Source organism: Eleutherodactylus coqui, chromosome 1 (genome assembly GCF_035609145.1).
Source record: "Eleutherodactylus coqui strain aEleCoq1 chromosome 1, aEleCoq1.hap1, whole genome shotgun sequence".
Classification (NCBI taxonomy): Eukaryota; Metazoa; Chordata; class Amphibia; order Anura; family Eleutherodactylidae; genus Eleutherodactylus; species Eleutherodactylus coqui.
In genome coordinates, this window is record NC_089837.1 from 15419881 (window position 1) to 15564059 (window position 144179).

General features: G+C 44.8%; 1 protein-coding gene across 1 annotated transcript; it reads right to left on the reverse strand.

The window, feature by feature from the left end:
• Positions 1–33512: 33512 nt before the first annotated feature.
• On the reverse strand, positions 33513–100251 carry LOC136577440 (vomeronasal type-2 receptor 26-like). The gene is made up of 5 exons (XM_066577660.1): positions 99469–100251; positions 58204–58428; positions 34750–34873; positions 33612–34514; positions 33513–33568 (listed from the first exon to the last, which is right to left on the reverse strand). The coding sequence occupies exons 1-5, from the start codon at positions 100249–100251 to the stop codon at positions 33513–33515; spliced, it is 2091 nt and encodes a 696-aa protein (XP_066433757.1).
• Between the last annotated feature and the right edge of the window lie 43928 nt (positions 100252–144179).

A 144179-nucleotide genomic window follows, 5' to 3' on the forward strand; every position in this document is an offset into this window, starting at 1 on the left:
CCTGTAATTCCTCTCCGGCCATGCGTGACCGGCCTAATGTTATATCGCTAATTTATCACGTGATTGGGGACCGCTCAGCGAGGCCTCTGGTCACTGCTCCAAGCACTCAGCGACCGTTGGTTGCTGGGAGCAAGGAGATTTAAGATTTCCTGGGCTCCCCGGCTCCTGCGAATGTGTCCGGCATTTTGCCGGCGGGCGCACACCCAGTAGCCGGCAGAATCCATGGAAGATAATCGCATCTGGATGCAAATGCGGAAGCCTCCGAGAAGATGTTTCATCTCCCCTCACCGATTGCATCAGTGAGGGGAGATGAAACTTCCACTTTTTTAAGAACTTTTACGTGATCACCATTATGCATTGGGTAATGGCGATCACATGACCAGTAACCGCATACCGCGGCTCCTCGTGACATCTCCAGGCTCTTGGCTACCTTTGGTAGCCAGCAGCAGGGAGATTTTAAATTTCTTGGGCAATCTTTCACTTTTGCGCATGCGTCCGCCATCATGCTGACAGGCGTATGTGCCGAAGCTGGGGTAAGGTCCATGGATCAACATCCCACCTTGGGAACAAATCCGGGGACCTTGGGTATGTAATTTCATCCCCCTTTACGGATACGATCCGTAAGGGGAGATGAAACTTTAACTTTATAATCTTTTTTTAACTTTTAACACATGCACAGAAGCCAGTGGAGGGACCCGAGACCGACTGGAGGACATGGAGGAAGCGGGGTGAGTATTTTCACCTTCACTCATGGATCCGATCCATGAGGGGAGGTGAAGCTTTTCTTTTTTTTACATGTTGCTTCACTTTTCCACGACCGCCGTTATCCAGGATAACGGCGATCACGGTACCGGGGACCGCTCACCGCAGTCCCCGCTGACATCTCCTGCCTCCCAGCTACCTACAGGAGCCGGAAGCCAGGAGTTTTTCAATTTCCCGGGCCGCCGGGCCTTCTGCGCATGCGGCTGACAAAATGCCGCCTGGCGCGAATGCACAGAAAGCCGGCTTCGGGGCCCGGAGAACCAGGAAAGTGGGGAGCAGTACGGATGAGTAATTTTAGCTGCCCTGATGGATCTTATCCATCAGGGCAGCTGAATCTTTAACTTTTTTAAAACTTTTTTTAACTTTTATGCGATATCCAATAGATAGCGCCAATCACATTGCTGGGGAAGGGGGTCCCTACAGCCTGGGATGACAGCTCCATGCTGTCGGCTACCTGCGGGCACCTACAGCGCGGAGCTGTCACGTCCAGAGCCCAAGGGGCTTTATTCTCTGCAGGACACATGTTTTTACGTCCTCAGAGAATAAAGCCCACTTCGGGAGGACGTAAAAACACTATGGGCTGGTCGTTAAGGGGTTAAAGAGGCGATACACACACATCAGTCCGTCGCTCCCAATACGGCAATCGACATGTATATATAGTGGTCTGCCATCCAAACCTCAAGAAGAACACTGTAAAGGGGACATTACACAGATCCATAGTTTCACCCATATGAACATTTAGAAACACTGTTGGACACCTGCCAGTCAACCGTCTATTCAATCCCATAAATTATCATACTAACATGAGAATAATCAACTGCTACTTATTTATTAATAGGTACACCCCTATAATTTGTCCTAAAGACATACAATATTAGCAAAGAAAGACACTTACTGGACAGGAGGGGGGTATGTGGTATTCAGAAACCAGAAGTGTTGACTCGAAGTGTTGGCTTGAAAAAGGTGTTATTGCTAAAACACCGAAACGCGTTGCCTGTTTACGATATTGCCTGCTGATTATATTAAACCTTGCACCGTACCTCAATGGACTGGTGTGTACTTATCTCTGATATTTGAGTCAACACTTCACGGAGGGGGTTTCTGAATACCACATACCCCCTCCTGTCCAGTAAGTGTCTTTCTTTGCTAATATTGCTAATATTAAATGTCTTTATGACCAATACTGCATCTATACTGTGTCACATTATCACGAAGCGCAGTGACACTTTTTCTAATAGAATATTATATATAACTCTTTGCGGGCGTTCCTTCCCTTTAGGGGGAAACCCTCTCCATGTTCTGCAGCTCTCCCGACATCATGGGGATTGGATATATGTGAACGGGACTGTGAAGACCTTGTGGCGCATTCCTACAGTGTTATCTTTGAATTTACTCAGGGTTTTTCCTCAGGCATAATGAAACAGATCCGAAGAGGCATGCATATATATATATACACATACTTATGACAAGGCACAGGGAGAGATGTGATTACTTTGCAATTAACAAAATACCAGAACAGGATGAGTAAAGAAAGAAAGAAATCCTTAAATAGTCCACTGATAAAGATGTGAAAGTTTTATGGTCTCTGAATTAGAGTTAGGGGGTCACCAAGCCAGAGTGTTATCTGTGCTATTTCTTTTACTCCCCAGTCACACAGGAATTCTCTTGAAGAATTTAAGCCTGTGTTATAAGTTTGAAATTGCCTTTTAAACTTATAACAGAGGCCTAGAAAAGTGATTTGCCACAGGTTATATCTTGTTATTTGTGTAGCGCCAACTTATTCTGCATAATTTTTATTTGTTACGCCCCACCCACCAAGCTGGCTACTTATTTTACTGACCTCAGAAGGATGGAAGCCTGAGTCAACTTTGTGCCAGCAACCTGAACCATTCAGGGATTGAACTAGCAACCTTCTGGTCATAAACAAGAGCGTAGGATTGAATTTCTGCTGTCTTAGCACTCTGCACCACACAAGACTCTCTCATTGTGCTGCAGTGAGTCCTCATACTCGCTTCCATTCTTTTCCTGCTTCTGCAATATCAATACCCAAAAAGGACATTTACTGCACAGGATCAGGTACACGACATTGGAGGTGGAACATGTGAACATCCCAGGGATCTTATAGTGCTGCTGTGTGTTGGGGTGGAACATTAAACCATCATATTAAAATGATTATTATTAGCCCCCCTCCCCATATTTGAAGGCTTTATGTATTGTGTTGTGGAATGACAAGATGCTTTTCTGCCACTTTTTATTTCCAAGTAATGTTCATTGTATTAACCCCTTAACAACCACCCATATGACTTTTGACTGCGGCAATTAAGGGCCTTTTTTCTGATGCACCATCTTTTCATGTCAATTCTTCACCGACAAGAACTTTACTAATGTTAAAATTTAAACTTTTATTAATCTTTTGTTAAAAAGGGGGGGGGGGGGGGAAGAACCCCATGCACATTTAAACAAAACAGAAAAAGACTTTTTGAACATACAAATCTATTCTTGTGATGATTAGGATATAATTACATTGGCTATCATGCTGATTTATATATGTAGCCCAATTTATTATTTCTTTGTTCAATACCCACATACATTACGGGTGCCGCAGATAATTTATGTCTGTGACCCCACGTAATGTTTGGGAACTATACACAAACGCTGTAGACGTTAAAGCAGATTAGACCTGCTACAACACGTTGTGTATAAAGATTTGCTCTTTTTGTCACATAGCACAATAAGTAAAGCAATTTTTTAGACTTTCTTCTTATCACCACAGATCAAATGGGTATAAATTTTTCAATGGAATATAAGCACCCCGTATCGTGCTTTTTGTGTGTATACACTGTCGCATCGACGCGTTTCTATGACACTACTAAAGCGTGTCACTTCCTCAGGATGGAGTGACTGTGTACACTTCAGATCGTACGTGAATTATATTTTCAATGGTACTCTCAAAATTATTTTACTTTCAGTACCCCAATAGGCTGCACTGATAGTGACAGCTCTAAGTTGAAAATGTCCACAGAGCTCTGTCTCACCATGCTCACGCTGGCTGTCGGCTACATATTGCGGCCAGCTTGCCTTTAATCTCTCTCTTTGCCCCATTAATGTGGGTTCTTTAACCTTTCTGCCCCGTAAATGTGGGCTTCTTTACTTCTTTACTCCTCTGCCCTGTAAATGTGGGCTTCCCTACTTCTCTGCCCCGTAAATGTGGGCTTCTTTACTTCTTTACTTCTCTGCCCCGTAAATGTGGGCTTTCTAAGCTTTGTTTGCTACACAGCTGAGGCTTTGGCAGGTGATTCCGGCTACACCTGTGGAGGCTCTATTTATATCAATAAGCCCCATAAATGTGTGCTTCTTTACTTCTTTACTCCTCTGCCCCGTAAATGTGGGCTTCCCTACTTCTCTGCCCCGTAAATGTGGGCTTTCTAAGCTTTGTTTGCTACACAGCTGAGGCTTTGGCAGGTGATTCCGGTTACACCTGTGGAGGCTCTATTTATATCAATAAGCCCCATAAATGTGTGCTTCTTTAGCATGCACACAAAATCAAGTGCTCAGCTCTAGTAGCTTGTATGTGCTTAAACCTTAGCAAATAGAGGTGAATGTATTGAATGTCCACTGCTATCAATTGTGGACATTTTCATTGACCTCTTACAAGCAGGGTCGTCATTCACCCTGGAGAAGTTGGTTGCTAAGAGGAGTAGGAAGTGTCAGGCGATAGTGATTCGTGGGTTTGCTTTCTATAATGCGTCTGCGATTCACTCTTATGCCGACACAGCCAACCTAGAGCTGTCACTATCAGTGCAGCCTACTGGGGTACTGAAAGTAAAATAATTTTGAGAGTACTAACGAAAATATAATTCACGTACGATCTGAAGTGTACACAGTCACTCCATCCTGAGGAAGTGACACGCTTTAGTAGTGTCATAGAAACGCGTTGATGCGACAGTGTATACACACAAAAAGCACGATACGGGGTGCTTATATTCCATTGAAAAATTTATACCCATTTGATCTGTGGTGATAAGAAGAAAGTCTAAAAAATTGCTTTACTTATTGTGCTATGTGACAAAAAGAGCAAATCTTTATACACAACGTGTTGTAGCAGGTCTAATCTGCTTTAACGTCTACAGCGTTTGTGTATAGTTCCCAAACATTACGTGGGGTCACAGACATAAATTATCTGCGGCACCCGTAATGTATGTGGGTATTGAACAAAGAAAGAATTGGGCTACATATATAGATCAGCATGATAGCCAATGTAATTATATCCTAATCATCACAAGGATAGATTTGTATGTTCAAAAAGTCTTTTTATGTTTTGTTTAAATGTGCATGGGGTTCTTCCCCCCCCCCCCCCCCCTTTTTTAACGAAAGATTAATAAAAGTTTAAATTTTAACATTAGTAAAGTTCTTGTCGGTGAAGAATTGTTGAAACGTTCATAAGGACTTATAGGCCACTGTGACTTCTATCTTTTCATGTCAGCTGCATCAGAAGCCTGGGGCAGTTCTCCTGCCACAGGGAAAGCGGGTGCTCGGCTGTAGGAAAACAGCTTGGCATCTGATCAAACAATGGGGACAAGAGAAACCTTTGATCCTCCTGCTTAACCCTTTACATGGTGCTGTCAGTGCAACCAGGACATGTAAAACGCTGCCAGAGGGAAGTGGCTCCTTTGCTCTCCTATCAGACCCCCTAAATGCAATTATGGGGTCCTGATGGGTTGCTGTGTTGTCTGGAGGTATTCTTATGGATCTTTGAATGCAGTAATAAAAAACAACTGTTTTTCAACTTACCATGAAAAAGTTACAACCCCCCCCCCCACACACACACACACACACACACACACACACACACACACTCATCAATTTGGTATTGCTGTAATTGTGCTGGGCAGCAGAATTGATAAAACATATTCTTTAAACTGCACAATGAAAGACGTTAAATGTAAAAATAAATGAAGGTGCCAGAATTGCAGATTTTGTTAATCTTGCCTCTTGAAAAAAATCGAATAAAAAGCAATCAAAATGTTGTATGTTATCAAAAATGAGATAATTAAAGGCTAGAATCCATCCTGCAAACAACAAGCCCTTATAGAGCCCCATTAATGGAAAAACAAAAGTGTTCTGGATCTTGGAATGCGGCGATACAAAAGCAGATCTTTAAAAAAAGAGTTTGTGTACAAAAATAGCAAAACTTAAAAAAACGGTATAAACCTAATATCGCTGGAGTTGTGCCGACCCAAAGAATAATGTTGTCATATTACTCAGCACTGTAAAAAAAAAAAAGCTGCAAAATTTATTTTTTTTCCCCTAAAAAATTAATAAAAGTTCTACAATACATTATATGTCCTCCAAAATGATGCATTAAAGGAGATGTCTCGAGGAAGCAGTGATTTTTTTTTTTGCCCAGTCCCCCCCCATTAAGTATACATTACTAAGCTCTTTTCCCGTCGCTCGCTGCAGCCCGACGTGCGCGCTCCCGAGACGCTGCCAGCTGTGTCTCCATGGCAACACGACGCCCCGCAGCCGCCGACCGGACCCACCGCAGCCGCCGACCAGTCACCCACTGCCAGGCAGCAGGTAACCGGCGCTAGCCCCCGGCTCCCCAGCGCTACGCTCCCGGCTCCCCAGCGCTAGACCCTCAGCCCAGGTGAAGGCCCCGGAGCCCAGCGCTAGGTTCCGGAGCCCAGCGCTAGGTTCCGGAGCCCAGGTGAAGGCCCCGGAGCCCAGCGCTGGGTTCCGGAGCCCAGCGCTGGGCTCCGGGGCCTTCACCTGTCAGTGAACATCACCCCCGACCCATCACTTACCTGGGTGGCTTCTCGGGACAGCTGGACACCTGGGCGGCTTCTCAGGACGGCAGCTACAGTTTCTGCACCTTCCTCTAACAGAGGAAGGTACAGAATGGCCGCTCCAGCGCACTCCCGAGCAGTGACAGCTCGTCTGCGCATGCGCAGAAGAGCTGTAGCGGGGAGCACACTGAAGCGGCTCGTGCTGGAAGGAGAAGACCGGACTGCGCAAGAGCGTCTAAAAAAGCAAGCTGCCAGCGAATTTAGACGGCACCATGGAGACGGGGACGCTAGCAACGGAACAGGTAAGTGGAATAACTTCTGTATGGCTCATATTTAATGCACGATGTATATTACAAAGTGCATTAATATGGCCATACGGAAGTGTATAACCCCACTTGGTTTCGCGAGACAACCCCTTTAAAGATACAACTTGTTCCGCAGACAAGAAGCCCTCATATGGCTATGGGGATAGAAAAATGAAAAAGTTATGTCCTAGGAATGCGACAATGAAAATAATGTGCTCATTAAAATACAAATAGGCTTTGACACTAAAGGGTTAATAACCCAGGTCAAAGACGGTTTACATGGAGTTCATGAACTATTTACCCCTATATGTCATATATCTATAGATTCTACATTCCACAAGGACTACTGATATGTCAGATTCCAAACCTTTTCACATGCCTTCTCTGCCCCACACTTTTTGTACCATACACTGGTTACCAGGGCCACACGGACTTTTGGTGAGTTGTGACAGCCATAAAACCTAGGGGTATGCACCATCCTCTTACACATACAGCTCTGCTACATAGATACATACAGCTCATACAGCTCTGCTACATACACACATCTGCAGCCGGATGTAAAAAAAATGATTTTTTTTTTACCACTACATTTTCCTATACAAGTGTAGTAATACATGACCCCCTCTAGCTGCTCCTGGTCACATGGTTATGACATCATCTGCGGCCCTGCTGCTGCTGCAACCCCTTTGACCTTTGCTCTTGTCTGTCCCTGTGTGTACAGAGGAGCACCTGCACCCTGGAGATATGTGAGAGATCTCCAGCATTATCTGCACTGATCGGACAGGATAAGGGAGGACTGTGCAGCTGCAGTATGTATGGCTGCAGAGTTCTCCTGATGATCGATCAGTGCAGGATCATTAAGGCGAAGGTCAGGGGTCTCTGGGTCTACCAAACCCCCATGCGTCTGGACAATAAGGTGCAGATACTTCTCAATGAGATTGTATCATGTTGAAAACTGCATCATATTGTCAGAAAAATATGGTATTTATTATATTCCTTCTTTTCTTGTTTATTGCCTGTCTTTCCCCTATTATTCCATATCTCACTGCACCCCTGATGTCCTGATTACCACAGTGTATCACCTGGCTAAACTGAGGCTGGAGATTGGGTTGGGATGTCTCTTACCTCTTAGTGTGAAGATTCGGTGTCCAGGAGTCTCAGGATGCAGCAGCTGCAGTTCTGTTCTTGCTCCCAGAGCTGACACGGAGCGGAGGCCTTTTTATTCTCTCTTCACACACAGAGGGATATTTTTGTACACCTGGATGAGACGCTTCTTTCTGGAGATCCGAGCTCTGATGTATCTTTAGTTACTTTCTTTTTATTACTGCTGTTAATTTTCTTTAGCACAGCTGGAACTTTATGTGAATGATAACTTATTCTGCTTGTAAGAACAAGCTTGCGGAAGTTTGGGGAAGTGACCTCCTGAATATATACTATAGTTAAAGCCTTGTTCCCATTCCGAGGACCTCCTGAGTAGTTGCAGAGATTCGTACCGAGACAATACAGTAACATATGTAACCGAGAAGAAAGCCCAGGTCTTTGTGGTACCTCATAAGTAAAACAAACACATATTACATAGTAAGACTAAAACACAGTACAAAAAATACATTACGGAATGACCTGCTTAGAATGAAATCACTGAGGCGTAAAAATAATAAGAACATAAACATATGGGTGGGAAATCCCCGAGATTCAGTGAAGAGTAAGCCAAATGACTTAAAGACCAGATGCCTAAAAGATTTGGTGGTCGGTTGCATCAACCAGAGTTAGTTACTCTGATCAGCTTTTCAACTTGGTTTATGGAAGACATATTGTAACATAGTAAGGCTGAAAAAAGACACATATCCATCCAGTTCAGCCTATTACCCCCCAATTTGGTTCCAGAGAAAGGCAAAAAAAAACCCTCATGAATTAGAAGCCAATTTTCCTTTTTTAGGAAAAAATCTATTTCCTGACTCCTATCAGGCTGGTTCACCGGCCTCTCTGAAGTAATCAGTGATAAAGCATATAATATTATTACACTCTAGGCCGCTCTTGAAGTCTTTTAGTGAATTCTCCATCACCTTGTCTTCAGGCATTCAATAGTCTCACCACTCTAACAGTAAAGGACCTTCTTTCTTCTAGATGTAGAGGGTGCTTCCATTGCTATAGTCACAATCTTGTGTGTAGCAGTTTCAGGCACTGGGTTGGAGCCTCTGGTGTAGTATTCACAAATCTGGAGAGTAATCAGGGACAAGCCAGGAGGCAGCAATGGGAGGTCTTGTTTGCAGTAAAAATGGAGGAGGTGGATCGCATTGTTGGGAGGGAATCTAGAGGTCAGCATCAGGAGATCAAGAGGTCTCAGTGTCATGGTACAAATGTAGGAGGCAGGTCGCCTTGTCAGAAGGGAAGCCAGGGGTCGATATCAGAAGGTTTTAGTTGGTAGGAAGGCCAGGAATGAAGACGGGGTGCATCCAAGAATTGGCCCTGAGCGGTTGAACTGTGTTGGGCATTGTTGTATGTGAACTCTGCTGTTGATAAATAACCCACTCAGTTATTCTGAAGATGAGAAATGAAGCAGCAGAGATACTTCTCCATAGTCTGGTTAGTTTTCTTGGTCTAGCCGTTATACTGAAAAGCAGAGGACAGGCTCACGGTAGTTCCCAGGGCCATGCAGAAGTGTTTCTAGAGCCTTGAAGGAAACTACACCCTTTTGTCTGAAAAAATATCATCAGGGATTCCATGTAGTGAGAAAACTTCCCAGACCATCTTTTTTTTTTATGCTGGTGAAGTGAACCATTTTCATGAATTAGTCCACAACAACAAGGATGGTAGTTATTTCTTTCAAGAGGGGCAGGTCCACTATAAAGTCAATACATATAGATTCCCATGACCTGGATGGTACTGGAACAGGTTGTAGGAAACACAGAGGGTGAGCTTGTGGCGTCTTGTTCAAGCACAAATTTTGCAAGAGGTGACAAACCTTCTCACATCCCTCCTGCAGTCAGGCCACCAGAAGGAACAAAGCAGAAGTTCCAAAGTTTTGGTGACCGCAAGATGACCTGCAAGCTTGGAATCATGGACCAGTTTGAGGACTTTGAGTCAACCAGCCTCAGGAACATATAATAGGGGCTCTCACCTCCAAAGTTCATCTTTTTTTTTTTTAAATCAATGTTTATTGAGTTTTTTGACATTTATCTAGTACAAGTGAATCAAGTTCAAAAAAGTCAGGTCTAATAACATTGCAGTACTTATGTGTCCATTAGTATACCCGACATCGTCTAAGAACAAGAGTTGGGGTGGCCCAAACCGAGTACAGCATCTATTTCAAGAGCTGTGCTGGGCCTTCCCCTAAAACATAACAGTGGCGGATACACAGGCAACACAGACTATAGAGGGAGGAGGGGATATAGAAGGGTGGGAGAGGGGGAAGAGAGGGGGAACAAAGGGAGTCGTCTGGGAAGGGAAGACCCCTTCCTGGGGTTTCTGGAGAATCTCTGTAGGCGGTACGGCCTGTAGAAACAGACCTGGGGGTCAGGTATGCCTCTTAGTGATTAAACCGGGGGTTGGTATTGCGACTACAAAGTGAGAGCTAAAGCGACGACACGCCATTCGGTGTTAGAACTCCACAGAACAGCTTCCAGACCTCTCTTTTCATAATTTCTGATTTAATGGAACTCGCCTCTCAAAAATTGCCAGGGGCCCCATATTTCAGGAAAATTGTTGTGGGTACCATTTGCCCAGCTAGACAGTTCCTCTAAATTTGAGAGGAGATCCACTCTATTCCTCCACTGAGTCAGAGAGGGCAGATCTTTTTGACGCCACAGCAATGGGATGAGAGCCTTAGCCGTGTCAAGCAAGAAGGCCAGCAGTTTATGTTTGTACGGATGGAATGAAGCCAAAGGTTTCCACAGGAAGACCATCTCCGGGGAAATGGCGAGGTTTGGGACTAGCTTTTTCAGAACTCTCTCCACGTCTTTCCAAAAGGAGGTCAATACAGAACAAGTCCACCATAGATGTAGGAAGGATCCCAAGTGCGCCTCACATCTCCAGCACTTGTCATGGGGAGCCAATTTGTGGTTGAAAAGCCATTGAGGTGTCCTGTACCATCTCACTAGGAGTTTGTAGTGTGATTCCTGTGAGGTGACACAGGGAGATAGGCTAGAAGCCACCTTCAAAATAAGTTTAGTGTCAGTCGGGGATAAAGAAGTGTGCAATTCTCTCTCCCATGAAAGCAGGAAGGCTGGTTTCGACCCACCAGGGGGATAAGTAAAATGTTTGTGCAAAAACGCTACTTTTCTTTTAGCTGGGTCCATCCCTCCTAGAGCAGTCTCGAAGGGGGTCAAGGGCCTGGAAGACTTATATAAGCTGAGAAAGTCCTCCAGCACTTTGGCTACATGGGTGTAGTGGAGCGGAGGGAGTGGCCTATTAGGAAGGAGATCTTGTATTATATCTGGTGGAGATTTATGTGCTAGCGACTGAATATCGCTGACTTTTTTGTCTGGAAAAACTCTCCAAGTGTTGGCCGAGCAGGAATCTAGGTGGAGGTCTAGGAGTTTGTAGATAGCACAAACTGGGGTGCAGGATGAGGGTGAAGGCGCCAGGGCTTCTCTTATGTTGTCCCATGCCTCGAATGGGCCTTTAGGGAGGGGGTTCGCGCTTGCTCCTCTAGTCTGCCTTTTATGTGGGAACCACAAGTCTTCTTCGAAAGTTGGGCCATAGGACTATCTAGTTAAGGCGTGGATAGGGCGGTCCATATATGGGAGAGCCAGCTCCATCCAATAGCTCAACTGGGAAGCAAGATAGTATTCTCAGACGCATGGCAGCCCCACACCACCCTCTCTGTTCTTTTTGATCAGAAGGCTGTGGGCCAGTCTTGGTCTCCTCTGCCTCCATATGTAATTTGAAAAGGTTACCCTTAACGCTTTGAAAAAGCTGCATGGGAGGTTAATTGGGAGAAGGCGAATCTTATATATTATAATGGGAAGCACATAGGTCTTCAGAACATTCTTCCTTCCTAACCAAAAGATGAATGGGAAGTCGTATGATCGTACGAGGTTTTTCACCTTAGCCAGGAGAGGGAGGAAGTTAGCAGAGTACAGATTTTCTATTTTCTTTGTGAGCTTGATGCCCAGGAAATGAATTTCGGATTCAGACCAGACAAAGGGGGAGTGTGCGCTTAAATGTCTGCGACGAGCTAGAGGGATAGAGATGTTGAGGACAATGGATTTTGCTAAATTGATTTTAAAATTGGATAGGGCTCTAAATTTCTCCAGGAGGATAGCGAGTCTGGGAAGACCTTCTTCCGGGTTAGTTATCAAAAAGATTATGTCATCGGCAAAGGCTGCAGTCGAGAGCTCTTCTTTCTTCGTTCTAAGACCCTGTATCACTGGGTCAGCTCTAATTTTTTGTAGGAAAGGTTCCAGGGTCAAGATGAAGAGGGATGGTGAAAGTGGGCAGCCCTGGCGTGTACTGTTACTAATATTAAAGGGCGGAGATAGTGAGTTGCTGATTTTAGTCTGGCGAAGGGTGAAGCATACAAGAAGAAAATGGCCGAGATAAACCCAGGTGGGATGTTAAAATGTAGGAGGACTGATTCCATGTACAGCCAGTCCACCCTGTCAAAAGCGTTTTCGGCGTCAGTGCCTACTAAAGCTAAGGGTATGTTATGAGTTTGAGCAAGTCTCACTGCGTGCAGAAATCTAAGGCTATTGTACTTGCCTTCTCTCCCTTTGACGAATCCTGTTTGCTCAGAGTTAATCAACTTGGGGATATGTTTTTCTAGCCTTTTAGCAAGAAGTTTAGCCCATAACTTCATGTCGAAGTTAATAAGCGAGATTGGCCTATAACTTCCACACATCTCAGGGTCTTTGTTTTCTTTCTGTATTAGTGTAATGTGGGCTTCTTGAGCTTGCTTACGGAGTGGGACTTCCTGTAGCAAGGAATTAAAGAGCTCCGTGAGATGGGGAATTAGAGTGGTTTTAAAAGTTTTATAGTAGATAAGCAGAAGGCCATCTGGGCCTGGGCTCTTACTCGTCGGAGAGGAGGCTATAAGGTCTTCTACTTCCTGCGCTGTGACAGGGGCCATTAATTCTGCGATGTCCTCACTATCTATTTTCGGGAGATGAAGACCCTCCAGAAATATATTAATCTGGTTCTTCGCATATTCTTTAGACTCAGGGGACCTGGCCTCCCTTAGATTGTATAGGCCTGAATAAAATTCTTGGAATTCTCTGGCCATATCCTCAGTTGTTGTGGCCAGGGTGCCTGATTGTGATTTTATAGCTTTAATAAAATTTCTGGAGCTGGCATTTTTAATAAGTTTGGACATAAATTTGCTCCCTTTATTGCCTTAGGCATATACAACATGTTTTAAATAGAGGTGTTTTTGTTATGTTTGGACTCTAGGCAGAGTCTGAGATCTTTTCTGAGGGAGATTAATTTGTGTAACGCCTCTTTGGCCTGAGAGGCTTTAGCGGCCTGTTTGAGTTTAGCAATTTGGAGCAATTTTTCGTCAATTTCTCTCTGCTGTTTTTTCTTGACTCTTGAACCCAATGCTATCAACAAGCCTCTAATAATGGACTTATGTGCTTCTCACACTAGAGGGATTGCCTGACCTCTGTCTCCGTTAAGTTGAAAATATTCAACCAACAGAGTGTTAAGTTGCTCTCCATCACCCTCTGAGTCCAGAAGAGAGGGGTTAAGTCTCAATCTCCATTCCCGCGGAGGGGACAGAAGTGGACGTATGTCTACGTGCACTGGGGCATGATCTGAAATCGTTATTGTACAGATGCTTTGATGATAGATGGCAGGATGTCAGAGGAGACAAAGACATAGTCCAAGCGTTGGTAAGATGAATGTACCCTAGAGAAGTAGGTAAAATCTTTCACAGAGGGGGATAAATGTCGCCATGCATCCACTACTCCTAGATCCGAAAGGCTACGTCCCAGTTTTCTGAGCTTCACCTGTGAGACTTGGGATCTGCCCACAGATGAATCCAAGAGGCGGCAGAGGATCAAGTTAAAGTCTCCACCTAAAAGAATAGGTCCCAAAGTGAAGTGCTTGAGGACTTCTAATTGTTTGATCAACCATGGTGCCTGGTCGGCGTATAAGTTGGCAATTGTTACTTTAGTGTTATTTAAAGATTCTCTCAGAAACAAAACTCTCCCTTCCTCGTCCGCAAATTGAGTTTCACATGAGAAAGCAAGAGATCTATGAAATAAGATCGACACCCCTTTGGAAGCAGACAATGGATGAGAGCTGTGAAAACCCTGGGGAAACTGTCCACCTAGGAGGGATAGGCATCTATTTCCCTTAAAATGGGTCTCCTGTAAGAAAATGATCTTTGAGCGGTACCTTTTTAGTAGGAACGCTATGTGGTGTCTCTCGGGAGGCGAGTTCAAGCCTCTAACGTTAAACGAGGTGAGACGTAGGAAGTCGTCCATACCAGAAGGACCGTTGAGGTAGGTGAGATTCTGTCAGTTGTACAAAGAGGAGAGACATTAGAAAGAACAGGGAAAGGGGTTCCCGCTGTCACACGGGACCGTTGCTTTTTAGGTAGATAGAGGACTGGGGAAGGAAGATTACAAAAGGTGAGGGGGGGATACGAGACACAAGGGAGGGAATGGACACATACACTTTTTAATAGAGACAAATCGGAAAGAAAATCGCCAGAAATTGTGAGACGACCCCCAGAACAACGGGATCGCTCACAGGTGGAGGCGGGTTAACAGTACAGTACCAGAAAAGTAGCAGGGAACAGTTAACTGCGTAAAAGCCTGATCTGTCAGGCACCAAACAGGACCTCTTCCTAACGGAAGACAGCATTGAAAGCATGATATGGTCAACCTAGAAAACAGAGAATAGAGAAGAGGCAAAACATTCATAACTAGCCAAAAAATTCAGAAGTAGGTAACTTATGAGAAAGCCTTCTCGGGAACCAAGACGCGGTCAAGTGGAAAAAGAAGAAGAGTCTCAGGTTGTAAAGTCCCCTTTGTCCTTCCCGTCTCCTTAGGGTAAAACTGTGTACCCTCAGTCCCGGAAGGACAATCATGGTAAAGAGCAAACAATGGGTAATTATCGATCAGGTATCAGAGTTCAGTGTCGTTTCTTTGCTCTTTTTCTTTTTGCTTTTCGGCAACTTGGGATTGCTTACCTGTTTCCAGACCTCTGGGGAGGACAGCTTTGGGAGTTTCGGGAATTCCAGAAGAGGGAGCCAGCATGGGAGGTCGATAGGGTCTAGCTCTAGGTGGGCCCAGCAGCTGCGTAGGTCGTCGGGTGACCGGAGGACATGTCTACACCCTTTATGTGTGATGCCTAGGCCGAAAGGGAAGAGCCATGCGTATCGAATCTCCTTGGCTCTCAGAACTTCCAGTAAGGGTCGCAGCAAGCAACGTTTAGCCAATGTGGAAGGAGCTGTTAAAAGCATCAACCAAGTAAAAGTACTGCGTAATGATTGGTCCACTATTCAATATTAGCAAACTGCCAAAAGTATTAATCCTTCAGCTTGAGCTACGTGTTATACATTTGACCGGACTGACTTCATGAGCTCATTATTTGAGCCAAGTACATAAGGACTGCGCGATCATAAGATTGACCATCAGGGAGGTAACTCTCCACGGGATTGGTCGCATAAATATACCTCCAGTCTGAGTCAATATTTCCTTATGAGTAGATGCCCACAATCTGAGTTTCCTCACTGTAGTCCCCACACTGGACTGTGATTCTTATATAACTGGACATAGCCAGTACCTAAGTGGATTATTTTTTCAACTATCACTTTACCTGCTCTATCATAATCTAATATAGTGTTTATACACGGAAGCAGATTATTGGTGGTAAAGGAACCAGAGTGTTATTACTTCCCTCAAATACCTTTTAAATCTCGAGTGAGGGATACAACGGTATCTCGAATAACCTTACATCTGGTGATCCTACTTCTATCAGTGGGGACTATACCCACACGTGGCCTGTTGTCGTCTGTCCTAGGTTGTTTTAGGTGTGCCATCACTTGATAGTTTGATTACCTATAAGTGGATGAGACACCCCCAACTTTTGTTCTGTGTTGTGCCCTAAATGTGGTTTTTAAGGATTATAAATAAAGTTTACTATTTTAGCTTTTTCAAATTTTCATCCAGGTATTCTCAGAGTACCTTCAACTCCATTTCAAATAGGATGCAGATCCGCCCGAACGCAGTAAAAGCACTAGGGAGCAACTCCCCTAGGCAATCCTATGGCTGATGAGGTGGCATCTGGTCAGAATTCTTCTTGCTGCAAACATCTCTAAACATCTGGTACTGAATTGGTATCTTCTCAAAGTCCTGGTGAGCCTCATCTTAGTCTTACACTGGTTTAGGAGCCATCGTGAAGTTCTCTTTACAGTACTCAGAAGAGAAGGCAATGCTTCTTGATTCCCAGTTGATAGCGGGATTATGAGTAGAAAACCAGGGAATCCAGAGTATCACTGGAAATAGATGAGCTGATTGCTTCTAGGTGGTCAGGTTTCATGCTGGGCTCCCGTTCTATTGTCTCCTGTGTGACTGGTCCCAAGAACAAGGGTTGCCCATCCGTTCTTTAACATATGAATAGGTGCAGGCTTAGGTCTGATTGCAATATTATTGTCAAGAACAAATTTTAAGTCCATGAAGTTTCCTCCTACTCCTGAATCCAAGCACGCTGAGCACTGCGTCTTCTGATTTCTATTAAGATCTCTATTGGGAGGACAAAATAGTGGAATGGAGGAAAGGTTTTTACACCATCTTGTACTACAGGTGCAAAGATGTGTTTGCTGGCATCCCATTGTTTCGTGACAGCTGGATTGGTCATTATCTTGACGTTGGCTAGGGCAAGAGTTCTCTGTAACTTATTTGGACAGTTTAAGGCATAATGTCCCGAGCTTCCACAGTAAAGGCACAGATTTTTAGTGATGGAGAGGGGTTTGTGAATGATGTCAGTCTGCATCAGTTCTGGTTCGGCTTCAGCCTGGGGGCCCAATGTGGATTGACTGAAGTAGTAAGGGCAGTTGGTGCCCAAACCACGCAGTCTCTCCTTTTGCCGCTCGGAAAGTCTATGGTCAATTTGGATGCAGAGCTGGATGAAACCTACTAGGTTATCAGAGGTCTCCACTCTAGCAGGTTCTTCCTTTACCCACTCAAATATTCCTCAACAGACTTGGCTCTATTGTGCACTTGTGTTCCATGTGGTATCATTCGCCTAGCGAAAAAATTCCACCATATACTCCGCCCTTGTCATAGGCTCTGAAACTTCCCTTCAGCCGTGGCACGATGGTTCGGATCATCTAAGATTTGACCCATAGTGGTCATAGAGGCATGGAGGCTACCAAGCACCGCATCAGTGAGGAAGTTTAATGATAAAAAAAAAACCTTTTTCGGGTCACTGGTAAACAAGGTGGGCTACATATGAAAATTATTCTGGTATTGAATTAGGAGACCAGGGTATTGGCGACCTCTTCCTGGTAGGAGGCCCAAGATTTCTGAAGCTCCGTAATCTGTTTTCTCAGAGTGGCCACTGTGGGAATTATGTTTGGGCATGATTATTTTGTAGCAGTTTCAGGCACTGGGTCGGAGCCTCAGATGTAGTAGCAGCAGGTTTGGAGAGAGTAGACAGGGATAAGCCATGGGTCAGCAATGGGAGGTCATGTTTGCAGTACAAATGGAGCTGGCAGGTAGCGTTGTCAGGAGGGAAGCCATGGGTCTGTATCAGGAAGTCTCAGAGTGGCAGTACTAATGAAGACGGCTGGTAGAATTGTCAAAAGGGAAACCAGTGGAAAACAGGGAAGCCAAGGGAAACAGTATCTGTTCTACTCATTAATCACTCTCCCTTTCAGTTTCATCCTATAGTTTCTAGATTTTCTTTGTGCAAATGGGAAAAGCTGAACCCCTCTGCACTGTGACAGCCCTTCAATTATGTGTAGACAGCTATTAAGTCTCATTTCAACCTTCTTTTTTGCAAGTAAAACATTCCCAGATCCTTTAACCATTCTTCAATTTAACTGACCCGCTTGTTATAGAAGGAGGGATATCTGTGGGGTATTTATTGCACAAGGAGCTCATGTATAACACCTAGGAATGAAAATTAATTTAACTGTCCCTGCTTATTGTACATAGATATCTGTGGGGCATCTAGTGTACATTTACAATATCCAGAACTGATAATTCATATAATTTTTCCCTGCTTATTATGCAAGGGATATCTGTGGGGTATCTAGTGTACAAAGAGCTCATGTATAGCATTCAGGACTGATCACTAATATAACTTGTTAGGGAAATTCAATTGTTCCGTCAATCAGAGGTGATAATGGCGGCCGCCATGAGAAAGCAATGGACACAGACTTCATGACCGTGTCTTAAAGCAATCTACCTTTATTACAAAACATCTCTCTTTATATAGTATTTTAAAGGAGAGTGGTCTATTGTCAATAAGTGTACATTTCAGTCAGTCATGTGCTTTTACATAGATAGCAGTTAAGCATTAAGGCATTGTCTTTACTGGACACTATTGCACACTGACCTTTGAACAGTGTAACAGAAAATAAGGAAGAATGTAAGATATATACTTTTGCGAAGTACTACTCTCTATTTCTAATTCCTGTAACAATGCAATCTTGCCGTGCAAACAACACATGAATGTACAAGCGTATATCAAAGATGTTCATAGGAGACAGAATTAAACATATATGTATATGTTTTAGGCCCATAGCCTCCAGAAGCGTATTTCAAAGATGTTCATAGGAGACAGGATGAAATATAAATATACTAGCTTACCCGTCGCGCGTTGCTGCGAAGACAGACAGACATACACTACCGTTCAAAAGTTTGGGGTCACATTGAAATGTCCTTATTTTTGAAGGAAAAGCACTGTACTTTTCAATGAAGATAACTTTAAACTAGTCCTAACTTTAAACAAATGCACTCTATACATTGCTAATGTGGTAAATGACTATTCTAGCTGCAAATGCCTGTTTTTTTGTGCAAAATCTACAAAGGTGAATAGAGGCCCATTTCCAGCAACTATCACTCCAGTGTTCTAATGGTACAATGTGTTTGCTCATTGGCTCAGAAGGCTAATTGATGATTAGAAAACCCTTGTGCAATCATGTTCACACATCTGAAAACAGTCTAGCTCGTTACAGAAGCTACAAAACTGACCTTCCTGTGAGCAGATTGAGTTTCTGGAGCATCACATTTGTGGGGTCAATTAAACGCTCAAAATGGCCAGCAAAAGAGAACTTTCATCTGAAACTCGACAGTCTATTCTTGTTCTTAGAAATGAAGGCTATTCCATGCGAGAAATTGCTAAGAAATTGAAGATTTCCTACAACGGTGTGTACTACTCCCTTCAGAGGACAGCACAAACAGGCTCTAACCAGAGTAGAAAAAGAAGTGGGAGGCCGCGTTGCACAACTAAGCAAGAAGATAAGCACATTAGAGTCTCTAGTTTGAGAAACAGACGCCTCACAGGTACCCAACTGGCATCTTCATTAAATAGTACCCGCAAAACACCAGTGTCAACATCTACAGTGAAGAGACGGCTGCGGGATTTTGGGCTTCAGGGCAGAGTGGCAAAGAAAAAGCCATATCTGAGACTGGCCAATAAAAGAAAAAGATTAAGATGGGCAAAAGAACACAGACATTGGACAGAGGAAGACTGGACAAAAGTGTTGTGGACGGATGAATCCAAGTTTGAGGTGTTTGGATCACAAAGAAGAACGTTTGTGAGACGCAGAACAAATGAAAAGATGCTGGAAGAATGCCTGACGCCATCTGTTAAGCATGGTGGAGGTAATGTGATGGTCTGGGGTTGCTTTGGTGCTGGTAAGGTGGGAGATTTGTACAGGTAAAAGGGATTCTGAATAAGGAAGGCTATCACTCCATTTTGCAACGCCATGCCATACCTAGTGGACAGCGCTTGATTGGAACCAATTTCATCCTACAACAGGACAATGACCCTAAACACACCTCCAAATTGTGCAAGAACTATTTACAGCAGAAGCAGGCAGCTGGTATTCTATCGGTAATGGAGTGGCCAGCGCAGTCACCAGATCTGAACCCCATTGAGCTGTTGTGGGAGCAGCTTGACCGTATGGTACGCCAGAAGTGCCCATCCAACCAATCCAACTTGTGGGAGATGCTTCTAGAAGCGTGGGGTGCAATTTCACAAGCTTACCTCAACAAATTAACAGCTAGAATGTCAAAGGTGTGCAATGCTGTAATTGCTGCAAAAGGAGGATTCTTTGACGAAAGCAAAGTTTGATGTAAAAACAATGTTATTTCAAATACAAATCATTATTTCTAACCTTGTCAATGTCTTGACTCTATTTTCTATTCATTTCACAACGCATGGTGGTGAATAAGTGTGACTTTTCATGGAAAACACAAAATTGTTTGGGTGACCCCAAACTTTTGAACGGTAGTGTACATACATTTGTTTTTATATATCTAGATAACCAATCGCAGCGCAGCTTACGTGTTACCTCAGCTTTATAATATATAACACCCAATCACAGCGCAGCTTTCATATTACCTCAGCAATAAAATATATAACACCCAATCACAGCACAGCTTTCATATTACCTCAGCAATAAAATATATAACACCCAATCACAGCGCAGCTTTCATATTACCTCAGCAATAAAATATATAACACCCAATCACAGCGCAGCTTTCATATTACCTCAGCAATAAAATATATAACACCCAATCACAGCACAGCTTTCATGTTACCTCAGCAGAAAGAGAAATAACAACCAATCACAGCGCAACTTTTATTCTGCCTCAGCAATATAAAAAATAGCAACCAATCACAGCGCAACTTTTATTCTGCCTCAGCAATATAAAAAATAGCAACCAATCACAGCGCAACTTTTATTCTGCCTCAGCAATATAAAAAATAGCAACCAATCACAGCGCAGCATTCATTTTACCTCAGCAGTATAATATATAGCAACCAATCACAGTACAGCTTTCATGTAACCTCAGCAGTATAATATATAACAACCAATCACAGCACAGCTTTCATGTTACCTCAGCATTCTCAATATCCAGCAATTGTCTTGTGATACGTTCGGCGGATGCATCATTTTCTGGTTGAACACTCATCCTGTTGCTCGTAATGCCTTTTGCTTTCGTGCTTGAGATGGAAATCAAACGATCTTTGTCTGGGGGGCATAACTGTCGACGACGCTCGCACGCGCGGCACCTATCGTAGGTTAGTTGTACTATGCCAGTGATCTTCGCAGTAGTGTACTCAGCAACTTCCCAAAGTTTCATGGCGATTGGATGAATGGTGTAGTAATGCAAAAAGGACAGACAGACATACATTCATTTTTATTTATATAGATGACTTCAGGAAGTGAGAGAATTAGATTCCGTACGTAAAATTTGGCCGCTAATTCTTTCGTGCTTAGAATTTAATAATCGAGTTGGGACCCATTAACTTTTCCTATTTATCACATAATCAATGCTCGTGCCAAATTTCATGTTTCTATGACATTGGGAAGTGAGAGAATTAGATTCCGTACGTAAAATTTAGACGCTGATTCTTTTGCGCTTAGAATTGAATAATTGAGTTGGGACCCATTACCTTTTCCTATTCATGACATAATCAATGCTTGTGCCAAATTTCATGTTTTTATGACACCGGGAAGTGAGAGAATTAGATTCCGTACGTAAAATTTGGACGCTAATTCTTTTGCGCTTAGAATTGAGTAATCGAGTTGGAACTCATTAGTTTTTCCTATTTATGACATAATCAATGCTCGTGCCAAATTTCATGTTTCTACGACATCGGGAAGTGAGAGAATTAGTGGCAATGATGGAAATCGAACGATCTACGTGGGGGGGGCATAACTGTCGACGACACTCGCGCTATTTATCATAGGATAGATGTACTATGCCAGTAATCTTCCCAGGAGTGTACTCAACAACTTCCCAAAGTTTCATGGCGATCGGATAAATGGTGTAGTAGCGCATAAAGGACAAACAGACAGACAGACATACATTCAATTTTATATAGATAGATATAAGTTTTAGGCTCATAGCCTTCACATAACTGTCCCTGCTTATTGTACATAGATATCTGTGGGGCATCTATTGAACATTTACAATATCCAGGACTGATAATTCATATAATTTCCCCCTGCTTATTATGCAAGGGATATCTGTGGGTTTTCTAGTGTACAAGGAGCTCATATATAATATCAAGGACTGGTCACTAATATACCTGCCCCACTTATTATACAAGAAGGGATATCTGTGGCACATCTAGTGTAAAGGGAGCTCATATATGGCATCTTGGACTGATCACTAATATAAGTGCCTTCCTTATCATATCTTCCCCCGCTTATTATACATTGAGAGATATCTGTGGGGTATCTAGTGTACAAGGAGCTCATGTATAATATTCAGAACTAATCATAACTATTACTGCCCCTGCTTATTATACAAGGAAGTCTATATTTGTTTTATCTAGTGTACAAGATGCTTATGGATAGTATCCAGGACTGATTATTAATATAACTGTCCCTGCTTATTGTACATATAGATATCTGTGGGGTATCTAGTGTACACGTAGCTCATGTATGGCGTTCAGGACTTATCACTAATATAACTGCCCCACGTATGATACAAGTAGGGATATCTGTGGGGCATCTAGTGTACACGTAGCTCATGTATGGCGTTCAGGACTTATCACTAATATAACTGCCCCACGTATGATACAAGTAGGGATATCTGTGGGGTATATAGGGTACAAGCAGCTCATGCATAATATCCAGGACTGATCACTAATATAAGTGCCTTCCTTATTATACAAGAAAAACTATCTATGATGTATTTAGTGTACAAAAAGCTTTTGTATAATATCCAGGACTGATATGTGAAAGGAATATAGTGCTGTTGTTTGAGGGCTATATGGTGTTTGTGTGTGAGGAGTATACAGTGTTGGATATGAGTGGTATATGGTGTTGGTTTATGAGTGGTATATAGTGTTGGGTTGTGAGGGGCATATACTGTTGGATAGGAGGGGTATATAAAGTTGGGGAATGGGGGCACATAGTGTTGGATACAAGGTGTATATAGTGATGGATAGGAAAGGTATATAATGATGGATATAAGGGGTATATGGTGTTGAGGTGTGAAGGTTGTATAATGTTGGTGTGTGAGAGGTATATAGTGTTGGGGTGAGGTGTGTGTGAGGGTATACAGTGTTGATGTATGAGGGGTATATAGTGTTGAGGATTGAAAGGTATGTAGTGTTGGATATGAGTTGTATAAAGTGTTGGTGTATGAGGGGTGTATAGTTTTACGGTGTGAGGGGGTGTGTGAGACGTATATAGTTTTAGGGTTGTGCAGGCTTGATAGTGATGGATATGAGGGATACATAGTGTTGGGGTGTTTTACGCTCTGTGTATCTATCTCTGTCCCTCTCTGTGTATCTATCTCTGTTCCTCTCTGTGTATCTATCTCTCTTGGTATATATATATCTCTGTGTATCTATTTTTCTCTGTCTCTGTGTATCTACTTCTCTCTCTCTCTTTCTCTCTCTCTCTCAGTTTCTCAGTATGTATTTATCTCTCTGTGTCTCTCTCTGTGTATCTATCTCTGTCCTGCTCTGTATATCTATCTCCTTCTCTGTCTCTCTCTGATTTTATATCTCTCTGTGTATCTATCTCCTTTTCTGTCTTTCTCTGTGTATCCCTCTCTGTCCCACTCTGTGTATATATCTCTCTCTGTTTCTCTGTGTATCTATCTCTCTCTGTATCTATTTCTCTCTGTGCATCTATTTGTCTTTTTTATCTATTTCTGTGTATCTGTCTCTCTCTCTCTCTCTCTGTATATCTCTCTCTGTATCTATCTCTCCCTCTCTCTCTCTGAATCTCTCCGTTACCCTTTGTGTATCTCTGTGTATCTCTCTGTTACTCTCTGTGTGTCTCTCTATCTCCTTCTGTGCATCTCTCTCTTTTTCTCTTTCTGTGTGTCTATCTCTCTGTATCTCTCTCTGTGTATCTATCACTCACTGTCTCTCTTTGTGTTTCTATCTCTCTCTGTGTATCTCTCGCTCTGTTTTTATGTGTATCTATCTCTCTTTGTGTATCTATATCTCTCTTTGTATCTTTCTCTCTCTGTCCCTGTTTATCTTTCTGTTTATCTATCTTTCTCTGTGCATCTATCTGCCATTCTATGTCTCTCTGTCTATTTCTGTGTTTCTCTCTCTCTCTATCTATCTCCCTCTGTCTCTCTGTCTCTCTCTCTCTCTCTCTCTGCTTCTATCTCTCTTTTTGTATCTCTCTCTGTTTCTCTTTGTGTATATCCTTCTCTGTCTCTCACTGTGTGTCTATGTCTCACTGAATCTCTCTTTGTATATATCTCTCTGTATTTCTCTCTGTCTCGCTCTCTGTATCCCTGTGTCTCTCTCTCTCTCTCTCGATGTATCTATTTCTCTCTATCTATCTCTGTTCCTCTCATGTGTCTTTCCCTCTGTACCTCTCTGTGTATCTATCTTTCTCTATTTCTCTCTGTGTATTGATCTCTTTCTGTACCTCTCTGTGTATCTATCTTTCTCTATCTCTCTCTGTGTTTTTCTCTCTTTGTGTATCTCTCTCTTTCTCTCTGTATCTATCCCACTTTGTCCCTCTCTGTGTATCTCTCTCTGTATTTCTCTCTGAGTTTCTATTTCTCTCTCTCTCTCTCTCTCTGTATCTCTCTGCGTATCTCTCCCTCTCTTTTTCTGCATATCTATATCTCTCTTAGTATCTGTCTTTGTTTATCTCTCTGTGTATCTGTCTTTCTCTGTGTATATATCTAATATTCTCTATCTCTCTGTATCTCTCTCTGCATATCTCTCTTTCTATCTCTCTCTGCGGTTCCATCTCTCTCTGTTTCTCTCTGTCTCTATGTGTATCTCGCTTTATCCCTCTATATGTATGTATCTCTCTATGTGTATCTATCTACCTCTGTCCTTCTCTGCGTATCTATCATTCCCTGTATCTTTCTCTATCTCTCTCTCTCTCTCTCTCTCTCTCTCTCTCTCTGTATCTCTCTCTGTCTCTGTCTCTCTCTGATGTTGGTGTCATTAGATGAGCATGTGCCTCATCTAATGACACCAGCATCAGTTACCAAAGTTGAAGCAAAATGGTCAAAGTCTGGTTCAGGAAAAAGCATGAAGGCTTATTGATATTAGATTTGACACCGTTGCAGCCTCTGACTTGTAGTGTCATTAGGATGACAGTAACTCTGAACTTTACCGATCTACTATGTTTCTTCTATACCACAGCAGCTTTACCCAGCCCTTGTTTTAGTCTTTTCATTACGTGTGCATTTACAAATAAAAGGGAGGAAAAACATTTAATTTTGACTTTGACCACCATCTTACTTGTATCTCCAACAAATCATTACATTATGAAAAAAAAATTGGGAGCTGCAAGAATTTGGATAAAGAATTTAAAGAATTAATTTTCTTTGGAACATTGTCACTGTTTTCATCTATATATATAAAATTGAATGTATGTCTGTGTGTCTGTCTGTGTGTGTGTCTGTGTATGTGTCTGTCTGTGTGTCCTCTATGCGCTACTACACCATTCATCCGATCGCCATGAAACTTTGGGAAGTTGTTGAGTACACTCCTGGGAAGATTATAGGCTTAGTACATTTATCGTATGATAAATGGCGCGCGTGAGAGCGTCGTCGACAGTTACGCCCCCCCCCCCCCCCCACGTAGATTGTTCGATTTCCATCATTGCCACCAATTCTCTCACTTCCCGATGTCGTAGAAGCATGAAATTTGGCACGAGCATTGATTATGTCATAAATAGGAAAAGCTAATGGGTCCCAACTCGATTATTCAATTCTAAGTGCAAAAGAATTAGCGTCCAAATTTTACGTACAGAATCTAATTCTCTCACTTTCCAATGTCACAGAAACTTGAAATTTGGCACGAGCATTGATTATGTCAAAAATAGGAAAAGCTAATGGGTCCCAACTCGATTATTCAATTGTAAGCGCCAAAGAATTAGTGTCCAAATTTTACGTACGGAATGTAATTTTCTCACTTTACAGTGTCATAGAAACGTGAAATTTGGCACAAGCATTGATTATGTCATAAATAGGAAAAGCTAATGGGTCCCAACTCGATTATTCAATTCTAGTGCAAAAGAATCAGCGTCCAAATTTTACGTACGGAAACTAATTTTCTCGCTTTCCAATGTCATAGAAACTTGAAATTTGGCACGAGCATTGATTATGTCATACATAGGAAAATCTAATGGGCCCGACTCGATTATTCAATTCTATGCGCAAAAGAATTAGCGTCCAAATTTTACGTACGGAATGTAATTTTCTCACTTTCCGGTGTCATAGAAACGTGATATTCGGCACGAGCATTGATTATGTCATAAATAGGAAAAGCTAATGGATCCCAACTCGATTATTCAATTCTATGCGCAAAAGAGTTAGCGTCCAAATTTTACATACGGAATCTAATTTTCTCACTTTCCGGTGTCATAGAAACGTGAAATTCGGCACGAGCATTGATTATGTCATAAATAGGAAAAGCTAATCGGTCCCAACTCGATTATTCAATTCTATGCGCAAAAGAATTAGCATCCAAATTTTACGTACGAATCGAATTCTCTCGCTTCCCAATGTAATAGAAACTCGAAATTTGGCACGCTCATTGATTATGTCATAAATAGGAAAAGGTAATGGGTCCCAACTCGATTATTCAATTTTAAGCGCAAAACAATTGGCGTCCAAATTTTACGTACAGAATCGAATTTTCTCGCTTCCCGATTTAATAGAAACTTGAAATTTGGCACTGATAGCATTGATTATGTCATAAATGGGAAAAGTTAATGGGAAGTTGTTGAGTAAACTCCTGGGAAGATTACTGGCATAGTACATCTATCCTACGATAGGTGGCGCGCACGCGTGCGAGCGTCGTCGACAGTTATGCCCCCCCAGACAAAGATCGTTTGATTTCCATCTCAAGCACAAAAGCAAAAGGCATTACGAGCAACGGGATGAGTATTCAACTACAAAATGATGCATCCGCCGAACGTATCACAAGACAATTCCTGGATATTGAGAATGCTGAGGTAAAATGAATGCTGCGCTGTGATTCGTTGCTATTTTTTAGATTGCTGAGGTAGAATAAAAGTTGCGCTGTTATTGGTTGTTATTTCTCTTACTGCTGACGTAACATGAAAGCTGCACTGTGATTGGTTGTTATATTTTATACTGCTGAGGTAACATGAAAGCTGCACTGTGATTGGGTGTTATATATTATAAAGCTGAGGTAACATGAAAGCTGCGCTGTGATTGGTTGTTATATATTATACCACTGAGGTAACCTAAAAAAGCTGTGCTGTGATTGGTTGTTATCTAGATATATAAAAACAAATGTATGTCTGTCTGTCTTCGCAGCAACGCGCGACGGGTAAGCTAGTTATTGTATATTTTTATATTGGTTGAGAATTATTATTAGACTAAAAGTGCAGTAACTTTATTGTGTACAAAGAGCGAAGACAACAAATAGAGGTTATTTGTCTGATCAGACCAACAAACTGTTCTAAATGTTACAGTAAGGAAAAACAGGCAAATAAGAAGCTGAAAAACACGGCCATGGAAAGCACTGAGAATAGGAGCTACAACGTATGCTTTTTTTTTTTTTTCAAATCAGTTTTTATTCACATTTTTAATATCATATAACAAGGGAGGGGAACAAATACAAGTAAACTCTGGTACTGCTAAGTAATGCACAAACCGATGAAATAGAGTGCAGGGCGTCTCGCTCTCCTACCCGTGCCATCCAATCAAACGACCCAGTTAGGGAACCGCCAATTAGCACGTCCCCTTTTCTATTCTAGGCAAGGATGACAGCCAAGGAGTCGGGAGGCCCTCTTCACATCACGACCAGAGCAGGATAGCATTAAAGTATGGAAGAGGTGATGGGGTAGTCGAAGGGGAGACAGGGGCGGGGAGAGGGATAGGGGAGTACGGGAAGTGATACCTTGTTAGTTCAGTTCACTACTGCCAATACGTCCAGGAGTCTCAAATCGCGCCACGGAAACCAGATTTCCAAAAATTTGTCATACGAATTGTTTTGCCAGCTCGCCAGCTCCTCCAGATTATAGATCATGTCGACTCTTCCCTTCCATTGAGAAAGGGAGGGAGGTTTCTCGCACCGCCACTGCAATGGGATCAGCGCCTTTGCTGCATCAACCAGATGTGCTATTAACTTATCCCTACGCGGGTGGAACGCGGAGGACGTCTTCCATAGAAACATTATCTCCGGGGTGAGGCGGAAATTCTGTTTAATCTTTTCCAGCACCTCCACTACCCCCCTCCAGAAAGGTGCCAACTTCTCGCACGTCCACCAAATATGCAAATATGAGCCTGTTTTGTCATTACACCTCCAGCATCTATCGTGGTCCGCCAACCCATACGCACGCAACCACTGGGGAGTCCTGTACCATCTTATCAACAATTTATAATGCGATTCCTGAGCCAGAGCGCATGGAGAGAGCCCATATGAGGTGTAGAGGATGTTGTCTACATCTTCATGTGACAATGATATGCCCAGCTCTTTTTCCCAGGATACCAGGAACCCTGGTTTAGCTGTGGGATGTGGTGCAATAAATTGTCGACGAATGTTGGAGATTTTTCTAGCTTTTGAGCCGGATTCCATTAGGGAACGCTCAAAAGGGGTCCGCGGTCTGGTCGATCTATGTATCCTAACAAATTCTTTCAGAACAGTTTCAACTGTAGCTCTAAGGAGAAAGGAAGGATTCCACTCCGGGAGCAGCGAGGTTAATATTTCCCCTGCCGGTAAATGTGCTAGGTTCTGTAGTTCTCCTATTGTAAGTTCTTTGAATTTCGTCCAGACCGCGGAGGAGACTGGGTCTAATGATAGATCCATCAGTCTATAAATGAGGTTCAACGGAGAAACCGGGGAGGGGGTAGGCGCTAAGATTGCTCTTAAGTCATCCCACACCTCGCATGGGCCCCTCAAGAGGAGGTTAAATTCTCCGGATCTATAGCTATTCCTTTTAGGGTACCATAAATCCGCTTGGGCTCCCCTGGTGCTATTGGCTGTGGCTAATTTAGGTAGAAGGCCATCCCTTTTAGGATGTACTAAGTCCATCCAATAGCCTAGCTGCGCGGCCCTGTAATAATCCTGGACATTCGGGAGGTCCATGCCACCCTCACGTCTTCTTCTAATCATTAGGCTATAAGCCAGCCTCGGCCTCTTCTGTCTCCAAACATAGTTCGTAAACATCGAACGTAGTGTTCTGAAAAAACTAGGTGGGAGGTAGATAGGTATCATCCTAATCCTATACAGGATCGTTGGCAAAATATAAGATTTCAATATGTTCCTCCTTCCAAACCAGGAAATAAACGGTATATCATAATTTGTTAGTAGCGTTTTGACCCGGTCTAGGAGAGGAACAAAATTGGTCCTATATAGGTTTTTGAGCTTCTTGGGAATCTTGATACCCAGATAGTCTAAAGATGTCTCAGACCATGTGAAGGGGGAGGCATCCTTGCACACCACGTACCTTGAGTAGGGGATAGAGATGTTAAGGGCTGTGGATTTCTCAAAGTTGATCTTAAAGTTTGAGAGTTTACCGAACTCCTTCAGAAGATCCACAAGTCTAGGAAGGCCCGTTTCTGGTTTTGTAACTAGGAAAACGACATCATCTGCAAAAGCCGCCACAGAGAGGAGCATGTTTCCAATTGCCAAGCCCGTTATGTTGGGGTCCTGTCTTACTTGTAGCAACAGAGGCTCCAGGGCCAAGATAAAGAGAGAGGGGGACAGGGGGCAGCCCTGCCTTGTTCCATTTTTGATGTCAAATGCCGGTGATAAGGAGTCATTCACCTTCAATCTGGCGTAGGGACAGGCATAGAGGGAGAAGATAGCTAAGACGAACTCTGGCGGGATATTATAGTGCAGCAGCGTAGACCTCATGTATCCCCAGTCAACCCGGTCAAACGCCTTTTCGGCGTCCGTTCCTATGAGGGCCAGAGGGATATTGTGGAGTTGGGCGTAATTTACCGCGTGCAGGAGCCTTCGGCAGTTATCCCTGCCCTCCCGTCCTCTCACGAACCCCACCTGTTCTGCATCAATTAACTTGGGGATAAATTTGGACAGTCTCTCCGCTAGTAGTTTCGCCCATAGCTTGACGTCCAGGTTGATTAGGGATATGGGCCTGTAGCTGCTACAGAGGGCCGGGTCTTTATTTTCTTTATGAATTAAAGTTATCACTGCCTCTTGTGCCTGTCTGGGAAGAGAAGCTCCCGCCAGGAGAGCATTGAATAATGAGGTCAATCTGGGAATAAGTGTCAGTTGGAAAGTTTTATAATAAGGCAAGGACAGACCGTCAGGACCAGGACTCTTATTGGGGGGGGATGCCGCTATTAAATTTTTGATCTCCTCTTGTGTTACGGGTGATAACAGGGAGCGGGCTTCCTCATCCGTTAGTTTTGGCAGGGGTAGCCGCTGCAAGAAGGTATCAATTAAATTTTTTGATTTGGAGGGGTCGTCGGTAAGGTGATGAGGTTGGAGATTGTATAAATCTGCATAAAAGAGTTGAAATTCTTTGGCGATCCCTGTTGTGGAGGTGACTATCTTCCCCGTCCTATCTTTTATAGATGAAATTGTATTTTTAGCCCGAGCCTTTTTAATTAGTGCCGAGGTGAGCTTACTCCCCTTATTGCCTTGGATGTACACAGTGTGCCTCCAGTAAAGATGCTTTTTATTAAATTTAGCGTTGAGGCATAACCTTAGGTCATTCCTCAGTTCCGTTAGCTGGCTTAAAACCGACTGTGTTTGGGAGAGTTTAGCTTTTTGCTCTAGTTTGGCGATCTGTATAAGCTTATCATCGATTTCTTTCTGGGCTTTCTTCTTGACCCTGGAGCCTAACGCTATCAGTAGCCCTCTGACATACGCCTTATGGGCCTCCCACACCATAGGGACACTCACTTCTCCTTGGGAGTTGATCTGGAAGTACTCCTCAATTAGGGCGGAAAGAGCAGATGTATCTTCCTTATTATCTAACAAGGAGGCGTTCAGCCTCCATCTCCACTCCCTAGGACGCTGGTGTGCAGGCTGCAACGTTATATGTATTGGTGCGTGATCTGAGATGGTGGCCGTATCTATTATTGCCCCCTTCAGCGATGTGAGGAGACTAGAGGAGATCATCAGGTAGTCCAGTCTTTGAAAAGTACCGTGCACCTGTGAGAAGAAGGAATAATCCTTGTCTACTGGGTATAATAGGCGCCAGGCGTCTATCAATTCCAACTCCTGTAGTTTTTTAATCAGTTTCTTCAGCTTACGCTGAGAGATATGGGAACGGCAGGAGGAGGAGTCCAGGAGAGGATTCATGGTGAGGTTCAGATCACCTCCCAGGATTATCTGTCCTGTTGCAAAGTTTTTTAGGACTTCCAACTGTGCTACCAGCCACGTTACCTGGTCAGTATTCGGTGCGTATAGGTTGGCCACCGTGACTCGCAGGCCATTGATGGAGCCTTTTAGGTACAGTACTCTACCATCACCGTCTGTGTACTGTGAGTCGCACACAAAGTTGACGGATTTGTGGAATAAAGTTGACACCCCCCTGGAGGCCGATGTGGCGTGTGTGCTGTGGAAGTGCTGTGGGAATGTCTTACCTTGCAGCGCGAAACACCTGTCCCCCTTGAAATGCGTCTCCTGAAGAAGTACTATTTTCGAACCGTATCTCCTGAGGAGCTGGGCAATATTATGTCGCTTCGCCGGCGCGTTGAGACCCCGGACATTGAACGAAGTGAATCGCAGGTCGTCCATTAAAGATTACTCAAGGTGAACAATGAAGAAAGAAAAACAATTAGTTATGCACAGGTATCTTCCTTTGGGGATAGGGGGGGGGGAAGAAGGGAGGTGAGGGGAAAGCCGAAGGTAAGAGGGGGATGTGATACACAAAGAATAAAAAAAAAAAAAAAAAAAGCGCGGTACAAACAATAAAGCTTAGAAATTTACTTATAATATCAAACAAGGTTGCAATTAACTAGGCTGGAAAATTCAGCCAGAGGGTCTGATGTAAATCAGAGCCCTCTCTTGGGGGCGAGCCAATTAGGTGTTGCCGTGGCAAGACCTGTTCTACAGCTATAGGTAGTTGGCTTGACCTGACAGGCACGGTCGGGGAACCTGTCTCGTTGGGGAAGTAATTATTACAATAGATCCAGTACAAACGGATAATACTGTGCAATTCTCGCTATAGTAGACACCACTATCAATATCATCTCCATCTTATTCGCTAAGCTGTCACACTACGAGATCTATAAACGTACGAACAGGAAAGTTGGGTGGAGGGTCACCCTCAGTCTCTAGCATGGGACTCAGCTTCCGGACTCTGATAACGTCGTCGTCTTACCGCCCGGACCCGGCAACCCCACCTCCGAGTGGAAACGGATAGCCTTTCAACGAGCTTCCATGTTAAACTCTCCCTGGAGTGGGTGCCGCGTCAGGCTCAGAGCGCCGGATATAGGCGAGCAACAGACTCGCAATAACAAAACGCAGGGAACATATCCTTCCCCTAGGGAGCTCAAGTGTCCAACTTATCCAGATCTTCCCTTGATTTCTTTTTCTTGCCCCTGGGGGACTTATGACTTGTAACTGGCAGCCAAGTCTCTGGCGTCGGCATCACAGCAAACCTTGGAAGCTCCGGTAGCGGCATCCAGCTCGGTACTTCCACGGGATCGATATTCAGTAGCTGCCAACACTGCTGAAGCTCTTCAGGGGTACGGATGTTTATTTTGCGGCCCTGGTGATTTATTCCCAGACCAAAAGGGAATAGCCATGCATACTTTATCCCATTGCTTTTTAGCGCCTCCAATAACGGTCGCAGCAAGCGGCGTTTGGCCAAGGTGGACGGGGCCAGATCCTGATAAATTTGTATATCCGCGTCCCCAAACTTTAAGTCCTTATAGACTCTTGCGGCTTTAAATACGTCGCTGGTATCCGTAAAGGAGAGGATTTTGCACACTACGTCCCGCGGGGGGTCAGATGCAGGGGGCAACGGTCTGAGCGCTCTGTGTATGCGTTCAATACAGATGGCTGCTGCTCTGTCCTCCCCAAGGAGCTGACTAAAGATGGTTTTGGCCACTTTGTTTAAACTTTCAGCTGCCCACGACTCCGGGAGCCCTTTTATACGGACATTGTTCCGTCTATTTCTATTCTCAATATCCTCCTGGAGTATTAAGGACTTATTGATCTGGTTGTGGTGCTCTCTGATAGCTTTTTCCATGTCAGTAGCGTGCACCGTAATGGCTGCCGCCGTGGACTCCAGCTCCTCCACCCTGCGGCCCATGTTTTTCAAATCTTCTTTAATTTCTAATAAGTCTGCCTTCAAGGGATGCAGAGCCTGAGAGAATAATTCCCTCATAAAGCTCCTAGACACGTTCTCTCCCTCCTCTCCGTCTGATGAGGCCCCCTCCTCCCCCTCCTTACTGTGTGCTGCTGCGGTGTCTGTTGCCGGCGCCATCTTGGACAGGGGACGAGGTGAGCGGGCGCCCCGCTCCTTGAGGTAGCGCTGCATGTCCGCTTGTCCCCGGGCGGCTCTGGGGGTGCTCTGCGCTTCCCCTCCCTTCTCCTTGCCGGTCTTCCCCATTTTGGTTGCTTCTGCTAGCTATTACAGGTCCCCGCGGGTGCCGGTGAGACGGAGCTCCGGGCTTAGGACTCCATCTCCTGCAGCGGTCAAGCCACGCCCCCCACAACGTATGCTTTATACTCTTTCTTTGTCCAAAAATGTTGTTGAACTTTGTGTTCAGCTCTGGTCTCAGCAGGATAATGTAACATTTGGGGATGAAGATACAGCCCAGGAGTCCAGCACTGGAAGCTGAGATGGCAAAAACTTCTACAGCCACCATGTATTTCCCCTTGGTACTGAGATAGGCCGGAATGAAGGAGATCCACACACTGCAGAAGACCAGCATGCTGAAGGAGATGTACTGAGCCTCATTGAAGACGTCTGGAAGCTTCCTGGCTAGAAATGCTATAATAAAACTCAACACAACCAGGAATCCAATGTAGCCGAGGACCATGTAGAAAGCAATGACAGATCCCTCATTACATTGTAAGACTATCTTCCCAACCTCTACCTCAGTGTTATAATCTGGGAATGGTGGAGAGAAAGATAACCAGAAGACACAGATCAGAACCTCTCCTGTTGTACCAGTAATGAGTAGAGATGTGGACAAATGTCTCCCCAACCATCTCCTCAGTGTTCTGCCTGGTTGGATGGTGTGAAAAGCCAAGACTACAGTGACTGTTTTAGCTAAAATGGAAGAAACTGCAAGACTATAAATGATCCCAGTTCCCACCTGTCGTAGCAGACATGGGATCCTCGTGGGCCGTCCAATGAATAAGAGAGGACATAGAAATGAGAAGAGTAGAGAGAGGAGGAGGATGTAGCTCAGGTTCTGATTATTGGCTTTCACTATTGAAGTGTCCTTGTGTTTTATATATATCCCCAACACAACGACAGTCACAAAACAGAAGAAGAGATTGATAATGACGAGAGATAATCCCAATGTGTCTTCATAGGACAGGAAATCAAGTGGTCGCGGGATACAGGTGTCTCTTCTCTCATTAGACCAGCGGTCTTCAGGACACTCCAAACATCTCTCCATATCTGCGGGACATTTATGGCGAGTCAAAATAGATAATATTAATTACTAGAATAAATAAGTATTCCAGCAGACAAGACCACAACCACATCTCAGCTAACAGGATTGTGTATGATATTTCACCCTGTAAATTATCTTTATCTATATAATCACACTTGGTACTCCTTGTATATTAATATAATCAATAATTAGCGGCCCTACAGAGTAACACAAGACAACTGATAAATGTCTATTTCTCACCAGTCTGGTTGGAGATCTCGCCTTCTGCACAGGGGACGCAGTAGTAGCAGCATTTTTGTTTTCCTTCCCATGGGACTTTCCTGTATCCGGGTAGACAGCTCTCACTGCAGGCAGAACGCGGGACCTGTGATATATGGAGAATTTCCATGGTTGCTCCTTGTTTAGGATTCATTTACACATAGGAATTGATCGTTAGAACAAGGGAACAAGACTTTTCTTTTCAAATGACATCCTTCTACATGTACAATTTATGGTTTACATTTTTATCACATTTCATTCAGTCTATCATTGGTCTGTCAGGGTCGATTGGGAATACATGTGAACGGTTTACAAAGTACTGAACACACGGAACGGCTCGCAAATGATGTATGATAATGCTTATACCTGCATAAAATGAACACCGAATGACAAGCGGACACATTATCATTCTTCATTCAGTTGTTGGCCGCGTTTTCATTGAACAATAATTGTTCCGTCTAAAAGCACCCTTAGCTTGTGATTTACATTTGGCCTTTTCCTGTTCATTATGTTTTGTTTGCTCTTAGACTATTATAAGAGAAGAAAACTAAATATTGTATCAGTTTGGTTTGAAGTTTTTTTTAGCCCGTCATTGAATGAACTTCCAAAAACATGACAAAAAATTTTAGCTGATAAAATTCTTTCAGAAACACAATTATTAGACTAAAATACCTTTATTGATGATTTTTTAATTTTATTGCAAATTTATGTATATATCACATATGTGATTGCTCCCAATAAGAGAAACCACGCAATCTTTTAGATATGATACCTTTTAATGGCTAACAAAAACACATGATGTAATAGCGAGCTTGTGAACCTCCCGGGCTCTTCGTCAGGCTAAAAATGGAGCAGATCTGAAGAGGCATGAATATTTATACACACTTATAACATACATACTTATGACAAGGCACAGACATGGATGTGATTGATTTGCACTTAAAAGGAATTCGGCAACAAATAACAAACTTTTTTGTCTAGGTACTGATAGCAGAGTGAGAGTTTTATGGTCCCTGAATTACCGTTGTGGTAAGGACGGTTGGGGTGGGGGGGGGGGTTGTCAGGCCAGGAATGCTACAAGAGATACACAAACATTTTTAACTAGACACTGATAAGGGATTATAAGTTTGGCTGTAGACGATGGACTTTTTGATGTGTTTATGATGTAAACTGTCCCATCTGAGATATGTGGGCCGATCAATCGGTTTTCGGTATAGGGATGTCTGTATTGAGTTTTCGGTATAGGGATATCTGTACCTCAGATGGGACAGTTTCCATCCTAAATACATCAAAAAGTCCATCGTCTACAGCCAGGCCATCAGATACAACCGGATCTGCTCCAACCCAAAAGACAGAGAGGAACATTTGTACCATCTTAAAAGGACATTTTTTAATCAGGGCTACCATACTACCTCAACTGATGACCGAATCACCAGAGCCACCAGGATACTCAGAAATCACCAGGATACCCAGGAATCACCAGAGCCACCAGGATACCCAGGAATCAACTACTCCAATACAAGGAGAAGGAAAGAAACAATTGTGTGCCTCTAGTAGTGACCTACAATCTCCATCAGAGGTACTAAGGAAAACCGCAAAGAAACTCCACCATACCCTACACAAGGATGACCGTCTGACCACAGTATTCTCTGACCCTCCCCTCTTGTGTTACAGGCAACCTCCTAACTTGAGGAACTTTGTAATCAGGACTGCATTACCCTCTGACACACAAGAAGGAACTTATCCCTGTAATATAAGGAGCCGTAAGACCTGCTCACATATACTGACTGCCGACAGGATACGGATCCCCAATACACAGCAGGACTATAAGATCCCAGGGACATTCACATGTTCCACGTCCAATGTTGTGTACCTGATCTTGTGCAGTAAATGTCCTGTTGGGGGTCTTTATGTCAGAGAAATACGGCAAAGGCTGAAAGCCAGGATGAGATCTCATCGCCACACAATTAAACACAGAAAAAGAGAATTGCCTGTGGCCGAGCACTTCTCTAACCGTGGACATAACATAGGAGATATGAGAGTTTTGATATTGAAGGGTGGTTTCAAGACACAAAACCACAGAAGAATTTGGGAATATAAATTCCTAACAACCTTTGACACGCTGAATACGGGGTTAAATTATTCCCCAGGATTTATGCGTGAATGAGAGGTGTGAGACACTTATTGCACAGATAAGACTCCCATCAACAGTAATTCAGGGACCATAAAGTTATAATCCCTTATCAGTGTCTAGTTTAAAATGTTTGTGTACCTTTTGTAGCGTTCCTGGCATGACGACCCCCCCCCCCCCTCACAACAGTAATTCAGGGACCAAAAAACTTTTACTCTGTTATCAGTACCTAGATGAAAAAGTTTGTTTTCTGTTGCAGAATTCCTTTTAAGTGCGAACCAATCACATCCATATCTGTGCCTTGTCATAAGTATGTATGTTATAAGTGTGTTTAAATATTCATGCCTCTTCAGATCCAATCCATTTTAGACATTAAAAGGTCTCATATCTACAAGATTACTTGGTTTCTCTTACTGAGAACAATCACATTTTGCTCTACTGGCGACACAGTACCAAACCTTTATTTTAATTATATTACATAGGATACCTCATGGCTATTGCCAACTTTTACATTGGATATGTATCACATGATACAACTTGTTTATTGACAACCTATCAGTGGTGTCCATATGATTACTTTTGTGGGTGCTTATAAAAAACCTAACCTTCTTCAAGGCTGTCAAACATTTTAGTGAATGTACAAGATACTGAAATACTACAAAATAGTCAATATTTGAATACTAATAATTAGGAATCAAGTACTATATACTTAATACTGTAAAAAAAAGTCTTCTACTTTAGTGTTTTCAGTTCATCAAAAACTTAAGGGGGGCTTGATCTCCCCTCAACCCTCTTGTATGGAATCCAACAAAACATTTTTTGTGTTGAGACACCCTATATTGTGCTGTGCACTTCTATGTTGACCATAAAGCCAGCTTGTATCTTATATGATATATATACATTCTTCTATGTACTACTTGTGAATATTTATAGATATATAAGTGTTTAGTTCCTTGTTTGAGTCTTTTAGAATAACATTTTTTTTCTTACCTTATATTCCCCAAACATTCCCTGATATTCACCCAGGTAGATCTACCAGTCCTGTTTTCATTGGGACAGCTGTTTTCCTTCTATATAATCTGCTACTTACCAACTATGCCATCTAGTGGCTGCTCACGGCACCATGTGGTAATACCATGAAGTGTCATATTTGTTGCACAATGCAGTAGAGAGGCAAAACCATTCCCTTAATAAATATATGGGAATATGTGTACTGGATCATATAAGATACAAAATATGGTGAATATATTAAAAAGTGTATTTAACTCTTTACTAACCCACTAAACCAAGACACGGTGCTGGAAGCCATAAATTTGATGCCCAGAGCCGTAAAAATATGGAGTTGTAGTTTTTATTGTATCTATCTAATATGCATCCGCCTGTTATATCATAAACCTCATGATATTCAATTAACCGAGAGCACTCTACACAATATCTTAGCCTTACTGAAGTGGACTGGCAAACGTGATGTTATCAGCACCAGTTTCCAAGAATATTTTCTGTTTTACCTTACCCTATCACATTCAGAATTGTGTGTGATTTGTATGAAATAAAAGTATCTCACCTCCTAAGTTGCCCGTTAATATGTCTGTTTGCAGGCGCAGAGAAAATATATACTCATGTCCACAATATCATTCGGTCCTATGGTCTTCATAAATTACTGATAATAGATACGTGGGAATATGGACATACGGAGTACTTTTCTTTGCTTTATTAAATATTCATGCTTGTACAGTCAGGTACACAGAAAGAAAACTCGTTTCAGCTGTACGGCCTTGTTCACCTTCACAGCACAGCTTTCATTTTACCTCAGCATTCTCAATATCAAGCAATTATCTTGCGAAACGTTCGGCGGATGCATCATTTTGTAGTTGAACACTCATCCTGTTGCTCGTAATGCCTTTTGCTTTTGTGCTTGAGATGGAAATCAAACCAGCTTTGTCTGGGGGGCATAACTGTCGATGATGCTCGCACGTGCACCACCTATCGTAGGATAGATGTACTATGCCAGTAATCTTCCCAGGAGTGTACTCGACAACTTCCCAAAGTTTCATGGCGATTGAATGAATGGTGTAGTAATGCATGAAAGACAAGCAGACAGACAGACATTCATTTTTATATATATAGATGACAGCAGGAAGTGAGAGAATTAGATTCCATACATAAAATTTGGAGGCTAATTCTTTTGTGCATAGAATTAAATAATCGAGTTGGGACCCATTAGCTTTTCCTATTTATGACATAATCAATGCTCGTGCCAAATTTCAAGTTTTAATGACATCGGGAAGTAAGAGAATTAGATTCCATACGTACAATTTGGATGCTAATTCTTTTGCACTTAGAATTGAGAAAACGAGTTGGGACCCATTACCTTTTCCTAGTCATGACATAATCGATGCTCGTGCCAAATTTCACGTTTCTATGACATTGGGAAGTGAGAAAATTAGATTTCGTATGTAAAATTTGGACGCTAATTCTTTGGCGCTTAGAATTGAATAATCGAGTTAGGACCCATTAGGTTTCCTATTTATGACATAATCAATGCTCATGCCAAATTTCAAGTTTCTATTACATTGGGAAGTGAGAGAATTAGATTCCGTACGTAAAATTTGGACACTAATCTTTTTGCGCTTATAATTGAACTAGCTGATATATCCGGCTTCGCCCAAGTTAATTTGGTACTGGTGTTTATCTGGTGTTCATACGGAAAATCTTATAAAGTCGTGGTTACGTTAGAGATACCGAGGAAAAACATATGTTCACCATTTTGCAAAGTTCTCTGCATTACCCAGGAAACACCACGGGAGGTAACCATGCAACGTTTCCTTTATATAAAATGACATCAGGAAGTGAGAGAATTAGATTCCATATGTAAAATTTGGACGATAATTCTTTTGCACTTAGAATTGACCAATCAAGCTGGGACCCATTAACTTTTCCTATATATGACATATTCAATGCTTATGGCAAATTTCATGTTTTTATGACATTGGGAAGTAAGAGATTTAGATTATGTATGTAAAATTTCGACACTAAATCTTTTGCGCTACAGTTAAATAATCGAATTGGGACTAGAGATGAGCGAATGTACTCGGTAAAGCACTACTCGTCCGAGTAATGTGCTTTATCCGAGTACCTCCCCGCTCGTCCTGAAAGATTCGGGGAGCGCCGCTGCTGACAGGTGAGTTGCGGCAGGGAGCAGGGGAGAGCGGGCGGGAGAGAAGGAGAGAGAGATCTCCCCTCCGTTCCTCCCCGCTCTCCCCTGCAGCTCCCCGCTCCGCGGCGCTCCCCGAATCTTTCAGGACGAGCGGGGAGGTACTCGGATAAAGCACATTACTCGGACGAGTAGTGCTTATCCGAGTACGTTCGCTCATCTCTAATTGGGACCCATTACCTTTTCTCATGGCAAATTTCATGTTTCTACGACAACGGGAAGGGAGAGAGTTAGATTCCATACGTTAAATTTGGACGCTAATTCTTTTGCGCTTAGAATTGAATAATCGAGTTGGGACCCATTAACTTTTCCTATTTATGACACAATCAATGCCCTTGCCAAATTTCAAGTTTCTATTATACCAAGAAGTGAGAGAATTAGATTTTGTACGTAAAATGTGGACGCTAATTCTGTTGCGCTAGAATTGAATAATCGAGTTGGGAGCCATTAACTTTTCCTATTTATGACATATTCAATGCTTATGGAAAATTTCATGTTTCTATGACATTGGGAACTGAGAGATTTAGATTATGTACGTAAAATTTCGATGCTAATACTTTTGTACTACAATTAAATAATCGAGTTGGGACCCATTACCTTTTCCTATTTATGACATAATCAATGCTCGTGCGAAATTTCAAGTTTCTATGACATTGGGAAGTGATGGAATTAGATTTATGACATAATCAATGCTCATGCCAAATTTCAAGTTTCTATGACACCGGGAAGTGATGAAATTAGATTCCGTACGTAAAATTTGGACGCTAATTTTTTTGCGCTTAGAATTTAATAATCGAGTTGGGACCCATTAGCTTTTCCTATTTATCACATAATCAATGCTTGTGCTAAATTACATTGGGATGTGAGAGAATTAGATTCCGTACGTAAAATTTGGACGCTAATTCTTTTGCGCATAGAATTGAATAATAGACTTGGGACCCATTAACTTTTCTAATATATGACACAATCAATGCCCATGCCAAATTTCACGTTTCTATGAAACCTGAAAGTGAAAGAATTAGATTCCGTACATAAAATTTGGACGCTAATTCTTTAGCGCTTAGAATTAAATAATCGAGTTGGGACCCATTAACTTTTCCTATATATGACATTATCAATGCTCAAGGCAAATTTCATGTTTCTAGGACATCGGGAAGTGAGAGAATTAGATCCCGTACGTAAAATTTGGACGCTAATTCTTTTGCGCTAAGAATTGAATAGTTGAGTTGGGACCCATTAACTTTTCCTATTTATCGCATCATCAATGCTCGTGCGAAATTTCAAGTTTCTATGACACCGGGAAAGTGAGAACATTAAATTCCGTACAGAAAATTTGAACGCTAATTTTTTTGCGCATAAAATTGAATAATGGAGTTGGGGTGCATTAGCTTTTCCTATTTATGACATAATCAATGCTCGTGCGAAATTTCACGTTTCTATGACACCAGAAAGTGAGAAAATTACATTCCGTACGTAAAATTTGGAAGCTAATTCTTTTGGGCATAGATATGAATAATTGAGTTGAAACCCATTAGCTTTTCCTATTTATGACATAATCAATGCTTATGGCAAATTTTATGTTTCTATTACATTGGGAAGTGAGAGATTTAGATTATGTACGTAAAATTTCGACGCTAAATCTTTTGCGCTACACTTAAATAATCGAGTTGGGACCCATTACCTTTTCTTATTTATAACATAACCAATGCTCATGGCAAATTTCATGTTTCTACGACAACGGGAAGTGAGAGAATTAGATTCTGTACGTATAATTTGGGCGCTAATTCTTTTGCGCTTAGAATTGAAAAATCGAGTTCAGACCCATTAACTTTTCATATTTATGACACAATCAATGCCCTTGCCAAATTTCAAGTTTCTATGACACCAAGAAGTGAGAGAATTAGATTTTGTACGTAAAATGTGGACGCTAATTCTTTTGCGCTTAGAATTAAACAATCAAGTTGGGACCCATTAACTATTCCTATTTATGACATAATGAATGCTCATGCAAAATTTCAAGTTTCTCTGACATCAGGAAGTGAGAGAATTAGATTCCATACGTAAAATTTGGATGCTAATTCTTTTGCATTTAGAATTGACTAATCAAGCTGGGACCCATTAACTTTTCCTATTTATGATATATTCAATGCTTATGGCAAATTTCATGTTTCTATGACATTGGGAAGTGAGAGAGTTAGATTATGTACGTAAAATTTCGATGCTAATTCTTTTGCGCTACAATTAAATAATCGAGCTGGGACCCATTACCTTTTCCTATTCATGACATAATCAATGCTCGTGCCAAATTTCAAGTTTCAATGACATTGGGAAGTGATGGAATTAGATTCCGTACGTAAAATTTGGATGCTAATTTTTTGGTGCTAGAATTGAATAATCGAGTTGCCACCCATTAGGTTTTCCTATTTATAACACAATCAATGCTTTTGCCAAATTTCATGTTTCTACGACATTAGGAAGTTGGAGAATTAAATTCTGTGCGCAAAATTTGGATGCTAATTCTTTTGCGCTAAGAATTGAATAGTCGAGTTGGGACCCATTAACTTTTCCTATTTATGACATAATCAATGCTCGTGCCAAATTTCACGTTTCTATGACACCAGAAAGTGAGAAAATGACATTCCGTACGTAAAATTTGGAAGCTAATTCTTTTGCGCATAGAATTGAATAATCGAGTTGGGACCCATTAGCTTTTCCTATTTTTGACATAATCAATGCTCGTGCCAAATTTCACGTTTCTATGACACCGGAATGTGAGAAAATTACATTCCGTATGTAAAATTGGGACGCTAATTCTTTTGCGCATAGAATTAAATAATCGAGTTGGGACCCATTTGCTTTTCCTGTTCATGATATAATCAATGCTCGTGCCAAATTTCACGTTTCTATGACACCAGAAAGTGAGAAAATTACATTCCCTACGTAAAATTTGGACGCTAATTCTTTTGCGCATAGAATTGAATATTGGAGTTGGGACCCATTAGCTTTTCCTATTTATGACATAATCAATGCTCCTGTCAAATTTCGAGTTTCTTCGACACCGGGAAGTGTGAGAATTAGATTCCGTACGTAAAATTTGGACGCTTATTCTTTTGCACATAGAATTGAATAATCGAGTTGGGACCCATTAGCTTTTCCTATTTATGACATAATCAATGCTCCTGCCAAATTTTAAGTTTCTATGACATTGGGAAGTGAGAGATTTAGATTCCGTATGCAAAATTTCGACGCCAATTCTTTTGCGCTAGAATTGAATAATCGAGTTGGGACCCAATTACTTTTCCTATTTTGGAGATAATCTATGCTTGTGCCAAATTTCACGTTTCTACGACATCGGGAAGTTGGAGAACTTTTGGCGAGTCAGTCAGTGGGTCAGTCAGTCAGTTAGTGAGTCAGTGAGGGCTTTCCTCTTTATATATATAGATAATCGAGTTGGGACCCATTAACTTTTCCTATTTATGACATAATCAATGCTCATGCCAAATTTCAAGTTTCTATGACACCGGGAAGTGATGAAATTAGATTCCGTACGTAAAATTTGGACGCTAATTTTTTTGCGCTTAGAATTGAATAATCAAGTTGGGACGCATTAACCATTCCTATTTATGACATAATCAATGCTCCTGCCAAATTTCAAGTTTCTATTACATTGGGAAGTGAGAGAATTAGATTCTGTACGTAAAATTTGGACGCTAATTCTTTTGCGCCTAGAATTAAATAATCGAGTTGGGTCCTATTAAATTTTCCTATTTATGACATAATCAATACCCGTGCCAAATTACCTCGGGAAGTGAGAAAATGAGATTCCGTACTACGTAAAATTAGGACGCTAAATGTTGAGCGCTTAGAATTAAATAATTGAGTTGGGACTAGAGATGAGCGAGCATACTCGTCCGAGCTTGATGCTCGTTCGAGTATTAGGGTGCTCGAGATGCTCGTTACTCGAGACGAGCACCACATGGTACTCGTCTCGATTAAACGAGCACTGACCATTGAATTCAATGGAGCGGGCAATACAGCCGGCTCCATTGAAAGCAATGGGCTGCCGGCGAGCGCGGGATGAATTTTCGGGAAGGGCTTAAAAATATAAGCCCTTACCTGAAAATCATCCTAAAATGTGTAAAAAAAAATGTATACTCACCTTTCCGCTGCAGCCGGAGTTTAGCCGCCTCTGGTCGGCAGTTCTCCTGAACTGTTTTCTGTAGTATTCAGCAGGCGGGGATTTAAAATCCCTGCCTGCTGAATGGGCTGCCTCTGATTGGTCACAGCTCTCACCAATCAGAGGCAGCTCTCACTCACCCATTCATGAATTCCATGGGCTAACATCATTCTTCTCTGCCGCAGCTGTTAAAGCTGTGGCAGAGGAGAATAATCTTTATGCTGACAGTGTGGGGGGGGAGGTCTCACTCTTGCCACTTTTGTGGCTTACTAGTGAGACATCGGAGCCCGAAATGCAGCCCTGCATGTTGCTCTTCGCCTGCCCTATCCATTTCTGTGTTTTTACATGACTTTGGTGATTTGCTAAGATTTTCACAAATGAAAACCTTAGCGGAGCACCAGTCATATACAAAAATGCTCGAGTCGCCCATTGACTTCAATGGGGTTCGTTACTCGAAACGAACTCTCGAGCATCACTGAAAGTTCGACTCGAGTAACGAGCACTCAAGCATTTTGGTGCTCGCTCATATCTAGTTGGGACCCATTAGCTTTTCCTATTTATGACATAATCAATGCTCCTGCCAAATTTCGAGTTTCTATGACAGCGGGAAGTGAATTAGATTCCATGCGTAAAATTTGGATGCTAATTTTTTTGCGCTTAAAATTGAATAATCGAGTTGGGACCCATTAACTTTTCATATTTATGACATAATCAATGCTTGTGCCAAATTACATTGGGAAGTGAGAGAATTAGATTCCGTACTATGTAAAATTTGGAGGCTAAATATTTAGCGCTTAGAATTAAATAATTGAGTTGGGACCCATTAACTTTTCCTATTTATGGCATAATCAATGCTCATGCCAAATTTCATGTTTCTATGACATAGGGAAGTGAGAAAATTAGATTCCTTACGTAAAATTTGGACGCTAACTCTTTGGCGCTTAGAATTGAATAATCGAGTTAGGACCCATTAGCTTTTCCTATTTATGACATAATCAATGCTCGTGCCAAATGTCAAGTTTCTATGACATTGGGAAGTGAGAGAATTAGATTTCGTACGTAGAATTTGAACGCTAATTTTTTTGCGTTTAGAATTCAATAATCGAGTTGGGACCCATTAGCTTTTCCTATTCATGACATAATCAATGCTCATGCCAAATTTCACGTTTCTATGACACGGGAAAGTGAGAAAATTAGATTCCGTACGTAAAATTTGGACGCTAATTCTTTGGTGCATAGAATTGAATAATGGAGTTGGGACCCATTAGCTTTTCCTATTTATGACATAATCAATGCTCGTGCCAAATTACATCGGGAAGTGAGAGCATTAGATTCTGTACGTAAAATCTGGACGCTAATTCTTTTGCGCATAGAATTGAATAATCGAGTTGGCACCCATTAGCTTTTTCTATTTATGACATAATCAATGCTCATGCCAAATTTCAAGTTTCTATTACATTGGGAAGTGAGAGAATTAGATTCGGTACGTAAAATTTGGACCCTACTTCTTTTGCGCTTAGAATTGAATAATAATCGAGTTGGGCCCTGTTACATTTTCCTATTACTGACATAATCAATGCTCGTGCCAAATTTCAAGTTTTTATGACATCGGGAAGTGAGAGAATTAGATTCTGTATGTAAAATTTGGACGCTAATTTTTTTGCGCTTAGAATTGAATAATCGACTTGGGTACCATTAACTTTTCCTATTTATGACATAATCAATGCTCGTGCCAAATCTCATGTTTCTATGACATCGGGAAGTGAGAGAATTGGTGGCAATGATGGAAATCGAACGATCTACGTGGGGGGGGGCGTAACCGTCGACGACGCTCGCACGCGCGCCATTTATCATAGGATAATTGTACTATGCCTGTAATCTTCCCAGGAGTGTACTCAACAACTTCCCAAAGTTTCATGGCGATCGGATGAATGGTGTAGTAGCACATAAAGGACAAACAAGCAAACAGACATACATTCAATTTTATATATATAGATATGTTCTTGATGCATACAGCAGAAATACATGATGTATTCAAAATATTGGGTTCTGTTTATTTATTGTTCAAATTATTTTTATTGAGTTTTCCAATAATATTACAGCATCGTTACAATAACTGTTCAAAAGAAAATGGTGTAGCCTATTGAAACAAGAGGTGTTACCGGAATCCCGGCTCCGCTGCCGAGGGCCGGCCGTGCCAGTCGCCTGCAGCTCCAAGCACCAGGGCCAGGAGACCGGCTTGGGCGTGAAGCTACAGGCAGATCGATGCTAGAAACAAGCGTATTTAGGCAGACATGTAAAAAGGGATGGGGGGGATAGGTAAGGTAAGAAGAGAGAAGGGGGGGAGGGGAGATCAGTCATCAGCGGCCAGGAGCCTGAGCTAAGTTTCTAACCAAGAGACACATTAGTTAGGCCTAGGAGGGCATTGTTCCTGTTTGGAGCCAAGCCTTCAATTCCATGGAGTTCCTAAACAGGATCCACGCCATCCATGTGGTAAAGTAATTTGGGTGTTCCCTTTATCTGTTGCACCAAGGTCCTCCATACGATTTATATAGTCGAGGGCTTCCAGCCACAGGATCCTCGTGGGAGGGGCAGAGGACATCCAGAGCTTAGGGATTGTCTGTCTCGCCGTAATGAGAAAGAATTTAAGAATGCTTTTTTTTTTTGTTTTGGAGAGGGGTTCCAGGATCATGGACAGTAGGGCTGCCTCCAGTGAGAGAATCACATTGTCTTTGTGGACCGCATTGTAGAGGTTGATAATATCTTGCCACAGAGGTAGGACCAAGGGGCAAGACCACCAAATGTGTAGGAAATCGCCTCTCCCGCTATGACACCTCCAACAGGCATCCGGGGTTTGGGAAAACATCCTTGCTAGCCGAGCCGGAGTCCTGTACCATTTGGACAGGATCTTGTAGTTAATTTCTTGGAATTTAGAGGAGGTCACCATTGAGTGGGTTAATGTAAAGGCTTTCCTCCATGCATCTCTGTGAAAGGACCTCCCTAGCTCTCTCTCGCAGCCCACAACAAATCCCGGAGGGTCATCACGAGTCTCCACATCCAGTAGAAGACTATATAATGAAGAAACCCTTGCCGGACCTAGTGTAGAGGAAACACAAAGTTGTTCAAACTGGGAGAGGGGAATGACCTAAAGTGTCTAATTTGCAGGTACTGTAACCATGCTCCCGTCTGGGGGCCCCTCCAGGACCTCGTTAATTGGTTGGACTCCAAGAGTCAACACCACATCCCTAACCCTGAGAGCCGGGGGTCCCTCTCCAGCAAGTGGGGAGAACCCTCCAAGACAGCCGGGAGATCGGGATTGCTGACCACCGGTGTTAGAGGGCCAGGGGGAGAGACCACATCCAAGTGTGAGGCGAAGCCATTCCATGCCTCCAAGATTGGAGAGAGTAAAGAAGTGTGGTCATTCCTCCATTTCATAGCGGAAAATTTACTGACAGCAGAGGCGACCTCCGACGGGATCGAAATTTTAAGGCTTTCCGATTTGCTTATGTTGACTTTAAAATAACTGACGTTACTGAATCTCTCAAATTCTTCCAGGGCTACTGGGAGCGCTTTCCGGGGATTTGTGATGTATATTAAAAGGTCGTCTGTAAAAAAGGGGAGCTTATGTTCTGAAGTGGCTGACTGGACCCTGCGTATGTTGGAGATGTTCCTAAGGGAGTTGGCCTAGGACTCCATCAGCAGGACATAGAGAAAGGGGGAAAGGGGGCACCCCTGTCTTGTTCCATTTTTTATTTTATGCGGAGCAGAAAGGGCACCATTCACTCTAACTCTGGCTGAGGGGTCTCAGTATAAGGCCATGACCCAATCAATGAATCTGGGCCCCAATCCGATCTTCCTCAGGGTCACCTCCAGGAACCCCCAGTGCACCCTATCAAATGCTTTCTCAGCGTCCACTGACAATAGGCACAAGGGGGTCCCTGAGAGACCAGCTCGTGAAATCAGTGCGATTGTTCTAATAGTGCTGTCCCTTGCCTCGCGGCCTGGGACATAACCTGACTGTTCACAATTGATCAGGGTCGGTATAAGGGGCCTCAGATGAGATGACAGAATCTTTGAGAACATTTTAGTGTCAATGTTTAGTAGGGAGATGGGGCGATAGTTAGAGCAGAGTGTGTGGTCCTTCCCCTGTTTTGGAATAATTGTAATTATTGCCTGTAAGGCCTGAGGAGGTAAAGAGCATGTACGAGAGATGGAATTGAAAGTTTCAGATAGTCAGGGGTTATGAGGTCACCAAACGCCTTGTAGAAGCCATGGGGAAACCCATCCAGGCCTGGGCATTTACCCAATTTTAAATTTTGGATTTCATCTTTTATCTCTTCCTCTGTAATGCTATCCTATAAACCAGCCGTCTCCTCCTCCGGGAGAGTTCCCGGGGCGAACCTATGCAGATAGTCATTAATTGCTGATGAGTCCTGGGTCTGTTCATCACCCCGGTCCCCCCCCCCCCCCCCCCAGATTATAAAGTTCCTGGTAATATTGTTTAAAGTAATCTAAGATATCCCCGTTGGAGTGGATTATTCCTTTGGAGGGAGAGTTTAGCAAGGGTATGTAGGGGTGGATGTCCTGGGATGGAGAGCCCTGGCCAACAGCTGACCGCACTTGTTCCCATGCTCATAGAAACTATAGCGCCATCTATCTCTGGTGCATAATGATTGCTGGTCTAAGATGGAGAGAATTCTACCTCGAGTGTCAGAGATATCTGCTCTAAGCATCTCTGAGGGAGTTTTCTTGTTGGCAGACTCGAGGCTGCCCAGCCTAGATCTAGATAGCAAATCTCTCAGTCTCTGCGGGCGTTCTCTCTTCAGCCAAGCAGAAATAAAGACTCCTCTAATCACGCACTTTAGGACCTCCCATTGGCTAGGTTGGGAGGCAGAGTCATGTAAATGGTCAGATATGAAATTCTGGATTGTTTGCTTTACCTCATCCATGCATAGCGGAAACTTAAGGAGGTTGTCATTAAGGCAGCAAGAATGGTTCACTCTCCCCTCTGTGAAACCTTGTAAGGCCCCCAAAGACCAGAGCGTCATCAGACCAGAGAAAGACCCCTATAGTGCTGGAGGGGGACAAGTCTAAGAGATCATGTGACACAAACAAATAATCTAAGCGCTTATAGCTGTTGTGGGCTAGTGAGTGGAAGCTGAAATCTATTGTTTTAGGGTGTAGGAGCCTCCAAAGGTCTACCAATTGTAGGGAGACTAGGGCTTTTTTAAATTTGCGTAATTCAGAGAAAGAAACCCCAGACCTACCCGCTGCAGAGTCCAGGGCGGGGTCAAGGCATAGGTTGAAATCCCTATGATCCGGAGACCAAAGGGAACCTGTGCATGTTTGGGAAAATAAACATTTGCAATGGTTAGAACCTTAGTGCCAACAAAAATTTTAAGGAACACATACCGACCTCCTGGGTCGATCTCGGAGGAAATAACCTGATGACGGAGTTGTTTATGAATTGCTATCGATGCTCCACAAACTTTCTTCTCTGGATGGGAACTATGGAACCAAGTTGTATAATGGTTAGACTTACAATTAGGAGTGTTACTTCAAGAGAAGTGGGTTTCCTGCAGAAGCGCGACCATGACCTTATTTTTGTGGAGATGTCTGAGGACCTGACCACTTTTGGATGGTTTATTCAGGCCTCTAGTGTTGTAGATGCGAAATGTCAATTTATGCATTGTCAATATTCGGGAGATGGGCTCCCGCCACTGACGACCTAGGGGGAAGTGGGGGAAGGAGGGGTAGGGAGACAAAAATACTGGAACAAACTATACATCCGGAAACAACCAGAACTTGCCTATTTTCTAGATCATCAATATGCGGGAGGATGTTGGAGTTCTGGGTGGGGTGAGTCATAATAACTTGTCTGTGAGATTCAAGTACTGCTTTGGTTTATTCATGAGTCTCTTCTATAGCTTGTACTCTGTGCCCGATCTGCTGTATATCTTTCTGTACCTGTGTCACTGCTTGTCTGTGTGACTGCTCAAGATGGGAAAATGAGGAGTTGATTTCAACCTTGGTAGGGAGTGCTTTAATGTGGGCTTCCAGTCCCAGTCACTGTCCTCTGTATGCATACTTAGGGAGGGGGAGCATGGAGCCCAGTCCCCCCTGGAGCTCCGGGGGGGTTTCGTGCCATGAAGGTGAGCTGGTGGCCCCATCTTTATGTGGAGGACTCAGGTGCAAGGTGGATAAGGGTATTGGGTGTGAGCCCCTGGTGCTCGTGCTGTCTTCAGAGCTGGCAGCTGGGGTGTGGTGTTGTGCAGTCTTCCCTTTCCTACCTGCACTGCTGGCTCCACGTGTTGGGGAAGACTGTGTCACCGCCATCTTGTGGTCAGGATCTCTGTCTGGCATGTTGGGAGCCAATACCACTCATAGCTCCTGTTCTGCTCTTCTCTCCCCTATCTCGTCTCCCCCCTCCATATGTAGGACATACCCGGTGTGCCTCGAGGGCCCACCAGTTGTGGTATCCGGGGCCTCTGAGGTGGAAGGGTGTGCCTCTCACCCCTGCATGGCTGACTGTATCTGGGCTCCGGTGGTGACCGGGTTCTCCTCCACCCCCCTCTCACCTCCCTCCTCTGGAGCCACTCTGGCCGCGGGAATGCCGCACTTTCCTCTGCGGTGTGTGAGCTGTTCCTCCACTGGTGGAGATGTGGGCGCAGCCTCAGGCAGGTGTCCATCCATGTCTGCCACCGCTCTGTTGGCGGGGGCCGTGGGGCTGAAGAAGCGGTTGATACCGCTTGGATCCCTCTCCACCGATGCTGCAGTGCGGGGCTGGGTCTTCCTCTTCCCCATCATGTAGGTTATAGATGCCTGCTTCTCCAGAATTTGCAGCCTGGTGTGAAAAGACCATGGACGGCGCGGGAGCTGAGCTGCAGAGCGACTTATTCCGCCATTGGTAAGCAATGCCCCCTGGGTTCTATTTATTTAAATACTATTGGAGTATGATGCTAAAATGACATAATTATGTATTTGACAAACATAATGAGTGCATTGCAAATCAAGTTAAGAACAAAAATTTGCTTAAAGGGTATCACATTTCCAATGTGGGTATATTTATGGTGTCAGAGACCTATTAGGGCAGATATACTTACAATCATACAAGCAGAAGTTGAATATACCCTAAATGTTATTAGTAGCATTAAGCAATTAAAGAACCAGCAGTTAACCACCGTTTTGTGCAGGTTCCAGATGTGTTATGGGCCCCCTACTGTCATAGTCGCTCCTGTAGGCATGGAAATACTGCATTGAGCAGAAGTTAAAAATCCTTCGGCTGCAGATGCACTAAGTATATGACCACCCTACTAGCACCATCACATCACAATCAAAATAGATCTTAATACAGATTTATTTCTTCTGCTTTATTTAGAAAGGGGAAGGTAAGGCTGACAAGGGCAGACCATGACATTGAATTTCCAGTGCCTAGAATTAATAGAAGGGAAACTATGGATTTTGAAAGTCCCTATCCACGTCTCACCCAATGGTACTGTTACCCCCGGCTCTGAGGTGGATGAACACTTAATTTGCTTGTTAAAAGCTTTTCACTTCTTAGAAAGAACTAATAAATTCACACCCCCTGCAGATATAGCCCAGCTTACTCAGGTCCCACAGACGCTTTGGGTAACTAGCAAGACAGATAATGGAAAGTTTCTCGTCCCACCTGTATTGGTCAAGCTGAAAAAGAGGGGTGTGCTTCCTCAAATGCCTCAGTACCCCCTAGGCCTTGCATAAGAGGCTGCAATTAAAGTAAGAATTCATGTCAGGGCCATAAAGGAAACTACATTGTATCCTGCTGCATTACATTTGCTTGGATATAAAGGGGAGAAAATGGACACAATAACCACTCAGCAACTTGATAATACTCTGCATTTTAAATCACTAAAGCCAGCAGAACAACAATATGTCCTATGTCAACATGATTGCATTGCACCTATGACTCAGAAGACTGTTGAATTTACCCTTTACTAAGGTACTAGCTGTTAACCTAGTTGCACCCAAAGTGGGTGTGGATATATCTCTGTTGCTGAATGTGCTGGAACAAGCCTCAAAGGAAGAAAAGGAAGAGTGGGAGAAAAGAAGTGTGAACAAAATAAGGCCTGGGTCAAAGGATCATCTCCTGTGCCTCCTGCACACTCTCTACTCCATGATGTCACACCTAAATGATGGGCTAACCCATAAATCCAATAAGGTAATGTGTGATACAGTGTCTTCTGCTTGGCTTGACCCAGGGTTCAACACTGCTGTAACCCCGTTTGTATAAGGCTACATGGTATGTGCCCATCACAATCCAGCCCAATTAGTCAAAGTACCTTCTCGCTGTTACTTCAACACCAGACTATCTGTTTCAGTGATTGAAGACTAACTACATACAGTCATTGGAGTTGTTGATTTGCGTAGACCTTCTCTCACGTGGCTTATAAAATAAACAAAAATGCCAACGTCAAAACTTTGGCTAAAAGATTGGCAAATGAAGTAATTTCTATTTATATGCTGTACCAGAAGTCATAGAAAATAATATAGGTACACATATCATTAGCTCTCTACCTGGTCAGACCTATGGCTAATCGTAAGACTGAGTTGAGGCCCTATGAAGTTGTCTTTGGTAGAGACACCCATAACAGGCCTACACTTTCTTCAGCCCCAGCATGAGGACCTCCCTTCCCATGCAAGTGCCTTATATCAGAAGTTAACTGTCTCTTATAAATCTGTATTTTCTTTGATTCCAGATTCAAACTCAAAAGAGGAATCACATAGTTTTGCTTTCATGTGACTCGAATATCCTCAAAAAGACAAAGGAAAAAAGTTTGGAACCGAAATTTGATGCTCCATACCAGATACAGTTGACAACTGCCACTCAAGTTAAATTGGAAGGAAAAGACAATTGGATCCACACCAACCACTTTATGCAAGTCTCCATCCAAAGAAAAGAATCAACTACCCACTAGAACGATGCATATCCTTTTAGTTATGGTCATACCACTATATGTTTGGGCCTTGAATAATATGTTGGACAATAATTGGGACAATAAGTTTGTTAAATATCATGAAGTGCTTACTGCAGCGTTTGGTGACGTAGAAAAATTGTTGGATATGTACTCATGTTCCTATAGCATCATCTTCAATGTCCTAGGTAGCAATTGTGTTTTCCAATCACACCCCAGGGCCAGAGCATAGGATGTCCTGCTCCTTGATGACAAGTTGCCTGCAGTCTTCGATAACATTGTAGTAATAATGCCCCTTTTCTGTTACCGCATGATGATCTGTCATAAATGGTAAGCCCTGAAGACGCACTTTTCAAGAGAGCTGCAGATAATTGGCTGAGGCCAAATGTTCAGCCTTGGGTAGTGTCTATGGCCATGGTCAACAAGATGGTTTAAATGCCCATTCATACCACAAATGGGGGATAAGTTGGTTAAAGCTATAGACTATCTAGATGATCAAATTTTCACAGTACTAAGGCTGGTTAATTAAACTAGTGCAATTTAAGATTAAAGGGGTTGCCCTGCCCCCCAAAGTGATTTTTTCCATTAATGCCCTGTAGATTAAAAGCATCATACGATACAGCATTACACATTAAAAAAACAATATTCTGCGCACCTTTTTATTCCTTATCTTCTCCTTGTGAAGCTGGCCTGAAGAATCATTCAAAGATGGCGCCACCCAGGTTATTCCCATGATGCACTGCTCTCTCTCTCCCCCAGCGTGCACGCTCTCAATGACACCAGTCACATGACTGGAAGACCAGAGTCATTATGATAGACGCACACTGTGATGAGGAGAGCGATATCAGGCTGTGAGTGATGGCCTGATATAGCTCTCTCACTCCATGCGAGTCCCCTGATCTCACTGCTTTCAATGGAGTTGACAGCCACCTGGCCCCATTCAAAGCAATGGGAGAGCATCGCGGTCTCATGCTACTGCTGTGAGAGCTCTGACAGGACATTCCTTCATCACCCCAGCATGTCTCCTCATCACTGGACACTGTGACAATGATGTCCCAGTGTCCAGTGATGAGGGGACATGCTGCGGAGATGGAGGAATCTCCTACAACAGCTGTCAAAGCAGTAGCAGGAGATTGTGATCTTTATCTTTACTTACAATGGCAGAGGATCGTGATCTCCTGCTACTGCTGTGACAGCAGTAGCAGGAGATTCCTCCATCTCCACAGCATGTCCTCTCATCACTGGACACTGTCACATCATTGTCACATCATTGTGTCAGTGTCCAGTGATGAGGGGACATGCTGGGGAGATGAAGGAATCTCCTGCTACAGCTGTCACAGCAGTAGCAGGAGACCGCAATGCTCTCCCATTGAAAGTAATTAAAAGTGAAACACCACATGCTCCCATACAGTGCCCCCTATGGTGCACCTACTTAGTGCCACATAGTGCCCCCACACAGTGCATCCATAGTGCCCCTGCATAGTGCACACACATGTTCCCCCACATAATGCCCCCCCATGGTGAACCCACACAGTGCACCACATGTTGCACCCACAGTGCAGCCACACATTGCACCCATAGTGCCCCCATATAGTGGCCACACATAGTGTCAGACTTAACATATTGCCCCCACATGGTGCTCCCACAGTGCCCCAAATGGTGCTTCCACAAGCTGCTCCCACATAATGCCCCCACAGTGCCCCCACAGCATCCCCACATAGTGCCTACACAGAGTGCTCCCATATAGTGTCCCCATATAGTTCCCCCCACAGAGTGCTCCCACATAGTGCTACCACAGTGCCCCCACATAACATAGTGCTCCCACATAACATAGTGCCATCAAAATAGTAGCCACAGCAGTAATAGTGCTCCCACAATAGTAGCCTCAGCAGCATCAGTGCCCCAGCAATTACAGCCACAGCAGAAATAGTGCCCCAGCTATTATAGCCACAGCAGAAATAGTGCCCCAACAATTATAGCCACAGCAGTAATAGTGCCCCCACAATAGTAGCCCCAGCAGCATCAGTGCCCCAACAATTAAAGCCATAGCAGTAATAATGACCCCACAATAGTAGCCACAGTAGTGATAGTGCCCCCACAATAGTAGCCAAAGCAGTAATAGTGCCACCGCAATAGTAGCCCCAGCAACATCAGTTCCCCAACCATGATAGCCACAGTAGTAATAGTGCCCCTACAATAGTAGCCAAAGCAGCAATAGTGCCCCCACAATATTAGCTACAGCAGTGATAGTGCCCCAACAATTATAGTCACATCAGAAATAATGACCTGTAGTAATTGTCCCTGCAGAGGTAGCAACCCCTGATAATTGCCCCAGCAGTGATAGAGACCAACACTAATTGCTCCAGCAGTCATAACTATTGGGGATCACTATCCCTACTGGGGCAATTATTGGGAGTCACTATCACTGCTGGGGCAATTATTGAGGGTCACTATCACTGCTTGGGCAGTTACCCTTAACAATTGCCCAAGCAGAAATAGTGACCCCCAGTAGTTGCCCAAGCAGTAGTAGTGACCCCCAATAATTGGCCTAGCAGTAATAGTGACCCCCGATAATAGCACCAGCAGTACTAGTAACCCTTAATGGTTTCCCCAGCACTTGCCCAATGCAGCAAGTACATTGACAGCACCACCTGCCCCCACACACAAGTACATTGACAGCACCCTCCACAAGTACACTGACAGAACCCCCAGACTCCCCCACAAGTACACTGACAGCACCCGCCAAACACACAAGTATCCCTACCCCCCCCCCTACCCCCACAGGTACACTGATAGCACCCTCCACTCCTTCCCCCACAAGCACACTGACAGCACCCTCTGACCCTCCTCCCACAAGTACACTGATAGCACCCCCCACTCCTTCCCCCACAAGTACACTGATAGCCCCCCACTCCTTCCCCCCAAGTACACTGACAGCACCCCCTGCCCCTCACCCCCACAACTACACTGACAGCACACACATCCTGTAACAATTATTCCCCACCACTTGATAGTCACCGCTGGACACTTCTGATCCTCGCCGTGACTGTCCAGGAATAAAGCCCAATCACAGCCTGATTGCAACTACTGCGCATGCGCAAACTGTACCAGGCTCGTCCACAGGCCGGCAAACTCTACTGGACATGCCCGACAAGTGGAGAAGCCAGCTGGAAGAATGTGTTGGACCCAGGGACAACGGGAACCTCAAACAGAGAGAGCATCCCTGTAGGTATGTACAGACCTTCTGTATGGCTCATATACAACACACAAAGTATACTACAAAGTGCATTGTAATGGCCATACAGAAGTGCATACATGTACTTGTCACAACGGGACTACCCCTTTAATTGAATGTTGTTACTAACCAATGCACAATAGTGCTAGGCGATCAATCAGCTGTCCAAGAGTGAATAATGCTAGAATGTTTTGTATTTTGTCACACTTCGGTATTCTCATACAACAAACACCGCACTACAATTTAGAACAACAATGCAATCCTGTCAGGTAGAAGACACCTGTAAGAGACCTCCCAGACTGTTGAGTAATAGTGAAGTAGTAGCTCTAGAAGTTGCAATGGTGGGGTCTGGGGACTAGCAATAACTAATAGCCGGGTATAGCTTGTAATATGGCAAGAGCCCCCACAGCTATCTAACAGGCTCTTCACTTATTACTGTTGGATGTACAAGGTACTGAAAAAGCTGCTCTACAGAACAGAGATACAATTGATGGTATTCAGTGAAAATTTTGAAGATATGTGATGTTTAAAGCTAGCTGATGATTTGGAATCTATTCATAATAATATGCAACATATTAAAATAAGTTATTACAGACACTCAGGCTGGACCAGGAATGGTTTGATTTGCTTTCCGATTCCTGGTTCACTACATCTTGACTTTGCCTACTTTTCTGTATACTTGTGTTCTCTATAGTTGTCTACTCCTGTGCTGTTGAATTCAGTGCATACCTAATGCACTGGATTATGTAATTGGTTCACGGGTCAACAATTACACAGATTTGCAACTCATGTTATTAAAGGAAATCCAATCCCGACATAACTAAATGGCCGCATCATGTTTCCTTATGCTATATATATCCTAGAACACAGACGTTAGGTAAAGCAACTTGTTTCTTAGTGGTTAGCTCAAATTTCTGGGATGAGAATGGAAATCATGCTAAATTTGGGGGCTATGAAACATGAGGAAACAGTCGCAAAAAGGGGGGAAATGTGAGAGCAGTAAATATTGATCCATTTTATATCTTCTGTCTGTTATATCATAAACCTTGTGATTTTCCATTAAGTAAGAGCCTTTCAAAACTAATATCTTAGTCTTGATAAAGTGGTATAGAAAATCCAGAATGGAGACCTTGACGTTATCAGCACCAGTCTCCCAAGAATATGTTCTCTTTTATTTTACCCTATCAATTGAGATGTAGCGCTAATAAAGACAGACCACTTCCTATCAAATTCAGAATTGTATTTGTTTTGTTAGCAAAGTCAGCTCGACAATTAACATTAATTTGGCCCCCTGAAAACACACCCACTAGGAAACATTTCAATAATAGGGCCACAGGTCTTATGTAACAGATTCATGTGCATTGTTATGCTCCGGCTCTTGGTAGCGGACATACAAAAGTATTCCAAAGCATTGTTATGCATTTTAAGATAAAAACACAAATCAGATCAAACATGGGACATTTTGTTGGACAAAAAGCTAAATAAAGTTTAATAAAATTAACAAAATTTCCCTTTTGGATTATTTTCAAAAAATTAAACCTGCAGATCCTGCACTATATGAGGGTTATTATTTTGTAAATCTTATAATGTGATCTTCCTAATGTGTCTTAATAAAATGGCTGCTCATGAATATTCATTAGGGGTTATGTCCCAGGCTTCTCTGCTTACAATAGATAACAGCAATTTTCTCTAAGTGTTCACAGCTGAAACAAGAAAACCTGTTATCACCTGGAGAAATCGTGGATTCCAAAGGATTAAACTGTCATTAATGGTAAACTGCCGATGACCATTGTCTTCATGGAAGTGTCCGACTAGATGTTTCTCCACAGTACCGTTAGAATGTACATTATAATTTACCAGATCAAATCTTACAGGACCATTTCCTTTATCATCCAGGTAAATCAATTCTCCCCCAGGAGTTATAAAATTAATTGTCCTCATATAACGATTGAGCTGCAAAGAATACATGAGATGAAGGGCCGGTTTACAATTTAGAAGGACACAAAATCTAGAAACCAAATGTGATCAAAATCCACATTCATCATCATGCAAGAGTGTAAAATATACAGACAGAGAAAACTACATAAAGGACCTTAGGGCTTCTTGTTAATCTCCATGATAACATTAAATGTTTGACTCTAAGTTAAAGAGTATTTCTGATTACAAACAACTTTTCATAAGGCCTTCTGTAGACAGGTGGAAATTCCGTGGAGGGATTTCCAGCAGAATTTCCACCCGTGCCCGCTGTCATAGGATTGCTGTAAATAATGCAATCCTATGCACGCAGCCACAATTTGTGCGTGAGAAAAAACGCACAGAAAATAAATGACGCCATGTACTATTTCTGTTCGGGTCTCGCAGAGGCTCGCACAGAAACATCACTAGTGACATGCCAGCTCTGCTCAGCACATGCGCTGGCTGGGTGGCAGCCTGCACATAGCAGAGAGAGGAGACGCCAGGAGCAGGTGAGCCGCAGCGGTCACTGCAGGGGCACGGGTCGGATACTGCTGCGAGAATTCTCGCAGTGAGATCCGACCCAACCATCTGCAGGAGGCCTAAATCAGCAGTACAAACATATATGAAAAAAAGATTTGCAATATATGTTAGAGAAAAATGCCTCTATCTCCACTTATTAGGTGCCTCGCCTCTCCCCTTGCCTCCTTAACTGTTCAAGTTCTCTGAAGTCACTAATAAAATGGCTAACCAGAAGTGAAAAAAGAACTCCTGCACTCAGGGTATACTAAAGAAAGAACGCTGATTACACACCATAAAGACAAAAGATAGCTGAGGAACAGAGGATGACCTCCATTCGTGATGAACGAGAATAAGGGATATGAATCCTCAATATTGAAGTACATAGGTATTTATTAGAGATGAGCGAGCATACTCGTCCGAGCTTGATGCTTGTTCGAGTATTAGGGTGCTCGAGATGCTCGTTACTCGAGACGAGCACCACACGGTACTCGTCTCGATTAAACGAGCACTGACCATTGAATTCAATGGAGCCGGCAATACAGCCGGCTCCATTGAAAGCAATGGGCTGCCGGCTAGCGCGGGATGAATTTTCGGGAAGGGCTTAAAAATATAAACCCTTACCTGAAAATCATCTTAAAATGTGTAAAAAAAATAAAAAAAATTTATACTCACCTTTCCACTGTAGCCAGAGTTCAGCTGCCTCTGGCCGGCAGTTCTCCTGAACTGCTTTCTGTAGTATTCAGCAAGTGGGGATTTAAAATCCCCGCCTGCTAAATGGGCTGTCTCTGATTGGTCACAGCTCTCACCAATCAGAGGCAGCTCTCACTCACCCATTCATGAATTCATGAATGTGTGAGTGAGAGCTGCCTCTGATTGGATGAGCACAGGGACCAATCAGGGGCAGCTCTCAGCTGCCATTCAGCTGAGAGCTGCCCCTGATTGGTCCCTGCGCTGAGCCAATCACAGCAAAACCCTATTAAAGTGGTCATCCAGTTCTAAATTATTTACAGCCTTTTCTCAGGACAGGTTATCAACAGTAGATAGGGTCTGTGAAACAGGACCCTGATGATGAGGTTTTCACCAGTGCCCTCATCTGACTTCTGCAGGAAGGAGACAGCTCTGTTCTTACTGTAGTGGCCAGGCATTCTATTGCAAGACAAATTCTTATTAAAATGAAAAGTAAATTTGCTTGCAATACCAAGCCTGGCCACTGCTGTAAGAATGGAGGTGTCTGTCTCCTGCAGAAATCTCAGTGCCCTAGTGAGGTATCCTCAGTGAACAGCTGTGTGGCTCTAGGCTATTAATAGTTTACAACTGGACAACCCCTTTAAGGGCCATGCCAATACCAGTATTATGAAACTTAGGAATCTATTGATTTTTCTCACCCCATTCCGAGGGCTGTGCTTTCCTGTATGAGGGCTTGTTTTTAGAATGGCAACGTGTACTTTAAAAAAAAAAAGATTTGGAAAGCTTATTGTGATAAGAGTGGTTAAGATGGCTATTTGCAGCCACCAATTTGTATTGTTTCAGCCATGAATACATTTTGTAGCCTATACAATGTATTTTTGTTGCAGATTCACGTTGCACATTTCTGGGTAAACTACAACCATTATCTGGGAATAAATCTTATTACTGTATCTCATATGTATTTAGGGGTTGGCCACTCCAGACTATGTGCGTTTCAGGCCTCCTGCAGACGGCCGAGTTGAATCCCACTGTGAGAATTCTCACAGCGGGATGTGAGCCGTGCCCCTGCGGTGACCGCTGCGGTTCACCTGCTCCAGCGTCTCCTCCGCTCTGTGATGTGCCGGCTGCCACCAAGCCGGGACATGCACAGAGAGGAACAGGCGCGTCACCAGTGACATTTCTGTGCGGCTTCTGCGGGGCCGCAATTTTATTTGCCGCACGTGTTTTCATGCGGTCAAATCAAGGCTGTGTGCATGTCTAATGCAACCCTATGGAAGCGGACGCAGGTGGAAATACTGCGGGAAATCCTGCTGCGGAATTTCCCGCCGTGCGCAGGAGGCCTCAGACTGATAACACATCCACACTGTTTTTCACAGCGTGCATTCACTGTTTACATAATGCTAGGTTGTGTAGAAAATGTGTTACTTTGTTTAACCCCTTAGTGACGGAGCTTTTTTGCTTTTTTCCATTTTCGGCTTTTCCTTCTCCCTTTTAAAAAATCGTAACTCCTTTATTTATCCATCGACGTCGCTGTATGAGGGCTTGTTTTTTGTGGAACAAGTTGTATTTTTCAATTGTACTATTTATTGAACCATATAATGCACTGAAAAACGTTTAAAACTAGAGATGAATGAGCACCAAAATGCTCAGGTGCTCGTTACTCGGGACGAACTTTTCGCGATGCTCGAGGGTTCGTTTCGAGTAACGAACCCCATTGAAGTCAATGGGCGACCCGAGCATTTTTGTATTTCGCCAATGCTCGCTAAGGTTTCCTTGTGTGAAAATCTGGGCAATTCAAGAAAGTGATGGGAACGACACAGCAACGAATAGGGCAGGCGAGGGGCTACATGTTGGGCTGCATCTCAGGTTCCCAGGTCCCACTATTAAGCCACAATACTGGAAAGAGTGGGCCCACCCCCTCCCAACAACTTTTACTTCTGAAAAGCCCTCATTAGCATGGCATACCTTTGCTAAGCACCACACTAGCTACAACAAAGCACAATCACTGCCTGGATGACACTCCGCTGCCACTTCTCCTGGGTTACATGCTGCCCAACCCCCCTCCCCCCCACAGCGCACACCAAAGTGTCCCTGCGCAGCCTTCAGCTGCCCTCATGCCACACCACCCTCATGTCTATTTAGAAGTGCGTCTGCCATGAGGAGGAACCGCAGGCACACACTGCAGAGGGTTGGCACGGCTAGGCAGCGACCCTCTTTAAAAGGGGCGGGGCGATAGCCCACAATGCTGTACAGAAGCAATGAGAAATAGAATCCTGTGCCACCGCCATCAGGAGCTGCACACGTGGGCATAGCAATGGGGAACCTATGTGCCACACACTATTCATTCTGTCAAGGTGTCTCTGCATGCCCCAGTCAGACCGGGCTTTTTAAATTCATAGACACAGGCAGGTACAACTCCCTATTGTGAAGTCCCTGTCGACCGACAGCATGGGTGGCTCCCTGGAACCCACCGGCGATACACAAAAATATCCCATTGCATTGCCCAACACAGCTGAGGTAGTAATGTCATGCTTAATGCAGGTGGGCTTCGGCCCACACTGCATGCCCCAGTCAGACTGCGGTTCTTTACAAGTGGACACATGTAGGTTAAACTCCGTGTGCACCTTCAGCATGGGTGGCTCCCTGGAACCCACCGGCGATACACAAAAATATCCCATTGCATTGCCCAACACAGCTGAGGTAGTAATGTCGTGCTTAATGCAGGTGGGCTTCGGCCCACACTGCATGCCCCAGTCAGACTGGGGTTCTTTACAAGTGGAAACAGATGCATTTATAATTCCCTGTGGACCCACAGCATGGGTGGGTGCCAGGAAGCCACCGGCGGTACATAGAAATATCCCATTGCATTGCCCAACACAGCTGAGGTAGTAATGTCGTGCTTAATGCAGGTGGGCTTCGGCCCACACTGCATGCCCCAGTCAGACTGGGGTTCTTTACAAGTGGACACATGTAGGTTAAACTCCGTGTGCACCTACAGCATGGGTGGCTCCCTGGAACCCACCGGCGATACACAAAAATATCCCATTGCATTGCCCAACACAGCTGAGGTAGTAATGTCATGCTTAATGCAGGTGGGCTTCGGCCCACACTGCATGCCCCAGTCAGACTGCTGTTCTTTACAAGTGGACACATGTAGGTTAAACTCCGTGTGCACCTACAGCATGGGTGGCTCCCTGGAACCCACCGGCGATACACAAAAATATCCCATTGCATTGCCCAACACAGCTGAGGTAGTAATGTCGTGCTTAATGCAGGTGGGCTTCGGCCCACACTGCATGCCCCAGTCAGACTGGGGTTCTTTACAAGTGGAAACAGATGCATTTATAATTCCCTGTGGACCCACAGCATGGGTGGGTGCCAGGAAGCCACCGGCGGTACATAGAAATATCCCATTGCATTGCCCAACACAGCTGAAGTAGTAATGTCGTGCTTAATGCAGGTGGGCTTCGGCCCACACTGCATGCCCCAGTCAGACTGGGGTTCTTTACAAGTGGACACATGTAGGTTAAACTCCGTGTGCACCTACAGCATGGGTGGCTCCCTGGAACCCACCGGCGATACACAAAAATATCCCATTGCATTGCCCAACACAGCTGAGGTAGTAATGTCGTGCTTAATGCAGGTGGGCTTCGGCCCACACTGCATGCCCCAGTCAGACTGGGGTTCTTTACAAGTGGAAACAGATGCATTTATAATTCCCTGTGGACCCACAGCATGGGTGGGTGCCAGGAAGCCACCGGCGGTACATAGAAATATCCCATTGCATTGCCCAACACAGCTGAGGTAGTAATGTCGTGCTTAATGCAGGTGGGCTTCGGCCCACACTGCATGCCCCAGTCAGACTGGGGTTCTTTACAAGTGGACACATGTAGGTTAAACTCCGTGTGCACCTACAGCATGGGTGGCTCCCTGGAACCCACCAGAGATACACAAAAATATCCCATTGCATTGCCCAACACAGCTGAGGTAGTAATTTCGTGCTTAATGCAGGTGGGCTTCGGCCCACACTGCATGCCCCAGTCAGACTGGTAATATGTACCTTAACAGTAACCGCATTGGTGGTAATGTGGTGGTGACTGCGGACCTAGTAGCACGGTTTTATTTTGTTGGTTTTCGGAATGTGGCCAGGATTAAGTGGGCCGTGGCGGGGGATGTTTTTGAGGCACTACGTGTCCTCTCCATGTGTCCGTGGTTATATGCACCTTAACAGTAACAGCGTTGGTGGGAAATGGCCTCGCCGCCATCATGTCTTTGGGAAGCCTCTGTTTCCACACCCCAGAGACATACCATTAGCAGCGGTATAGGCAGAGCCCAGAGTTAGTAACATTTCAGCCGTAGCATTAGCGACAGGCCCCACTAACATATCACTAGCAGCATTATAGGGGGAGCACAGTCTTAGTTCCATTTCAGTAATAGTAGCAGCCTACACAGGCCCCAGTAACAATTCTGAAGCAGCAGTATAGTGGGAGCGCAGTCTTCGTTCCATTTCAGTAATACTAGCAGCCTACACAGGCCCCAGGAACAATTCCGAAGCAGCAGTATAGTGGGAGCGCAGTCTTAGTTCCATTTCAGTAGCTGCAGTATAGCCAAGGCCCAAGTTACATTTATGTAGCTAAAGTGTAGGCCAACGCCACACACACTTCTGTACCATGAGTGCAGGCGAAGAACATACAAATTGCTATGATTACACTGTAGGTGAGGGCCCCAAAACATTGGTGTACCAACAGTACTAATGTACCTCAGTAAAAATTGGCCATGCCCAACCAAGATGACAGGTGAAACCTATTAATCGCTTTGGTTAATGTGGCTTAAGTGGTAACTAGGCCTGGAGGCAGCCCCGTTTAACTAAAAATTGGTTCAAGTTAAAGTTTCAACGCTTTTAAGAGCATTGAAACATATAAAAATTGTTTAGAAAAATTAGATGAGTGAGCCTTGTGGCCCTAAGAAAAATTGCCCGTTCAGCGTGATTACGTGAGGTTTCAGGAGGAGGAGCAGGAGGAGGAGGAGGAATATCAGACACAGATTGATGAAGCAGAAATGTCCCTGTTTTGGATGGTGAGAGAGAACGTAGCTTCCATCCTACGTATTGCTTACGTATCGCTGCTGTCCACTGGTGGAGAAGAGAAGTCTGGGGAAATCCAGGCTTTGTTCATCTTGATGAGTGTTAGCCTGTCGGCACTGTCGGTTGACAGGCAGGTACGCTTATCTGTGATGATTCCCACAGCCGCACTAAACACCCTTTCCGACAAGACGCTAGCCGCAGGACAAGCAAGCACCTCCAGGGCATACAGCGCTAGTTCAGGCTATGTGTCCAGCTTCGACACCCAGTAGTTGTAGGTGACAGAGGCGTCACGGAGGACGGTCGTGCGATCGGCTACGTACTCCCTCACCATCCTTTTACAGTGCTCCCACCGACTCAGCCTTGACTGGGGAGCAGTGACACAGTCTTGGTGGGGAACCATAAAGCTGTCCAGGCCCTTAAAGACTGTTGCACTGCCTGGGCTGTACATGCTGCTCGATCTCCGCACCTCCCCTGCTACCTGGCCCTCGGAACTGCGCCTTCTGCCACTAGCGCTGTCGGATGGGAATTTTACCATCAGCTTGTCCGCCAGGGTCCTGTGGTATAGTAACACTCTCGAACCCCTTTGCTCTTCGGGAATGAGAGTGGGAAGGATCCTCCTCCTCCGGCCATACATGCTGAAATGATGACAGGCAAGCAGCATGGGTACCGTCAGCAGTGGGCCAAGCTGTCTCTTCCCCCTCCTCCTCATCCTCCTCATGCTCCTCCTCCTCCTCCTGAACACGCTGAGATATAGACAGGAGGGTGCTCTGACTATCCAGCGACATACTGCCTTCCCCCGGCTCTGTTTCCGAGCGCAAAGCGGCTGCCTTTATGGTTTGCAGGGAACTTCTCAAGATGCATAGCAGAGGAATGGTGACGCTAATGATTGCAGCATGGCCGCTCACCACCTGGGTAGACTGCTCAAAGTTTCGAAGGACCTGGCAGATGTCTGCCAACCAGGCCCACTCTTCTGAAAAGAATTGAGGAGGCTGACTCCCACTGCGCCGCCCATGTTGGAGTTGGTATTCCACTATAGCTCTACGCTGCTCATAGAGCCTAGCCAACATGTGGAGCGTAGAGTTCCACCATGAGGGCACGTCGCACAGCAGTCGGTGCACTGGCAGATTAAACCGATGTTGCAGGGTGCGCAGGGTGGCAGCGTCCGTGTGGGACTTGCGGAAATGTGCGCAGAGCCGGCGCACCTTTACGAGCAGGTCTGACAAGCGTGGGTAGATTTTCAGAAAGTGCTGAACCACCAAATTAAAGACGTGGGCCAGGCATGGCACGTGCGTGAGGCTGCCGAGCTGCAGAGCTGCAGAGCCGCCACCAGGTTACGGCCGTTGTCACATACGACCATGCCCGGTTGGAGGCTCAGCGGCGCAAGCCAACGGTCGGTCTGCTCTGTCAGACCCTGCAGCAGTTCGTGGGCCGTGTGCCTCCTATCTCCTAAGCTGAGTAGTTTCAGCACGGCCTGCTGACGCTTGCCCACCGCTGTGCTGCCACGCCGCGCGACACCGACTGCTGGCGACGTCCTGCTGCTGCTGACACATCTAGATTGCGAGACAGAGGTTGAGGAGGAGGAGGAGGAGGAGGGTGCTTTAGTGGAAGAAGCATACACCGCCGAACATACCACCACCGAGCTGGGGCCCGCAATTCTGGGGGTGGGTAGGACGTGAGCGGTCCCAGGCTCTGACTCTGTCCCAGCCTCCACTAAATTCACCCAATGTGCCGTCTGGGAGATGTAGTGGCCCTGCCCGCCTGTGCTTGTCCACGTGTCCGTAGTTAAGTGGACCTTGCCACTAACCGCATTGGTGAGGGCGCGTACAATGTTGCGGGAGACGTGGTCGTGCAGGGCTGGGACGGCACATCGGGAAAAGTAGTGGCGACTGGGAACTGAGTAGCGCGGGGCCGCCGCCGCCATCATAGCTTTGAAAGCCTCCGTTTCCACAACCCTATACGGCAGCATCTCAAGGCTGATAAATTTGGCTATGTGGACGGTTAACGATTGAGCGTGCGGGTGCGTGGCGGCGTACTTGCGCTTGCGCTCCAACACTTGCGCTAGCGACGGCTGGACTGTGCGGTGCGAGACATTGGTGGATGGGGCCGAGGACAGCGGAGGTGAGGGTGTGGGTGCAGGCCAGGAGACGGTAGTGCCTGTGTCCTGAGAGGGGGGTTGGATCTCAGTGGCAGGTTGAGGCACAGGGGGAGAGGCAGCGGTGCAAACCGGAGGCGGTGAACGGCCTTCGTCCCACCTTGTGGGGTGCTTGGCCATCATATGTCTGCGCATGCTGGTGGTGGTGAGGCTGTTGGTGGTGGCTCCCCGGCTGATCTTGGCGCGACAAAGGTTGCACACCACTGTTCGTCGGTTGTCAGGCGTCTCGGTGAAAAACTGCCAGACCTTAGAGCACCTCGGCCTCTGCAGGGTGGCATGGCGCGAGGGTGTGCTTTGGGAAACAGTTGGTGGATTATTTGGTCTGGCCCTGCCTCTACACCTGGCCACCGCACTGCCTCTTGCAACCTGCCCTGCTGCTGCCCGTGCCTCCCCCTCTGAAGACCTGTCCTGTGTAGGCGTTGCACACCAGGTGGGGTCAGTCACCTCATCGTCCTGCTGCTCTTCCTCCGAATCCTCTGTGCGCTCCTCCCTCGGACTTACTGCCCTTACTACTACCTCACTGCAAAACAACTGTGTCTCATCGTCATCGTCCTCCTCACCCACTGAAAGGTCTTGAGACAGTTGCCGGAAGTCCCCAGCCTCATCCCCCGGACCCCGGGAACTTTCCAATGGTTGTGCATCAGTGACGATAAACTCATCTGGTGGGAGAGGAACCACTGCTGCCCAATCTGAGCAGGGGCCCGAGAACAGTTCCTGGGAGTCTTCCCGCTCCTGAGCATGTGTCATTGTAGTGGAGTGAGGAGGCTGGGAGGAAGGAGGAGCAGCAGACAGAGGATTCGGATTTGCAGCACTGGACGGCGCAGAACTCTGGGTGGATGATAGCTTGCTCGAAGCACTTTCTGCCATCCACGACAGGACCTGCTCACACTGCTCATTTTCTAATAAAGGTCTCCCGCGTGGACCCATTAATTGGGCGATGAATGTGGGGACGCCAGAAACGTGCCTCTCTCCTAATCGCGCAGCAGTCGGCTGCGACACACCTGGATCAGGAGCTCGGCCTGTGCCCACACCCTCACTTGGGTCTACGCGTCCTCGGCCGCGTCCACGTCCTCTCGGCCTACCCCTACCCCTCAGCATGCTGTATTACCAGTGATTTCCAAGCTAGGGAAGAAATTGGCGCAAGCCTGCAGCCAAAATAGAATTTTTTCCCTTGTTTTTCAAAGGACAAGCCACACTGCGTGTATTCAATGAATACTACTAAGTTTAATAACTGTGTTGTGGCCCTGCAAATGTGTCAGAGAACTGCAGTGATGCAAAGTTATTGGCTCCAGCAGATCAGGGATTTCCCATGCAGGAAAAAAATTGGCGCAAGCCTGCAGTAAAACGTAGCTGGCTGCGTCTGATTTTTTTAAACGTTCTGCACGCAGCACACACGTACCCAGAGCCCTGAGGACTGTCAGAGGCAGGCGAAATACAATTTTTTCCCTTGTTTTTCAAAGGACAAGCCACACTGCGTCTATTCAATGAATAATGTATGTCTTCTGGCCCTGCCTACACAATTCTATCCCTGTAGTATTAATGCCGGGTGCAATGGTCTGCACAGCCGGTTTTGAGAAAAAAAAAAATATGCAACACTGCTAACAGCAGCCTGGACAGTACTGCACACGGATAGATGTGGCCCTAGAAAGGACCGTTGGGGTTCTTCAAGCCTACACTCACTGCTAACACTCTCCCTGCCTAACCACCACTTCTGTCCCTATTGCAGGGCGCAATGCTCTGCAGATCCAATTTTGAAAAAAAAAAAAAAAATACAGTGCTAACACAGTACTGCACACTATTAGATGTGGCCCTGAGAAGGACCGTTGGGGTTCTTGAAGCCTACACTAACTCCTAACGCTCTCCCTACAGCAGCTCCAGCACGATACCACTGTCCCTCAGCTAACTCACAAGGCATGTGTGGCGAGCCGCGGGAGGGGCCGATTTTTATACTCGGGTGACATCTGATCGCCCCAGCCACTCACAGCAGGGGGGTGGTATAGGGCTTGAACGTCACAGGGGGAAGTTGTAATGCCTTCCCTGTCTTTCAATTGGCCAGAAAAGCGCGCTAACGTCTCAGAGAGGAAACTGAAAGTAACCGGAACACCGCGTGGTACTCGTTACGAGTAACGAGCATCCCGAACACCCTAATATTCGCACGAATATCAAGCTCGGACGAGTACGTTCGCTCATCTCTATTTAAAACATTCTAAGTGGAGAGAAATGGGGAAAAAAAAGAACATTCTGCCATCTTTCGGTGCTTCTTGTTTCTATGGCGCAAAAACTGTAGCAAAAATGACCTGATAACTTTATTCTATGGTCAATATGATTACTACGATACCAAATTTATAATTTTTTGCTGTACTGTATTTTTTTTAAGTTATTAATTTTTTTTTATTATTATTTTTATTTTGTTTCTCTTTTATTTTCTGGGCACAATCACTTTTTAAGTTTTCCGTCAACATATTTGTGTGATGGCTCATTTTGTGTGGGACGTCCTGTCATTTCCATTTGTACCAGTTTTGAATACAAAGGACTTTTTTATCACTTTTAAAAAATTACATTTTTTCTTGGCTACCGGGTGACTAAAAGCACATTTCTGGCGTTCTCTATTCATTTTTATTTTGGACGATGTTCACCGGGCGGGGTAAATAATGCATTACTTTGATAGATCAGACTTTTACGGACGCAGCGACACCAAACATGTATAGTTGCTTTATTATGTAATTGTTATATTGCAAATATGGAAAAAGGTTTTTTTTTTTGTTTTATAACTTTTTTTTAATAATTAGTAAAACTTTTTTGTTTTTATTTTTACACTTTTAGTCCCCAGGGAGGCCCACAACCAGCGATGCTTTGTTTGCTCCAACAATATAATGTAATGCCACAGCATTACATCATACTGAATTCTGACAGGCAACCTACCAAGCCACCCTTCGGGGACAGCTTGATGAGCAGTCTGCCATGGGACCTTTCAGAAGGCCTCTGGCTGCCATGATGTCTGCATGGCTCCCCCGATCTTACCGCGCGAGGAGGGGGTTGGCATACGGGACCCCCAAACATCGGTCGGGGTATTTTTATGCTGCTGTCAGAATTGACAGTGGCATTTAAAGGGTTTACAGCTGCGATCGGCTGTTCGATTCATTGCAGCAAACAGCTGACGCCCATGCTGTATGGAGGCGCTATCTAACTCCATACATGTCCTGCAATGGCAGTACGTAAAAACAGTATTGGGCCATCACTAAGGGGTTAATAGGCTGGGGAGCCCCAATTGGGTTAGAAGCTCTGTACCTGTGGCAGGAGACACCCACTTAGTGTTTAGAATTTCCCAGGGGCCCTCTGTCTTTGCTGGCGCTTCCCCAGCTAATGACCAGTACCTTAATTAATAAAAACTTGGCAAAAATAATTTGGCGTAGTTGGCACTTTATACAGAAGGTCTAGGAGTTGATTTTTAATAAAATTCCAATAGCCTCGAAATTAAGAGACGCCGTCCAATAGTCTGGCATATGGGTATATTCCATGAAAATATGTCTTCAAGAAAACTGAATCTGTCTAGATGCCATGGTGGAAGCAGGCTCTCTATAAGCTTGAAAAAGCTTGAAAAAGTCTGCTCATAGCAGTCAAAACGTTGCAGGTAGAGATGAGCGAGCATATTTGTCCGAGCTTGATGCTCGTTCGAGTACTAGGGTACATTTCCTTCCCTGCATGTTTAGCGCCATTTTCTAGCCAATAGACATGCGGGGAAGGCATTACAACTTCCTCCTGTGACGTGCCAGCCCTTTCCCACCCCCCTGCAGTGAGTGGCTGGTGAGATCAAGTGACCACCGAGTATTTAAAGCGGTCTCGCCCGCGGCTCGCCTCAGACACACGCTGGCAGAGATCAGGGAGAGTGTTGCTGCTGCTATAGGGAGTGTGTTAGCGTCTTCAAGAACCCCAACGGTCCTTCTTAGGGCCACATCTGACCGTGTGCATTACTTTTGTGGCTGCTGGGAGCAGTTGTGCACCAAGTTTTGTTTTCATCTCGGACTGTGCAGGCTATTACAGCTATAGCGTTCTCAGTCTGCAGTCAATTATACAGAGTATAGGGACAGTGCTGGTGAGACAGGGGCAGTAGTAGTGTAGAATCCTATCTACAAGAACCCCAACGGTCCCTCTTAGGGCTACCTGTGACCGTGTGCATTTTACTGCGTGGCTGCTGGGTGTTGTAGTGCATCACTATTGCAGAGTCAGACCTTTTTCCAGCCTTCCGTATAATTTTTTTCTGGCTGCAGTTTGTGTTACATAACCGCTGTCAGCCTCCAACTGTACGTCCTCGTTGGGCTACCCCTGACCATCTGAAATTTACTGGGTGTCTGGTCGGAGTTGTAGTGCATCACTATTGCACGGCTGGGCCTGTTTGCAGCCTTCCGTATTCTTTGCTTTTGCCTGGAGTTAGCGTCACAATACCGCTCTCAGCCTCCAACTGTACGCACATAATTCCATAATTATTTACACCGCTCTGTGTCTGCCGTCAACTTCATGCACAGCGTACAGCCACAACCACTCATAGAAGAAAAGTCATATACACGCTATATGGCCGGTATTCTTTTTTTTTTAAATGTAAAAAAAAAGATCCTTCTTATGGCTAGCTCTGACCGTCTGTAATTTGCTGTGTGTCTGGTGGGAGTTGCAGTGCATCACTATTGCACAGCTGGGCCTGTTTGCAGCCTTCTGTATTCTTTGTTTCTGCCTGGAGTTAGCGTTACATAACCGCTGTCAGCCTCCAACTGCATGCAAATAATTCCATAATTTTTTACACCGGTCTGTGTCTGCCGTCAGCTTCAGGCACAGCGTACACCCACAGCCACTGATAGAGGGAAATTCATATACACGCTATATAATCTATATTCTTTTTCAAAAAATTTTTTTAAAAAGCTCCTTCTTACGGCTACCTGTGACCGTGTGCATTTTACTGGATGTCTGGTCGGAGTTGTAGTGCATCACTATTGAACGGCTTGGCCAGTTTGCAGCCCTGCGTATTCTTTGTTTCTGCCTGGAGTTAGCCTTACAATACCGCTGTCAGCCCCCAACTGTACGCCAATAATTCCATAATTATTTACACCGCTCTCTGTCTGCCGTCAGCTTCAGGCACAGCGTACGGCCACAGCCACTGATAGAGGGGAAGTCATATACACGCTATATAGTCTGTATTCTTTTTTAAAGAAAAATTAAAATAAAGACTCGTTCTAACGGCTACCTGTGACCGTGTGCATTTTACAGGTTGTCTGGTGGGAGTTAACATAGTTTGTTAGGCCGAATGAAGACATTGTCCATCTAGTCCAGCCTGTCTATCCTACTGTGTTGATCCAGAGGAAGGCAAAAAAAACCAAGAGCAGAAGCCAATTAGCCCTTTTGGGGAAAAAATTCCTTCCTGACTCCATAATGGCAATCAGACTGTTCACTGGATCAACCCCTAATAGTTCCTACATGCCAGTATACCCAGATTAACAATTAATAGAGATAAGCGAACGTACTCGTCCGAGCTTGATACTCGTTCGAGTATTAGTGTGTTCGAGATGATCATTACTAGAGGCGAGCACCACGCGGTGTTTGAGTTACTTTCACTTTCACCTCTGAGACGTTAGCGCGCTTTTCTGGCCAATAGAAAGACAGGGAAGGCATTATAACTTCCCCCAACGGTCCTTCTTAGGGCCACATCTGACCGTGTGCAGTACTGTTGAGGCTGCTTTTAGCAGTGTTGCACAATTTTTTTTTTTTGTATATCGGCCGTGCAGATCGCCATCATCCCGCCAGAGGGAAAGAGTATACATAATATTATACGCTGCCTACAGTATTTATCTGCTGGGGGTAGTAGTCCTAATTAATACGCAGCTAAGCGTTACAGCAGGCTTGCGCAAAATTGTTTCCTGGATCTGCTGTCTCTGTTACATGATCGCCGTCATCCCGCCAGAGGGAAAGAGTATACATAATATTATACGCTGCCTACAGTATCTATCTGCTGGGGGTAGTAGTCCTAATTAATACGCAGCTAAGGGTTACATCAGGCTTGCGCAAAATTGTTTCCTGGATCTGCTGTCTCTGTTACATGATCGCTGTCATCCCGCCAGAGGGAAACAGTATACATAATATTATACGCTGCCTACAGTATCTATCTGCTGGGGGTAGTAGTCCTAATTAATATGCAGCTAAGCGTTACAGCAGGCTTGCGCAAAATTGTTTCCTGGATCTGCTGTCTCTGTTACATCAGCGCCGTCATCCCGCCAGAGGGAAAGAGTATACATAATATTATACGCTGCCTACAGTATCTATCTGCTGGGGGTAGTAGTCCTAATTAATACGCAGCTAAGCGTTACAGCAGGCTTGCGCAAAATTGTTTCCTGGATCTGCTGTCTCTGTTACATGATCGCCGTCATCCCGCCAGAGGGAAAGAGTATACATAATATTATACGCTGCCTACAGTATCTATCTGCTGGGGGTAGTAGTCCTAATTAATACGCAGCTAAGCGTTACAGCAGGCTTGCACAAAATTGTTTCCTGGATCTGCTGTCTCTGTTACATGATCGCCGTCATCCCGCCAGAGGGAAAGAGTATACATAATATTATACGCTGCCTACAGTATCTATCTGCTGGGGGTAGTAGTCCTAATTAAAACGCAGCTAAGCGTTACACCAGGCTTGCGCAAAATTGTTTCCTGGATCTGCTGTGTCTGTTACATGATCGCCGTCATCCCGCCAGAGGGAAACAGTTTACATAATATTATACGCTGCCTACAGTATCTGTCTGCTGTATCAGCTCAGCATTTTTAAAAAATAGAAGCAAAATACTTAAGGCCTACTACTGGCCTTTGGCCACTTGACTGCTTCTGCGCTGTGAATTCCACTAGCTCAGTCATACGCACCTATGTCTCACTACAGGCGTGCGCAAAATTGTTTCCTGGCTCTGCTGTGCGTTCCGTAAGGGAAGTCAGCCTCCAACCACAGGCCAATAAGCGGCACATTTAATTACAGCGTTCTGTTTCTGCACTACTGGTAATACAGCATGCTGAGGGGTAGGGGTAGGCCTAGAGGACGTGGACGCGGACGCGGGCAAGGACGCGGAGGCCCAAGTCAGGGTGTGGGCACAGCCCGAGCTCCTGACCCAGGTGTATCGCAGCCGACTGCTGCGCGATTAGGAGAGAGGCACGTTTCTGGCGTCCCCACATTCATCTCACAATTAATGGGTCCACGTGGTAGACCTTTATTAGAAAATGAGCAGTGTGAGCAGGTCCTGTCGTGGATGGCAGAAAGTGCATCCAGCAATCTATCGACCACCCAGAGTTCTGCGCCGTCCACTGTTGCAGCTCTGAATCCTCTGGCTGCTGCTCCTCCTTCCTCCCAGCCCCCTCACTCCATTACAATGACACATTCTGAGGAGCAGGCAGACTCCCAGGAACTGTTCCCGGGCCCCTGCCCAGAATGGCCAGCAATGGTTCCTCTCCCACCGGAGGAGTTTGTCGTGACCGATGCCCAACCTTTGGAAAGTTCCCGGGGTCCGGGGGATGAGGCTGGGGACTTCCGGCAACTGTCTCAAGAGCTTTCAGTGGGTGAGGAGGACGATGACGATGAGACACAGTTGTCTATCACTCAGGTAGTAGTAATTGGAGTAAGTCCGAGGGAGGAGCGCACGGAGGATTCGGAGGAAGAGCAGCAGGACGATGAGGTGACTGACCCCACCTGGTTTGCTACGCCTACTGAGGACAGGTCTTCAGAGGGGGAGGCAAGTGCAGCAGCAGGGCAGGTTGGAAGAGGCAATGCGGTGGCCAGGGGTAGAGGCAGGGCCAGACCGAATAATCCACCAACTGTTTCCCAAAGCGCCCCCTCGCGCCATGCCACCCTGCAGAGGCCGAGGTGCTCAAAGATCTGGCAGTTTTTCACTGAGAGTGCAGACGACCGACGAACAGTGGTGTGCAACCTTTGTCACGCCAAGATCAGCCGGGGAGCCACCACCACCAGCCTCACCACCACCAGCATGCGCAGACATATGATGGCCAAGCACCCCACAAGGTGGGACGAAGGCCGTTCACCGCCTCCGGTTTGCACCGCTGCCTCTCCCCCTGTGCCCCAACCTGCCACTGAGATCCAACCCCCCTCTCAGGACACAGGCACTACCGTCTCCTGGCCTGCACCCACACCCTCACCTCCGCTGTGCTCGGCCCCATCCACCAATGTCTCTCAGCCCACCGTCCAGCCGTCGCTAGCGCAAGTGTTGGAGCGCAAGCGCAAGTACGCCACCACGCACACGCACGCTCAAGCGTTAAATGTGCACATAGCCAAATTTATCAGCCTGGAGATGCTGCCGTATAGGGTTGTGGAAACTGAGGCTTTCAAAGGTATGATGGTGGCGGCGGCTCCGCGCTACTCAGTTTCCAGTCGCCACTACTTTTCCCGATGTGCCGTCCCAGCCCTGCACGACCACGTCTCTTGCAACATTGTACGCGCCCTCACCAACGCGGTTACTGCCAAGGTCCACTTAACAACGGACACGTGGACAAGCACAGGCGGGCAGGGCCACTATATCTCCCTGACAGCACATTGGGTGAATTTAGTGGAGGCTGGGACAGAGTCAGAGCCTGGGACCGCTCACGTCCTACCCACCCCCAGAATTTCGGGCCCCAGCTCGGTGGTGGTATCTGCGGCGGTGTATGCTTCCTCCACTAAACCACCCTCCTCCTCCTCCTACCTCTGTCTCGCAATCAAGATGTGTCAGCAGCAGCACGTCACCAGCAGTCGGTGTCGCGCGGCGTGGCAGCACAGCGGTGGGCAAGCGTCAGCAGGCCATGCTGAAACTACTCAGCTTAGGAGAGAAGAGGCACATGGCCTACGAACTGCTGCAGGGTCTGACAGAGCAGACCGACCGCTGGCTTGCGCCGCTGAGCCTCCAACCGGGCATGGTCGTGTGTGACAACGGCCGTAACCTGGTGGCGGCTCTGCAGCTCGGCAGCCTCACGTACGTGCCATGCCTGGCCCACGTCTTTAATTTGGTGGTTCAGCCCTTTCTGAAAAGCTACACACGCTTGTCAGACCTGCTCGGAAAGGTACGCCGGCTCTGCGCACATTTCCGCAAGTCCCACACGGACGCTGCCACCCTGCGGACCCTGCAACATCGGTTTAATCTGCCAGTCCACTGACTGCTGTGCGACGTGCCCACACGGTGAAACTCTACGCTCCACATGTTGGCCAGGCTCTATGAGCAGCGTAGAGCTATAGTGGAATACCAACTCCAACATAGGCGGCGCAGTGGGAGTCAGCCTCCTCAATTCTTTACAGAAGAGTGGGCCTGGTTGGTAGACATCTGCCAGGTCCTTGGAAACTTTGAGGAGTCTACCCAGATGGTGAGCGGCGATGCTGCAATCATTAGCGTCACCATTCCTCTGCTATGCCTCTTGAGAAGTTCCCTGCAAAGCATAAAGGCAGACACTTTGCGCTCGGAAACAGAGGCGGGGGAAGACAGTATGTCGCTGGATAGTCAGAGCACCCTCCTGTCTATATCTCAGTGCGTTGAGGAGGAGGAGCATGAGGAGGGTGAGGAGGAGGAGGAAGAGACAGCTTGGCCCAATGCTGAGGGTACCCATGCTGCTTGCCTGTCATCCTTTCAGCGTGTATGGCCTGAGGAGGAGGAGGAGGATCTTGAAAGTGATCTTCCTAGTGCGGACAGCCATGTGTTGCGTACAGGTACCCTGGCACACATGGCTGACTTCATGTTAGGATGCCTTTCTCGTGACCCTCGCGTTACACGCATTCTGGCCACTATGGATTACTGGGTGTACACACTGCTCAACCCACAGTATAAGGAGAACCTTTCCACTCTCATACCCGAAGAGGAAAGGGGTTCGAGAGTGATGCTATACCACAGGACCCTGGCGGACAAACTGATGGTAAAATTCCCATCCAACAGCGCTAGTGGCCGAAGGCGCAGTTCCGAGGGCCAGGTAGCAGGGGAGGCGCAGAGATCAGGCAGCATGTACAGCACAGGCAGGGGAACAGTCTCTAAGGCCTTTGACAGCTTTCTGGCTCCCCAGCAAGACTGTGTCACCGCTCCCCAGTCAAGGCTGAGTCGGCGGGAGCACTGTAAAAGGATGGTGAGGGAGTATGTAGCCGATCGCACGACCGTCCTCCGTGACGCCTTTGCCTCCTACAACTACTGGGTGTCAAAGCTGTACACGTGGCCTGAACTCGCGCTGTATGCCCTGGAGGTGCTTGCTTGTCCTGCGGCTAGCGTCTTGTCAGAGAGGGTGTTTAGTGCAGCTGGGGGAATCATCACAGATAAGCGTACCCGCCTTTCAACCGACAGTGCCGACAGGCTTACACTCATCAAGATGAACAAAGCCTGGATTTCCCCAGACTTCTCTTCTCCACCAGCGGACAGCAGCGATACCTAAACAATACGTAGGCTGCACCTGCGGATGGAAGCATCGTTCTCTATCACCATCAAAAACGGGGACCTTTTAGCTTCATCAATCTGTGTATAATATTCATCCTCCTCCTCCTGTTCCTCTTCCTGAAACCTCACGTAATCACGCCGAACGGGCAATTTTTCTTAGGCCCACAAGGCTCAGTCATATAATTTTTGTAAATAATTTTTATACGTTTCAATGCTCATTAAAGCGTTGAAACTTGCACCTGAACCAATTTTTCTTTTAACTGGGCTGCCTCCAGGCCTAGTTACAAATTAAGCCACATTAACCAAAGCCATTAATGGGTTTCACCTGCCCTCTTGGTTGGGCATGGGCAATTTTTCTGACGTACATTAGTACTGTTGGTACACCAATTTTTTGGGGCCCTCGCCTACAGTGTAATCCGATTAATTTTTTGCCCACCTGCATTAAAGTTGACGTTACATCAGCTGTGCTGGGCACTGCAATGGGATATATTTATGTACCGCTGGTGGGTTCCAGGGAGTCACCCATGCTGTGGGTCCACAGGGAGTTGTAACTGCATGTGTCTACTTCTAAAGAACCCCAGTCTGACTGGGGCATGCAGTGTGGGCCGAAGCCCACCTGCATTTAACATGACATTACCTCAGCTTTGATGGGCAATGCAATGGGATATATACATGTACCGCCAGTGGGTTCCAGGGAGCCACCCATGCTGTGGGTGCACACGGAATTCCCATTGCGGAGTTGTACCTGCCTGTGACTATTTATAAAAAACCGCGGTCTGACTGGGGCATGCAGACACCTTGACAGAATGAATAGTGTGTGGCACATAGGTTCCCCATTGCTATGTCCACGTGTGCAGCTCCTGATGGTGGTGGCACAGGATTATATTTCTCATTGCTTCTGTACAGCATTGTGGGCTATCACCCCGCCCCTTTTAAAGAGGGTCGCTGCCTAGCCGTGCCAACCCTCTGCAGTGTGTGCCTGCGGTTCCTCCTCATGGCAGACGCACTAATAAATAGACATGAGGGTGGTGTGGCATGAGGGCAGCTGAAGGCTGCGCAGGGACACTTTGGTGTGCGCTGTGTACACTGCGTCGGGCGGTGGGGGGGGTTGGCAGCATGTAACCCAGGAGAAGTGGCAGCGGAGTGTCATGCAGGCAGTGATTGTGCTTTGTTGGAGGTAGTGTGGTGCTTAGCTAAGGTATGCATTGCTAATGAGGGCTTTTCAGAAGTAAACGTTGTTGGGAGGGGGGGCCCACTCTTGCCGCTATTGGGACCTGGGAACTTGAGATGCAGCCCAACATGTAGCCCCTCGCCTGCCCTATCCGTTGCTGTGTCGTTCCCATCACTTTCTTGAATTGCCCAAATTTTCACAAATGGAAACCTTAGAGAGCATCGGCGATATACAAAAATGCTCGAGTCGCCCATTGACTTCAATGGGGTTCGTTACTCGAAACGAACCCTCGAGCATCACGATAATTTCGTCCCGAGTAACGAGCACCCGAGCATTTTGGTGCTCGCTCATCTCTAACAATTAACCTAAGATTTATATCCTGTAATATCCTTCCTCTCCAGAAAGACATCAAGTCCCCTTTTAAACTCCTCTATTGATTTTGCCATCACCCCTTCCATCGGCAGAGAGTTCCACAGTCTAACTGCTCTTACAGTAAAGAACCCCTTTCTATGTTGGTGATGAAACCTGCTTTCCTCTAAACGTAGCGGATGTCCTCTTGTTACCGTCGTAGTCTTGGGTATAAACAGATCATGGGAGAGATCCTTGTATTGTCCCCTCATGTATTTATACATGGTTATTTGGTCGCCCCTTAGCCGTCTTTTTTCTAGAGTAAATAATCCCAATTTGGATAGCCTCTCTGGGTATTCCAGTCCCGTCATTCCATGTATAAGTTTAGTTGCTCTTCTTTGAACCCCCTCCAGTACTGTAGCATCTTTCCTGAGTACCGGTGACCAGAACTGTGCACAGTATTCCATGTGGGGCCTGACTAGTGCCTTGTATAATGAAGGATAATGTTCTCATCCCTCGCCCCTATACCTCTTTTAATACACCCCAAGACTTAATTTGCCTTTGCAGCAGCTGACTGGCATTGGTTACTCCAGTTTAGTCTATTATCCACTAGTACCCCCAGGTCCTTTTCCATATCACTTTTCCCTAGTGGTACCCCATTAACTAAATATTGGTGATATCCGTTTTTGCTGCCCATGTGCATAATCTTACATTTTTCGATATTGAACTTCATTTGCCATTTTTCTGCCCAAGCCTCCAGCTTATCTCGGTCCGTTTGTAGCCGCACATTGTCCTCCGTTGCATTAATTATATTGTATAATTTTGTGTCATCTGCAAATATTAATATTTTGCTGTACAGTCCCTCTATCAGGTCATTGATAAATATGTTGAACAGAGTGGGGCCCAATACCGAACCCTGTGGCACCCCACTAGCAACTGTGGTCCAATCAGAGTATGAACCACTTATTACCACCCTCTGCTTTCTATCATTGAGCCAATTCTTTACCCAATTACAAACGTTTTCACCCAATCCGAGCTGCCTCATTTTGTATATTAGCCTATTATGTGGCACGGTGTCAAAGGCTTTAGAGGAGTCCAGATATACGAGATCAATAGATTCTCCCAGGTCCAGCTTAGAGCTTACTTCATCGTAGAAACTGATCAGATTTGTCTGACATGAGCGACCCTTCATGAATCCATGCGGGTGAGGAGTTATTCCCTTGTTTTCCTTGAGGTACTCATCGATGGCGTCTCTCAGAATCCCCTCGAAAAGTTTTCCCGTTATGGAAGTGAGACTTACTGGCCTGTAGTTACCAGGCTCACTTTTGCTCCCCTTTTTGTAAATTGGAACCACGTTGGCAATGCGCCAATCCAATGGTACAACCTCAATCTTGATAGTGACTAGAAATATTAGATATAGCAGCCTAGCTATCTCATCACTTAGTTCCCTTAGTATAATAGTTTCAGGGTTGTTTTTGCTCTCTTTGGTGATCAGTCTTTCTGCCTACTCCTTGGCAATTTGGATCCTATCTTTGCATATTTAGTTTTTTTCGCTGTACGATTTTAGCGCTTCTTCACTGCCTTCCTGCTTTAGTAGTTTGAACGCTTTCTTTTTTTCGTTTATTGCCCCTCTTACAGTCTTGTCGAGCCACATTGGTTTCCTTTTAGCTGAGTTTCTTTTATTTTTAAAGGGAATGAACTGCTCACATGAGGTGATTAGGATCCTTTTAAACTTTTCCCATTTGTCCTCTGCACTGATATTTTTGAGGGTGTTGTCCCAATTTATGAGAGGGAAAATCATATACACGCTATATAACCTGTATTCTTTTGTAAAAATTTTTTTTTAAAAAGCTCCTTCTTACGACTACCTGTGACTGCGTGCATTTTACAGGTTGTCTGGTGGGAGTTGTAGTGCATCACTATTGCACGGATAGGCCTGTTTGCAGCCATCCGTATTCTTTGTTTCTGCCTGGAGATAGGGTTAGAATACCGCTGTCAGCCTCCAAGTGTATGCCAATAATTCCATAATTTTTTACACCACTCTGTGTCTGCCGTCAACTTCACGCACAGCATACGGCCACAGCCACTGATATAGGGGAAGTCATATACACGCTATGTAGCCTGTATTCTTTTTCAAAAAAATTAAAATAAAGGCTTCTTCTTACGGCTAGCTCTGACCATCTGAAATTTACTGGGCGTCTGGTCGGAGTTGTAGTGCATCACTATTGAACGGCTTGGCCAGTTTGCAGCCCTGCGTATTCTTTGTTTCTGCCTGGAGTTAGCGTTACAATGCTGCTGTCAGCCTCCAACTGTACGCCAATAATTCCATAATTATTTACACCGCTCTGTGTCTGCTCTATTTGTAATCCACCATGCTGAGGGGTAGGGGTAGGGCTAGAGGACGTGGATGCGGGCGAGAACGTGGAGGTCTAAGTGAGGGTGTGGGCACAGGCCGAGTTCCTGGTCCAGGTGAATCGCAGCCGGCTGCTGCAGGATTAGGAGAGAGGCAAGTTTCTGGGGTCCCCAGCTTCATATCACAGTTTTTGGGTCCACATGGTTGACCTTTATTACAAACTGAGCAGTGTGAGCAGGTCCTGTCGTGGATAGCAGAAAATGCATCCAGCAATGTATCGACCACCCTGTCTTCTATGCCGTTCACTGCTGCAACTCTGAATCCTCTCGCTGCTGCTCCTCCTTCCTCCCAGCGTCCTCACATCATGAAAATGACACATTCTGATGAGCAGACAGACTCCCAGGAACTGTTCTTGGGCCCCTACCTTGATTGGGAAAAAAGGGTTTCTCTCACCGGAGGAGTTTGTCGTGACCGATGCCCAACCTTTGGAAAGTTCCCGGGGTCCGGGTGCTGAGGCTGGGGACTTAGGGCAACTGTCTCAAGAGCTTTCAGTGGGTGAGGAGGAGGATGATGATGAGACACAGTTGTCTATCTGTGAGGTAGTAGTAAGGGCAGTAAGTCCGAGCGGGGAACGCATAGAGGATTCGGAGGAAGAGCCGCTGGACGATGAGGTGAATGAACCCACCTGGTTTGCTAAGCCAACTGAGGACAGGTCTTCAGAGGGGGAAGGCAAGTGCAGCAGCAGGACAGGTTAGAAGAGGCAGTGGGGTGGCAAGGGGTAGAAGCAGGGCCAGAGCGAAGAATCCCCCAACTGTTTCCCAAAGCACCCCTTCGAACCAAGCCACCATGCAGAGGCCAAGGTGTGCCAAGGTGTGGATGTTTTTCAGTGAGAGCGCGGATGTACGATGAACAGTGGTGTGCAACCTGTGTCGCACCAAGATCACCCAGGGAGCCACCAGTACCAGCCTCACCACCACCAGCATGCACAGGCATATGATGACCGCCCCCGGGTCGCACCACTGCTTCTCCCCCTGTGCCCCAACCTGCCACTCAGATTCACCCCGCTCTCAGGACACAGGCATGAGCGCCTCCCAGCCTGCACCCACACCCTCACCTCCGATGCCCTCGACCTCATCCAGCAATGTCTCTCAGCGCAGCGCCCAGCTGTCGCTAGCGCAAGCGTTGGAGCGCAAGCGCAAATACGCCACCACGCACCCGCACGCTCAAGCTTTAAACGTGCACATTGCCAAATTGAGCAGCCTGGAGATGCTGCCATACAGGCTTGTGAAAACGGAGGCTTTCAAAAACATGATGGCGGCGGCGGTCCCACGCTACTCGGTCCCCAGTCGCCACTATTTTTCCCGGTGTGCTGTCCCAGCCCTACACCAGCACATCTTCCGCAACATCAATCGTGCCCTCAGCAACGCGGTTACTGGGAAGGTCCACTTAACCATGGACACGTGGACAAGTACTGACAGGCAGGGCCACTATATCTCCCTGACGGCACATTGGGGGAATTTGGTGGAGGCTGGGACCGAGTCAGAACCTGGGACCGCACACGTCCAACTGACACCCAGAATATCGGGTCCTTCCCCGGTTCTGCTTTCTGCTGCGGTCTATGCCACCTCCTATAAACCCTCCCCCTCCTCCTCCTACGCAACCTCTACCTCTCAATTAAGAAATGTGAGCAGCACATCGCCAGAAGTCGGTGTGGCGCGGCACGGCAGCACAGCGTTGTCAGCAGGCCGTGCTGAAACTACTCAGCCTAGGTGAAAAGAGGCACAGGGCCCCTGAGCAGTTGCAGGGTCTGACAGAGCAGACCGATCTCTGGCTTTCGCCGCTGGGCCTCCAACCGGGCATGGTCGTGTGTGACAATGGCCGTAACCTTGTGGCGGCTCTGTAGCTCAGCAGCCTCACATACGTGCCATACCTGGCCCACATCTTCAATCTGATGGTTCAGCGGTTTCTGAAAAACTACCAGCACTTATCTGACCTGCTCGGCAAGGTACGCCGCGTCTGCGCACATTTCCGCAAGTCCCACACGGACGTTGCCACCCTGCAACATCGGTTTCATCTGCCAGAGCACCAGCTGCTGTGCGACGTGCCCACATGGTGGAATTCTACGCTGCACATGTTGGCCAGGCTGTATGAGCAGCGTAGAGCAATAGTCGAATACCAACTCCAACATGGGCGGCGTAGTGGTAGTCAGCCTCTCCAATTCTTTACTGAGGAGTTGGCCTGGATGGCAGACATCTGCCAGGTACTCGGAAACTTTGAGGAGTCTACCCAGATGGTGAGCGGCGATGCTGCAATCATTAGCGTCACCATTCCTCTGCTATGCCTCTTGAGAAGTTCCCTGCAAAGCATAAAGGCAGACACTTTGCGCTCGGAAACAGAGGCGGGGGAAGACAGTATGTCGCTGGATAGTCAGAGCACCCTCCTGTCTATATCTCAGTGCGTTGAGGAGGAGGAGCATGAGGAGGGTGAGGAGGAGGAGGAAGAGACAGCTTGGCCCAATGCTGAGGGTACCCATGCTGCTTGCCTGTCATCCTTTCAGCGTGTATGGCCTGAGGAGGAGGAGGAGGATCTTGAAAGTGATCTTCCTAGTGCGGACAGCCATGTGTTGCGTACAGGTACCCTGGCACACATGGCTGACTTCATGTTAGGATGCCTTTCTCGTGACCCTCGCGTTACACGCATTCTGGCCACTATGGATTACTGGGTGTACACACTGCTCAACCCACAGTATAAGGAGAACCTTTCCACTCTCATACCCGAAGAGGAAAGGGGTTCGAGAGTGATGCTATACCACAGGACCCTGGCGGACAAACTGATGGTAAAATTCCCATCCAACAGCGCTAGTGGCCGAAGGCGCAGTTCCGAGGGCCAGGTAGCAGGGGAGGCGCAGAGATCAGGCAGCATGTACAGCACAGGCAGGGGAACAGTCTCTAAGGCCTTTGACAGCTTTCTGGCTCCCCAGCAAGACTGTGTCACCGCTCCCCAGTCAAGGCTGAGTCGGCGGGAGCACTGTAAAAGGATGGTGAGGGAGTATGTAGCCGATCGCACGACCGTCCTCCGTGACGCCTTTGCCTCCTACAACTACTGGGTGTCAAAGCTGTACACGTGGCCTGAACTCGCGCTGTATGCCCTGGAGGTGCTTGCTTGTCCTGCGGCTAGCGTCTTGTCAGAGAGGGTGTTTAGTGCAGCTGGGGGAATCATCACAGATAAGCGTACCCGCCTTTCAACCGACAGTGCCGACAGGCTTACACTCATCAAGATGAACAAAGCCTGGATTTCCCCAGACTTCTCTTCTCCACCAGCGGACAGCAGCGATACCTAAACAATACGTAGGCTGCACCTGCGGATGGAAGCATCGTTCTCTATCACCATCAAAAACGGGGACCTTTTAGCTTCATCAATCTGTGTATAATATTCATCCTCCTCCTCCTGTTCCTCTTCCTGAAACCTCACGTAATCACGCCGAACGGGCAATTTTTCTTAGGCCCACAAGGCTCAGTCATATAATTTTTGTAAATAATTTTTATACGTTTCAATGCTCATTAAAGCGTTGAAACTTGCACCTGAACCAATTTTTCTTTTAACTGGGCTGCCTCCAGGCCTAGTTACAAATTAAGCCACATTAACCAAAGCCATTAATGGGTTTCACCTGCCCTCTTGGTTGGGCATGGGCAATTTTTCTGACGTACATTAGTACTGTTGGTACACCAATTTTTTGGGGCCCTCGCCTACAGTGTAATCCGATTAATTTTTTGCCCACCTGCATTAAAGTTGACGTTACATCAGCTGTGCTGGGCACTGCAATGGGATATATTTATGTACCGCTGGTGGGTTCCAGGGAGTCACCCATGCTGTGGGTCCACAGGGAGTTGTAACTGCATGTGTCTACTTCTAAAGAACCCCAGTCTGACTGGGGCATGCAGTGTGGGCCGAAGCCCACCTGCATTTAACATGACATTACCTCAGCTTTGATGGGCAATGCAATGGGATATATACATGTACCGCCAGTGGGTTCCAGGGAGCCACCCATGCTGTGGGTGCACACGGAATTCCCATTGCGGAGTTGTACCTGCCTGTGACTATTTATAAAAAACCGCGGTCTGACTGGGGCATGCAGACACCTTGACAGAATGAATAGTGTGTGGCACATAGGTTCCCCATTGCTATGTCCACGTGTGCAGCTCCTGATGGTGGTGGCACAGGATTATATTTCTCATTGCTTCTGTACAGCATTGTGGGCTATCACCCCGCCCCTTTTAAAGAGGGTCGCTGCCTAGCCGTGCCAACCCTCTGCAGTGTGTGCCTGCGGTTCCTCCTCATGGCAGACGCACTAATAAATAGACATGAGGGTGGTGTGGCATGAGGGCAGCTGAAGGCTGCGCAGGGACACTTTGGTGTGCGCTGTGTACACTGCGTCGGGCGGTGGGGGGGGTTGGCAGCATGTAACCCAGGAGAAGTGGCAGCGGAGTGTCATGCAGGCAGTGATTGTGCTTTGTTGGAGGTAGTGTGGTGCTTAGCTAAGGTATGCATTGCTAATGAGGGCTTTTCAGAAGTAAACGTTGTTGGGAGGGGGGGCCCACTCTTGCCGCTATTGGGACCTGGGAACTTGAGATGCAGCCCAACATGTAGCCCCTCGCCTGCCCTATCCGTTGCTGTGTCGTTCCCATCACTTTCTTGAATTGCCCAAATTTTCACAAATGGAAACCTTAGAGAGCATCGGCGATATACAAAAATGCTCGAGTCGCCCATTGACTTCAATGGGGTTCGTTACTCGAAACGAACCCTCGAGCATCACGATAATTTCGTCCCGAGTAACGAGCACCCGAGCATTTTGGTGCTCGCTCATCTCTAACAATTAACCTAAGATTTATATCCTGTAATATCCTTCCTCTCCAGAAAGACATCAAGTCCCCTTTTAAACTCCTCTATTGATTTTGCCATCACCCCTTCCATCGGCAGAGAGTTCCACAGTCTAACTGCTCTTACAGTAAAGAACCCCTTTCTATGTTGGTGATGAAACCTGCTTTCCTCTAAACGTAGCGGATGTCCTCTTGTTACCGTCGTAGTCTTGGGTATAAACAGATCATGGGAGAGATCCTTGTATTGTCCCCTCATGTATTTATACATGGTTATTTGGTCGCCCCTTAGCCGTCTTTTTTCTAGAGTAAATAATCCCAATTTGGATAGCCTCTCTGGGTATTCCAGTCCCGTCATTCCATGTATAAGTTTAGTTGCTCTTCTTTGAACCCCCTCCAGTACTGTAGCATCTTTCCTGAGTACCGGTGACCAGAACTGTGCACAGTATTCCATGTGGGGCCTGACTAGTGCCTTGTATAATGAAGGATAATGTTCTCATCCCTCGCCCCTATACCTCTTTTAATACACCCCAAGACTTAATTTGCCTTTGCAGCAGCTGACTGGCATTGGTTACTCCAGTTTAGTCTATTATCCACTAGTACCCCCAGGTCCTTTTCCATATCACTTTTCCCTAGTGGTACCCCATTAACTAAATATTGGTGATATCCGTTTTTGCTGCCCATGTGCATAATCTTACATTTTTCGATATTGAACTTCATTTGCCATTTTTCTGCCCAAGCCTCCAGCTTATCTCGGTCCGTTTGTAGCCGCACATTGTCCTCCGTTGCATTAATTATATTGTATAATTTTGTGTCATCTGCAAATATTAATATTTTGCTGTACAGTCCCTCTATCAGGTCATTGATAAATATGTTGAACAGAGTGGGGCCCAATACCGAACCCTGTGGCACCCCACTAGCAACTGTGGTCCAATCAGAGTATGAACCACTTATTACCACCCTCTGCTTTCTATCATTGAGCCAATTCTTTACCCAATTACAAACGTTTTCACCCAATCCGAGCTGCCTCATTTTGTATATTAGCCTATTATGTGGCACGGTGTCAAAGGCTTTAGAGGAGTCCAGATATACGAGATCAATAGATTCTCCCAGGTCCAGCTTAGAGCTTACTTCATCGTAGAAACTGATCAGATTTGTCTGACATGAGCGACCCTTCATGAATCCATGCGGGTGAGGAGTTATTCCCTTGTTTTCCTTGAGGTACTCATCGATGGCGTCTCTCAGAATCCCCTCGAAAAGTTTTCCCGTTATGGAAGTGAGACTTACTGGCCTGTAGTTACCAGGCTCACTTTTGCTCCCCTTTTTGTAAATTGGAACCACGTTGGCAATGCGCCAATCCAATGGTACAACCTCAATCTTGATAGTGACTAGAAATATTAGATATAGCAGCCTAGCTATCTCATCACTTAGTTCCCTTAGTATAATAGTTTCAGGGTTGTTTTTGCTCTCTTTGGTGATCAGTCTTTCTGCCTACTCCTTGGCAATTTGGATCCTATCTTTGCATATTTAGTTTTTTTCGCTGTACGATTTTAGCGCTTCTTCACTGCCTTCCTGCTTTAGTAGTTTGAACGCTTTCTTTTTTTCGTTTATTGCCCCTCTTACAGTCTTGTCGAGCCACATTGGTTTCCTTTTAGCTGAGTTTCTTTTATTTTTAAAGGGAATGAACTGCTCACATGAGGTGATTAGGATCCTTTTAAACTTTTCCCATTTGTCCTCTGCACTGATATTTTTGAGGGTGTTGTCCCAATTTATGAGAGGGAAAATCATATACACGCTATATAACCTGTATTCTTTTGTAAAAATTTTTTTTTAAAAAGCTCCTTCTTACGACTACCTGTGACTGCGTGCATTTTACAGGTTGTCTGGTGGGAGTTGTAGTGCATCACTATTGCACGGATAGGCCTGTTTGCAGCCATCCGTATTCTTTGTTTCTGCCTGGAGATAGGGTTAGAATACCGCTGTCAGCCTCCAAGTGTATGCCAATAATTCCATAATTTTTTACACCACTCTGTGTCTGCCGTCAACTTCACGCACAGCATACGGCCACAGCCACTGATATAGGGGAAGTCATATACACGCTATGTAGCCTGTATTCTTTTTCAAAAAAATTAAAATAAAGGCTTCTTCTTACGGCTAGCTCTGACCATCTGAAATTTACTGGGCGTCTGGTCGGAGTTGTAGTGCATCACTATTGAACGGCTTGGCCAGTTTGCAGCCCTGCGTATTCTTTGTTTCTGCCTGGAGTTAGCGTTACAATGCTGCTGTCAGCCTCCAACTGTACGCCAATAATTCCATAATTATTTACACCGCTCTGTGTCTGCTCTATTTGTAATCCACCATGCTGAGGGGTAGGGGTAGGGCTAGAGGACGTGGATGCGGGCGAGAACGTGGAGGTCTAAGTGAGGGTGTGGGCACAGGCCGAGTTCCTGGTCCAGGTGAATCGCAGCCGGCTGCTGCAGGATTAGGAGAGAGGCAAGTTTCTGGGGTCCCCAGCTTCATATCACAGTTTTTGGGTCCACATGGTTGACCTTTATTACAAACTGAGCAGTGTGAGCAGGTCCTGTCGTGGATAGCAGAAAATGCATCCAGCAATGTATCGACCACCCTGTCTTCTATGCCGTTCACTGCTGCAACTCTGAATCCTCTCGCTGCTGCTCCTCCTTCCTCCCAGCGTCCTCACATCATGAAAATGACACATTCTGATGAGCAGACAGACTCCCAGGAACTGTTCTTGGGCCCCTACCTTGATTGGGAAAAAAGGGTTTCTCTCACCGGAGGAGTTTGTCGTGACCGATGCCCAACCTTTGGAAAGTTCCCGGGGTCCGGGTGCTGAGGCTGGGGACTTAGGGCAACTGTCTCAAGAGCTTTCAGTGGGTGAGGAGGAGGATGATGATGAGACACAGTTGTCTATCTGTGAGGTAGTAGTAAGGGCAGTAAGTCCGAGCGGGGAACGCATAGAGGATTCGGAGGAAGAGCCGCTGGACGATGAGGTGAATGAACCCACCTGGTTTGCTAAGCCAACTGAGGACAGGTCTTCAGAGGGGGAAGGCAAGTGCAGCAGCAGGACAGGTTAGAAGAGGCAGTGGGGTGGCAAGGGGTAGAAGCAGGGCCAGAGCGAAGAATCCCCCAACTGTTTCCCAAAGCACCCCTTCGAACCAAGCCACCATGCAGAGGCCAAGGTGTGCCAAGGTGTGGATGTTTTTCAGTGAGAGCGCGGATGTACGATGAACAGTGGTGTGCAACCTGTGTCGCACCAAGATCACCCAGGGAGCCACCAGTACCAGCCTCACCACCACCAGCATGCACAGGCATATGATGACCGCCCCCGGGTCGCACCACTGCTTCTCCCCCTGTGCCCCAACCTGCCACTCAGATTCACCCCGCTCTCAGGACACAGGCATGAGCGCCTCCCAGCCTGCACCCACACCCTCACCTCCGATGCCCTCGACCTCATCCAGCAATGTCTCTCAGCGCAGCGCCCAGCTGTCGCTAGCGCAAGCGTTGGAGCGCAAGCGCAAATACGCCACCACGCACCCGCACGCTCAAGCTTTAAACGTGCACATTGCCAAATTGAGCAGCCTGGAGATGCTGCCATACAGGCTTGTGAAAACGGAGGCTTTCAAAAACATGATGGCGGCGGCGGTCCCACGCTACTCGGTCCCCAGTCGCCACTATTTTTCCCGGTGTGCTGTCCCAGCCCTACACCAGCACATCTTCCGCAACATCAATCGTGCCCTCAGCAACGCGGTTACTGGGAAGGTCCACTTAACCATGGACACGTGGACAAGTACTGACAGGCAGGGCCACTATATCTCCCTGACGGCACATTGGGGGAATTTGGTGGAGGCTGGGACCGAGTCAGAACCTGGGACCGCACACGTCCAACTGACACCCAGAATATCGGGTCCTTCCCCGGTTCTGCTTTCTGCTGCGGTCTATGCCACCTCCTATAAACCCTCCCCCTCCTCCTCCTACGCAACCTCTACCTCTCAATTAAGAAATGTGAGCAGCACATCGCCAGAAGTCGGTGTGGCGCGGCACGGCAGCACAGCGTTGTCAGCAGGCCGTGCTGAAACTACTCAGCCTAGGTGAAAAGAGGCACAGGGCCCCTGAGCAGTTGCAGGGTCTGACAGAGCAGACCGATCTCTGGCTTTCGCCGCTGGGCCTCCAACCGGGCATGGTCGTGTGTGACAATGGCCGTAACCTTGTGGCGGCTCTGTAGCTCAGCAGCCTCACATACGTGCCATACCTGGCCCACATCTTCAATCTGATGGTTCAGCGGTTTCTGAAAAACTACCAGCACTTATCTGACCTGCTCGGCAAGGTACGCCGCGTCTGCGCACATTTCCGCAAGTCCCACACGGACGTTGCCACCCTGCAACATCGGTTTCATCTGCCAGAGCACCAGCTGCTGTGCGACGTGCCCACATGGTGGAATTCTACGCTGCACATGTTGGCCAGGCTGTATGAGCAGCGTAGAGCAATAGTCGAATACCAACTCCAACATGGGCGGCGTAGTGGTAGTCAGCCTCTCCAATTCTTTACTGAGGAGTTGGCCTGGATGGCAGACATCTGCCAGGTACTCGGAAACTTTTAAGGAGTCTACCCAGATGGTGAGCGGTGATGCTGCAATCATTAGTGTCACCATTCCTCTGCTATGCCTGCTGAGAAGTTTGCTACAAAGCATAAAGGCTGACGCTTTGCGGTCGGAACAGAAAACGGGGGAAGAGAGTATGTCGCTTGATAGTCAGATAATAATAATAATAATAATCTTTATTTGTATAGCGCCAACATATTCCGCAGCGCTTACATAGACAGGGGGGAATACAGAAAGACAAAATACAAACATTACAGAACCACGGTTACATATAGTAATCAGTTGATGGAAACAATAGGGGTGAGGGTCCTGCTCCAACGAGCTTACATACTACAAGTAATGGGGTGATACAGAGGGTAAAGGGGCTGGAGATGTGCACAGTATGGCGAGGTGGAGAGTGAGCGATGCTATACACATAGACAATGGTCAGACATTTAGCCGTGTGACGGCAGAAACGGTGTGACTGCAGGAGCGGTTTATGATGGCTAGCAGGGATTGCAGTCATTAGGTCAGGGAGCATGTTATCAGGCAGAGTACAGAGGGGTTTGTTTAGGGAATGCGGTATGCCTCCCTGAAGAGGTGCGTTTTTAGAGCACGCCTGAAGTTCTGCGAGTCCTGGATTGCTCGGGTAGCCTTTGGTAGTGCGTTCCAGAGGACCGGTGCTGCTCTGGAGAAGTCTTGGAGGCGGGAATGAGAAGTTCAAATTAAAGGGGCGCTCAGTCTGGTTTCATTAGCAGAGCGGAGAGCCCGGGCTGGTTGATGGATTGAGATAAGGGAGGCGATATAGGGTGGCGCTGTACTGTGGAGGGTTTTGTGGATGAAGGTAGCGAGTTTGAATTGAATTCTGTATTTAACGGGCAGCCAGTGCAGTGACCGGCACAGGACAGAGGCGTCCGAGTAGCGGCTGGACAGGAAGATGAGCCTGGCTGCCACATTCAGGATGGACTGGAGAGGGTAGAGTCTGGTGCAGGGGAGGCCGATCAGCAACGAGTTGCAATAATCGAGCCGGGAGTGGATGAGGGCGACAATAAGCGTTTTTAACGTCTCCACAGTGAGAAAAGAGCGGATTCTTGCGATGTTCTTCAGAGAACCCTCATGTCTATATCTCAGCGCGTTTTGGAGGAGGAGGAGGAGCAGGAGGAGGAGGGGGAAGAGACAGCTTGGCCCACTGCAAAGGGTACCCATGCTGCTTGCCTCCCATCTGTTCAGCGTGTATGGCCTGTGAACGAGGAGGAGGAGGAGGATCCTGAAGGTGATCTTCCTAGTGAGGACAGCCATGTCTTGCATACTGGCACCCTGGCACACATGGCTGACTTCATGTTAGGCTGCCTTTCTCGTGACCCTCGTATTAGACGCATTCTGGCCACTACGGATTACTGGGTGTACACCCTTCTCAACATACGATATAAAGAGAACGTTTCTACTCTCATTCCCGAAGAGGAAAGGGGTTCGAGAGTGATGCAATACCACAGGGCCCTGGTGGACAAACTTATGGTAAACTTCCCATCTGACAGCGCTAGTGGCAGAAGGCGCAGTTCCGAGGGCCAAGTAGCAGGGGAGGCGCGGAGATCAGGCAGCATGTTTAGTGCAGGCAGGGGAACACTCTCCAAGGCCTTTGCCAGCTTTATGGCTCCCCAGCAAGACTGCGTCACCACTCCCCAGTCAAGGTTGAGTCGGAGGGAGCACTGTAAAAAGATGGTGAGGGAGAACGTAGCCGATCGTACGACCGTCCTCCATGATGTCTCAGCTCCATACAACTATTGGGTGTCAAAGCTGGACACGTGGCACGAACTTGCGCGGTATGCCCTGGAGGTGCTGGCTTGTCCTGCTACTAGAATCTTGTCAGAGAGGATGTTTAGTGCAGCTGGGGGAATCATAACGGACAATCGTACCTGCCTGTCAACTGCCAGTGCTGACATGCCTACACTTATAAAGATGAACAAAGCCTGGATTTCCCCAGACTTCTCTTCTCCACCAGCGAAGAGCAGCGGAACCTAAAGATTCTTTTCGCTGCAACCGCAGATAAAAGCACTCTTCTGTATCACCGGGAAAACGGGGCATTTATCTTTGTCAATCTGTCTCTGACATTAGTGCTCCTCCTGCTACTCCTCCTGCAGAAACAACACGTCATCATGCTAAACGGCCAATTTTTCTGCGGCCCAAAAGGCTCATTTACATCTATCAATGTTTTTACAATTTTTCTAAGTTTCAAAAGTATTGATACTTTAACATGAACCAATTTTTTCAACAGGGCTGCCTCCCGGCTCTGTTACAAATTAAGCAACAGTGAGCTGTATCTTTAAAAAAAATGCTTATGGGTTTCACCTGCCCTCTCGGTGGATAAATTTTTCAGAGGTACACTTGTACTCTTGGTACACTAATTTTTGGGGCCCACGCCTACACTCTTATCCAACTAATTTTTCCGGCCTTCGCCTACGCTCATGGTATCCCAATGTTTCAGAGGTTGGCCTATACTATTACTACAGAAATTTTACTGGGGTCTGCCTGCCTGCCTTTAATTCTGCTACAAGAAAGTTACAGGGATCTGTCTATAGTGTTACTACAGAAATGATACAAGGGTCTGTGTATACTTCTGCTACAAAAACGTTACTGGGGTCTGCCTATACTTCAACAACAGAAATGGCGGTGGGGTCTGCCTATACTGCTGCTACAAAAATGATACTGGGGTCTGCCTATATTTCTGCCACATAAATGTTACAGGAGTCTGCCTATACTTCTGCTACAATAATGTTACTGGGGTCTGCCTATATTTCTGCCACGTAAATGTTACAGGGGGTCTGCGTGTACTTCTGCTACAAAAATGGTACTGGGGTCTGTCTATACTTCTACTACAGACATGTTACAGGGGTCTGCCTATGCTTCTGCTACATAAATGTTACAGGGGTCTGCTTATACTGCTGCTACAGAAATGTTACAGGGGTCTGCCTATACTGCTGCTATAGAAGCGTTATTGGAGTCTGCCTATACTCTGCACCCTACCTTGGGTAGGGTGCAGAGTGCAGATGGTTTACCCCTTGCATTGTCGATAAGTAGTGTGTGGACACATGGAGTGTGTGGGGGCCACAGACAATCAGTCTGATGCCTGAAACAAGAGGGGAAACACCCACAGGTGTGGTCAGTGCTATAAAAAAGGGTTGTTCCCACTGCAGTGAGAGAGTGCAGGGCTGCCAGGCCCAGTGTGACAGCTCAGTGGAGATGTAGGGCTGCCAGGCCCAGTGTGTGACTAAGAAGGCCAAAGGTGGAGAGGGAGACGCTCCTCACCTCCACACCTAGGAGAGGTGTGTGTATATGCCTTGGAAATTCAGGCTGCAGTTAACCGGTGACTCCTGTTGTATGCAGTAGAGAGACGTTATGGACCAGGAACTACGTGGTTCCAGCAGGACCCCTGAAGTATGCCTGCCCTGGGACTAAGGGTCTGAAGGCACGACAGACTAAGGACCAGCTGTGATCTGGACATCCACAGGTCTGTGCAAATCAAGTGGACTTGTTGTTGCGGTTGCCTTCAACCCTGTGCAGGACTTTACTGAGGGGACTCTAAAAAGGACTGTGAAAGGATGTTTAAAAGAGACTTTTGTTGTTGCAAGTATTTATTATTTATCTGGAGACCCAGCCGTTTATGTTGCTGTTAAAGATTGTATGAATAAAGTGCAAGTAAAGAAGAGAAGTGACCGTTTGGCGTGATATGTAACCCCCGTGTTGTCACAACTGCTACTACAGAAATGTTACTCGGCTCTGTCTATACTGTTACGACAGAAATGTTACTGGGGTCTGTCTATACTGTTACTACTGTAATGTTACAAATACTGGGCTCTGCCTGTACTGCTGCTACTGAAATGTTACAGGAGTCTGCATATACTGCTGCTACTGAAATGTTACAGCGGTCTGCCAATACTGCTGCTACATAAATGTTACAGGGGTCTGCCTATACTGCTGCTACTAAAATGTTACAGGGGTCTGCCTATACTTCTGCTGCAGAAATGTTACAGGGGTCTGCCTATACTTCTGCTAATGAAATGTTACTGGGGTCTGTCTATACTGTTACTACAGAAATGTTACTGGGGTCTCCCTATACCTTTGCTTCAGGAATATTACAGGGGTCTGTGTATACTATGGGTGCACCAAGTCTTCCCATCGCGGTGTTCTACCTATCTGGCCCAAAAAAAAAACAGACTGACTAGGGCATGGATTGTGGGCTGAGGCCAACATGTATTTCCTCTCATGTAACCTCAGCTATCCAGGGCACTGCAATGAGATTTCTTTATGTACTGTCTGTGGGTTCTTGCTAGCCACCCATGCTGTGGGTGCACACAGACTTGCCATAGCGGAGTTGTACCTGCCTGACACTTTTAAAAAATACTCAGAATGTCTAGGGCATGGCGTGTGGGCCACAGCCAACATGTATTTCCTCTCACGTAACCTCAGCTATCCGGGGCACTGCACTGGGATTTCTTTATGTACCGTCTGTGGGTTCCTGCTAGCCACACATGCTGGGGGTGCACACAGACTTGCCATAGCAGAGTTGTACCTGTCTGTCCCCAAAACACTGACAGACTTGGGTAGGGTGCAGAGTGCAGATGGTTTACCCCTTGCATTGTCGATAAGTAGTGTGTGGACACATGGAGTCCCCATTGCTATGTCACTCGCAGCACCTTGGGCCACACGAGGTGTTTGCTGGGACAGAGGCTGACCCAGGGCCTGCTCACATACTTCCCACACAGAGTATTGCTGCATTGTGGAGATGTGTAGAAGTGCTGGACTGGCAGCAGACTCCTATTTATGCCCATGTTTGCAGCTCCTGACGGAGGTGGCAAAGGATGGAATGAAGATGAAACGTCAATCTATTATCAATTCTCAACAGCATTGTGGGCTATCGCCCCGCCCCTTTTGAAGAGGGTCGCTGCCTAGCCCTGCCACCCTCTGCAGTGTGTGGCGCCGGTTCTTCCTCATGGCAGATGCACTTAGAAATAGACATGAAGGTGGTGTGGCTATGAGGCCAGCGTATGGCATGAGGGCAGCTGAAAGCTGCGTAGGGCCACTTTTGTGTGCGCTGCGGACGCAGGGTTGTGCGGGGGGGTTGGGCAGCATGTATCCCAGGAGAAGAGGCAGCGGTGTGTCCCACAGGCAGTAATTGTGCTTGGCTGGAGGTAGTGTGGTGCTTAGCTAAGGTGTGCCTTGCTAATGAGGGTTTGTCCGAAGTAAAATTTGTAAGGAGGGGGGCATACTCTTGCCGCTATTGTGGCTTAATAATGAGACCTGGGAACCTGAGATGCAGCCCTGCATGTTGCCCCTCGCTTGCCCTATCCATTTCTGTGTCGTTTCCATCACTTTCGTAGCTTTTGCAGATTTTCACAAATGAAAACCTTAGCGAGCATCTGTTATATACAAAAATGCTTAAGTCGCCCATTGATTTCAATGGGGTTTGTTACTCCAAACGAACTCTCGAGCATCGCGGAAAGCTCAACTTGAGCAACAAGCACCCGAGCATTTTGGTGCTCGCTCATCTCTAATGTTTAAGAACACTGGGCTCAGTACAGAACCTTGGAAAACATTGGAAAATATAATTTTATATTATAGAGTTGCCTTACAAATTCAAAATGGCAAACTTTTGGGTGTGGATGGTCTGGAGGTTCCTGTAGGTGCGAAAAATGGTGGGATCTGGGGAGATGTTGAGGTGCCTAATGGTGCAGGAGAGGAGATTGTGATCCGGGAGTTGGAGAAGGGAATTCGTAGAGAGGGAGGCGAATCATAGGCAAAGGAAGATTAGGTCAAGAAAATTACCTTCTCTGTCAGTGGGGAAGTAGGAGAGCTGTGATAGGCCAACGGAGGAGGTGAGGGTTAGAAGTTGAGAGGCAAGTGGGAAGATGGGGATGTTGGGGATGGGCATGTTGAAATCCCAGAGGATGGGGCTTGAGATTTCACAGGACAGGGAATGAGGGAGCCAGGCAGCAAATTAGTCCAGAAACAGGTGGATGGAACCCAGGGGCCAATAAATTACTGCAATACGTAGAGGGAGTGGACAGAAGAGTCGCAGGGTATTTACTTCAAAAGACGAGAAGGTAAGAGAGGGAGCTGGGGGAGTAACCTGGAAGGGGCAATTGAGCGCGGGGCAAGAGAGAACACCTACTCCTCCGCCATGCCTGTCTTTCGATCTGTTGGTGTGGGAAAACTGCATGCCATCATAGGACAATGCAGCGGAAGAGGCAGAATCAGACTGCTGTATCCTAGTTTTGGTGAGAGGAAGCAGATTTAGGAGCTTGGTGGTGAAGTCATAAGAGTAACAAGGTAGCGAGGGTGAGCAGATGGTTGGGGGATTTGTGAGGGTGGCTGTGGTGTTTCTTGGTAGTTAGAGGAGACGGATGCATTAGAGGAAGGTGAGAAGCATGTGAGAACTATTCATGGATGAGGAGAGCATGGAGGGGCTGATGTAGGTACAGTGTGTTGGGGCTGGGTGTAAAAGTAAGGTGTAGCGACAGGCAGTGAGAATGTAGGTAGAGGTTAGTGCAAGGATGAGGGTGTTAGTGTTAGAGGGAAACTTGCTTCCTGCCCTGTCGAATCGCCATATCGAGGTACGCGGTACGCTCAATTTAGCAATAGAGTAGGTCAGGCAGGGTGTGTGCGGAGCAGGCAATGGCAGGTGTTGGGGGGGCGAAGAGAGCAGTCAGTGCAAAGAGAGGAGCATAGCATAGACAGGGACAGGACAGAGCATGACAGGAGTGTAAACAACACAAAACATGAGCATTAACATAGCATGGCATGGGCGTGGACAATATGAAGCATAAACATCAGCATGGATGAAGTAAAGCATGGGGGTGAGCTAGACAGTTTTTGCGGATAGTGATGAGGCACATGCAGGATAGAGCAGGCAGAAGTGTAGATTAGTGGAGAATAGGTGCCGTCTTTGCGGGTGGTGAAGCAGTGGAGGGATGAAACAGTCTATGTAGGTTGTGGATAAGGCAACCGAGTTGGGAGCAGAGACGAGAGGGTTGTGATGGGGCAGAGGACAGCCTCTGAAGTCTCCTACCCTGGTGTCTGCTGGAGTTGGTGGCAATGATGAACACACTAACCTCGCCCAATGGCAGTGGATGCAGAGCAGGAAGGCAGGCGCAGCTTCATCCCGGTGGTCAGCCATCCCCTTGGATAATGGGTAGAAATAGTTCAGGTGATGAGGCGTGTAGAGTGGAATGGGGCAGGGAGGCAGCTTTTGGCAGGTCTTACCCCAGCGTTCGTCCTCAGTGGAAGATTGCGGTGGAAGCCATGGGAGGATTGCAGTGCTGTTTTGGGTACAAGAAGAGCAGCAGTGCAGATTTCTCCACTTTCCTGGTGGTCAGGTGGATCCTTGTTGCATACTGGGGTGTGCAGAGGTGTCCGAGCATCCAACCCCTGCAGGACTTCGTCCTGGCAAATTCAGTGGCACTGATGTCCCCTCTTCTCCTGATGGCTAGGCAGGACAGTGAGGCTAGGTGCCAGGGACAGCCCAATGAAGAAACCAGGAAGGACAATGGCACTATACAGCTGCTGTGCATGGAGATGCAGATGCAGCCTGGGGTCAAGATGGCAGTGGCCAGGATGGAGCAGCACGTGGAGTGGAGGGGGATTCCTCTTGTCAGTGCTCCGCTGGCTCACAGAGGAGAGTACAGACAGCCTCTCCGCAGCTGTTGGGCAGGACAAGCTTTGGTAACAGGAGAAGGAGCAGGGAGGCAGTGAGACGAAATCAGCTGTAGCAGGAGGGGAGTCTGTGGGTCTTGGCAGTTTAGGCAGTGAGCACCGTGGTATGCAGAGGGCAGTTCACCGCCGGAAATCTCACTGCTGGCCGTCCCCAGGCTGCCTGCATCTCCAGGGGCCTCCTGGCGGTACTGGGGGCCTCCCTGCTGATGTTAGGGGTTTCCCTGAGGTCTCGGGAGCTCCAAGACGTGCATGCACGCAGGTCAGCTGCTGGTAGTCTTAGACAGGGGTCACACAGGGCGGATTTGCCGCGGTTCTGCCGCAGCAGATCCGCCCGCGGCAAAACCGCCCGCGGCCGCTAATTTTGTGATTAGCCAGCCATGTGGACGAGGTAATCCGCTGCGGTACATCCGGTTGAAACCGCGGCTGCGGCCGCCGCAGCCGCGGTTTCAAAAGAAGCAGCATGTCTGTTTACAGTCGTTTTTTTGTTTATTTATGTTACGGCCGCGCTCTCCTCTATGGGAGAGCCGGCCGCAACGGAAAAGCATGCGGCCGGACCGCTTCAAAGCCGCCGCGGCTTAAACCGCGGCGGTTCTCCCGGCGGAAATCTTGCGGTTTTTGCTGCAGCCAAACCGCGAGATTTCCGACGAAAATCCGCCCCGTGTGAACCCAGCCTAGCTATCTGCCTTCTTTATCTTCATCAAAGCTTTCTTCAACGTTGTAGTGTGTGTTCTCTGCCTGTACGTCCTTGGACTTGGGAGGCTCCTGGGAACAAGAACGCCCTCGTGGCCCAATAATTCTGGTCCTGTGGTCTTCTGCCGGCAATAACCATTATCCCCTGGTTGGCCTATATCCTCCTACACATGGGCATCACTTTGTGATCTCATTGCAGGTTGTGACTATGGAGGAATAAAGGGAGAGTGATATTGGTTCCTTATGGTTGCAGCGGAAGCAAGGCTGTGCATCATGGTTGCCCTCCTGTCAGGATCCTGCAGGTACACTGGGCATTGATAGATATACCTGTCACTGTGCAGGATCAGCATCCGCCTCCAACTGATATCACCATCACTTGTCACAAAGGGGTTAAATATAAATAATTAACATTGATATAATCACCAAACTGGAGCGCTCACCTTCCAGGAAACCTTTTCCCTTTGGATATTAAATAATTCGGTATGTTCCTGTCTTTTATCTGGGTATATCAGATGATGTAAGGCATGAGCCACAATATACACTGCAGAGTACACACTGAATGTGTATCGGAAATTGTCCACATCATACAGAGAGCGATCTACATTACCGAGAACATCACTTTCATTACATGGCCTCCATAAGTCATCAGTTCCAATACAACAAGAAAGATGCTGTTTCCATATATCAAACATTAACTCAGCCTCCGGATATTTTAGAGGACCGGCTGTCAGTAAATGTCCCTTTAATCCTGGAATTCTTCCTTCATGAACAGTGAGCTGTAAAGATCTATGAAATGTATTCAATTGGATTAACTCTTCAGGAACAGTAGATGAGAGTATGATTACAACCTTCCTGGCTTTGATGAAGCGAGACAATAAATAGTGCAATGAGTCTAAGCCATGTGAGGAACCAACAAATAAAATAACATCACAATGGGTCTTCCTGATGTGATACAACACCTTCCTTGAGGTCACAGAGGAGACAATATGATGATAATTACTGACAGATTCTATATAAGCTACGCAGATGCCGCTCTGTGTTATCATGTTGTAGACCTCCATGTCGGCTCGTCGGCTGCTCTCATCGTCTACCGTCACCATCCCCACCCAGCTCCAGCCGAAATGCTTCAGTAGCAGAACAACAGCTTCATACTGAGCCGACTCTTCAGGGACTGTGCGATAGAAATAAGGGAACCGGAGCTTGTTGGTAAATGCAGGATCCATCGCTCCATAGCTGATCTGTGGGGAGAACATCAAACCACCAGGAATTCTCAACTTCAATTTGAATAATAAAATCATAATCCAGATTATTTAGGAAACTTAATTCCCTGATGAACAGCCCTTCATGTACATTAGATTATTCCTCAATGTGGTCATGCACTTGGGTGATGGAGAACAGTGGTCTCCTATTCTATTGCGTGCCGAGGGTCCCATATTTCAGAACTAACATGTTTCATGTACCCGGTGACTAGGTGATACATTTTTACTTTTTAATTTCTATAAAGACCATCATTACATCTAACACTTCACTTTCTGTTCCACCAGAGACAAGTTATACATTGTAGTACATCAATCTCCAGGGCTTTGCGCTCAACTGTATTTTGTGAGACTTTAGTTTTCAAAGCTCACAGCACCAGATAAATGATAGGGTAATCCTGAATTTTACAGATGCGATGATACCAATTATATTTATATTTTTAGTCTTTACATTGTTTATGTGATAAATCAGAGGAGGGGTTTTTAAGGTTTTTTTTCTATACATTTCAAAATTGTTAATAAATATTTTTCTTATTCCAACATTGGACTTGAACACGTGATATAATGTACAGAGAAGTAAATGTGTATCGGGCGGGGGAGGGACCAAAAAGACAGAAATAGAATAAGGAATAATAAGGTAATAAAAACAAAATAAATGAGGAATTGGGGTAGGATAAAAAATGCACGTGTGAAATGTTAGGTACAGGGAGCATAGGTGCAAAGTTCTAAAATAAGTGCATTACTCATTACAAAACACACACATATATAAGTCCTACATAAAACAATATACTAAATGAATATATTAAACATTAACACTAATGAGAAGTGGGTGTCATGGCGTATTCATATTAGCATATATTGGCCACCGTTTTCACAGCCGGCTGATATACGCTACCATCTGATGAATTGGATTTCAATGCATCAGAAAACATGGGCATATTCCCGCAAAGTAAAAGCACCCAGCCTAGCAATATAGTGCCGAGCGTTTTTATGCCGTTCAGGAAAGATGGCCCTGGAACTATCTTTGCCGGTTGGAATACAGCCGCTGCCATAGACTCCTAAGAGAGCCTGTGACAGCTGCCGAAGAGGGGAGGTAGGAGGAAGTTTAGCAGTGTGACTGCTAAACTCCCTCCCCCTTCTGTCCTCCTCTCAACCCCTTACCGGCTGTTTATAATGGGAGGGGGCGAGAGTTAGTTGTTAAGCTCTGCTTCATCATGCCCCCTCCCATTGCTGGCTTTTGGCCACAGGCAGAGAGGGGGTGGGAGCTTAGCACACTAGCTCCTGCCACATCCCGCTCCATTCCCTTGCAAAAAAGGTGGCAAGGGGGAGGGAAGGGGAGACAGCTTAGCAGAGCTAAACTGCATTCCCCGCCCGACGGCATTGCGGGCTCAACGTATATGCATCAGGCCTGTGCCATCTGAACGGGCACACAAACGTTAGATTTCTGCGCCTATTCACGCATTTTTAGGTTGTTGGTGGGCTCACATAAAAAAATTCATACACCTATGTGAAAGAGCCCTCATTCTGATACTAATAAATAAGTGTAACATAAAAAGGTAATGAAGGCATTTTAATACTAATAATAACAATAATAGTGATGTTTTAAAAATAACAACAAAACAAAGCTATAATTATTAGAAATGCAAAAAAATAACATTATAATGTACAGGGAGATAAGTACAGGACTGATAGCCTAATGTGTTGGGGGAGGGTGGGGCATTAGAGACTATAGAGGGAAGGGGAAAGGTGGGCATTCAGTGGGGAACAGATGCCTGGGTTTGTTGGTAGGAGCTGGGAACAGGACAATAGAATGGAATAATGGTCAGAGCTAATATAGCAAGGGAGGGGCATGAGAGATAGAGACATGAATAAAAAAAAGACTTGGAGGGAAAAACAGGGAGAGGGTACAGAAATAACTAGGAAGAGATGTGTGTCGGAAACCTGAAACTAGAAAGAATGTTAAAGTGATAGATGTGGGTGCCAAATTAGGACCCAGGGACTGATGGCAGGACTGGAACCCATACAATGGAAAGTGGCAGGATTAATAGAATGGGTTTTAGTGCCCAGAGCATGGGAAAGTGCAGAAAATGAAGGAGGAGGGAAAGGGATTGAAGAGCAAAGAATGTACATAGCTGGTGTCTACTGGATTGGCTGGCTTCTATCGAACAGACGGGGGACGGAGAAGCTGGATTGGTATGGGGAGTGGGGGGATAAAGGTCATGAAAAAACAAGAACAGGTGCAGGGAAAAAGGTTGGATCTGGAGGGGAGAAAAGAGTGGCTGGTGAGGAAAAGAGGGCTGTGGAAATGGGGAGGATGAAGTGGTGGTGGAAGGAGAAAGTGGATAAAAGGAAGAATGAAAGTAAAGGCCATATATACTAATTTGAATTAGCCATTGTATATATTCTCTAACGTCTCATTTAAACCCATTGGCGTCACAAAAAAAAAATCACAGAAAGAGGCCATACTTACTGATACTGATACAAGAGGGCAGGCATAAACACCACCCCCAACATGCAGACAGCCAAACTGCTAAACTGAGGAGTGAAAAACATTGGTATCCGTGTGCTAAGATAAAAATTGTATATCTTATATATTGAAGAGGAGCAAATAAATATTTGCTCCTCTTCTTCATGTAAAATTTATAACTTACTGTATCAGCTATCTGTTGGACAATGGTTACAATTAGAGATGAGCGAATGTACTCGGTAACGGCGATTTCGCAATCGAGCACCGCGATTTTCGAGTACTTCACTACTCGGGTGAAAAGTAATCGGGTGCGCTGTGGGTGAGCGGGGGGTTGCAGCGGGGAGTGGGGGGGAGAGGGAGAGAGAGAGGGCTCCCCCCTGTTCCCCGCTGCTACCCCCCACTCCCCTCTGCAACCCCCCGCCCCACAGCGCACCCGAGTACTTTTCACCCGAGTAATGAAGTACTCGAAAATCGCGGTGCTCGATTGCGAAATCGGCCTTACCGAGTACGTTCGCTCATCTCTAGTTACAATAAATACATTAATATTACTACTACGGACAAGTATTGCATGTCTAGATAGACTGTGATTCAAAAAACTATTGCTAGCATTGGATATGTGCTTGTTTATACAGCATCTTAAAGGGGTTGTCCCGCGGCAGCAAGTGGGTCTATACACTTCTGTATGGCCATATTAATGCACTTTGTAATGTACATTGTGCATTAATTATGAGCCATACAGAAGTTATCAAAAGTTTTATACTTACCTGCTCCGTTGCTGGCGTCCTCGTCTCCATGGTGCCGACTAATTTTCGGCCTCCGATGGCCAAATTAGCCGCGCTTGCGCAGTCCGGGTCTTCTGCGGTCTTCAATGGGGCCGCTCGTGCAGAAGGCCGGCTCCGTGTAGCTCCGCCCCGTCACGTGCCGATTCCAGCCAATCAGGAGGCTGGAATCGGCAATGGACCGCACAGAAGAGCTGCGGTCCACGGAGGGAGCAGACCCCGGCGGCCATCTTCAGCAGGTGAGTATGAAGACGCCGGACCGCCGGGATTCAGGTAAGCGCTGTGCTGTTTGTTTTTTTAACCCCTGCATCGGGGTTGTCTCCCGCCGAACGGGGGGGGGGGGTTAAAAACAACCCCTTTAACGGTTGAATATCCTGGCCCACATATTGTAAAGGGCAGGGGCATTCTAAAAAAGAAATGACAAAATTGGGTGAGCATTTTAAAATTATTTAATTGAAAGATTCACCAATTGTGTGGCTCTTGAATGTAGACTCTTTGTGGGTAATATTGCTGCAACATTTGCATTTATTCTTTCTGCAATTGAAGCAACCTTCAATATCTGGGAGTAGTAGATAGTTGGTTATTTTTTCTGCTTTAGTTTTCTTAAGGTTGCTCTTCTAAAAGTGATTTGTGGTCCAGAAACGATCTTATCTTTTAAGTACTGATTCTGTAGTAGAATATGCGAATGTTTGTTTAAAGTAGTGCATATATGGGAATGACAAGACTTGCATGCAGTCACAAAAATACCATTAAAACCATGTTTGCAGGTTGTTTCTTGGATGCTTGGAGTAAAAGAGTTGTTCCTGGCCTCTGTAGGGCTGTCATAACTGGTTTGTGAATAGTGTTTTTGTTTAAATTTGTTCACTAGGCTCTGGCTTTGGATCTCAAAGTCTTTAGTCTTTGTATAATTATGCCTTATTTTAAATTGTCCAAAGGGCATATTGTTTTTACATCTTTTCTAGTGTGTGCTTTTGAATCTAAAAAACACTGTTGCTGTTTTGATTGTGATGATGTTGCCCTCACTGCTCAGCAGGAGCTTAGCATATTTGGTAGATGAAGTTGAGTTTTTCCCAGAAAAGGTCAAATTCCAATCATTACAGTTCAAATGTGTAGTAATATCTTAAAATTCCTTACCAGATCCCTCCCAAAAAAACAGCAAGTCATCTACATATTGTTTTATAAAAAAATTGGCAGACTACTTGTGCTTAGATGTCATATGGAATCTCTCGAACTCTCCAATGAACATGCTTGAAAATCTGGGCACATAATGCATCCCCATCGCTGTCCTCTTTATCTGATTGTATAGTTGTGCATGAAATGAGAAAAAATGTCTCTGATGATAAAAGTAATGCCTGTTATGAACTTTTTGTTGTCTTTCAGGTATAGATGGGTCTTGTGCTAGTATGCAGGAGATGACATTGACTCTTAAATCAAGTGTAAAGTTGGAGTAGAGCAAAGTGATGTGTAAAGTAGCCCTGCGGTATGTTGGTTTCCTAGTGATAGTCAATATAAAATTGATCAGGAAAAGGGTGTCTTCAAGAAAGTAATCAAGGTGAATTACATATTTTTGTAATAGTAGGTCAATAAAATGGGATACGTTACTTGTGATGGTGTTTATCCAGATACAATTGGGCTACCTGGAGGATTAGATGTATCTTTATGAATATTTGGAAGATGGTAACATTTTAAGCAGATGTGGATTTTCAATAATGAGAACACCTCTTTTTTTTGTAGGAATATTGTCAGTATAGGCTCTATGGAGCAAATAAAAAAATTCCAATTGGGTAGACAGAGTTGGGTCTTTGGAGAGTAGAATGTAATAGTCTGTATCAGATAGAATAGCTTTGTTAGTATAGGTGTCACATTGTGATCCTTGGGCCTGTAGTTCAATGGGTTTCCAGGAGCACACTTCCATAGGTATGGAAAGATTATGCTGGCTGGTTGTGTATTGCTACAGTCAGGCAATCACTACTGGTCTGCTGCACATAAATGCCAGCCCTTCTTGCAAGAGGGAGCTGGTCATTTATTTTTTCATCTCATTTCTCCTCAGAACCCTGGTGTTGTAGTCATGCATGCTTTGCTTGGTGTTGCTGCTTACATAAAGTTCTGAGTGGGATTCCCTTGTAGGTAATTCCCTTGTCTGTTAGTATGAACTGTGTCCTATTCAGCTAGAATGCTGTTTTACCATCTATTGTAAGACAGGCCCCTAGGTTTTACCGTGGGGCCATCCCTATTGGGACGATTGCCCCACTTAAAGTTGCATGTTTTGTCAATTTCCCTGAACTCAGAATATACTAAACTGTAAAAGGTTTTAATAAAATAGCCTTTATGGCACGTAGGGTAGAACATGGATTTGGGTTTTAAGTTGGTTTGAAATGGCCCTAATATAGAAGTAAAGAATTGAGTACTATTGTTAGTGGGGGAAGTACTATTGATGGGCTCAGTATTTTCTGTTAGAGCAAAGTGCAGAGTCAATGTGAGTTTTTGAATTAGGATATTAATGTTGTGGAAAGCAGTGCACAAAATGACCTACAGTGGGGCTGTAAACAGGCCTTCTCTGTACTGGAAGGTGTGCTAATCAGCAGGGACAGCTATGTAGGTGTATTTGGAGGAGATAAAATCTCTAGACACATTCAGTCCGAAGTTGAGAGCTGGGGCAGTGCTGTTTCTGAAAGCTGTGTCAGACAGGCTCTGAGACAGAGCTGGAGCTACTCCTTGATAGTATTTTGGTCATTTGACATTCCCTATGTTATGTCTGTCTAGTCCACAGTATACAGTTCTCTGTCCAGTTGGTGTTTCTGTCAGCACATTAAGTCTAACTGTTTTAGGTTCTGTTTGTTTCTGGTCCCTAACCCCTGTTTGGGCATGTTCGCGTGAGCTCTCTGTTTGTTTGCCCAAATGAAAGTAACAGTGTCACTCTGTCATCACTGTCCCCAACCCCCATGCAGTCATTGACACATATGGTGAAGCAATGTGGGCAGGTCTGAAAAAGTGGAGAACAGTGCTGTTAAAAGTTGGCTACAACAGACTGTTGTGGTTGCTGCAGATGACCGATGATGAGTGGCTGCTGCCAGTGTGAGAAAAAATCTAGTTTGTTTCATAGATCTTATTCACTGAAAAAGCCAAAAATACAATACCTGAAGGTCTGCAAAGCAGACACGGTCGCCATAGGCACGATAGCCATAAGGCAGGCACAATCGCCACCGACACAATCGCCGTAAGGCAGGCGCAATGGCCTTAAGCCCTGAAGATATGTAGTCAGCCAGACAATAATGTGTGGAGGAGCAGCTTGTTCCTGGCAGGCTAATATGCAGTCACCCACTCAACCCAGCTCAGAATGGGGAGGAGTGACTGCATATACTAATAGCCTGCACATGTGAACGATACCTGTATGGTGGATCACCACCCATCTATGGCTGACATCTTTGGTATCATTCACATGTGCTTTGCAGACCTTCAGGTATTGTATTTTTGGCTTTTTCAGTGAATAATGTGTTTTTTTTTCTTTTTCCTCACCTCTGTGATTTTTTGTTTCATAGATCTTGCTTCATTCTGATCATCCCTTTAAGACATTCAGAAAGAACATGATGCCCTGGTCATGAACCATGTACAGACTTGAGAAATCATGTACTTTCCCAAACTGTGGAGACACAATTACGTGCCAAATTATCATAGAAATGGTATCAGGATGTTGCAAGAATTGCTAAGTGTGTAGAGGTTATCCTTTAATTGTGTTGTTTATGCGACATCTGCAAATTCCAACTTGTTTACGCCAAATATGATCTCTTGAGGCTGAGAAAATCATCTTGTAGCCAAAATTGTATATAACCTTATATCTTGCAGATGTTACATTTGTATAATCCTTCCCATATCTATATGATAGTGCCACCTTTTCTTTCCTCTTAATAAAATTACAGTGTCGGGTGCCTGGACTTCCAGAACCCCATTACCATTAACTTGATTCAGATCTCCTGTCTGAGTTTTATGGTTAGCGGTTAAGACACTTCTGACTCTTATTAAAGGGGTTGTCCCGCGAAAGCAAGTGGGGTTATACACTTCTGTATGGCCATATTAATGCACTTTGTAATGTACATTGTGCATTAATTATGAGCCATACAGAAGTTATTCACTTACCTGTTCCGTTGCTAGCGTCCCCATCTCCATGGTGCCGTCTAATCTTCAGCGTCTAATCGCCCAATTAGAAGCGCTTGCGCAGTCCGGTCTTCTCCCTTCTGAATGGGGCCGCTCGTGCTGCAGAGCGGCTCCTCGTAGCTCCGCCCCGTCACGTGTGCCGATTCCAGCCAATCAGGAGGCTGGAACCGGCAATGGACCGCACAGAAGACCTGCGGTCCACCGAGGGTGAAGATCCCGGCGGCAATCTTCACAAGGTAAGTAAGAAGTCACCGTAGCGCGGGGATTCGGGTAAGTATTATCCGGGTTTTTTTTTTAACCCCTGCATCGGGTTTGTCTCACGCCGAACGGGGGGCTATTGAAAAAAAAAATCCGTTTCGGCGCGGGACAACCCCTTTAATTTATTTTACCTGAAGTAGGTGTACTTCTTTAAAAATTCTCTTAGTTCGGAGGCCCCAGCGAGATGCTATTCCTTTACACTTACTACTGAACGAAGAGCAGCGGCCTTCTTCTCTTGGACGAAGCAGTACTGTGGGGCAAGAGATTTCTCTTGACTTCTCAGAGAGGGGGTCGCCTGCGGTGTCAGTGTCAGGTGTACAGCTTCAGCATTTATGAGCTTGCTCCCTATCAGGTAAAATTATTTGTCATTTTTCTGTGTGTTCTCTCTGTTTCTTATACACTGCCTACCTCATTTATGCTGCTACTGAGAGACTTCTGTTTCTAAGTACTTGTCTTACATTCATGCTTTAACTCCTTCTGCACTACACGCTGTCTTTTTTTCCTGTTCCATTTTTTTACTTATACTGCTGTGTATTGCATTGCTGAATTCCTTATTCTTGTGCAATTATGTTGTGTTAATATGCGTTGTCTAATATCACTCAAAACCCCTGTGAGACAGCTCTAAGGTGGGTGGATCCATATTGTGCAGAAGGTTGTTTTCTTGCTTTTTGTCTAATCTTATTGATGGCACTGTGGATTGTCCATATTGTTTATAAAAATCATAGGGCAGGGTTTCTTCCTTGCGTTTGGTTCTTTTGAAGCTTGCATGGTTTGTGATTTCTGCATTTGTACAGTCGTTTTAACTAGTTTCCCCTGTGAGTCCTTTTATGCCATCTCATATACGCCCCTTATATTTCTTCGCGTTGTTCCTATTATCTTAACCATCAGCTCTACCTTGAAATCCCATATCACGTGGTTCCTATTTTAAATAATGGAAGTCTTTGGACTAGTATAATTGATAATCACTGGTATATTCCATATTGGATACATGAACTTTAATGCTCTAATAGTTTTGAAGCTTCTGATGGGGATTCTGGCATGGATGCATACGTTTTCTATTGCTTTGTTAATTGCTTGATAATTTACACCTGCCTTACCCACGGTTTCACTATGACTCTACGGTTTTTGGCTACCGATAGAGTGTAGGTATACTTAACTGGGCTCTGGGATAGCCGCCCACTGACAGTTGCGTGACACAAGGTTTTGCACATAGCTGGATATCCGAAAACAGGACTGGCTCTCCTTGTCGGATTGCTATGGGTGTGATACTTACCAAACTCAACAGAATGTCCAAGTACAAGCCAACAAATGTTGATTTGGTAAGAGTCACGTTTGGGAAGGCTGCGGTGAAAAATGCTGCTACTATATTGCGTAAGGCTGGCATGCCGAGAACGGGCTGCCTTGATTTGCAGTCATGGCGTGATTTTGCCCGAAAGGAAGCACGATGGATTGCTGATAATGGTTTTGGTTCACAAATCCAAGCGTGGGTAGATGCTTCTTTAAAATTTGATCCTCTTATCCCAGTAGATGATGATCTGGAGTTACATCGCAAAAAGACTGTAGTCCCCCTCATATATAATCCTCCAGCTGAGCCGGTAGTGGAGGTACATTCCACTCCAGTTAAGCAGCAGGCTTCACCCCCTGACCAACAGGTCGGGTCTCAAAAGTGGATACGAACTGTTTCCCCCTCCACACCTTTTGGTGGCAGACCAGGTGACAGTATTGATGTTACGGGCAGCCCCATCCAGTATGAGGGATTGAGGCACCAACCTCCTCATTACAGTATCTCTGGTTCCACTGGCTCCACTGGGTACACATCATTATTGGGTACCCCCACATATTTCCTGCGCTCCTAGCACAGGAAATAAGAGCTCACCATTATCAGACAGTAGCCTGTGTGAGCGGATGGATCCACTGCAGTTGAATGCGAGTAATTCATCCCAACCGCAGTCTCCCACAGATAATCACCATTAGCAGAGTGCCACTGCTTCACAACATGTACCGAATATGTGCATTAGGTGAGTAGAGGGTAACAGCTGGACTGTATCTCCTCGACCTCGACCACATCATCTGGGAGATCCACCCCAGGTGGATCCTGAAAGTGAGCAAGCAGAGAGAGAGGAGGAGGTGCGGAGGGAGGGTAGGCGACCAGATAACAGACTTAGACGATCTAATTCTTGGGTTTGTAAATGCAATAAGACCTTATCCAGTACCGTGCAGGAATGTGACAAGTGTATTATGATGCAACCTGTCACCCATAAAGCATATCCAGTTATTGTACACTCTACAACGCATACTGAGGAGGGACGCGATGTTAAAGAGATTACGCATTGGTTTAAACCATGGAGTCAATCAGAACAGCTTGTCATGGTTAGCAAACTACTGGATTGTTATAAGAGCCCAATCGGTTTTATAAGCACATAGACAATATCCAGAAAAATTATGACGCAACTTGGAGTGATTTGGCAGGGTTGTGCTCTCTTGCCGCTGGTTCACCAATTTTAACTAAGATTATTGCTGTTAAAGCAGGTGATGGTGTTGATGAGGTGCCACAGAACAAAAAAAACAAAGAATCTGGAGTTTAGTTTGTTAGGCGCTTGCATGCTTTAAGTAAGCAGCGTTCTAATGAACTGTCATCCGGTCTGCCAGAAGCAGTCAGGGACCGGATGAGTCGGTTGATCAATACCATGCTTGGTGTGCTAATGTATTTACTGACCAGGAATATGATATTAACACTGCCTCAAGTAAAGATGCACGATTGGTTCGTACATGCTTTATCAACGGGCTATGTGAAGATATTAAGACTGAATTGATTGAAGTGCGTCCAGAATGCATGTATACTGCACTTGAACAGACTCTGGTGGTAGCTAGAAGCATAGAAGACAAATTTAATAAAAAGAAATTGCAAAAGAGTCAAAAACAGACGCCAGTAATGATTTCTGTAACTGCCCCTCCAGAATTGGTACTGTCTACAGTACAGGGTAGAGGCGTACATAATGTTAGTGGCAATGCTCAAAGAAGGAGCAAAGGGTACAATGCATGTGTACCTCATCCATAGCCAAGGAGGGAAGATGCAAGGAGGTCTGGTGTGTGTTTTGGCTGTGGAGGAAGGGGACACATGAAGCGCGATTGTCCATCAAGGAGAGGCCAGACACACACTCAGCTGCTTGGCATAGAATACCCCCAAGCAGACTAGGATGCCGGCAGCCCCACTTTGTTTGTTCCACCTAAACCAGGACCACATGCAAGTGTGGAACTGATGCTCCCCCATGGAAACAAACAAAGATTCATGATTGATACAGGGCTGGCCACTCAATAATACAAAGACAAGACATACCCTCCAGTTTGATTGAACCTGGCCGGGTGGGGGAATAGGAATTGATGGACCGTGCTTGTTACAACTGACTAAACCTTTACAAACCCGTCTAGCAGATACGATTGACATCTGTATCCAGCTGCTAGTCTCAGAAAATTGTCCTGTAAATCTGATTGGTGCAGACATGCTGAGTGCCATTAATGCTGTACTACGGTTCGGAAAGAAGGGTCTTACAGTGACAGGTCCTATGTCTGAGGAGATGCTGACAACCCTGATAGGAGTAGTGCAAATCGATGACAAATGTCAGATTCTTGATGCAGATGTAGAGGAAATGTTGCGAGACATTCCAGAAGAGTTGTGGGTGAAGGGTAAGACCAATGTGGGTTTGCTACGGGTCGCTCCTATAAAAATTAAGCTGAAACCTGGAGCTGCTATAGTGTGCATAAGGCAATATCCCCTGAGCAAAGAACAAACAGGAGTGATCTCAATACAAGTTGAAGATTTCCTTGAAGCAGGTGTCCTAAGGGTTTGCAGATCCCCCTTATAATACACCGCTATTTCCTGTGAAAAAGAAGTGTCTCCCAGGACAGCCGCGGACATACCGGATGGTACATGATCTGCGAGAAATCAATAAATTGATGAATATAGACTCGCCCCTCGTCCCGAATCCACATACTTTACCTAATCAAAGTCCCTCTAATGCAGTATATTTCAGCATTTTAGATTTGGTGAACGCGTTTTTCAGTTTGCCTATTGACGCAGAATCTCAATTACTGCTGGTCTTCACGCATGAAGGCAGAGAATGGTTCCGGACCAGACTACCGCAAGGATGGGCCACGTCCCCTTCAGAGTTTTCTCAAGCATTAGCCTACATGCTGTCTTCCTGGCATCCGGAAGACAGAGATAAACAGCTGCTGCAATATGTTGATGATCTGATGCTGTGTACAACAACCAGGAGTGTCTGTCTAATTGAAACCCGATCGCTCCTGCTGTTTCTTGCAGCTGAAGGGTGCAAGGTCTCAAAAGACAAGTTGCAGATTGCACAAACAAAGGTGGTGTTTCTAGGACACTGTATCTCGGCACAAAAAAACATATCACTGATGACAGAAAGGCAGCTATCGCGGAGGCACCCCAGCCTGCAAGTGCACGGTCACTTCGAGTCTTTCTGGGATTGGTAAGTTACTGCTGAGAATGGGTACCCAGTGCATCAAGCCTGATGCAACCACTATTTGTTTTGCTAATTACTTGCAAAAAGGGACAACCCTTTGAAATGACGCCCGAAGCACAAGAAGGGTTTCAAAAGTTGAAAGCTGCAATTGTGTCTGCTCCGGCTTTGGGCTACCAAATTATGACTTACCATTTAACCTGTTTTGTCATGAAAGTGGACATGCAAAAGGTGTCCTTACGCAACAACACGGAGTGAAACAAAGACCTGTAGGGTATTACTTCTTGAGGTTGGATGTGATTGTGAGGGGAGCACCTTCATGTATCAAAGCCATTGCTGCCTGTGCTGTCCTCAAGAAAAAAGTTGCAGACATGGTGCTGGAACACCCTCTGGTGGTACAAGTACCGCATGCAGTACAGGAAGTGTTGTCACAAGTGACAACTAAGCATCTTCCAATGGCAAGACTCACAAAATATGAGGTCGCCCTCCTCACTCCACCCAACATCACAATCAAAAAGTGCACTGCATTGAATCCGCCTAAACTTTTACCGGACGGAGGTAAAGGAAATGACTATGAGAATGACACCCCTGTACATGATTGCATTGAATTAATGAATACTGAAACTAAACCGCTTGATAATGTCAGTGAGACCCCTATTCCAAATGCTGACCTGGAACTGTTTGTTGATGGTTCCTGTTTTTACCAAGATGGCAAACCGCATACAGGATATGCCATAGTGTCCCAACATGAGTTGCTGAAGGGAGAATCTTTACCTCCCTCCATGTCAGCACAGGAGGCGGAGCTAACTGCACTTGCTGAGGCATGTTCAATGGCAGAGCATCGTGTAACCAACATATACACAGACAGTCAATACTGCTTTGGTATACGTCATGACTACTTACCCTTATGGCGGGCCAGAAACTTTATCTCTTCCTCCGGGAAACCCGTCAAGAATGCCACACTGGTAGCGCAGTTGCTGAGGGCCCTTGGACTACCCAAGAAGGTTGGTATCATCAAAGTCCGCGCACAGTCCAGAAAGCAATCGCCTGAGGCCATAGGAAACCACAGAGCAGACCTGGCAGCCAAAGCGGCAGCCCTTCTGCCTTTGCCCAACCATCTATATTATTTGGCAACGGATATTGCCTTGGGAAAGGTAGATATGGGTTTGCTGCTGAAGCTCCAGAACCAGGCCACAGATCGAGAGAAGGAGGAGTGGGGTAAGCACTCCAGGTCCCCAGGTGAAGATGGGGTATGGAGGGTAGGGTCCCGGCTATGCTTGCCAAGGGTCCTTCACCCCATGATGTGTGCCCTCTCTCACGGACCAACCAATCAATCCAAGGAGGCAATGGTGAGTTTGGTAAGTCAGTACTGGGTAGCATCGGGTTTCCATCACTCTGCCGCCAGATTTGCTCAAGGTTTTGTTATCTGTGCCTTCCATAACGTTGGAAAGACTGTTAAAGTCCTTTGTAAATGCATTCCAAAGCCAATGTATCCTTTCCAGAGATTGCAGATTGATTTCAGTCAGCTCCCCAAGATTGGGACCTATGAATATGTCCTAGTGTGCGTGGATGTTTTCTCAAACTGGGTGGAAGGTTGGCTTGCGCCAGGGCTAACGCTAAAACTGTTGCAAAGAAGCTCCTGATAGAGTTTGTGTGCAGATATGGTGTCCTGGAAGTAATTGAGAGTGATAGGGGTACGCATTTCACATCAGAAGTTTCTCAAGAGGTTACTAAAGCATTAGGGATAGAGCAGGCATTCCACACTCCATACCACCCTGAAAGTAGTGGTAAGGTGGAACGCCTGAATGGTACTCTCAAAACAAAAATTGCTAAAGCTTCAGCAGAAACAGGCAGACCCTGGCACAGAGTGTCTGCCTATAGCTTTGTACTCAGTCCGAACAACACCTAACAAACGGACTGGGCTCAATCCTTATGAAGTGCTTTTTGGTGCCCCTCCTAAAACCGGCCTGTACTTTCCTCAGCAGCTGCAAATGCTGCATTCAGACTTGACCTCTTATGTAGGTTCCTTGCAAAAGACATTGCAACAGATTCATAAGCGTGTTTTTAGTTCCATTCCAGATCCATCCTCAGTGCCAGGAACTCATAATCTACAACCAGTAGATTGGGTGACCATACATAAACACGTCAGGAGGGCTTTGGAACCTCGCTTTGAAGGTCCTTACCAGGTCTAATTGACGACTCCAACCTTCGTAAAGGTGCAAGGAAAAGACACATGGATACATGTATCCCATTGCAAACTGTTTGCAGCTCATCAGGATTAAACAAAAGGAAGTATTTTGTTTTACTTTGTAAGATATGTGCATTGATAACAATTGTGTCGGGTCAGGATGCACTAGAGGAAGGCTGCAACAACAAATTCATTAAGTACCATGGGATTGTGTCTGGAGTAAAGAATCTGTCAGATTGTTGGGTATGTACACATGCCCCTGTCTCAGCTAAGGCGATGCCATATTTTGCATTCCCTTTGACTGAACAGGAACTGTTAACCTCTGTTTGTTGGAATCTTCCTCTTACACCCCTTCCTGAAGAACAGAAAAGGGCAGCGGTTGCTTTACCTGTCACAGGGTGGACCAAACACCTCTGTTGACAGGTGAATTTAACCTCCAGAACAAGCAAACTCTTTGAATTTAAGGATGAAGATGGTAGATGGTACAATAAACCACTTGCTATGTTGGAAATCGGTAATATACCTGCAGATAAGATGCAGATCAGTTTCTCTATTCTTGATAAGGTAAAAATTGTGCAGTCCAGAATTATTTCAGGGTCTAGTGTGGTACAGAAGAATCCTCCTGTTCTTCTCTGGGAATTACATAATTCCTCTTGTAATTATGCTGAGAAGTTCCCAGTTGGTGACCCCGGACAGTGTAAGGAACTGCAAGGGTATTACAAGGAGGGGGGAGAAATACATGGACCTCGGCAGACTACAGAATATATACAACCTGTAGTACAGGAGAATGTAGAAGGTGAGCAGCCAAAACTAAAATGTAGCCCTAAAGCTTACTATGCAGAACTTACCGAAGATAAGACTTCCTCTTGGTGTTTATTTCCTGATACTGTTTTATTAGCTTATATTGCAGATGCTTTCATCCATGGAGCACAGATTAAGTTGCCAGAAAGCATCTATGCAGTATGTGGCAATAAAGCCTACAGGTGGATTCCACATGGAGCTGGAGGAACATGTACCCTAGCAAAGTTGGAACCAGCCACCAGGGACAAATGATGAATTTCCTTATCAACATGTTCCATCACATATGTTATACAAACATGATACACCAGATCAGAAGGTACACTTTGCGCATACGCACTGGGCCTGGAAGGCTGGAGAAGTCCTGGGAGGGCCAATAGGTATGATGTTTAACTCATTGAGGAACACTCATAGCCTTGGAAGATGCCTTTGATAACATCACTGAAACGTTATCTGATATACACGGTGTTCAAAATGAATATACTAAGCAATTAATTTTAGTTACTAATCAACATACAGTAGTTTTAGTCCTGGGAGGGCCGATAGTTATGATGTTTAACTCATTGAGGAACACCCATAGCCTTGGGAGATGCCTTTGATAACATCACTGAAACGTTATTTGATATACTCGGTGTTCAAAATGAATATACTAAGCAATTAATTTTAGTTGCTAATCAACATACAGTAGTTTTAGACTATCTCACCGCCTCACAAGGAGGGCTATGCCAAATAGTAGGGCCATCCTGTTGTCACTACATAAATCCATCAGGAGCACTGCAGATTACTCATGACCTAGAGCAAGCTAGAAAAGTGAAGGCCTTGTACCGCAAAGCTATATCTGATGATGAGACTAAGTGGCCTGAGTGGTTATCCAATTTAAACCCTATAAATTGGTTTAAAGCTTTGGGTGGCATGATTTCAGGAGTTGTAAACATGTTTTTACAAGGAGTATTGTTGATTCTGGTGATTGCTATCATCATTAAGATTGTTATTATGATATCTAAGAAAATCATGAGTACTAGAGATGAGCGAGCGTACTCGGATAAGCACTACTCGCTCGAGTAATTGGCTTTATCCGAGTATCGCTGTGCTCGGGTCTAAAGATTCGGGTGCCGGCATGGAGCGGGGAGCTGCAGGGGAGAGCGGGGAGGAACGGAGGTAAGATCTTTCTCTCCTTCTCTCCCGCCCGCTCTCCCCTGCTCCCCGCTGCGACTCACCTGTCTGCCGCAGCGGCACCCGAATCTTTAGACCCGAGCACAGCGATACTCGGATAAAGCCAATTACTCGAGGGAGTAGTGCTTATCCGAGTACGCTCGCTCATCTCTAATGAGTACTAGTTGTAAATGTTTTCCAGGACAATTTGTCAAGAAATTTACGGATGCACTAAATACTGAGACGCACCTTAGGACTGTTCTGACAACCGATAAAGCACCTTGTACCTTATGTGGGAAGCATATGCTGCAGAAATTTGACAACTGCATGTATTGTGGATATGAGAGTGTACTCTAAAAGGATTCCATGCTTTTTGAAAGATACACAAACCCAATTGACTACAATATATACCATGGACAATTTATTATAATGGACTATTATTGGACTCATTTATTCACATATATACTTTATCTTTTGGATGAAATATTTTGGAATTATATAACGCCTTATACGCTATATGTTCGGAGAAACAGACATAGGGGTCATTCCGTGTCAGTTCAACCAACGCTCCCGGTCGACCATCTCAGATTTCAATGAAACTTTGCACAAAGATAGACCCTGACCCTAAACTAAGATAGCCAGAATATTAGGCTTCAAAGTGCTTTGGTTCACGAGCTACAGGTCTTAATCTAGGGGGTTGTCATGTGATTACAGCGTGCAACCTGAAAAAAGTGGCGATTTCAATCCATTGCCAAGCCAGTTCCAATGACTCTAGAGCAATGAAACTTCACACACTAGGAGAACTTTTGGTGCTGAATCCAGCTAAGCTACTCAGACTGCCACTCTTATCATCATTCTGCCACCACTGCATGTCAAAGTAGCTGAAAAATTCTATCGCGCAAAATAAAACTCCTATTTTAAGCAGTAATAACTCATAATCAATGCAATCCAACTCAGCTCTGAATTTATCAATGTGTACTCCATAGAAATGGTTCTCATTATTTACATTATGGACCCAAAAGGATGCATAGCTCTTAAGATACAATGAGTCAAAAATGGCAAAAAACACTTTTTTGCTAATTTTTCCCTTTTTCAAAGGCGAAAATCGGAATGTACTCCATTTTTATTTTTTTTCGTTTTTGTTCTATTTGGAAGAGAATTTTGTGCTCTACAAGATTCGATGTTTTTCATTTTGTTCCCAGACCTTCTAGATGGGAAAATATCAATGCCTGTGAAGGTCCTATGCACTCGCGGAGGTCAAATAATAAAATAAGTGTAAGTTTTGCATGGATGTATAATTAGTTTAGAAATCATGAGAAGGTAAATTATTTTTGGAATGAGACAACTTTTTGTGCTCAAGAAACTTATGTGATCAAAAATTGCATGGCGAGTTCAGGTGAGCCCCAAGCTTTGGCCTAAGATGGTCAGAATATCATTGAGTGTTGCATAATGATTGTGGTATATTACAGTGATCACTGGGGTTATTTAGCACTCTATCCATATTGGATACTAAGATTATCTAAGGCTAGCATTTGTGTAATAAATAGCTAGCTATTTATTACACAAATGCTAGCCTTAGATAATCTTAGTATTACACAAATGCTAGCCTTAGATAATCACTGTAATATACCACAATCATTATGCAACGCTCAATGATCTTCTGACCATCTTAGGCCAAAGCTTGTGGCTCACCTGAACTCGCCATGCAATTTTTGATCACATGAGTTTCTTGAGCACAAAAAGTTGTCTCATTCCAAAAATAATTTACCTTCTCATGATTTCTAAACTATTTATACATCCATGCAAAACTTACACTTATTTTATTATTTGACCTCCGCGAGTGCATAGGACCTTCACAGGCATTGATATTTTCCCATCTGGGAACAAAATGAAAAACATTGAATCTTGTAGAGCACAAAATTCTCTTCCAAATAGAACAAAAACGAAAAAAAATAAAAATGGAGTACATTCCGATTTTCGCCTTTGACAAAGGGAAAAATTAGCAAAAAAGTGTTTTTTGCCGTTTTTGACTCATTGTATCTTAAGAGCTATGCATCCTTTTGGGTCCATAATGTGAATAATGAGAACCATTTCTATGGAGTACACATTGATAAATTCAGAGCTGAGTTGGATTGCATTGATTATGAGTTATTACTGCTTAAAATATGAGTTTTATTTTGCGCGATAGAATTTTTCAGCTACTTTGACATGCAATGGTGGCAGAATGATGATAAGAGTGGCAGTCTGAGTAGCTTAGCTGGATTCAGCACCAAAAGTTCTCCTAGTGTGTGAAGTTTCATTGCTCTATAGTCATTGGAACTGGCTTGGCAATGGATTGAAATCGCCACTTTTTTCAGGTTGCGCGCTGTAATCACATGACAACCCCCTAGATTAAGACCTGTAGCTCGTGAACCAAAGCACATTGAAGCCTAATATTCTGGCTATCTTAGTTTAGGGTCAGGGTCTATCTTTGTGCAAAGTTTCATTGAAATCTGAGATGGTCGACCGGGAGTGTTGGTTGAACTGACACGGAATGACCCATAGGGATAGTAGAGACCTGAACCCGTTAGGGGATGGGACAGAGGGGTAGGAGGAAGATCTTCTGACTTTCCTCGGGGCAGGTCTCGACAGGCAAGGCAAGTGAGCATAGCAAAGATAGCTGGTCTACTTTGTTTTAAGTTCTCTAGATAGGGTAGCATCCTTGAAAGCCATTTCAGAGATAATAAAGGAGGGAGTTGTGAAAGAAAATTCAGTTTGGTTCATAGATCTTGGTTCATTCTGATGATCCCCTTAAGACATTCAGAAAGAACATGATGCCCTGGTCATGAACCATGTACAGACTTGAGAAATCTTGTACTTTCCCAAACTGTGGAGACACAATTATGTGCCAAATTATCTTAGAAATGGTATCAGGATGTTGCAAGAATTGCTGAGTGTGTAGGGGTTATCCTTTAATTGTGTTGTTTATGCGACATCTACAAATTCCAACTTGTTTACAACAAATATGATCTCTTGAGGCTGAGAAAATCATCTTTTAGCCAAAATCGTATATAACCTTATATCTTGCAGATGTCACATTTGTATAATCCTTCCCATATCTATATGATGGTTACGCCTTTTCTTTCCTCTTAATAAAATTACGATGTTGGGTGCCTGGACTTCCAGAACCCCATTACCATTAACTTAATTCAGATCTCCAGTCTGAGTTTTTGGTTAACGGTTAAGTCACTTGTGACTCTTATTAATTGATTTTACCTGATTTAGGTGTACGTCCTTAAAAATTCTCTAACACTAGTAAAGAGTGAGAATGTTGCTGGGGGTAAAGGGTGCAAATTAGTTTGCACCTGATTGCCAAATCTTCTGGAGACAAGAAAAAAACCCTGACTGGATTGCAGGTGGAGTCCCGCTGTCTACTGGTCTGAATTGTCACCAAAGTAGTGTTTGTCCTGAGAAGCTGCCACAGGAAGAGACAAGTTCATGGAGTGGTGAGGCAATTCAAAAGACTCTTGGTCCTTTATCATATGGTTGACACAAGGTTGCAAAAGTTTTGCAGGAAATGTCTAGGGCAAAAGTATATGCTGAAAATTTCACCAAAAGAATGCATGATGTGGATGTGCCTAATATGTTTACTTTGTGGGATTGTGTAGTAAAAATTGCTGTGAGTGAATTAGCGTTAAATGACAACAGGTCTGAAGACTGTTTTGATAAAAATGTGTTGCAAGAATGTTTTTCTAACAGTACTGATACAGAATCCTCAGGTGATAAGGTGTATGAAATATCTAGAGGTTGTGAAAATTTGTCACCATCTGCACAGTTGAACGCAGAATAAGAACACGCAGTTTCAAAAAGCTCAGCCACAACCCAGGTGGGAATGAGCTCAAGTATGCCTCCAGTGGTAGTCAGGAGAAAAAAAGGAAATACAGCATGTTGTACTAAAACCGAAGGCAATTAGAGATGGGTATTGCCAGCATAGTGTCCAGTGAAGCTAAGGTAGTTGCTAGTAGCAACTAAACGTCTGCTGGAACTACAGATAGTGAAAGTACAAAGAACAAGAAAAAGAGAAAAAAGACTGCTTCTAGTTAGGCAGAAGTTGAGGTCATACTAAAAGAGAATGTTTAGCTCAGAGTGTAGCCAAAGATGAAGCTGGTCACAGATTGTGTCTGAAGGCAGAACCTATGCAGTGTGAGTGGGACTTTAAGAAAATGCAAAGAAGAGCCAAAGAGTTAGAGATAAGACATTGCAAGTCAATGAAAGAGATTATACAGATGCATCTTATCAAACTACAGATTTGCATAATCAAATTGCAGAGCTGCAAATGCAGTTAGTTTTTTAAAAAATGATGAATTAAAGTCTTGGATAAGTGAACGCAAAGAAAACCTGGAAACGGACAAAGCTGCTTGCAGCCAGGCAGAGAAGCAAACAAATGTATTGAAAGATATGCTGGACTTCAAGGCAGCACTTCATTATCAAGTGGTGACCAAGCTTCAGATAAGTTTGGATGAAGCTAAAGTACATGAAGCTCAAATCCAGGAGCTTAAACAAAAACATGCTCACGTTGTGGAGGAGGTGATTAAACAGCTAAAGCAAACAGAGGTGAAAGAAATCTTAGAAAAGGCCAAACAGGCTCTGGAAAGTGAATATTATGGGATAACCTATGAAGTGAAGGTGCTATTGGTAGACAGGTGTGAGTCTGAATGCAAGAGAAATACAGTAGAGATACAGCTTCAAGAGCTACAAGTAAAATCACTGAAGGTGACATAGTCCAGGCAGAGCTGTTTGGGAAGGTGAAGAGACTGCTGGTGGAATTGGAAGCTCAGATCGAAGAGTCTCAAAAGCTGGTGTAAGAAAAGATGGCAAAGACTTGGCCTTAGTGCACACCTGAAGAAAATGGAAGATGAGGGAAATGTGTACCTCAAGAAGTTAGAGGAAGATGCAGAAACTAAGAGAAACCTAACAAAGCAGATTTCAACACTTTAGACTCAGGTGTCAGATATGGGAAAGAAAATGGAGAATACTGCATGCTTGGATTCTGTTGAAGAACAGAGGAGGAAAATGGTAAGATAATTAGAAACCTCAAATCAATGAAGAAAAAGCAGCTGCCTATGATAAACATGGAATTAAAAAATATTACTGTCGAGCTTGGTCACCAATATCCAATTGTGTTCAAACTGAAGATGAAACAGAAGACATGTGAACAGGAGTTTACTGAAGAGAAAATCAGGTCTGTAAGATATGTCCTTGAATGTGAGCATGCTGAAGAAAGGGCTCATAAGAAAGAGACCAAAGAGCTAACTTTAACACACATTCTAAAATTGGTGTCAAAGGAAAAGGCTGTGTTTCAAAAGTTTGCCTAGAAGTTATGTGCAAAGGTGAAAAACTGAGTAATGAATAGCCATGTTGCTGAAAGGAAGGTTTGGAAACTAGTGAGGTCCAGGACCCAGTACAGACAGCAAGTAAAATAAAAGATCTTGTTGAAGAATCTTAAAAAGAGATACAAATATAAAAGCATGCCAGATTATGCTTAGATTATGCTTAGAAGCTGACCTGGGCACTACAGGTGAACAGTTTGTGAAAACTGGAAAAATCTTGAGGGAAGAGATCAGCTCTGTAAATGATACTATAAAAGACACTGAGCAACAGATAGAGGGTGAGCAATCCTCTGAAACGTAAGTGACCAAGAGTAGGCAGAAGGTGAGACTGCTGAAGCTGAGAAGGCCTAAGGAGTTGCAGGTGAAGACAATTTTGTAAAAGAAGTTGCAGAAAGTAACAAAACAGAGTTTATAGAGGCAGACTCCACCCAAGGACCTGTAGAGAATCAACTAAAGAATCAATGGCAGGAATGAGAAAGATGAGTTGCAGCAAGAGATGCAGAGTCCAGAGGTCACACCTAAAAAAGTGCCCGGTATAGAACAGTAAGAAACTGCAGTGATAGCCTGACAAATAAAGTTCCACAAGTCTGGAGCTTTGAGCCTAGAGGGGCAAAAGCTGTGATTAGGCCTACGGCCTTTATCAGAGGATGGTGGGGGTCCAAGGCTGAAAGCTGTGGCAAAGTTGTTGCTGAAAGCCGTGCTGGGCCAAGATCTGAGAGAGATGGAGATACTCCTTGCGAGGGCGGTAAAGAGTAGGCTGAATGCCTGACATCCGTGAGAGACCAGGTTGTGGTAGCACCGCAAGTCTGATGGAGGACAGCCCCAGACTGACCCCCCATTGGGTACGTATAGTGGCATTAGGATGCTGTGTTGTAGTGAGTGAGGAAACTACTGTTCAGTTAGGGGGCTTGAAAGGCAAGTGTTTGTTATGTTTATACCACAAAGTGTATGTGCTGCCAGTGGCTGCTGCGTTTCCACTGGATTTCTGTTATTGCTGAATAAACAAGACAATAAAGTTATTCAGACTTTTACCACGGACTGAAACAGTCGCCGACCCCACCCCCCATGCAGACATTGCTACAATGTCTACAAATAAGTCAAATTAATTAAATTTGGTATTGGTACAGAATGAAAGGTATTTATTTAAAAGGTCTTGGTCAGCTCTTGTGATAATGTGGCTTAACAGATTGAAAATCTTTATTGCTTCGTTCTGTTTCTTTTTGGGTTGTATTTGTCCATTTTTCTTTTTACTTCTTCTAGTTTACATTATATTATGTGTTTTTTTCAATTCATTTATTCATTTTTATTTTGTCTTTTCCCATTCCGTCACTTTTCTCCCCATTTATTTTGATACATTTTGCAACTATTGTGTGACACATTTTTAGATTCATCCATATATTTCATTTTGACTATTTATAAACTGTTTTTTCCAATTATTGTTTTTGATTATTATCACCTATTGTAGTGCTTTAATCCAGCCAAACTGAATAAGAGGCTTTAGAAGCAGAAACCAAAAATAGCAACAGCACACAAAATAAATTTACAATCAGAGGTATACATACCTATAATCAATACTCTAACCACATTAAATAATGCAAGGTTCTTAGTATATAATTCGATATAATTACATTGGCCCATCTACCAACGTCCAGGTGCCCAAGCTCTCAGATGGGTCCTAACACCTAAGAACCCTCCCCACTGGCACGTGCTGCCATTGGCCGCTCTCCACATTAGTGAATGTGGGGTGTCACTATTACTACTGGGCCATTGTGGAATGTCATTATTACTACTGGGGTCCATTGTGGGATGTCACTATTACATTGGGGGGCTACTGTGGGGTGTCACTACTACTACTGAACGCCACAGTGGGATGTCACTATTACCACTGAGGTCCACTGTGGGGTGTCACTATTACAACTGGGGGCCATTGTGGGATGTTACTATTACTACTGGGCCATTATGGGATGTCACTATTACTACTGGGGGCCACTGTGGGGTGTCACGATTACTACTGGAGGCCACTGTGTGACGTTACTATTACCACTGGAGTCCACTGTGGAATGTCACAATTACTACTCGGGCCACTGTGGGGTGTCACTACTACTACTGGGGGCCACTGTGGGATGTCACTATTACTACTAGGGGCCGCTGTTGAATGTCACTATTACCACTGGGGTCCACTGTGGAATGTCACAATTACTACTGGGGCCACTGTGGGATGTCACTATTACTACTGGGGTCACTGTGGGATGTCAATATTACTACTGGGGGCTGCTGTGGGGTCTCACTAATACTACTAGGACCACTGTAGGGTGTCACTATTACTACGGGGGCTGGTGTGCGGTGTCACTCTTACTACTGGGGCAGCTGTGGGGTCTCACTATTACTACTAGGCTGTTGTGGGATGTCACTACTACTACTGGGGGCCACTGTGGGATGTCACTATTACTACTGAGGCCACTGTGGGATGTCAATATTACTACTTGGGCCACTGTGGGATGTCACTAATACTACTGGGGGCCACTGTGAGATGTCAAATTACTAAAGGGGGCCACTGTGGGGAGTCACTATCACTACTGGGGCATTGTTTAATGTCACTCTTACTACTGGGGGCCATTGTGGGATGTCACTATTACTATTGAGGGCTACTGTGGGGTGTCACTATCACTACTGGAGGCCACTGTGGGATGTCACTATAACTGCTGAAGCCACTGTGGGATGTCCCTATAACTGCTGAAGTCACTCTGGAGGGTCACAATAACTGCTGAAGTCCCTCTGGGGGGTCACTATTACCACTGAAGCCACTCTGGGGGGGGTCACTATTACCACTGAAGCCACTCTAAGGGGGTCACTATTACCTCTGGGGCAACTGTGGGGGGTCATTACTACCGCTGTAGCCCCTGTGGGTGGGGGTCACTATTACTCCTGAAGCCGCTGTGTGGGGTCACTATTACCGCTAAAGATGCTGTTGGGGTCACCATTACCTCTGGGGCCACTCTGAGGGGGTCCCTATTACCACTGGGGCCCTCTGGGGGTCACTATTACTGCTGGGGCCACTCTACGGTGGGTCACTATCATTGCTTGGATATGTTTACACGAGGTTGAAATGCTGCAGAATGTCCTCAGTGGAAATTTCATTGGCAAATTCCACAGCATTACCTCATCCAAAAGCAGTCAAAATCTGCACCCGGTCTATTTTGAAACAACCCAGTCATAGAATCATAGAATGGTAGAGTTGGAAGGGACCTCCAGGGTCATCAGGTCCAACCCTCTGCTCATTGCAGGATTTGCTAAATCATCCCAGACAGATATTTGTCCAGCCTTTGTTTGAACACTTCCATTGAAGGAAAACTTACCACCTCCTGTGGTAACCTGTTCCACTCATTGATCACCCTCACCGTCAGAAAGTTTTTTCTAATATCTAATCTGTGTCTTCTCCCTTTCAGTTTCATCTCATTGCTTCTAGTCTTTCCTTGTGCAAATGAGAATAGGGCTGATCCCTTTGCAGTGTGACAACCCTTCAGATATTTGTAGACCGCTACTAAGTCTCCTCTCAGCCTTCTTTTTTGCAAGCTAAACATTCCCAGATCCTTTAACCATTCTTCATATAACATAATTTGCAGATCACTCGCCATCTTTCTAACTCTTCTCTGAACTTGCTCCAGTTTGTCTATGTCTTTTTTAAAGTGGGTCCACATGAGGTCTGACTAAGGAAGAGTAGAGGGGGGTAATGACCTCACGTGATCTAGACTCTATGCTTCTCTTAATACATCCCAGAATTGTGTTTGCCTTGTTGGCTGCTGCATCACATTGTTGACTCCTGTTCAGTCTATGATCTATTAGTATACCCAAGTCTTTTTCACATGTGCTGCTGCGTAGCTTAATTCCTTACATTCTGTATATGCTTTTTTCATTTTCCTTGCCCAGATGTAGGACTTTGCATTTCCCCTTGTTAAATACCATTCTGCTAGTCGCTGACCACTGTACAAGCTTTACTAGATCTTTTTGAATACTCTCTATCTCTCTCTTCCCTAGTGTTAGCTAATCCTCCTAGCTTTGTGTCATCAGCAAATTTGATGAGTTTCCCATCAATTCCCTTGTCCAGATCATTTATAAAAATGTTGAACAACACTAGGCCTAGGGCAGAGCCTTGTGGTACCCCACTTGATACATTCTTCCACTTGGATGTGCAGCCATTTATGACCACTCTTTGAGTACGATCACTCAGCCAGTTGTGACTTCACCTAACAGTTGCCTTGTCAATCCCATATTTGGTCATTTTTTTAATATGTATAGTATGAGATACTTTGTCAAATGCTTTACTAAGGTCAAGATATACTATATCTACCACATTTCCCTGATCAACCCAGTCAGTGATACTATCATAGAAGGAAATTAGATTAGTCTGACATGACTTGTTTGTTACAAACCCATGCTGGCTCTGGTTAATTACTCCATTTTCATCCAAGTACTTGCATACATGCTGTTTAATAATTTGCTCAAAGATCTTTCCCGGTATAGAAGTCAGGCTCACAGGCCTGTAGTTTCCTGGAGCCACCTTCTTCCCTTTCTTAAAGATAGGGAAAACATTTGCCCTTTTCCAATCTTCTGGGATTTCTCCTGTTCTCCAGGAATTTTCAAAGATTATGGCGAGTAGTTCAGCAATTACCTCCACTGCTTCCTTTAGTATCCTAGGATGTAACTCAGCTGGACCTTGAGACTTGAATTCATGTAAGTTAGCTAAGTGTTCCCTCACCATCTCTCTGCTTACAGATAGCCTGCATTCTTTTATTCCCCCAATAGCACAGGGAAGATCAGTTGATGTTCCATCAACTTTCTGGGAGAAAACAGATACAAAATAAGACTTTAAAGGTTCGACCTTCTCAACATCATTCTTAACCAATTCACAATTTTTAACTTTTCTTTTGCTTGTGACATACCCCCAAAATCCTTTTTTATTGCTTTTGGCCTCTGTAGCAAGCCTCAGTTCATTATTAAAAATCACAGGTGCTGGGGAGTAGAGAAAAAATTATACCACTGTCACTGACAAACTCCTTAAAATATAACCTTTAATAGGGAAGTATTGAAAACTATAGGGTAGCGGCTTTATGCACAGACAACACAAAAGGATTAGTATACACCGACAGGCACCATACGTAATTTCTGTACAGTAATTGTGTCCCAGTGTATGAGAGACACAATCCCCATTAGTCAAGCGCATAAAGAAATTACGATGATAAGAAAAGGAAAATAGTGGTTTTAGGCCAATGTAGAGGGCAGCAATGAATGTTGTTTCTCTGACCACTACAGTACTGCCTGTCCACCCATAATTTTAAGCAAATAGGCCTGCCCAAAGAAAATTAAGGACCAACACGTAAAAGGTGATTTGTAGAGATAAAACCCAAAGAGAGAAAATGTACTAGAGAGTTTAATATCTCAATTGTTTCATGAGAGTAATGCCAGAACGAGGGCTACATGATGGCCGTGAGGCCAATATGCTTTAGGTTCTGGATAATTACCCAGCACAATCTTATGGTTCACCAAAAATAGTTTTATAGTGGCTCAACGTGTTTCTGTTGTCGACACGACTCTTCAGGAGACTGATTGGATAAATATTGAACCAAAAGGTAGGTAGTATGGTGAAAATAGTAATTGTCCAAACCAACCTAAGAGTATGTTTCGAAGGTAAGGACAATGCCTAATAGAAAAATATCCTGCCTAATGAAAAAACAAAGGCATGATAATCCCATGGTGATCTGCAACAACTGAAATTTCAGGGCATTGAGTCGATTCGGTCCTGTGGTCGAAGGGGGGGACATCAACAAATGGCTCCTTCAAAAGGAGGCCGAATGGATTTTCAGAATTGATTGTCAACAACCTCAGGGTGTAAATGAAATTCTCTCATTTGGCTGCTTTTTGTGATTCATTGTGACTGGATTCTTTATCTATTGGGTTGAGTCACTTGTATTTCTTTAAGACTCAATCCCAATGACATAATGACTAGGGATGAGCGAACGTGTCCGTTACGGACACATCCGCACCCGGACACCGGCTTTGCCGAACACTGCAGTGTTCGCGCGTAAGTGTCCGGGTGCCGCCGGGGGGCGGGGAGATGCGCGGCGGCGCGGGCGGCAGTAGCGGGGAACAGGGGGGAGCCCTCTCTCTCTCCCTCTCCCCCCCACTCCCCGCCGCACCCCCCCGCGCTGCCACGGCGGCCCCCGAACTTTTTCGCCCGAACACTGAAGTGTTCGCAAAGTTCGGTGTTCGGGCGAAAAAGGGGCGGAGCCGAACGTGTTCGCTCATCTCTAATAATGACCTCATTTTCCTGGTCAAATGTATCTTTTATACATCCCCGCACATTAGTATTACACAATCGGGAATTAAGTGCCGTTTATATTGTGGCCTTGTAGGCCCGTTTAATCATTTGACTTTAGGTGCACTTTAGAACATCCGGCCATTGGATTCTTCCTACCCTCTTTCTAAGTTCATTGAAATCTGACTTTCTGAAATCCAACCTTGAGGTCTGAGTTTCCTCAGGTCTTCCTCCCCTTTTTATTCAAAATTCAGTCCTTTTAAGAACGACGGAGGTAAAAATTATACGTCGTGATAAGCCCTGCCCCCTGCATGTTTGCACTTTTTCAATAAATAAGTGGGTTTTGGGTTGCAGTTTGGGCATTCAGTCTCTAAAAGGTTCGCCATCACTGCAATAAGATCATAAATCAGGATGGCTTCTATATGTGACATATGGATGTCTTGTGATTACTTGTTCGTTAGCTGAGAGAACTGACCAGTGATTGCCAAAGATTTTCATAATTTATTCTGAATAGCTATCATATGTCCCAGAGCTTAGTTCCTCACATTTTTAAGGACTAATAAATAAAGCTTTTGCTTTTATACAGGGACATACAGTTTTAGACGGGTGTAAAACTATGGGCTTTTTTGCCCAGTATAGCAATTGTTTCATAAAATGTATTTGATTCAAAGAATGATTTCTACACATTACCTGTGGATATCCATAGAGCCCAGTTATCTCTGCTATGGACAGGCTGGAGGAAGATGTCATGTGTCCAATAAAAGCCACCACTTTGCTCTTCTCGTCACAACTGTAGTTGGGGATGGCTTCTTCTCTTCCTGACAATATACTCAGTGCACTCTGTACAGCTTTATTTTCTAACATACAGGAGTCATAGATCTTGTATCCCAGAGTGATATTAGGTAGGATGTCAGCTCTTCTGTTTATTTCTTCTATGGCAAAGATGAAGACCAGAAGATGTCTTAGGAGATGAAGAGCAGGCCTAGAAACATATATTACCATATTCTATAAAATAAATTAATTAAAAAATATATTTTTATTTTCTGGTATGATGGGCATGTTCAGAACTTCTGCTTTCATCTGGGGAGTTCCCGGTATGTAGTTGTTAGCACCTACCAAAAGTAATAATAGGAAGGACAACAGACCGCTATCTGGATCATGGGCACCCAAGGTTTATTGATGTGTGCGGTGGGTGAAAGCAAATCTGGTCTGAACCCACAGAGGAGTAACGATAATATAAATTACTGATAAAGCTTTGGCTGGCAATGATAGAAAAGTGAAAGATCACACCGGGGATCATAGCTCACTGTGTATGGGGCAGCACAGCCATGGACTAGCCAGAGTTCCCATGTGATCCTTGTGCATCCCTGGAAGTGTAATCAGGCAGCGGGGTCTGATGAATCACATTTACATCATGTGGATGGGTGGCTGCGTCACTTACCTGGGAAAAAGATTTAACAAGGATGCACCGTGGGAACAAGATAAGCCAACAGATATCATAGGACACTTCAATTTTAACCCTTTTGGCATGTACCACAAATGTGTGGCATATATTGGGTGCCATTGTATGTAGTACGCTCGGGACGGGGTCATTTAAATGTCCAGATTAATGATCGTGAAGTGCGCTGTGGATATCATGGCAGCAAGAGGCCCTCTGAAGAATGCTGGTCAACATAACTCAATAGTGGGGTAATCCCCAGCTCAAGTACCCTCAGGGGACTTAAACAAAAAGTAAAAGTAATTAAAATAAAGATTAATTATTAGAAAAAAGAAAAAGTAAAAAAGAACTATTCCCAGTCATTTCAAAAAATGAAACCTTTTTTTTAGAAAGTGAAAAGTGATATTGTTGAATTGGTAGAAGTCCAATTGTCCAATTTACTAAAATATAACATTATTAATCCCACATATTGAATGATGCCAGAAAATATATGCAGTGCCAGAATTTTTTTGGTCACCTGGTCTTCAAGAAAAAATTGAATAAAAAACAATCAAAAAGTCCCCAAAGACTCTGAAAAAATACAAATAAAAACTACAGGCTACCTCACAAAAAACGAGCCCTCCACAGCGGCATCGATAGTAAAAAATGTAAAATGTTTTGTGGGTCAAAAGTTGGTTACAGAAAGCAATTTTTTTTTTTTAAAAAAGGCAATTAATTTTTTTTAAGCAGCACTACTTTAACCCCTTAATGACGCGGCCATTTTTCTTTTTCCATTTTCGTTTTTTCCTCCCCCCTTTAAAAAAATCATAACTCCTTTATTTATCCATCCACGTCACTGTATGAGGGCTTGTTTTTTGCGGGATGAGTTGTATTTTTCAATGGTGCTATTTAAAGTACCATATAATGTACTGAAAAACTTTTAAAAAATTCTAAGTGGAGTAAAATGAAAAAAACAACATTTTGCCATCTTTTAGTGCGTCTTGCTTCTACGGCGCACAAATGGCAACAAAAACGACATGATAACTTTATTCTATGGGTCGGTACGATTACTACGATGCCAAACTTGTTTAGCTTTTTTTTTACTATACTCCTCTTTTTCTTTTTAAAAAGACATAAAATTATTTTCAATTATTTTCTGTCGTCATATTGTGCGCGCAATAACTTTTTTATTTTTCCGTCGACGTAGTTGAGCAAGGTCTCATTTTTTGCGGGATGTCCTGTAGTTTCTGATAGTACCATTTTGGAATACATATGACTTTTTGATCGCTTTTTATTGCGTTTTTTCTGGGAGACAGGGTAACTAAAAAAGTGCATTTCTGGCATTCTTCATTTTTTTTTTTGGACGACGTTCACCGTGCGGGAAAAATTATGTGCTACTTTGATAGATCGGACTTTTACGGACGCGGCGATATCAAAGACATATTTTTAATTTATTATTTAGATTTTTTAATAATAGATATGGCAAAAGGGGGGTGATTTAAACTTTTACAACTTTTTTTTTTTCAATTAAAAAAAAACTTTATTGATTCTTTTTTTTACTTTACTTTGAAGTCCCCCTGGGGGACTTTAAGATGCGATGCTTTGATCGCTCCTGCAGTATGACGTAATGCTATAGCATTACGTCATACTGCTTTTTGACAGGCAGCCTATGAAGCCACCCCACGGGGACGGCTTGATAGGCAGTCTGCTAAGGCAGCCCTGGGGCCTTTCATTAGGCCCCCGGCTGCCATGATACGTGCATGGCTCCCCCGATCTCACCGCTGGGGGGGCCGCGCAGGACCCCCGAACATCGTTCGGGGGATTTAAATGCCGCTGTCAGAATTGACAGCGGCATTTAAATGGTTAATAGCTGCGATCGGCCGCGCGGCCGCTCGTGGCTATTGCCGGCGGGTGTCAGCTGTTATAAACAGCTGATGCCCGCACTGTATGAAGAGAGGTTGCCACGCAACCTCTCTTCATACATACCCCGACGCTCCATGACGTACCGGTACGTCATTTGTCGTTAAGGGGTTAAAAGCCTCTTTCACACGGGTGACAAAGTCGTGCAATTTTGTTGCGCTGCTACAATGCTACAAATCGCATGTATGAGAATCCCATGCTTTCCTATGGGTTACTTTACACATGCGATATTTTGTAACATGCGGCAACCCGACACAAAAACCTTGCGGGTCTGGTAATATGCCCGCGACTCATTAGGTTTTATAGCCCATGTTTCTCTATGGAGCCTTGCGCTCCGTTGCAGTTGATACAAACACAGCTGTTCATTGAGCTCTGGCTGTGATTGACTAAGTGTCAGCCAATCACAGCCAGTGCTTCCAGAATGCAGGGATTTTCAATCCCCAGCCAGAAGATGATGGAGAGAAACAGTGCCAGGACCCTGGAAAAAGCTGCTGCAGCGTCGGAGAGCGCTTGTAAGGTGATGTATGTGTATTTTAAAAAAAAATTTCTAGGGCTGCAGCTTATTTCTGGTAATCCTTGCATGCGGGGCTACAAAGTCGCGGTATAACCGCGAGAAACCGCAGCAATATCGCACAGACCAGCAATGTAATATCGCTGTGACGATGCCATGTCGCCGTGTGAACGAGGCCAAAAACCAATATGAATTTCATAATAATACTGACCCACAGTATAAAAATGTAATTTTTACTGCACCGTGAACGCAATAGAAATGCACCCCCCTCCCCCCCCAACATGATGTAACTGCATTTCTTTCCCCTATTTCACTCTATTTTGAAGTATTTAAGTATTCCAATACATTACATGGCATGTTTCATACTACCATTGAAAAAACAACTTGTCTCACAAAAAACAAGCCCCCATGAAGGTATGCCACAGGAAATGTTTTTAAAAGCTGTTTTTTGCAAGTGGGGAAAAAAAGTAAAAACAAAAATACAAAGGGAGTTGATGGTATGGTTGATGTTTTTGTGTCAGCTCTCAGCTGCTGTGTGCAGTTAATTACTTTGCCTAGATGTTAAGCTGTAAATTAAAAGAGTTCATCTAGGTGACTAGAGATGAGCGAGCACGAAAATGCTCGGGTGCTCGGTACTCGAGTCAAACTTTTCGTAATGCTCGAGAGCTCATTTCGAATAACGAACCCCATTGAAATCTATAGGCGACTCGAGCATTTTTGTATGGGACCGATGCTCCGCATAGGGGATGATTTGTGAAACACTTGAGAACATCAGAAAGTCATGGAAACACCACAGAAACGGATAGCGAATGGCAGGGGCAGCATGCATGGCTGCATCTGAGGCTCCCAAGTTGCACTATTAAGCCAAAATGGGGGCAAGAGCCTGGCATCACCCCCCTAACAATTTACTTGTGACAGACCATAAGCAGCAAGGCACATGCACTGGCACATCTTAGCTAAGCACCACACTAGCTGCAACCAAGTACAATCACCACCTACAGGTGACACTGCTGCCTCTTCTCCTGGGTTACATGCTGGCATTGCTGCCGACATTTCTGTAGGAAGAGTATAGGCGAACCTCTGAAACTTTTCTGTTGCAACAGTGCAGGCGAACCCCTCAAACCTTTTAGTAGCAAGTGTATAGGCGAACCCCTCAAACCTTTCAGTAGCAAGTGTATAGGCGGACCCCTCTAACCTTTTAGTAGCAAGTGTATAGGCGAACCCCTAAAACTTTTCTGTTGCAAGAGTTCAGGCGAACCCCTTAAACCTTTTAGTAGCAAGTGTATAGGCGAACCACTCAAACCTTTCAGTAGCAAGTGTATAGGCGGACCCCTCTAACCTTTAAGTAGCAAGTGTATAGGCGTACCCCTAAAACTTTTCTGTTGCAAGAGTTCAGGCGAACCCCTTAAACCTTTTAGTAGCAAGTGTATAGGCGAACCACTCAAACCTTTCAGTAGCAAGTGTATAGGCGGACCCCTCCAACCTTTTAGTAGCAAGTGTATAGGCGAACCCCTCAAACCTTTAAGTAGCAAGTGTATAGGCCAACAGCTGAAACTTTTCTGTTGCAATAGTATAGGCGGACCCCTGAAACATTCGTGTAGCAAGACTATAGGCGAACCCCTCAAACCTTTTAGTAGCAAGTGTATAGGGGAACCCCTCAAATCTTTCAGTAGCAAGTGTATAGGCGGACCCCTCCAACCCTTTAGTAGCAAGTGTATAGGCGAACCCCTGAAACTTTTCTGTTGCAGCAGAATAGGCGAACCCCTCAAACCTTTTAGTAACAAGTGTATAGGCAAACCCCTAAAACCTTTCAGTAGCAGGCATACAGGTGAACCCCTGAATCTTTTCTGTTGCAAGAGTATAGGCGGACCCCTGAAACATTTGTGTAGCAAGACTATAGGCAAACCCCTCAAACCTTTCAGTAGCAAGTGTATAGGCAGACTTCTGAAACTTTTCTGTTGCAAGAGTATAGGCGGACCCCTGAAACATTTGTGTAGCAAGAGTATAGGCAGGCTTCTGAAACTTTTCTGTTGCAACAGTGCAGGCGAACCCCTCAAACCTTTTAGTAGCAAGTGTATAGGCAAACCCCTCAAACCTTTTAGTAACAAGTGTATAGCCAGACCCCTCCAACCTTTTACTAGCAAGTGTATAGGTGAACCCCTCAAACTTTAAGTAGCAAGTGTGTAAGCGGGCCCCTGAAACTTTTCTGTCGCAAGAGTATAGGCGGACCCCTGAAACATTTTAGTAGCAAGTGTATAGGCGGACCCCTCAAACCTTTAAGTAACAAGTGTAGAGGCGAACCCCTCAAACTTTAAGTAGCAAGTGTGTAAGCGGGCCCCTGAAACTTTTCTGTTGCAAGAGTATAGGCGGACCTCTCAAACCTTTTAGTAGCAAGTGTATAGGCGAACCCCTCAAACCTCTCAGTAGCAAGTGTATAGGCGAACCCCCCAAACCACTAAGTAACAAGTGTATAGGCGGACCCCAGAAACTTCTGTTGCAAGAGTATAGGCGAATACCTGAAAAATTTGGTTTGCCAAGAGTCTAGGCGAAGGCCGGAAAAATTAGTTGCCTAAGAGTATAGGTGATTGCCTGAAAAATTTGTGTACCAAGAGTATAGGTGAAAACCTGAAAAAATTGGTTTGCCAAGAGGATAGGCGAAGGCAGGAAAAATTTGTTGGCTAAGAGTATAGGCGAACGCCTGAAAAATTGGTGTACCAAGAGTACAAGTGTACCCCTGAAAAATTGCTTAACTGCGAGGGCAGGTGAAATGTCAGGGAAATTCTGTGTACAGCACCAATCAAGCCCACCCCAATGCCCTGTTGCCGGCGGTAAAGAAGAAACACCACACACAGAGATTTAGTATAGTTCCTCACACGGGGAGTAACTGCGCCCTTTATTACAGATCACAAGAGGCTTTATACCCCTTATTATGTCATTAGAAATGTGTCTTATTGGCTCAAATCCACCTCATAACCATATATGTGATGTCCGCAGATATGCCTGAGGCAGTGCTAGTCATATACGTAGTTAAACAGTTTTTATCTTGATACGGCACTTCTGGGAAAACAGCCAAGGACGCGGCCTTCGCATTCAGTTCTGTATCATCTCTGAATTTCTGGACACATCTCTCTCAGCCTTGCAAAGCCTTGGCATATCTTGTATGATTTTTAAGGCTACATATTAAGTTTTTTGCATTTTAGCATTAGAACTTGCATACAGGTATAAAAGGAAAAAAAATAAACATATGGCAATATATACATATACCCTCACAACCCCCCCTAAAAACTTAATATTAAGATCAAGCACCAGGCCTCGCACTCTCCCTCGGTCCACTCTCCCTTGCGTCAGGTTTTCCCAACTGCCTGTAAGGCCCTACTCCTAGGAGGGGGGATCCCTACCTCCCCTCAGAAGGAGGCCATGGATTCCCTGGGCTCATTTTCTAGGCATCCTTACCCTCTATCTGTACAAGTTAACACCACGCAGAGTGCGCCCTCGCTGGAACCTATGGTCTTCTGCACTATTCCTGGGCAAATGGGAATTCCACTGACAATCCATCTTAGGAGACCAAGGCAGGCGCAGTCCTAGTCCATCTCTATTCTTTTGGTAGTGTACTGTAGTTGGCATTATCGAGACTGGCTCTTCATCTTTTTCAACCAAGGGAAATGTTGGTGTCACATTGTCCAGTCCCTTATTCATATTCTTTTTGATCAAAGGGATAATACACATACAGGAGATCAGCAGAACTAACAAAACGATGCCCAGGATTATACCAACTTGAATCAGGACTTTCTGCCATCCCTTCAGCCATGAAAAGTATTGGTCCCAAGGATCTGTAATTCCTGAATTCCTTTTAAGTTCTTCTGACAGACTGGTTAATTTTTTAATAGCGACAGTCACTTTACCTGCAGGTCCGGTGTTATCGGGAATGTAGGTGCAGCAAGTTTTACCAATCATCCTACATACTCTACCTTTTTCTGCTAAAATCATATCCATGGCCATTCTATCCTGGAACATCATAGATGCAGTAGGCCCTAACCGGTCAGCTAACCCTTGCAAAGCATCCCTGGTGTAGTTTACAAACCTCTGCTGATTGTAATAAATATAATTTATCCAGTCTACATTCTTGTTAACAGTAACAATAGCAAATAAGGACTCAAAACGTGCTTTAACCTGATCCCTGGCCTTAAATTCATCTGGCACCCCCCTTGGCACTCCTATTGCATCTATGTATACATGTGGATCAAAGCTACCACCTGGAGCGTCAACTTCTCTCTTAGCACGATGCGGTGTTGGATTCTTACCCTTAGTGTAGTCTTCATATTACACATTTGATTGTATTAATTTGTTCTGATCCCTGAAACAGGGGGCTAGTGTACAGTAGTCAAGGTGTATTTGGCTATGTGTGTTAGAGGAATTGTACCACAATGTCACTTCCCCTTCATATTCTCCGGACCAGGAGTTCCAGTTTCCCTCCTTTCCTGCCCCTGAACGTGTGACAGCCACTTCCACCCAGGTCCCCCACCCTGCCCATAGCATGTAAAGGAGATGCAGGATCATGAGTTCTGTGCTCCGGGACCCAGGGCCTTTTTGCAGGGCGAAGCGTGGATCCAAGTGGGCTTTCCTTCGAGCTTGACTGCAGTCGGGGTGGTGAGCAACACCTGGTAGGGACTTTCAAACCGGGTTTCTAGTCCTTCTCTCCCAAACTTTTTCACATACACCCGGTCACCTGGTTTCAGATCATGACCTTTGTCTGTGGGACCTGGGAGAGAAGCAGAGACTGCTCCTTTACCTTGGGAACAGGGTAGGCCTCCATCCTGAAAATACATCAACAACAACAAGTACATATTCATACTTCCAAACAAGTGGGAGCTGAATGTAGTCAATTTGCAATCCCTGAAATGGGTAGAGTGGCCCTGGCAAGTGTTATGTGGCAAATTTTCTTCTGCACTGTTGCTTACGGCATGGATCATGCAAGATTGAACAAATGATGCCGCAGCTACAGAGAACTCAGGAGCCATCTGTCCTCGTTCAAGCATCAACATCATTGGTGCATCTTTCTGTGCATCAGCTGGGCCATCATAGGGCACAGGGACTGTGATAGGCAGGTTCTGTTGACTGTTCGCCATACGCCGTCCTGTTCTGCTGCTACCATTTTTAGCCCATTTTTTCCATTTCTTCCTTGCTGGCTTGTAACTGTAAAGTTCTTAACATATCAATGTCCAGGTATTTATCAATGTTCAAAGTTTTTCAATGTCCAAAATTTAGTCAATGTCCAAAGTTTTTGTCAATGTCTTCTTTTTTTTCACAGCTTGAGGGCCGCTGCCTTTGCTTTATGGTCTGCGAGGGTGTTGCCTCTCGCTTCTCCAGTGTAGGAATTGGTGTGAGCTCTCCACTTTGTCAGGTAGAAGTAAGGCTTCCATGAGTCTCTGCACCGCTGCACCATTCTTAATTGGCTGTCCTGCTGAGGTTATAAACTGTCTGGCCTTCCATATTGGGCATTAATCATGAGCTATGCCAAATGCATACCAGGAATCAGTGTAAATATTTGCCATCTTACCTTCTGCCACTCTAAACGCCTCAGTGAGGGCCTTAAGTTCCGCTTCTTGTGCTGAGACATGCGGAGACAGAGCTTCTGCTTTTAGGACATCTTGTTGTGTGACCACTGCATATCCAATGTGGAGTCGTCAATCCTCACTCTGGTACCATCTACAAAAAGCTCAAAATATGCATTGTTAACAGGGGGTTCCACTAACTTTTTAATACTTAAATTTTCTTGTTGCATCAATGCAAGACAATCATGCTGATATTCTATTTCAAATAAATGAGAATCTTGTTGCAAAAATTTTTTAAAAAGCTTATCTGTAATACCTAGATCACCTATGCCTCCTCCTCCCCCCTTTGAACCAGGATATTCAATTGGAAGAAGAGTAGCCGGGTTCAAAGTAGTACAACATTGGAAAAAGATGCTATGAGGCACAAAGAGGGCTGGATCTGACAGGCCAGAGATTAAGTGCTTGGGTTGCACTTGTGTGCATATGCTCTGGATATTATGAGGGGTGAGGACCACTAGGGGGTAGTCCAGAACCATAACCTTGTTCCCCTCGCAGAAGTCATGAACCATGCGGTAGGTGTCCACATGGACACCTCTTTGTGTCTTTTCTTAACTGGAAAAGAAAGATGTTTGCTGGAGGACATATCTCGCGCTAAACCTCATTGGAACCAATTCTCCTACTTGTCCCCCATCAACATTTCTTGTGGGAAACTAAAGGGATACTGTTCGACCCAGGGGTGTGTTCCTGGTTTCAAACACATCATAGGGGGTACATTCAATTTCCCTATGTCTGTCTTGGAGGTGGCTAACAATTTGTCAGGAAATGCGGAAAACTGAGTTTCTGCAGCGGCTGTCAGGGCAAACACATGAGCCGGATCCACCAAGAGAACAGTTAGTTTACAAAATTCTTCTGAACTGGAACCTGAGGTCTCAACTGGTACTGATCCATCCGGTGAGAATTTGATGGGTGCAGATAAGACCTGTAAGATACTATCGCTAATAGAGACATGAGTCACATCAGGGCAGAATAATCTACAAACATCTATCCATATTTCAAATGCGATATCCTGTAAACAAATTCATTATTAATCTGATCCTGCCTTCAATGTCCTGTCAAATTTCAGGGAAAAAAACTTTTACTGGCTGCTCAAGATTCTCACCTCCTCCTTTGTAGACAAGAGAGAGATGACGCATTACGTACTTTTACATCATCTAGCTCCACCCCTTCGATATTGGCCGTTTGCATGTTTCTTCATACTTTCATTTAAACTTTACAGTCTGCACATCCACATCACAAACAAGTATAGTCTTATGCAGAGGAAGGGGGGTGACTTTTATTCCCAGTCAATATCTGCATTACACATTTTACATTCATCACAGCCTGAACACGGGTCATTAACTCTCATCCATCCATGCGGTTGAGTCTGCCCCATCACCCCCCATTTGAAAATATACCAGGACATACAGATACACAGAAAAAAAGGGTGAAAAACATACATCAGTTGAAAAACATTGAGGTAAGTGCTATAATGTTATAAAGTACTTGATTCTATTGAGATGAGATTGTGAATGAGTGCTATTTTTGACAAACTATGTGAAAAGGTTTGCTGAGTGACTGAGACATTCTATCTTTCTTATTTACTGAAGCTATTATATACTATATTAAACACTGATGTATTTTAAAATGCGTGGGTATCTTTCAGCCCCACCTTTGCAAAATAACTGTTATCTCTCTGTGAATATGAAACACAGATTGAACAAAGTTGTTTTAGTTTAACTATTCCCTGCATTTAAACACAAATAATACATATGCTAGAACCTTCTGGCGACGCAACATGTTCTGCATTTTCAACCCCTGTATTCTTAAAAGCCCCAACAGGATGTGAGTGGGGTAAAACTTTCTTATACTTGTATGAAAGAGACCAAGACGTGTGCATTTGTGACCTCAGAACCCAGCAAGATAGTACCTTAAAATTCCTATCTTTTCTGCCCTCTTAGACAGTATAATTCATTAGATTCATTACGTGCTTCTATTCCATTAAAGCAAACAAAGCTACTTTCCAAGGTAAGTATCACATTATCTCTGTTCTTATCTCTTGGCCTTGGAGGAAAAGAAGAAGACAGAAATAAGGAGCGGGGGGGGCTGTCTCAGCTTCTGCAGCTTCAAGTAAACAATCTTTCTCTCACTAAAAGCAAGGGCAGTTAACCATTTGTACATATATATGTATATGTATATATATATATATATATATATATATATATATATATATATACTAGCTGATATACCTGGCTTCGCCCAAGTTAATTTGGTACTTGTGTCTATCTGATGTTCACACGGAAAATCTTATGAAGTCGTGGTTACTTTAGAGATACCGGAAAAACATATGCTCACCACTTTTGCATAGTTCTCTGCGTTACCCAGGAAACACCATGTGGAGGTAACCATACGACATTTCCTTTATATAAAGTGACATCAGGAAGTGAGAGAATTAGATTTCATATGTAAAATTTGGACGCTAATTCTTTTGCACTTAGAATTGAATAATTGAGGTGGGACCCATTGATTTTCCTATTCATGACATAATCAATGCTCATGCCAAATTTCATGTTTCTATGACACCAAGAAGTAAGAGAATTAGATTCCATATGTAAAATTTGGGCGCTAGTTCTTTTGCGCTAGAATTGAATAATCAAGTTGGGACCCATTAGCTTTTCCTATTTATGACATAATCAATGCTCGTGCCAAATTTCAAGCTTCTATGACATCGGGAAGTGATAGAATTAGATTTCGTATGTAAAATGTGGACGCTCATTCTTTTGCGCATAGAATTGAATAATCGAGGTGGGACCCATTAATTTTCCTATTTATGACATAATCAATGCTCGTGCCAAATTTCACGTTTCTATGACACCGGAAAGTGAGAAAATTACATTCCGTACGTAAAATTTGGACGCTAATTCTTTTGCGCATAGAATTGAATAATCGAGTTGGGATCCATTAGCTTTTCCTATTTATGACATAATCAATGCTCGTGCCAAATTTCACGTTTCTATGACACCGGAAAGTGAGAAAAATCCATCCGTACGTAAAATTTGGATGCTAATTCTTTTGCGCAGAGAATTAAATAATCGAGTTGGGACCCATTAGCTTTTCCTATTTTTGAAATAATCAATGCTCGTGCCAAATTTTACCTTTCTATGACACCGGAAAGTTAGAAAATTACATTCCGTACGTAAAATTTGAACGCTAATTCTTTTGCGCTTAGAATTGAATAAACAAGTTGGGACCCATTAGCTTTTCCTATTTATGACATAATCAATGCTCGTGCCAAATTTCACGTTTCTATGACACCGGAAAGTGAGAAAATTACATTCCGTACGTAAAATTTGGACGCAAATTCTTTTGCACAAAGAATTGAACAATCGAGTTGGGACCCATTAGCTTTTCCTATTTATGACATAATCAATGCTCGTGCCAAATTTCACGTTTCCATGACACCGGAAAGTGAGAAAAATCCATCCGTACGTAAAATTTGGATGCTAATTCTTTTGCGCAGAGAATTAAATCATGGAGTTGGAACCCATTAGCTTTTCCTATTTTTGAAATAATCAATGCTCGTGCCAAATTTTACCTTTCTATGACACCGGAAAGTTAGAAAATTACATTCCGCACGTAAAATTTGGACGCTAATTCTTTTGCGCATAGAATTGAATAATTGAGTTGTGACCCATTAGCTTTTCCTATTTATGACATAATCAATGATTGTGCCAAATTTCACGTTTCTATGACACCGGAAACTGAGAAGATTACATTCCGTACGTAAAATTTGGACACTAATTCTTTTGCGCATAGAATTGAATAATCGAGTTGGGACCCATTAGCTTTTCATATTTATGACATAATCAATGCTCGAGCCAAATTTCACGTTTCTATGGCACCGGAAAGAGAGAAAAATGCATTCCCTACGTAAAATTTGGACGCTAATTCTTTTGCGCATAGAATTGAATAATCGAGTTGGGACCCATTAGCTTTTCCTATTTATCACATAATCAATGCTCGTGCCAAAATTCACGTTTCTATGACACCGGAAAGTGAGAAAATTACATTCCGTACGTAAAATTTGGACGCTAATTCTTTTGCGCATAGAATTGAATAATCGAGTTGGGACCCATTAGCTTTTCCTATTTATGACATAATCAATGCTCGTGCCAAAATTCACGTTTCTATGACACCGGAAAGTGAGAAAATTACATTCCGTACGTAAAATTTGGACGCTAATTCTTTTGCGCATAGAATTGAATAATCGAGTTGGGACCCATTAGCTTTTCCTATTTATGACATAATCAATGCTCATGCCAAATTTCACGTTTCTATGACACCGGAAAGTGAGAAAAATGCATTCCGTAGATAGAATTTGGACGCTAATTCTTTTGCGCATAGAATTGAATAATCAAGTTGGGACCCATTAGCGTTTCTTATTCATGACATAATCAATGCTCCTGCCAAATTTTGAGTTTCTATGACACCGGGAAGTGAGAGAATTAGATTCCGTACGTAAAATTTGGACGCTAATTCTTTTGCACTAGAATTGAATAATTGAGTTGGGACCCATTAGCTTTTCCTATTTTGGAGATAATCTATGCTTGTGCCAAAATTCATGTTTCTACGACATTGGGAAGTTGGAGAACTTTTGGCGAGCCAGTCAGTCAGTCAGTGAGGGCTTTCATCTTATATATATATATACATATATATATATATATATATATATATATATATACATACACACACACATATACATACACATGCACACATAAATCTATATCTATCTACCTAATATTATACACCTTTTCCTATATATCTATAGGTGACACAGTCACATATTGATCCTCTCTCTCTCTCTGCCACCAAATCACATGCCTTGTAACCTCTCTCTCCACTATGCTTGCTCCCCATATTTCTCTCCCTACCTGACCACCAGTGTAACATTTAGTAGACACTCTCCCGATGCCGGGCACAATATATCACATACTGTACTTTCCAACATTTCACTTACAGATACTTTCTTAGGCAAATAATACATGTACATACTTAACTTTCCTGACTGTCCCTCTGCTCCTCATTTCAGCTCTTTCTAGTAAACCTTTGTCTTTTAAGGCACCCTTCTTGGTCCTAAGAACCTCCTACCAGTCACTATACTGTAATCTACCATGCGGGTCCATGTTACACATTTTCATAAGGGTTTTCTTACATTTTACAAACTGGGACCCTTGTCTCTCTTCCACCAATTCATCCGCTCGGCGACGGTCCTTAAGGGGCTCTGCCTTCTTTAATAAGGTCTTAAGCATATTAAAACAACAACAACACGTTCCACAGAGTGTATCCCTCTAATCCAAATTGTCAGCACCTTATGTATAGCAAAACAACTGAGGGTCCCTTCTTCTGTGAAACCTGTCTCACAGAGTGCATCCCCCTAATCCAAATTGTCAGCCCCTTATGTATGGCAAAACAATTGGGGGTTCCCTTCTTCTGTGAGACAAAAAAAAAAATTCTGCAGTTACAACAAACAACCCCCACTACTGCTATAACGCTACGGACTTCAGAGTACAAGTAGAATATAGACTAGACTATGGTTGGGCGATTGGTGCGCTTATCACGGTCAGTGGTCCGTGACGGCAAACTAGAAGCCCACGAGTTACCATGTAGAATTCTTAACCCAACCCGTCCGGTCACAAAACACAGATAGTCCCTCCTGCTGCAAGACTCCAAGCGTAAAACGCAACATAAAAAATATGCTGGTGTTACCTAGAGTTCTGTGAGTTGATCGGGCTCAGTTGCGGCAGGATGGCTTCTCTGTGGCGGGGAATCAGGCGGTCTGGGTTGTACGGCTCCGGTTTTGCCACCCCCACAACGTTGGGTGCGCACTGTCAGGGAAATTCTGTGTACAGCACCAATCAGGCCCACCCCAATGCCTCGTTGCCGGCGGTAAAGAAGAAACACCACACACGGAGGTCTGCTATAGTTCCTCACACGGAGAGTAACTGTGCACTTTATTACAGATTACATGGTGCTTTATACTCCTTATCACGTCATTAGAAGTGTGTCTTATTGGTTCAAATCCACCACATAACAGTATATGTGATGTCCGCAGTTCCGCCTGAGGCAGTATTAGTCATATACGTAGTTAAACAGTCGTTATCTTGTTACGGCGCTTCTGGGAAAACAGCCAAGCACACGGCCTTCATATCCGTTTCTGTATCAACTCTGAATTTCTGGACACATCTCTCTCAGCCTTGCAAAGCCTTGGCATATTGGATATAAGTTTTAAGGCTACATAATAAGTTTTTTGCATTTTAGCATTGCATAGAACTTGCATACAGGTATAAAACCATAAAAAACATATGGCAATATATACATATACCCTCACAGAAAGCAATAAACTTTAGCATCACTTTTTCCACCAGGGCCCTGTGGTATTGCATCACTCTCGTACACCTTCCTCTTTGGCAATGAGAGTGGAAAGGCTCTCCTTATACAGTGG

Excerpts from the sequence above, each read along its gene's own strand:
- LOC136577440 (XM_066577660.1), bottom strand. The coding sequence starts at position 100,251 with ATGGATCCTGCATTTACCAACAAGCTCCGGTTCCCTTATTTCTATCGC. Across the intron at positions 34,874-58,203 it reads GGAATCCACGATTTCTCCAG|GTCCCGCGTTCTGCCTGCAG; the intron begins GTGATAACAGGT and ends CATATATCACAG. Across the intron at positions 33,569-33,611 it reads CATTTTTGGACAAAGAAAGA|GAGATGGAGTCCTAAGCCCG; the intron begins GTATAAAGCATA and ends TGACCGCTGCAG.